General features: G+C 42.8%; 2 protein-coding genes across 2 annotated transcripts; one reads left to right on the forward strand and one right to left on the reverse strand.

Moving 5' to 3' along the window:
• Positions 1-19,162: 19,162 nt before the first annotated feature.
• Positions 19,163-77,605, reverse strand: LOC145347929 (transcriptional adapter 1-like). Its single transcript, XM_080195918.1, has 8 exons — positions 77,446-77,605; positions 67,368-67,459; positions 60,052-60,117; positions 56,381-56,478; positions 54,583-54,792; positions 51,538-51,689; positions 48,604-48,766; positions 19,163-20,304 (listed from the first exon to the last, which is right to left on the reverse strand). The coding sequence occupies exons 1-8, from the start codon at positions 77,517-77,519 to the stop codon at positions 20,155-20,157; spliced, it is 1,005 nt and encodes a 334-aa protein (XP_080052044.1). The 5' UTR covers positions 77,520-77,605; the 3' UTR covers positions 19,163-20,154.
• Positions 77,606-88,155: 10,550 nt separating this feature from the next.
• On the forward strand, positions 88,156-103,167 carry prdx6 (peroxiredoxin 6). The gene is made up of 5 exons (XM_080195919.1): positions 88,156-88,332; positions 93,691-93,847; positions 101,075-101,221; positions 102,253-102,399; positions 102,863-103,167. Exons 1-5 carry the CDS (start codon positions 88,244-88,246, stop codon positions 102,989-102,991), a joined length of 669 nt encoding a protein of 222 aa, XP_080052045.1. The 5' UTR covers positions 88,156-88,243; the 3' UTR covers positions 102,992-103,167.
• The last annotated feature ends 41,012 nt before the right edge of the window (positions 103,168-144,179 follow it).

The raw sequence follows: 144,179 nt of genomic DNA on the forward strand, positions 1-144,179 counted from the left end.
TTGGAGGGAGTGCAGAGGAGGTTCACTAGGCTGATACTGGAGATGAGGGGGTTGGACGATGAAGAGAGGCTGAATAGACTGGGTTTGTACTCGTTGGAGTTTAGAAGGATGAGAGGGGATCTTATAGAGACATATAAGATAATGAAGGGGATGGATAGGGTAGAGGTAGAGAGATTCTTCCCGCTCAGAAATGACAGCAGGACTAGAGGGCACAGCCTCAAGATAATGGGGGGACAGTTTAGAACGGAGTTGAGGAGGAACTTCTTCACTCAAAGGGTGGTAAATCGCTGGAATTCTCTGCCCGTTGATGTGGTGGAGGCTACGTCGCTAAATATATTTAAGACATGGGTAGATAGGTTTTTGGTAGGCCAGGGAATTAAGGGTTATGGGGAGAAAGCGGGAAAGTGGAACTGAGCCACTTCAGATCAGCCATGATCTTATTGAATGGCGGGGCAGGCTCGAGGGGCTAGATGGCCTACTCCTGCTCCTATTTCTTATGTTCTTATGAGAACTGAATTATTATTCCAATCTGATAGGAAGTGAAAAGCGAGAGTCAAGTTGCTTGTTCATGTTTTCTTGGCTCTCATTATTATTTGGTTCAAACTGGAATATTAGTCACTTCCTTTACAGTACCCACAGAAAGGCATCTGCTGTTTGTGGTGGATAAAGGATCTGACTCACTCAAAGCCACAAATAGCTGGCATATTTTGTTTAGATACATTCCGTCTGCAATCATTTGCTTTTAACCATCTAATCAGGCGTGGGATGGAGCAGTGGGGATAAGCCGCAGCCCCGACGACAGCAGCTGACACAACTCTCCCATCCACTGCACTAATATTTTAGTGCAATGGGCTGGAAGATTCTCGCGTCGGCCAATTTGTGGGATTCGCTGCATGCGTTCCTGCTCCGACAGTACCTCTCCACACAGGTCTTTTGGCTCCGATGGAACCAGGCTGAAAACTAGCGTAACAGACGTTTGCATGCATTTACACACCTTATCATCTGATTAGCGTGTCTGAGACAACAAACGCCACCCTCATTAACATTTCCCACCTCTCTGGTGTGACGTCGCTCTGGTGCGGTTTACAACTGCTGTATAAAAGTTGGCAGTTGGCAGTTGGCATAGCAGTGTTGAACGGGAGTAAGGAGATAAGTTTTATGGAGCTGCAGCCCCTGGAATGCAGGGGAGATTGGAGGCAGGGCCTGGAGATTTGCTACTCACTGCGGGGAGTTTCCTGGAGATTGTCAGGTGCTGTGCCCTGACCCTGTGGAGTGGGTTGGGGCCCTTAACAAATGCTGGTCAGGCTGCTCTCTGTGTTTCAGGGAGGTTGGTGGGGTGGGGTGAGGGCGTGGTGGGGTGGGGTAAGGGGGTGGTGGGGCTGTGGGGCGCAGGTGGAGGGGGCGTGGAGAGTGTACAACGTGCTGCGTGAAGGCTCATCAGTTCAGGCAGCTGGTGCTCCAAGCAGGGGCACTCAGGTTAACATAGACACTCATGCTGCATGTACTCTACAGTGAATGGGGACTTATCTTGTGATAATAAGGAGTCAGCCTGACCTGCAACATGCCTGGGAGGGAATGCTGCAGTTGCATTCATGGCAATGGCTCAAGGGGCATAATGGCCACACCTACATACCAACCTGCTTACTCTCCCTGCCTGCCATGTTCACGATGCCAATGGCAGGCAACCTCATCAGGCGATGCAAGGCACCACAGATTGTATTGTGTGGCCTGCATCCACAAATCGGAGTATTGGTCCCACAGAGGGATGGGGATGGAGCGGGAGGAATGCTCGGGTAGATGCAAGCAATGATACGTATCTATCAATCTTTCTCTCTCTAACACCTACTGTACATAATGGATCTCAGACTGATTGATTTAGAGTTGCCCTTCATGGTGATGGTTAAGGAGGAGAAGGTGGAGGGTGTGGGTAGGCCACCACAGGAGCAGCCAATGGCAGCCCCTCAGGGAAGAGGGGAGGGGGCTGCCGCTGAAGGCCAGGAGATGGGAGAGCAGTCTTCCGAAAAGCTGGCCAGATGAAGGAGGATGCTGAGGCAAAGATGGAACTGGCCCCAGCATTCATTCAAGGGGCTGTCAGATGTTATGTGCCGTCACTGGTTCAGACTATCCAAGGACACGGTTTGGCACCTGTGTGAGGTGTGGCCACATGCTGCCAGAAGTTAATATGATGGCGGCCCTTAACTTCTATCCAACAGGGAGGCTAGCAAATTCTGTGGGGGATGAGCATGGGGGTGCAGGGAGGAGGTGATGAGACACCAGCGATAAGGCTAGCAATGTCTGTGGGAGGGGAGTTGAGGCCAGCGATCTCAACGCTGGGGAGTCTTTTTAGCAACCTCCCAGAGACGGGTGCATGCACGGGGTCCCGCTCATCGTGCCAATTTCAGTTTCTTCAGCAGGATTAGGCCCGGCCCTCTTGGATTTTAATGATATTCACGCTAGTGACCTCTGCAGTGCATAGAAGGCGAGGAGATTCATTTTGGGAAACACAAATGAAAATACCAGCGCGTTTCACTTGGGTTTTCACGTGAATTGGCCACTTTGAAATTGTTTGGAGAATTCGAGCCACAGTGTCCCTGGATTTGGAGGTGCTGTTCAAGGGGCCAGAATCCAGTGTTCTGCCAGAGGATTAGATTTCTGAATCTGTTGGAGGCTGACAATTTCTGCCTATCAAAAGAGATGAGGGATGAGTTGTGCACACTCCTGGAGAAAGACCTTATGCCCCTAAGGTGTAGGGGGCGCCCTGTGCCAATAGTTGTTAAGCTGACACTGACCTGGAACTTTCTAGAATGTATCTCCTTTCAGGAACCGGCAGCTGGACATCTTGCAATCAGCAGCTCAAAACTGCATATCTCGGGCGATGGACCGATTTTCTCGCCTTCAGCATAGATGCAGCCAGTTAGACACAGAGGGCCATGGGATTTACTCCGGTGACAGGATTCCCTTAGATGATCAACTGCACACACACGGCCATCAAAATTCAACATCTGAAGTCAGAGCATTCATCAGCTGGAAGGGCTGGTCAATTAATAATTTTCAGTCAGTATGTGACCATTGAAAGCACTTCTTAAGGTTCCCTGTCAGCTTTCAGGATTCTTTCATTCCGAGGAAGGTCAGGGCGCTGCCATTGGTCAGTCCTCCATCGATAGCTCCTGGTTGTCAGCAGCTACACAGTACAGAGAAAAGACAACCGCTGCCATCTGTGATAAACCGCACAACTGGGGTACCGGAGAGATATGATCATTACCATCTCAAGGGCCACTATTGAGCAGGCCATCAGCCTCCTGCAGATGCAGTTCTGGGTTCTTTGACCCGTCAGCGATACTCTGCGATACGGCATTTCAATGGTTTGCTGCATTGTGGTCCACTGTGCTCTGCACAACATGCCACCCAGAGAGGAACTGGAGGAAGTCCATGAAGGATAAGGATCTCAAACATTGTTGACTTGAGTCAACTCAAGGCAGCCCACAGGTTGGACACATGCAGAAACACACTGACATTGATGGCAGCAAATCCTGGGAGATCCTGATCCAGATGCATTTTATACATAGCAGTACCCCTCCAGAAACAACAACAAACTCACTTCTCATGGGATTTAACATTCAGCAATGCAGTGAGTCTTCTGCGAGCACATTTGGCTACATGACTCTTGATGTGATGTTAGTGTAACTTTAAGAGTCTTTTTTATATCAAAGTTTATTTAAGAATATAGTTAACATGTATAGTAAGAAAATTAGCAAGACCTTTTATCAATTACAAACAAGAAACAATCATCCTAATATTTAACCCTTAAAAAAATCTCTACAATGTTCCAATCAACCAATTCCATAGACAAAAGACCTTTTCACAGGTTTAACACAGCACAGACTAATGCTCACGTGATACTGGGATCGAGGCCACTAGTTGAATTCTGTAGTAAAATACTCGAGACTCAGAACAGTTTGAAGTCAAGACAGCTTCCCAAAACACCAAACTCCAGCCCCCAACAACAGCAAGTTTTCACCTGTCAGGAAAACAAGCTCTGGCTTTCAACTAATCATCGGAATTTTCAAAATGACAGGGAGAGGGGGGGGGAAAACACTTCTTTTTAGCTTGCGGTCCCTTCTAAAACTAAAAACTCAAACCTGCAGCTCCTAACTGAAACTGAAAATCAAATCCCAGTCACTTGATCTGCCCAGAGTTCTTTTTCCCCTCCCAACAGTGACATCACCTAAGGCTGTGAACATGAATTTTAAAAAAAAAAGGTTCTTAAAGGTATACTGACATCACACATAGTAGCCACTCTCCAGAAACAACAATAAATCCACTTCTTATGCAATTTAATACCCAGCATGCAATGATTCATCTGTCACTTGGCTACATGGCTCTCTCAGGCTTCATGCACAAGCCCGTTAGATACTGATTTCTGACAACCAGGCTTTGCTTCATATTCACGTTGCCAGGCCTCAGGTTATTGAAGCATGTTCTGTACTGGACTCATCCTGCGAACCACACTGCTGCTGCTGACCTGTCAGGCAATCTCCATTCTTCTGAGTCTGCCAGGCAGGCCTCCTCCTGCTGCTGTCCACAAGCAAAATGTTCCCTTTTGCCTTGGACCACTTCTATCATCACCCTCCAGGAAGGCATCAGTAAACTTTGGGGCCACCCTACTACAACAAGCTGCCATGTTACTGCTCCATTAGACTGTTTCCCTGATTCTCATTGACTGCTTGCACTTTGAATCCAGATAGGTGTTCTTTAAATGGCGACTATTGCCTCTATCTCCTACCTCCTGCCTGCCATCTGTAATTAGATAGATATCGCAGCGGCTACTAACTCATTGTTCATCACCTGCAAAATGCATTGCACGCTGACCTCCAGTGAGGCCATTACCCGGAAATGATCCTGATCATGAGGTGTGCCAATGAAATTGAGCGAATCCAGCCCACTGCTTTCACTTGTGGGAGAGATGAAAACTAGGAGCTATTAGTAAATCCAATAGGGAATTCAGGAGAAATTTCATCATTGAAAGAAGGGGCAACATGAACTATGCTGTTGCTAGAATTTACATGCCACGTGAAACTCTTGTCATTCCATCTAGCTCAACTCAGCCATCCACTATACCTCTCTAATCTATTCTCCCTCATCTAGAATCCTTTTGAAAGCAGCTAAGCCATTTGCCTCAATCACTTCTTGTCATATCAAGTTCCACATTCTAACCACTCTCAATTTCTCATTATTTGTGGGTCTGGCCGTGACCTTACAAGTCTTTTTATAAATAATATAGCTGCTAGATGACTATCTGAAGGGTTGCAAATGTTATCTCGCTGTTCAAAATGGGGAATGGGGTAAACCCAGTGAATGCAGGCCAGCCACATTAACATCAGTGGCTGGGAAGCTTTGAGACAACAATAAATGGGGCAAATAAATTGGCAAGAATAAATTATAATCAGCGCAGACTTGTTTAACGGCAAATCCTTTTTGACTAACATGATTGAGTTCTTTCATGAAATAATAGTCAAGGTTAATGAGGGTGGTGCAGTTGATGGTGTATATATGGACTTTCAAAAGGCATTTGACAAAGTGCTGCAGAATAGACATTTTCACACAATTAAAGGGATAGTGGAGCACAGGTATATTGGCTAAAGGACAAAAAACTGAGAATAGTGGAGGACAGTGGTTTCTCAGGCTGCAGTGAAGCAGAGTGGTCAGTATTCAGATCATGATTCATTTAGATATAGAAGTTAATGACTAGGACATAAATACATGAGGAATAATTGCAATAATTGTAGATGTCATAAAGCTCAGAACAACAGGGAGGATAGAAATTCAGGAGAACAAAGGCAGGTCAGTGAATTGGGGAGGCACATGGTAGAGGAAATTTAATTCAGGAAAGTGTGGTGTGGTACATTTTGATAAAAATAAACTAAATAGTATAATTTTAAACAAGCTGAAAGAACAAAGAGATATTGGGGTGCAGGTCTTTAACAATACCTGGAAAAGGTGAGAAGGCTGTTCAGAGACCATAAGCGATAGGAGCAGATGCAGGCCATTTGGCCCAATGAAATCATGACTGATCTGATAGAATCCTCAACTCCACTTTGCCACCTTGTCCCTATAACCCTTGATTTCCCCTATTGGTTAAAAATCAATCTCAGCCTTGAACATACTTAATGACCCAGCCTATACAGCTCTCCGCATAAAGAATTCCACAAATTCATGACCCTCTTCACCTGTGCCTTAAATGGGCGACCGCTTAACTCTGAGATTATGCCCTTTGGTCCTAGACCCTCCCACAAGAGGAAACAATCTTTCAGCATCTATCTTGCCAAGCTCCCTGAGAATTCTATATGTTTCAATAAAGTCACTCCTCATTCTTTACCCCTCTAATGAGTACAGGGCCAATCTACTTAATCTCTCCTCATAAGAAAATCCATCCATGCCCAGGATCAACCTAGTGAACATTCTCTGGCCTGCCTCCAGTCCTCTTAGTACTGTTCACAGTACTTTTGGACTCGATTCCCTTTGAAATAAAGGCTAGCATTCCATTTGTCTTCCCTATTACCTGCTGAACTTCCATTCTAGCTTTTTGTGATTTATGCACAAATCCCCACATCCTTCTGTGCTGCAGTCGTCCTCCATTTAAGTTATATTCTGCTCCTTTATTTATCTTAGTTATGGAACCCTTGCAGAGACAGAACCACATAATATTTGATTTGACTTATTATTGTCACATGTATTAGAATACAATGAAAAGTATTGTTTCTTGTGCACTATACATAGAGAAGGAAATGAAAGAGTGCAGAATGTAGTGTTACAGTCATAGCTAGGGTGTAGAGAAAGATCAACTTAATGCAAGGTAAGTCCATTCAAAAGTCTGACAGCAGCAGGGAAGAAGTTGTTCTTGTCGGTTGGTATGTGACCTCAGACTTCTGTATCTTTTTACCGAAGGAAGGAGGTGGAAGAGAGAACATCCGGGGTGCGTGGGGTCCTTAGTTATGCTAACTGCTTTGTCAAGGCAGCGGGAAGTGTAGACAGAGTCAATGGATGGGAGGCTGGTTTGCGTAATGGATTAAGCTACATTCACAACCTTTTGTAGCTCCTTGCAGTCTTGGGCAGAGCAAGAGCCATACCAAGCTGTGATACAGCCAAAAAGGTGTGCATCTGTAAAAGTTGGTGAGAGTCGTAGCTGGCATGCCAAATTTCCTTCGTCTTCTGAGAAAAGTGAGACATTGGTGAGTTTTCTTAACTAAAGTGTCAGCATGGGGGGACCTGGCCACCTAAAAACTTGACGATCCTGACCTTTTCCACTTCGTCTCCATTGATGTAAATAGGGGCATGTTCTCCTTTACGCTCCCTGAAGTAGCTGACAATCTCCTTTGTTTTGTTGACATTGAGATTATTGTCACACCAGTTCACCAGATTCCTGTACTCTGTCTCATCATTGTTTGATGATGATGTCATCAGCAAACTTGAAAATCGAATTAGAGGGGAATTTGTCCATTCAGTCATAGATGTAAAAGGAGTATAGTAGGGGATTGAGAACACAGCGCTGTCGAGTACTGATGTTGAGGATGATTGTGAAGGTGGTGATGTTGCCTATCCTTACTGACTGTGGCTCATTTACCAGATCCCATGTGAGATAATATATAACCAGCCAGACCTAACTCAGCAGCCCAGGACTTTCGAGCAATGAAAACCTAACCCAGAAAAAGGGGAACACGGGATACCATCATTGGTACAAGAGGTGGAGTGGCAGTGTATGCTCTCATGTACAGGAACCAGTAAGCCAAGGATTTGTACACCTCACCTAGGCTCACAAATTACAAACTTCCCTCTTCTCCAGCTATATCAGAGATACCAATCAGGTTCCCCCATCACTGGGAAACTTGAATCATTTTCCACTAAGGAAACCCTAGTGACAAGGAGGAGAAAAATCATCAAGGCAAGTGTAATAATCTAACTGAGGCCAGTCTTCTGTCACCAATCACCCTTTATTTGCAAGTGCATTCAAAATGCCATTCCGTGGCAACAGAGTAAAGGTCAACTCCCAGTCTGCCAGCCTGAGTGGGGCCAACTAGGTTAAAACCCCCAGTTGCTCCTGCTCTATTGGGCGACATAGCAGAATAAGGGCCAACAATCCCAAAATACTGACATCAGTCTTGTACATTGAACAAAGCAAATTATCCCTATCTTTAGGTACCTCAAAAGCAACATTTAGGTCCCGCTATCAACAAGCTTCTGCCCATGGGTGGCATGGTGGCAGTGGTTAGCACTGCTGTCTCACAGGGCTAGGGACCCAGGTTCAATTCCTGGTTTGGATGACTGTCTGTGTGGAGTTTGCACATTCTCCCTGTGTCTACATGGGTTTCCTCTAGTTGCTCTGGTTTCCTTCCAAACTCCAAAGATGTGCTGGTTAGGTGAATTGGCCATGGTAAATTGCCCATTAGTTTTTGTCAGGGGAACCAGCAGGGTAAATACTTGCAGTTAGAGGATAGGACCTGGGTGGGATTGTTATCAGTGCAGGCTCAATGGGCCGAAGGACCTCCTTCTGCACTGTAGGAATTCTATGATTTCTCCTCAAAGAAATTCTAACAGCCAAATACTATGCTCACCATACATTCCGTGAGCCAAGTAATCAAGTAACTACTGTCACTACACACACAGCCAAGTCAAAATAGAAGACCAACCCAATAAGGCTGGATATTGAAGGATTAGTTGACCATAACAGTGTGTGTATCAAAACATTACTCCCCACTCTAACACCACCAAAAGCACCCATGACAAAAAAAAAAAGGCCCTGTCTTTTCCAGGATACATGATCTGTCTATACTTTCCCAGGAAACAAGCAAGGATTCCTTCATCCCAAAATAACAAAAGAAAAACACGATCCTAATAGTTCTAACGGGTATTTTCCTCACCACAAAGAAGATGTATAAGACTATACCAATCATCTCTTTCTCTAATCACCATGCACCACTGTGCTATGGTGTTATTCATCTTACCGAAAAGATAATGAAGTTACATTCCCTCAGTGTCAATTCAAGGATTACTGCACATAAAAGAAAAAGCAAACCAGGTAAATATTTCACAACCTTCATATCTTACAACCAACTTTATACTCCTCAAATGGAAAAAAAGAGCCAAAAACAATTAAACAATAGCCTCCCTAATTCTACCAATGGGCAAATACCATCAAACAGAAAAAAAAATGGACAATCCCGATTTTTGCCTCTGTGCTTACACATCATATACCCTTGTCAGGATGAAAAACAATCACAAAATCAGGATTATTACTTCAAGGGGACAAAGTTCAGGATTAATGATGAAATGCATGATAATGTAACCATTCACAAAGCATGAGAAGGCCAAAAGCAGGATCCATTCAGATGTCTCAGCAAAGAAAGTCCTAGCTCTAGCGGGCGCCAGGAATCCAGCCGCCTCCAACCCTTCTCGACGAACACCATGGTTAGACTGAACCCAAGCCTCAAAAGGCCAGATACAAAGTGCTTCATCACACTCATGATGCCCAGCCTTGATAGAGATTGTGAAAGTATGGCAGCCAGCTCTCAAGTCTGGCAAGGAGTTCACCCCCAGCACCTCTCAGGAGACTGGACGCACGAACACTCCTTCTTCAACCCCATCTCCCAAAGTCAATCAGGATGTTCAATACACCGTGCAACAGGATCTCTAAGGAGTGAAGGTGAGCCTTCAGAAAAAACTGCCCTCTCACTGACAGGATGCTCTTCTCCACTTCATCCATTCTTTTTAGGATGTCTCACAGTTCATCAACATGAGCACCAGAAATCTGTGTTAGGGAGCAGAGACCGTCAGCTACACTTAAAATGGCAGCTACCATCTTGACAGCAACAGCATTACCGAGGCAGAGGTCTACCCACCACTGAAGCTGCCACTGGAAACTGAATCCCACCACGGCCATCTCCTCCTGCCTCAATCAAACAAGCATTTTCTTGACTTAACTCACCTCCCCTTTGCCAAAATTTAACCAGGATCCTCCAGGATCATAGCACAGATTATACGCATCAGGATTGAATAATATGTTGTGCTTTGGATAAAAAATGGATCAAAAGACGAGTAGTTCTAGAGCTCATGAACCACACTCCCACATTTATATCACCTGACCGCATTGCCTCAATTTTAAGAATCTTGTCTACATTTTCAAATCCTTTCATGGCCACAACTCTCTAACCTACCACAGCCTTATAGCCATCCAAGATCTCTCTGCATTCTTCCATGTCTGGCCCCTTCTGCATCCTTGATTTTAATCAGTTGCTCACTGATGGGCATGCTAGCAGCTGCCTAGGCCAAGTCTGGAATTCTCTCCCTAACTCTCACCAATGCACTTTCCTCTTCTTAAAGTGTTTAAAACTTCCTCTTTGAGCAAGCTTTTGGTTATCCAACCTAATATTTTTTATGTAGCTCAGTATCAAATTTTACTTGAAAATGCTCCTGCAAAGCAGCTGGATAGTTTTACTAGGATAAAGGCACTGAATAAAAGTAAGTTGTTTTTAATTCAGCATGTTTTTGTCAATCCAAGATGGCATGCACAGGCCACAGATTGTTGTCTGTACTTTTCTCCTGTGAAGACAAAGTAAACCTTTAGCCAGGGAAGTTCATTGTGCCTTTTCCTTCACAATTCACTCCACTCCCACTATGTATTTATTTCCAATACATATACTGAAATTCAGAAAAGTATACTTTTAAAACCCATCCACAAAGAACACAGCCCATTCTCCCACCATACAGTTGAGTAATTCACAATAGCTGGACTATTACACATTCCAAATAATTTTCCCTATATTTCATCATTTGGTGGTTCCAAATAATTTGCAAAAAACAGTACAACGCCTAACTATCCCATGTTGGAAAAACAAATATTTTTACTGAATCAGCCACCCTCCTATGACAGGTTCAAGGCCCCTAGAAGAGCACTTGCCAGAAAGTCAGATTAATAGTTTGGGAAAAAAAATTCTGCATCATTTTGAACATTCATTTTCCTGCCAACCCTGCTACCATCAGACTTTTGAATAGAACTACTTTGTACTAAGCTGATCTTTCTTCCCAATACACGTGACAGTAATAAATCAAATCTGCGAGTCGTGGCCCTGGCTCTGAGCCAGAAGTTCCAACTTTCAGTCCCTCTTCAGGGATTGATGGCCGAGGAAGGTATGTTCACACCACAGCCAAACAAGATGATCATCAACCTGCAAAATCCTTTCAAAATGTCAATGGCTGGCAGCAAGAGTGGGAAAGACTCCTGGTCAGCCCATCTTGATGCAGAGTGGTGCCCCTCAACCTATAAGCCCTTGGTGGCAAGCTAGCAACCTGCTCTGGGTTAAAAACCTTGCTATGGGAATTGATGAAATTTTGCCTTGTGCAAGACTAGCTGGCAGAAGAGAAATAATAACAATAATATGCAGCATACTCACACGAGTGCAGTAACAGAGCATGTTGCATCAAAACAACATGCAGTGTTGATTATTACTAAAAAGGCGATGAATTAAAATAGAATAAGTGCATAACTGGAATCCAGGAAAAAAACTACTCACTCCCTCCCCATAGCACGATAAACTTTTCCTTTTCAAGTACATCTCTAATTTACTTTTGAGTTACTATTGTATTTGTCAGCACCCTTTAAAACAGGACATTCCAGATCTCAGTTTTCTTCTGATGACGATTTACCAGGACAGCTGGACAGGACAGCTCCTAGATTTTCAGATGCTGACCCAGAGTTGATGCCAGAGGCCAAGAGGAAGTTAAGAGAGATCTCTTTCCAGAGTTGGCAGGAGGAGACCCAACCAGACCTGAATATGTATCACTACCATGACATGCAGCAAAAGCATGGCAGAAAAAGTTTCAATGGTTCGTAACACCCTGGAAAGGCAAGTGCAACCGCAGTCCTCAATACCAATCTCTGGTCATTTACCCTCCAGCAAGGGGAAGATGGTGGTGGCTTAGTGGTAGTAGACTGGTAATCCAGGGTAATGCTCTGGGCACCCAAGTTCAAATCCCACCATGACAGATGGTGAAATTTGAATTCAGTAAAAAAATCTGGAATTAAAACATCTAATGGAGGGCCATGAAACCATTCTTAATTGCTGTAAAAACACATCTGGTTCACTAATGCCCTTTAGTGAAGGAAATCTGCCATCCTCACCTGGTCTGGCCTACACGTGACTCCAGATCCATAGCAATGTCGTTGACTCTTCACCCACATCCCATGAACGAATAATAAAAAACAAAGCTGTGGAGCTTCAGGACACATGCTATTTCTGAATATGGGACAGGAGTGTGCTCACACCATTCAATGACTCCCTCAGAATACAAATAGACATATTATTGCTGAGGGCCTGTCACTACTGATGTTTGCATTCTTCAACTAACATTGGCCATGGAAAACAACAGTGCTATATCTCACTCTGGAGAAATGGGCACATAATACCTGAGACACAGTTGTACCCTATCTTCACATCAGTGGAGAGGGTAGCAATGCAAATAGTCATAGAATCAAAGAGGTTTAAAGCATGGAAACAGGCCCTTCAGCCCAACTTGTCCATGCTGCCTTTTTTTTGAATCCCCAAGGTAGAGCCAATTGCATGCTTTTTAGTCCATATCCCTCTATACCCATCTTACCCATGTAACTGTCTAAACGCTTCTGAAAAGACAAAATTGTACCTGCCTCTACTACTACCTCAGGCAGCTTGTTCCAGACACTCCCACCGTGTGTGTGAAACAATTGTCCCTCTGGACCTTTTTGTATCTCTCCCTTCTCACCTTAATTCTATGCCCTCTAGTTTTAAGACTCCCCTACCTTTGGGAAAAGTTATTGACTATCTAGCTGATCTATACCCCTCATTATTTTATAGACCTCTAAGATCATTCCTCAGCCTCCTACACTCCAAGAATAAAAGTCCCAGTCTATCCAGCCTCTCTTTATAACTCAAACCATGAAGTCTTGGTATCATCCTAATAAATCGTTTCTGCACTCTTTCTAGTTTAATAATATCCTTTCTATAATAGTGACCAGAACTGTACACAGTATTCCAAGTGTGGCCTTACCAATGCCTTGTACAACTTCAACAAGACATCCCAACTCCTGTATTCAATGTTCTGACCAACAAAACCAAGCATGCCACATCTTTCTTCACTGTTAATAGAACATAGAACATAGAACATTACAGCACAGAACAGGCCCTTCGGCCCACGATGTTGCGCCGACCAATTAAGAAAAAAGCAATGACCCTCTAACCTAAACCAATCCCTTTCCATCCATAAACCTATCCACGGACCTCTTAAACGCCCCCAAACTAGGCGCATCTACAACTGCAGCAGGCAGGGCATTCCATTCCCCCACCACCCTCTGGGTAAAGAACCTACCTCTGACATCCATCCTAAAACTACCACCCCTTAATTTAAAGCTATGTCCCCTCGTGCTAGCTTTCTCCATCCGAGGAAAAAGGCTATCACTGTCCACCCTATCTAAACCTCTAATCATCTTGTATGTTTCAATAAGGTCTCCTCTTAGCCACCTTCTTTCTAACGAAAACAACTCAAATCCCTCAGTCTCTCCTCATAGGACCTTCCCTCCATACCAGACAACATCCTGGTAAACCTCCTCTGCACCCTCTCCAATGCCTCCACATCCTTCCTATAATGTGGGGACCAGAACTGTACACAATACTCCAAGTATGGCCGCATCAGAGTTTTGTACAGTTGCAACATGACGTTGCAGCTCCTAAATTCAATCCCCCTACCAATAAACGCCAAGACACCATATGCCTTCCTAACAACCTTATCGACTTGATTTCCAACTTTCAGGGATCTATGCACATATACACCTAGATCCCTCTGTTCGTCAACACTATTCAGAGTCCTACCGTTAGCCCTATACTCTACACATCCGTTATTCCTGCCAAAGTGAATTACCTCACACTTTTCCGCATTAAACTCCAAAAGTCCATCTGTGACTCCACTTTCAATGAACTATGAACATGTACCCCTAGATCTGTTCTATAACTCTCCCCAGTGCCCTACCATTAACTGAGTAAGTCCTGCCCTGGTTCAATCTACCAAAATGTATCACCTGATTTATCTAAATTAAACTCCATCTGCCATAGGTCAGCCCACTGGCTCAATCGATCAAGGTCCCACTGCAATTCTAGATAACCTTCTTCACTGTCCACTACGCCACCAATCTTGATGTCATCTACAAACGTACTAACCATGTCATCTATATTCTCATCCAAATCATTAATATAAATGACAAATAATAGTGGACACAGTGCCAATCGCTGAGGCACACCATTGGTCACAGGCCTCCAGTTTGAAAAGCAATCTTGTACAACCACCTCCTGGCTTCTGTTATCAAGCCAATTTTGTATCCATTTAGCTACCTCACCCTGGATCCCTTGAGATTTAACCTTATGAAACAACTTACCTTGTGGTACCTTGATATCTGCACTATACTCATCTACCTTGTTGGTTCTCCTTTAAAAAAACTCAAATTGGTGAGATATGATTTCCCACTCAAAATCATGCTAACTGTCCCTAATCAGTCCTTGCATCTTTAAATGCCTGTCTCTTAAAATACCTTTAAACAACTTACCCACTACAGATGTAAGGCTCAACAGCCTGTTGTTCTCAGGCTTTTTCTTGTAGCCCTTTTCAAACAAAGGCACAATGTTTGCCAGTCAGGGTGGACTGACAACATATATTTCAGCATCATGTGACAGCTACCTCCACCTCCTCCAAGACCACAAAGAAAGCACTGTGTAGGAGTTGTAAAGGCTTAACTTTAACACCAACTCAAGCTACAATAGCTACTGAGCATGTGCATATGAGCAACGTAATGACATCATGCAGGAGAGAATGAGAGGAATCTGAAAAGGGAGCCATGTCCCTGTCCTGGTGCTTTGTAATCTTGTACATAGTTAAGCATGTAAATAAAGGTTACTTTGAAAAAAAGATCTTTGCCTCAGGCTGGATCTCTTGTCAAAAGTAAGCCACCCACTGACGCCAACAGATGAACAACAGTGGCTCCAACATCAACAGAAAAACAGCCAAGCACAGAGACAACCATGTCACCTAGTGGATCACGAGGAGTGTCTCCTTGCTGTAACAATGCACTATTTTCCTTTCTCAGCTTAATGTAAATAATAATACTTGAAGCCATGTGAGACTTCTTTTATTGACAGAAAGACTAGAACTGACAGATACGTAGGTTCAATGGTAATGATTAAACATCCAGGCGTAAGTGCTTTTTTCCACTGGCAGTAAGATTTTACATGGTTCAGGTTGCTGCTTCAATGGCTGTGTTAGCATAGGTACCTAGGTGCAACCTGTACAATGCCCTATATATTGGATGAATCAGATGATCACTGAAAGAAATGGCATCCAACCTCCCTGTTCAACTGAAGCACTGTGGTGTTCTGCATCTTTATGCATAAAGTTTTGATAGTACTACTGAATTTTAGGCTAACTATAAATTTTATTCAACTTTTTGAACAGTCCTATTTGAATTTCTGCAAGTGGAGCACTTCAAAGTTAAGACAGGATGACAGCTGTTTGTGAGTAACTCTGGTGTTAATGGATTTTATGACTTTAAAGTAAATTTTTAGTTACATGAAACTCGAGGTAAAATCCGTTCCTGTGAACGTTTATAAGAGGTTGCAACTTTGTAACTGCTCTGCATTGACAACAATGCGTCATTTTCTCACAATAGAATATACCTCTGGGGACCTGGTGATATGAGAGGGATACTTCACCCCACGTAAACTCTGGTTATGGAGGTAGGGTGACACCAGATGGCCTATAAATATAAGGGGCAAACTTGAACCATTTCTAAATAAGGGATTTCAGAAGAAGTATGGCTAGATGTTGAAAAATAAGTCTTTGTTGCCAGTTTTACCATGGTATGATTGTTGACAGACAGTAACATCACTTCGGAGACCGAAGAGGAGAAGTACATCATCTACAGTGACAGCACTTGAGGAATCCCAAGACCTTAAGGAATGAAAAACTTCCATGTTCTCTTCACTGCTTTTTGTTCAGTGAACGCAAAATTTTGCTCGATAAATTCTACTGATTTATAAATGCAAGTTATTTGCACCTTGTTCGACCAGGCACAAGGGAATTCAGAACTTACAAGATTTTAATTAAAAGTTTTTTTATGCCTCAAAACCCCAAAAAAAGTCTTACACCTCTCACTCCTCATTTTCCTTCAATGTGTTGTCACTTTCCAGGACCTCACCATCCTCTCCGTCTACAACTCTTATGGAGAATGCAGCAGACCACCACAATAGGCGAGACCCTTACAGGAGCATATTGCTGACCTGATTGATACAGCTACAGGAACTGCTTCTTCAGAAGTCCAATGGCTTGCTTAATAGTGGTCCTAGCAGATGGCTTTGGTGGTATAATCTCCATGCCTAGGTCTAAGACTCTTCTGTCCCCTAGAATCAATTAAGAGAGTTTGAGACATGGGGGTGAAGTTTACTGTCCTTCCCACCCCAGGAATTGGAGCAGGCAAAGGGCAGACCATGAAAAATATCTGTTAACCTCAGACGGGATTTCCGGGGCCAGCGAGGGTGGAAAATCCAAACCACGGAGTCTGACTGAAGGATGAAGTATGAGGGTAGCTGCCAGAAAATCAGCGCACAAGGTAGATGACCAGTTGAACGTCCTTCTTGTTGACAAATGAGTGGATGGTCAAGAGGTACCTTGGTGGCTACATGGATGCAATTGATTTAAGCCCTGCACCTTGGAAAATCCAGCAAAAGCAGTGAAACTAAATTGAATGGACTGTCCAGCTCCAACAAACAGACCATCAGTAATCTGCAAGATGTAATGTCTTGCAGCCAATTATGAGATGCCAAAGTTCTGATTCTTGGACAGAGCCAGCAGCAAAAAGGTCCACAGCCATTTTTTAACAGCTAGTAGGGCAAGTGTATCAGCGCTATAAGGTGGGAGGTCTTTAGTGATGAGGGCAGTAATCTTTGAAACCTGCTGACTGTACTGTAGTGTTGCAGTCCCCTGAAGGACTGGTTCTCTGCCATTTCCCCCTTTGACAGTAGATTGCCTGCTGAAGATATAGCCCCTGTCTTATTCCTGTCCCTCTTTCCACTGGCCACCTGCTGTCTGAGATGCCAGCCTTCCTGTAGAGGATGATTTCCCTCATTGTAAATGGTCTGAAAATCAGAGTTGTATCACCAGTACCAGAAGCTGACTTGTACATACTCAGATGACGACCCAATTGTCCTTGGTAATCTTACTTTCTGCTCTTATGTCCTCATGATGCCAGGAGAGTGATGACCCTTGCACTTACTGGCAACTCTTCCACACCACCAATGGCCAAGTCCTCCACTGTGACCTTTCATAGGGCCCAGATAATTTCCTGGGGCAATCATGACTGGCTCCTCCCTCTGTACCCATCTCCTTTCTTCCATTAACAAGCTCATAATGAGTTCCTTAACCAGCTTAATTGGCCTTTATCAGAGTTCAGACAGGATCACCCACCCTGATGAATATGGCAACTCCAGGGACTTTGTGGACAGTATTTTGGGCCCCTGGCTTCCTTTATTCTTGCCTCAACAGAATCTGGAAATCCTGTGCAACATAAAATTCCATCATACTATGGTCACTCTTTGCTGGAAGCCACTTTATTATAAGGTTATTATTAACCCTTTCTTGTTGTGCAATACTAGATCCTAAATAACCTGTCCTCTAGTTAATTCTTTCAATCTAGGGAACTATTTTGTATACAATCCATGAACATCTCCTCCAAACTTTTGCCACAAATTTTATTTGTACTGTCCAAAATGAAGGTTAAAGTCACCAATGATTAATCCCTTATTACATAGGCATCTAATTTCCTGATCTATACCCTACCCTTACCCGACAAGTAATGTTAGAAAGGCCTATAAACACACACTTTCTGCCATTTGCTATTTATTAGTTCCACCTAATCTAATTCTACTTGATTTCTGAGCTAAGATTCTTTGTTTTTATCCCATTCTTTATCAGGGCTACCCATCCTCCAGAAGAGAAGTCTTCATTTTTATCTGTGCTATTAATTAAGCAAAGTTCTTGCCAGTGCCTTGTGCAGATGTGGTGCCTTCAGCTCAAACGTTTTTTCTAATTTTCTCTGATGTCACCTTAATCACCAACGTTCTATCACCTTTGTTGCCCTTACCACCCCTTCCTGGTCCATTCTGCTTATTTCATAAAAATTTAAAATGATGCTTTGTTCCAGCACCTATTTCCCTTGTTGCTTTTGAATTCACCCCATCTGGAATCCTCATGCCTCCCTTTATTACATTAAAGCCTTGTCCAGCTCCCTGTTTACCCAGGATCTACTAAGCAAAACGCCACTAAGTTCATGGATAGCAAAGGTATTGCTTGCTAATGAAAGAACATTCCAGAGGAAAATGTGGAAGGACTATGGTTAGTGGTTCACTGCAAAAATCCAAGGGAATCGTGGTGGGTAGAATGAAGAGGTCAAGAATGGTGTTAGTCTGGGGTAGATAATGGACAAAGATCCGTAGGGGGAATGGAGAATTTGGCATTGCTCTGTATGACAAAGCACTGATACCTCAATTGGCCCTTTGGAGAAAGCAAAGAGGGTAACTGTGGATTGGCCTAGGGAGGATTTAATGCTGGATCAGGGGAAAACTAGGATGGCAAAAGAGTACTGATGGTATCAGGATTAGGGAATGCAAAACACCCAATGGGGGAGAAACAAAAGGTGGCATAATTGATTGCTAAGGAGAGAAGTCAGAACTGAAAGATCCAAGTAGGGTCAAACCAGGGGGAAAGCAAAAGAGGAGAAGCAATGAACTTGTGATAGATAAAAAGTCTTCTCAGTAACTTAAAAGGACAAAAATATTACACTAATTAACCATCAGGTTAATAATAAACAATAAAGCACTTCCAAAATCATAGCCAACAATCCAATATTTGCATATCACCAAGAAATATGGAGCTCTAAAGGAGAAGATTTCAGAAAATCAAGACATTAAATCTAATCTGTTCATCAGTGATTCAAAAGAATGAGCCAACTTTAAGTTTTCATCAGGAAGTGACTCAGCAGTAGAGAAAGAAATACCTTCCGAGGGGGAGGGGATCTGTAAAAAAAAATTATAAACTACAAACTAATTTAGTGACCAATATCTTCATACTTAAGTATAAATAAGAGATTGCATTCAAAAACAAAATACAGTGGAAAGGTACAGGCTTTGAACACTATGGATCTTGGATGAGATTTTTAGGCAAACAAGTAAGAAATCACACTTCATGGCTGTGCATTCCAAATTCACAGACTAATGTTTAGAAATTTTTTACTATCGCCTAAACGTATTTTGTACATTTACATTTTAATGAATCAATACTTGCAATATTGTACATAAACTACAAAATAAAATTATAAATACACAAAATACAAAATAAAGCACTTGGATATACAAAAAAGACATACCTGCATTCTACCAATCAATTGTCACAATTTCTTATTGTACAAAAATAAAATGATTCCATGGTGTTATTATATTGCATTGGTAATCTTAAACCTGTAACCACTCTGCACATTGATAAAGAAATTTATATTGAGTTAGAATATTAAATAACTAGCAATGGCAAAGAAGGATCTGAAACTAACTAGCAAAGTTAGTTACCTTTTGACTCATCAGTAGACAGGTATTAAACAAAATAGCAAACCATCCAGGCCTTTACATTATATTGTGGGATGCAATGTACAAACCTTTGCTCAACTAGTTTTATCTGAAATTTCATCCTCTACTTTACCAGAGTTAATCAGTTTTATTTTAAATACGTTAATACAGCTACTGCAATAGTGGAACTTCAAGATGTTTGCACATGAATATCACACGAGGCAACCTCAATGTGGAAATCTCAGTGGATGAAATACAAACCCATTAAGAGATTTTTGAGGAATATTTTATCAAAATTGTCAGAATGAAGTTAAATACTAACTTCCATTGTTTCAATTTATACATGCCATGGCATACTGCCAATGATTCTCATCACTATAACAGATTCTACCCAGTAATGACAGAGAGGTTCAGGTGGAATCACATTCATTCAAAGTGGAGACAAAGCATGGTCTAACAGTTGGCCTAAAATCTGTCAACAGACAAGTCCCTCCTTGACCGCCAACCTCTGACGATGAATCTTATCCTGCTCTAACTCCTCATGGCTAGGATGCCAGAGCCTAGCCAATATCCTTTCTATATTCAAGGCGTAGACTGTGTGGGCTGGTATCACTTCCCTGTGTACCTACAAAGGAAAACAAACAGTAAGTGCAAAATAATGTAGGGGCAGGTAAATTAGACTATTTCAAATTTAGAATAAATCCTGATAACTTCAACCTCTGCTGAATTCCAAGTTGGATCCAAGATTGGACTCCAAAAATCTTTAACATTTATTAATGTTAAAAGCTGAAAAACCAAGATGCAATAATATGTTCAACTATTAGGGAACCAGAGGTCGCAACATTTGTTTGTAATGATCAAAACTCACTCTTAATGTAATCGCAGGTTAAACTTATACAGACATCCATTCCTCAATAGAGCACTGCTCTCAACAGTTAAAGAAAGTGACACCCAGCTGCCCCATTTAGGATTTGGAGGAGTGTCCTGCCACTGATCTAGATTTGCCTTTCTCAGCCAGGTACAAAAACAAATTTTTATGTCAATTATTTTAAACATATTATAGCAAAAGTAGCAATAAACCAATTATAGGGACTTAGAAATGGTAGCAGGCTATTCAGTCCATGGGCTGTTTCGCCATTCAGTTAGATGATGGCTTATCTGTATTGTGATTTCATTTACATGTCTTTGAACCACATCCCTCAATGCACTTGCCTAACAAAAATACATCAGTCTTGAAAGCCTCAATTGTGCTTGCATCCATAGCCTTTTCCAGAAAGCTGCAAACTCCTATCAATCTTTATCTGAATGGTTATTTCTGAGTTAGGGTGTGTATGATTGAACAGAGTGCTCCAGATGGGTCTACAATGCTGTACAATTAATGCACAACATCCTCCTTCATTTCAAGGGGTTGGAGTACAATCAGTAGTCTCTTTCTCAATTAATTAATTCAAAACTCAATTTCATATTAACATTTGTAAGTGATTCTGAAATATAACTTTCAGAAGGCAGAACCAAAAACAGAAATTGCCTGCGCATAACTATTGATTTCTGGGCCAAAACACTTTAAAATTTATTTTTACAAAGGTTTTTAAGATTGGTCACACTTGAGGCTGACAATAACCCAGAAATCAAGCTACTCTTCCTTACTAATTGATGGAAAGATAAAAAACATGAATAGCTTTTTGCAAACAATCTGCAAGTTAACCTTTTAGCTACCCCACATGCGCCTAGAAGGAAATGAATAAGCAAAATGACCTTGTGCAAAACGTCTCCTGCAAAGCAAGCTGCTGGAATTCTGAAACATCACTAGCCCAAAGTAAACAATGAATATTGGTACAATTAGAATTTTGAGAGTTGATGTAATTATGTAACATGTCTGAGCCATGGGCAGTCTGACTCTCCTATGAGGTACAATTCTTTCAGAAAATTTGTGGTCGAGGGAGCATTATTGGGGCACTGACAATGCAATCCTTTGGAATGACTTTTTAGCACTTGTGAAATTTGATTTCCTACTCAGCCAGACAAACAATTCCTGCAAATAGTTTGTGTCTGCCCTCTACACTTCCCCTCTCTCCTGCCCCCCCTTACAGGGACCTCGGGGTCCTTGTGCATGAGTCATAAGAACATAAGAAATAGGAGCAGGAGTAGGCCATCTGGCCCTTCGAGCCTGCCCCGCCATTCAATAAGATCATGGCTGATCTGTCGTGGCTCAGTTCCACATTCCCGCCCTCTCCCCATAACCCTTAATCCCCTCTCTTATCAAAAACCCATCAACCCGCTTCTTAAAAATATTTAGCGAGGCAGCCTCCACCACTTCAACGGGCAGAGAATTCCAGATATTCACCACCCTTTGAGTGAAGAAGCTCCTCCTCAACTCCGTTCTAAACCGCCCCCCCTTTATCTTGAGGCTGTGCCCCCTAGTCCTACTGTCTTTTTTGAGCGGGAAGAGTCTCTCCACCTCTATCCTATCCATCCCATTCATCATCTTATACGTCTCAATGAGATCTCCCCTCATTCTTCTGAACTCTAACGAGTACAAGCCTAGTTTATTCAGCCTCTCCTCATAGCTCAACCCCCTCAACTCCGGTATCAGCCTAGTAAACCTCCTCTGCACTCCCTCCAAGGCCAAAATATCCTTGCGCAGGTGCGGCGCCCAAAACTGCACACAGTACTCCAGCTGCGGCCTCACCAATGCCCTATACAGCTGCAGCAAGACCTCCCTACTTTTATATTCAATCCCCCTCGCTATGAAGGCCAGCATCCCATTCGCCTTCCTGACCACCTGCTGCACCTGCAGGCTGGGTTTTTGCGACTCATGCACAAGGACCCCGAGGTCCCTCTGCACCGTCGCCTGCTGCAGTTTTTCGCCACGTAAGTAATAGTCCTTCCTACCATTCTTCCTACCAAAGTGGACCACCTCACACTTGCCAACATTAAATTCCATTTGCCATTTCCTGACCCATTCGCCCAGCCTATCTAGATCCTTCTGCAGACTCTCCACACCCTCCGCACAATTTGCCTTTCCCCCAATCTTGGTGTCATCAGCAAATTTCGACACCCTACACTCGGTTCCCTCCTCCAGATCATCTATATAAATGGTAAATAGCTGAGGCCCCAGCACCGACCCCTGGGGCACCCCACTAGTCACCAACCGCCAATCCGAATAGCACCCATTGACCCCCACTCTCTGCCTCCTATTTGACAACCAATCCTCTATCCACGCTAACACCCTACCCCCAACTCCATGTCCTCTGACCTTCTGCAGTAACCTCTTGTGAGGTACCTTATCAAACGCCTTCTGAAAATCCAGAAAGACCACATCCACCGGCTCTCCTCTATCCACCGCCCTAGACACATCCTCATAGAACTCCAGTAAATTTGTCAGACACGACTTCCCTTTAATGAAACCGTGTTGCGTCTGCCCTATCAAGCAATTCCCTTCAAGATGCCTCGCAATTTCCTCCTTAATGACGGATTCTAACATTTTACCTACCACAGACGTTAAACTAACCGGCCTATAATTCCCCGCCTTTTGCCTGGCACCCTTCTTAAACAACGGCGTAACATTAGCCGTTTTCCAATCTTCCGGCACTTCCCCAGAATCCAGCGACGTCTGGAAAATAACCAAGGCATCCACTATAACCTCCGCCATTTCTTTCAGAACCCTCGGATGCATTCCATCCGGTCCTGGGGACTTGTCCACAATCAGCCCCTCCAGTCTGTCGCGCACCACCTCTCTAGTAACAGTTATGTCATTAAGACCCTCCAGTCCTACCACCTTTCCATCGCTAACACCCGGCAAATTATTCACGTCCTCCTCTGTGAAGACAGAAACAAAAAAGTTATTCAAGACCTTAGCCATATCCCCATCCCCTACCACTAGGTCCCCTTTCTCATCCTCTAAGGGACCAACGTTCACCCTAGCCAGCCTCTTCCTTTTTATATATTTATAAAAACTCTTGCTATCCTTTTTTATATTAAGCGCTAGCCCAGCTTCATAGCTTCTTCTACCCTCCTTTATCAACTTTTTTGTCAATCTTTGTTGACATTTAAACCTTTCCCAATCCTCTTCTCGCCCACTGCTCTAAGCTACTCTAAATTCCTCCGCTTTTAATTTAACACTTTCCTTCACCTCCTTCGTTATCCACGGCTTATTACCTCTCTTCCTACTGTCCTTTTTAACCATCGGAATAAATTTCTGCTGAGCACCAAGAAAGATCTCCTTAAAGATCCTCCACTGCTCCTCAGCAGACCTACCTTCCAACGCGCTCCCCCAGTCCACATTCGCTAATTCTTCTCTCATCCTACCATACTCCCCTCTATTCAAACAAAGGACGCATGTCCGGGAACCCACTTTCTCCTCCTCCATCTGCAACAGAAACTCCACCATACAATGATCACTCTCTCCAAGAGGATCCTTCACCGCAAGGTCCCTAATTCTACCCGCCTCATTACATAGCACCAGATCCAAGATAGCTCGCTCCCTCGTCGGCTCCAACACACACTGTTCCAGGAAACTATCCCGGCAGCATTCCAAGAACTCCTCCTCGAGCCCACCTCGTCCAACATGGGTCGACCAATCAATATGCAGATTGAAATCCCCCATAACTACTGCCGTCCCATTCCTGCACGCCGCACTTATTTGCGCGTTAACAGCCCGCCCCACCTCCAGATCATTATTCGGGGGCCTATAGACGACACCCACCAGCGTCTTCCTCCCTTTGCTGTTCCTAATCTCCACCCACAACGATTCCACTTTCTGCTCTTTGGCTCCGATATCATCCCTTGCTACCACCTTGATGCTGTCCTTAATCAGCAGAGCTACGCCACCCCCTCTTTCCTCCTGCCTATCCTTCCTAAACACTTGATAGCCCTGTACATTCATCTCCCAGTCCCTGTCACCTTGCAGCCACGTCTCTGTAATGGCCACCAGATCGTATCCATTTGTGTCGATCTGCGCCACCAGCTCATCCACTTTATTCCGAATGCTTCGTGCATTCAGATAAAGCGCTTTCATCCCAGCCTTCTTCTGGACCCTATTTGCCGTAACGCCACCACTTGGGACATCCTCAGCCTCTTCCCTTACCTGTACCCTATCCTTAACTGTAGACCTCCTAACATCACCTACCCTCGCACCCTCCCCCCCCCTAATTAGTTTAAAGCCCTGTCTACAGTCCTCTTTACTCGATTCGCCAGCACTCTGGTCCCAGCACGATTCAGACCAACCCCATCCCGCCCGAACAAGTCCCACCTACCCCAATACTGGTGCCAATGCCCCATAAATTCGATCCCATTCCTCCCACACCAATCTCTGAGCCACCCATTCACTTCCTTTATCCTGTCAACCCTATGCCCGTCTGCACTCGGTTCAGGCAGTAGCCCAGAGAAGACCACCTTGTCGGTTCTACTTTTTAATTCCATTCCCAGCTTCTCATACTCCCTCCCCAGATCCTCAGTCCGCAATTTGCCTACGTCGCCGGCACCCACATGTACCACAACGACCGGGTTCTCACCCTCCCACTCCAGATTCCTCTGCAGCCCAGCTGCGACATCCTGTACCCGAGCACCAGGCAGACAACACACCCTTCTGTGCACTTTGTCATTGTGACAAAGGACAGTGTCAATACCCTTCACCCCACTATCCCCAATCACTACTACGTTCCTTTTCCCCTTCTCTTTGCCTATGTCCTGCTGCATCACTGTACCGTGTGCAGTTTGCTCACCAACCTCACCTGCCTCGTCCTCTTCCAGAGTGGAAGCAAGAACCTCAAACCTGTTATGCAGATTAAGAGGCTGAGGCCTCCGCTCCTCACCCCCCTTCCTCCTCCCAGCAGCCCCCTTTTGTTCCTGACCCTTAGATTTAGACAGTCTAGAGGGGGTGGATGTCACTTGCACCCCATTGATAATGGCACCCTCTCTCCCCCTGATGAGCCTCAGTGTCTGTAGCTCAGAGACCAGCTCATCCACCTTGAGCTGGAGCTCCTCCAGCAACCTGCACTTACTGCAGACATGGTCTCTGGGAAGGACCCTGGGGTCCACCAGTTCCCACATCATACAGGAACCGCACATCACATGCCCCTCCATTATTCAATATAATTTGTTGTGGGAAAAAATTTTTTCCTTGTTTCTTGCTGTAGTAGTTTTGAAAAAAAAATTTTTTTTTTCCTTGTTCTTTCAACCTGGCCTTTTTACCTTCAAGCCCTTTTTGATATTAAGCCCTAATAGCTCACTCTGCTTCCCTCTCACTCCGCTGCCCGCTCCGACGCTGCCCGCTATCTACACCAGGCCTCCTTTTAAACTTGGCGCTGATTTAAAGCTGATGGGCCACAACTGCCTGATAATCACTCCCTCACAATTCTTAAAGCAGTAAATACAATAAGTAAATGCTTTAAACAGTTCTACAAAGAACAAACTGCTTTAAACTTATTTTAAACAGGTTTTTAACAGGTAAAGTCTTAGCTTTCTCTCTGATGCTCCTTCCTCGTCTGCTCCAGCAAACAATGTCGCAAAAACCCAGCTTGCAAGTACAGCAGGTAGTCAGGAAGGCGAATGGGATGCTGGCCTTCATAGCGAGGGGGATTGAATATAAAAGTAGGGAGGTCTTGCTGCAGCTGTATAGGGCATTGGTGAGGCCGCAGCTGGAGTACTGTGTGCAGTTTTGGGCGCCGCACCTGCGCAAAGATATTTTGGCCTTGGAGGGAGTGCAGAGGAGGTTTACTAGGCTGATACCGGAGTTGAGGGGGTTGAGCTATGAGGAGAGGCTGAATAAACTAGGCTTGTACTCGTTAGAGTTTAGAAGAATGAGGGGAGATCTCATTGAGACGTATAAGATGATGAATGGGACGGATAGGATAGAGGTGGAGAGACTCTTCCCGCTCAAAAAAGACAGTAGGACTAGGGGGCACAGCCTCAAGATAAAGGGGGGGGGGGGGCGGTTTAGAACGGAGTTGAGAAGGAACTTCTTCACTCAAAGGGTGGTGAATCTCTGGAATTCTCTGCCCGTTGAAGTGGTGGAGGCTGCCTCGCTAAATATTTTTAAGAAGCGGGTTGATGGGTTTCTGATAAGAGAGGGGATTAAGGGTTATGGGAAGAGGGCGGGAAAGTGGAACTGAGCCACGACAGATCAGCCATGATCTTATTGAATGGCGGGGCAGGCTCGAAGGGCCAGATGGCCTACTCCTGCTCCTATTTCTTATGTTCAAAAGCTTGTAATTTCAAATAAACCTATTCAACTATAACCTGGTGTCGTGTAACCTCTCACCATGTCCACCCCCAGCATCTACACATCAGTTCTAAAAGGTTTACCCCTTATCCTCAAATTATGAGCCCTTCTTCTGGATCCCCTTCTCCCCCACCACTGGGAACATTCTTTCTGAATCTACCCTGTCTAACCCTGTTAGAATTTTATAAGTTTCTATAAGGTACCCTCTCACTCTCCTAAACTGCAGTGAATATAATCCTAACCAACTTATCTCTCCTCATATGACAGACCTGCCATCCCAGGAATCAGCCTCGTCTGATCCTTCGCTGCACTCCGTCTATAGCAAGGGCATCTTTCCTCTAATAAGGACACCAAAACTGCACACAACAGTCTAGGTGTGGCCTCACCACAAAACCATAAGACACAGGAGCAGAATAGCCACTAGGCCCAACAAGTCTGCTCTGCCATTCAATCATGGTTGATATTTTTTCAACGCCATTCTCCTGTCATTTCTCCATAAAACCGATTCCCTTATCAATCAAGAAACTGTTTAAGACACTCAATGACCTAGCCTCCATAGTCTTCTACAGCAATGAGTTCCACAGATTCACGACTCTTTGGCCGAAGAAATTCCTCCTCAACTCTGTTTTAAAGGATCATCCCTTTAGCCTGAGGTTGCGCCCTCTAGTTCTACTTTTTCCTACTAATGGAAACATCCTCTCTACGTCCACTCTATCCAGGCCTTACAGTATCCTGTAAGGTTTAATAGGACCCCCTCTCATCCTTCTAAACTCCAAGGGGTACAGACCCAGAGTCCTTAACCGTTCCTCATACAACAAGCTCTACATTCCAGGGATCATTCTTGTGAATTTCCTCTAGACCCTTTCGAAGGCCAGCACATCCTTCCTTAGGTTATGGAGCCCAAAACTACTCACAATACTATAAATGGGGTCTGACCAGGGACAGCCTCAGAAATACATTCCTGCTCTTGTATTCTAGCCCTCTCAACATGAATGCTAACCATTGCATTTGCCTCCCTAACTGCCAACTGAACCTGCACGTTAACCTTAAGACAATCTTGAACAAGGACTCTCAAGTCCCTTTGTGTTTCTGATTTCCTAAGCATTTCCCCATTTAGATATTAGTCTATGCCTCCATTCTTCCTTCCAAAGTGCATAACCTCACACGTTTCCACATTGTATTTATCTGCCACTTCTTCACCCACTCTTCTAACCTGTCCAAGTCCTTCTGCAGCATCCTCCCAACCCCGGTTCCTCAATACTACCTGTCCCTCCACATATCTTTATCATCTGCAAACATAGCAACAATGCCTTCAGTTCCTTCTTCCAAATTGTTAATGTATGGGGTGTCAGGGAGGGGTAGTACCTTTGGTGAGGGAACATGTCACGTCCTTTCAGGGCGGTCTGTCTATCCATTGTCCCCACCTGGCACTCAGCTCTCACCTGTGGCTACTTGTAGCTGTTTGCATGCGACAGCGGCCACACCCCAGGCAATGACCTCGACAAGCTGGCTAAACCAGGTGAGGGTAGCCGACGGGTCTCAACCCTTGGTGAGATAGGGAGTTGTCTATCCCAGCATGTGAAGACAGAGTCTGGCGGATTGAGTGGACGAGACCAATGGAAGGTCCAACGGTCAAGAAGGCAGTCTCTGCAAGCATTGTGGAACGCGACGAGTAGGACAAGACACAGAAAACATCCTGGTCATCCACTGCGTCATCCTGGTCATCCTAGTCCCATCTCCAGCTGCCTTGACTCGTCTTGCCACTAGATCTCGATGGGAATTGGGAAGAGAAAGTGAGGCTGACGCTGCGCAACTCTCCCTCACTTTAATCCAAATCGAGCGCTAGTTTCAACACCATCATCATTGTCCTGTGGCGATGGGCGAGCGGCGAAGCAGGTGTGGATACACTGGGAGCTGTAGCCACAGACCTGCACGCAGGCGGCTCAGATCTAATGGTCGTTTTCCACTGACTGAAGCAGCAGCGCTGTCTACCTGGGTAACTGAGCAGTCCTCTACAGGAATGCACTGCTCACCTCTGTAGAATGAGGGATGGGCTAGAAAAGATGCCCTAAACATTGCCTGCTTCACTACACCCTGGCCAGTTTATCATGGCCAACACATCCTACTCTTGCATTGAAATCATCAAGCAAGATCAGCTTGTCGGTACTGCTCACTGCTGATAGTAGTGCGTCCAGTTCTTTGTAGAACTTGTCTTTCATTGTGTTGTTCGTTGTGGGGGCGTAGGCGCTGATCAGGGTGGCTTAACTTCTGTTCTGCAGCAGAAGCTGTAATGTCATAAGCCGGTCGTTCACACCCTTGGGTAGAGATCTATAAAGCTGTTAGTCCTGCACTTAATGAGAAGCTCACCGAGTTGTTCCTGTCCTTTCGGAAGCAAGGATCCATTCCTCAGGAACTTAAAGATGCTTCCATCATACACCTCTACAAGAGGAAGGGCAATTGGCAAGTATGCGACAACCACCGAGGAATCTCGCTGCCCCCCATCACAGGAAAAACCCTCGCAAGAGTCTGCTAAATCATCTGGTCACTCATCTGGAGCTGGGCTTGCTTCCAGAGCCACAGTGTGGCTCCCACAAAGGTCATGGGACTACTGACATGATTTTTGCTGCACGCCAACTTCAGGAGAAGTGTCAGGAGCAGAATCGCGAGCTCTACACAACCTTTGTTGACCTCACGAAAGCCTTTGACACTGTAGGATCATGTCAAAGTTCGGCTGCCTGTGCCCCCCCCCCACCGCCCGCCAAGTTCATTCAGATGGTACACCAGTTTCATGATGGCACGATGGCCAGAGTACTGGATGGCGGAGAATCCTCTGAGGCATTCCCAGTCACCAATGGCATCAAACAGGGCTGTATGCTCACACCCACACTGTGCAGCATGATGTTTACTACCATGCTGAATGATGCCTCCCAAGACAGTGTTGCTGGAATCAGCCTCAAGTACAGAGTGGATGGGAAGCTCGTCAACTTGAGGAGACTTCAAGCTACTACCAAAGTAAAAGAGACTGTTCTGACAGATTTCCTCTTTGCTGATGGATGCATTCTGTATGCTGGCTCAGACCCAGAGCTGCAAGTCAGCATGGACAAATTTTCCATGACTTGTGACAACTTTGGACTCACCATCAACACTAAAAAAGACCGAAGTCATGCACCAGCCTGCTCCTCATGCACCATACACAGAACCCATAATCACAATCAAAGGGCAGAGACTACAGGCAGTGGACCAGTTCACTTATCTTGGCAGCACCCTCTCCCAAGCAGTGACTACTGATGCAGAAGTTAATTGCAGAATAGCAAAGGCAAGTTCTGCTTTCGGTAGATTGCACTCCACTGTATGGAAACGTTGAGGAATCAACCCAGCAACAAAACTGAAAGTCTACAGCGCCATGGTACTCACTACCCTCCTGTATGCCTGTGAAATGTGGACTGTGTATCAAAGGCATGCAAGACAGCTCAATCATTTCCACATGACTTGTCTTTGCAGGACATTACGCATCCGAAGGCGAAACAAAGTACCAGACACTGAAGTTCTCTCTACAGCAAGTCTACCATCAGTCCACACACTGCTGATGAGAGCGTAGACCTGGTGGGCACGTCATGTCATCTGTATGTTAGACGAGTGCATACCTAAGCAGCTCCTTTTTGGGGAACTCTCTGCTGGAAGACGTTTGCATGGAAGGCAGAAGAACCACTTCAAAGACACACTCAAGGCCTCCCCGAAGTCGCTTGACATTGACACGACCACCTGGGGAATGCTGGCACAAAACCGCGCTACCTGGCACTGCCTCATCCACGAAGGCTGTCAAGCTCACAAAGCAAGGTGTATTGCTGAAGCACAACTTAAGCACGAGCTGCAGAAGTCCAGAGCCACCAGCACAACAACTACAGCGTCTACACAAGTCTGTCCCATATGTGCCAGGATATTCCGTGCCTGAATTGGCCTGATCAGTCATCTTCGGACACACCGCAACCAGCCTCAAAATGACTAATGGTGTTGAGGTCCTCATCGATGATGATGGATGAACAACAATAATGTATATTGTGAAAGGTTGTGGTCCCAACACCGACCTGTGAGGCACACCACTAGTCACCGACTGCCATCCTGAAAAGAACCCTTTATCCCCACTCTCTGCCTTTTGCTAATTAGCCAATCCTCTACCCATGCCAGTATCTTATCCATAACACTATGGGCTCTTAACTTATTTAACAGTCTCCTATACTGCACCTTGTCAAAGGCCTTTTGGAAATCTAAATCAATCACATCCACTGGTTCTCCTTTACCTAACTTTCTTGTTACTTCCTCAAAGAAATCTAACAGATTTGTCAAACATGACCTCCCCTTTACGAAGCATTGCTGGCTCAGTTCTATTTTATCATGCATTTCCAAGTACTCCGTGATCTCATCTTTAACAATAAACTCTAAAATCTTGTCAATGACTGAAGTCAGGCTAACCAGTCTATAATTTCCCATCTGCTGCCTCCCTCCCTTCTTAAACAACGGTGTTACATTAGCTACTTTCCAATCCTCTGGGACCCCCCCCCCACCACCTCCAGTGATTCCTGAAAGATCAGCATCAATGCCTCAATTATCTCTAAGAATCTTGGGGTGTAGTCCACTCAGTCCAGGTGATTTATCCACCTTCAGGCCTTTCAGTTTCCCCATAACCTTCGCCTGGGTGATGGCCACTACACTCACCTGTGCCCCCTGATTCTTCTGGAGCTCTGGCATCCCACTGATATCTTCCACTGTGAAGACTAATGCAAAGTAACTATTCAGTTCCTCTGCCATTTGTTTCCTATTATTACTTTGCCAATGGTCCAAAGTCTACTTTTGCCTCTCTTACCTTATATATTGAAAAAACTCTTCCCATCTTCTCTTATATTACTAGCTAGTTTACATTCATTATTTCATCATCTCCCCCCTTATTACTTTTTTGTTGTTCTCTGCTCGCTTTTAAAGGCTTCCCACTAACACATGTCACTTCATATGCTTTTTCTTTTGCTTTTATGCTGTCCTTGACTCCCCTTGTCAGCAATGGATGCCTCATCCTCCCCTTGGCATGTTTCTTCCTCGAGGTGAATTGTTATTGTGCCTCTCAAATAACCACCAAAAACTCCTGCCATTGCTGTTCCACCGTCTTCCCTGCTAGGCTCTCTTTCCAATAAGAACATAAGAAATAGAAGCAGGAGTAGGCCATCTAGCCCTTCGAGCCTGCCCCGCCATTCAATAAGATCATGGCTGACTCTGACCAGCTCCTCCCTCATGTCTTTGTAGTTACCTTTATTTAATTGTAATACTGTTACATCTGATTCTAGTTTCTCCCTCTCAAACCACAGGGTAAATTCTATCATATTGTGGTCACTGCTCCCTATGGGTTCCTTCACCTTAAGTTTCCTAGTCAAGTCTGCCTCATTACACATCACCAAATCCAGAATTGCCTGTTCCCTAGTAGGTTCTGTCACAAGCTGTTCCAAAAAAAAAATCTTAGACATTCCACAAATTCCTTCTCTTGGGATCCACTACCTACACTGATTTTCCCAGTCCACCTGCATATTGAAGTCTCCCATGATTATTGTAATACTGCCTTTTTTTATATGCCTTTTCTATCTCTTAATTTATTTTCTGCCCCACATCTTGACTACTGCTAGGGGGCCTGTACATAACTCCCATCAGGGTCTTTTTACCTTTGTGATTCAACTCTGCCCACAAAGATTCTATGCCTTCTGGTCTTATATTGCTTCTTGCTATTGATTTAACTTCATTCCTTACTAATAACTGAACCCTGCCCCATTTGCCCATCTGCCTGTCCTTTCGATAAGACACATATCCTTGGATATTTAGACCCTAGCCCTGATCCCCTTGAAGCCACGTCTCTTTGATGCCCACAACATCATACTAGCCAATTTCAATATGCACAACAAGATCACTTACTTGTTCTATATACTGCATGCATTTAGGTACAAGACCCTCAGTCCTGCACTAACTACCTTTCGAAAGGCAAAGAAGAATCCAAAGAGCTTCTACAAATATATAAACGGCAAAATAGTAATAAGGGAAAGAGTAGGGCCTCTTAAGGATCAACAACGTCATCTACATGTGGATCCACAAGAGATGGGCAAGATCCTAAATGAATATTTTTTATCAGTATTTACTGTTGAAAAAAGCATGGATCTTAGGGAACTTGGGGAAATAAATAGTGATGTCTTGAGGAGCGTACATATTATAGAGGTGGTGGTGCTGGAAGGCTTAAAGCACATCAAGGTAAATAAATTCCCAGGACCTGAAGTGTATCTCAGGACGTCACGGAAGGCTAGGGAGGAAATTGCATGTCCCCTAGCAGAGATATTTGAATAATCGATAGTCACAGGTGAGGTGCCTGAAGATTGGAAGGTGGCAAATGTTGGGCCTTTGTTTAGAAAGGGCAAGGAAAAGCTTGGGAACTATAGGCCAGTGAGCCTCACATTTGTGGTGGGCAAGTTGTTGGAAGGTATTTTGAGAGACAGGATCTAGAGACATTTAGGGATGCAAGAACTGATTAGGAACAGTCTGCATAGCTTTGAGTGTGGAAAATCATGTCGCACAAATTTGATTGAGTATTTTGAAGGGGTAATCAAGAAGGTAGATGAGGGCAGTGCAGTTGATGTTGTCTACATGACTTTAGCAAGGCGGGTAGGTTGCATGGTAGGTTGTTGCATAAGGTTAAATCTCATGGGATCCAGGGTGAGGAAATGGATATTTAACTATCTAGCTTATCTATGCCCCTCATCATTTTGTAGACCTCTACAAGATCACCGCTCAGCCTTCTGGATACAAAATTGGCTTGATGACAGAAGTCAGAGGATGGTTGTAGAGGGTTTGTTTTTCAAACTGGAAGCCTATGACCAGCAGTGTGCCTCAGGGATCAGTGCTGGGTCCACGGTTATTTGTCATTTATATTAATGATTTGGATGAGAATGTAGGAGGCATGGTTAGTAAGTTTCCAGATGACACCAAGATCGGTGGCATGACACACGTGGAATACTATGTACAGTTCTGGTCACCCTATTATAGAATGGATATTATTAAACTAGAGAAAGTACAAAAGAGGTTTACTCGGATGCTACTGGGACTTGATGGTTTGAGTTATAAGGAAAGGCTGGATAGACTGGAACTTTTTTTTCTCTGGAGTGTAGAAAACTGAGGGTTGATCTTATAGAGCTCTACAAAATGGCAAGGGGCATAGATCAGCTAGATAGTCAATATCCTTTCCCAAAGCTAGGGGAATCTAAAACTAGAGGTTTAAGGTGAGAAGGGAGAAATATAAAAGTGGCTAGAGGGGCAATTATTTCACACAGAGGGTGGTGAATATCTGGGACAAGCTGCCAGAGGTAGTAGAAGAGGGTACAAAGGGTAAGATGGGTATAGAAAGATATGGGCCAAATGCAGCAATTGGGACTAGCTTTGAGGTCAAACAAGAGCAGTATGGACAAGTTGGGCTGAAGGGCCTGTTTCCATGCTGTAAACCTCTATGACTCCATAACCTCCCTTCTCATATTTGTCACCTTTTGTGCTGTGCCTGAGGTTAGATTCCTGCCACCTTCTATACTCTGTTCTATTACATAGTCTGAAAACTTTACTAACCTCTCCTGAGCCCTCAGTTCCTTTAACTAGTTGAAATTCCTCGTCATTAATGTGCAATTCTACCCTCTACTTCAACTTTGATTTTTTAGTATTCCATACAACTGAACCCTCCCCCAAGTTTTTAGTTTAAACCCTATTTAGTTATATGATTCATCAGGATCCTGGTCCCAACATGATTCAGATGAAGACTGTCCTAACACCCTATACAATCGCAGCAAAACATCCCTATCCCTGTATTCAAATCCTCTTGCCATGAATGCTAACATACCATTTGCCTTCTTTACTGCCTCCTGCACCTGTGTGCTTACTTTGTGACTGATGCACAAGGACACCAAGGTCTCACTGAGTATCCCCTTCTCTGAATTTACACCCATTCAAATAATAATCTGTCTTCCTATTATTGCTACCAAAGTGGATAACTTTATATTTATCCACATTATACTGCATCTGCCATGCATACACCCACACCCAACCCGTCTAAATCATGCTGAAGCATCTCTGCATCCTCTTCACTGCTCACCCTCCCAGCTAACTTTGTATCATCTGCAAATTTGGAGATGATACATTCAGTTCCCTCTTCCAAATCATTAACATACAATGTGAACAGTTGGGATCTTAGCATTAGTCCCTGCGGAACCCAACTAGTCACTGACTGCCAATCAGAAAAAGACCCATTTATGTCAACCCTTTGCTTCATATCTGCTAACCAGCTTTCTATCCATCATAAGACATTGCGTGCATATGCATTAACTTTACATGGTAGTCTGTTATGTGAGACTTTGTGGAAAGCCTTTGGAAAGTCTAAACACACTCACTGGTTCTCCTCAGTCAACTCTACTAGTCGGGATGGCTCGGTGGCACAGTGGTTAGCATTGCTGCTTCACAGCGTCAGGGACTTGGGTTAGATTCCTGGCTTGGGTCACTGTCTGTGTGGAGTTTGCACATTCTCCCCATGTCTGCGCAGGTTTCTTCTGGGTATTCCGGTTTCCTCACACAGTCCAAAGACGTGCAAGTTATGTGGATTGGCCATTCTAAATTGCCCCTTAGTGTCAGGAAACTAGCTAGGTTAAATGCATGGGGTTATAGGGATAGGGCCTGGATGGGATTGTGGTCAGTGCAGCCTCAATGAGCCAAATGGTCTCCTTCTGCACAATAGGATTCTATGATGCTATGGGCTCTACTAGTTATATCCTCAAAGAATTCCAATAGATTTGTCAGCATGAGAACGCTGAATGTCAAGAGAAATACAGGATTGGATTCGGTTAAAAGAAAGACTTGCGGCAACTACAAGGGGCTGAAAACAGTGAATGTCCTAGAGGAATACAGAAAGTGTAGGGTATACGCGAGAGAAAAACTAGGAGAGCAAAGAGGGGGCATGAGAAAACAATGGTGGGTAAAACAGAGGAAAATCCAAAGGTGTTTTAAAAGTATATTAAGCGTAAAGGGTAACCAGGGAAGAGTACGGCTCATTAGGGACCAAAGTGGCATCCTGCACATGAAGCTGAAAGACGTAGGCAGGGTATTAAATGAGTATTTTGCATGTGTTCACAATGGAAATATAGAAAGCAGGGAGGGGGACTGAGGTATAATTGAACAGATTAGCATCGAGACGAAGATGGCGTTAACAATTTTAGCAGGATTAAAAGTCGATAAATTGCCAAGCCTAAATGAAATGTATTCTCGGCTGCTGTGCAAGGCGAGAGAGGAATTACAGGGGCTTTGTGTAGCTCTGGTCGCCTCATTAAAGGAAAGATGCGATTGCACTAGGAAGGGTGCAGAGGAGATTCACCAGGTTGTTGCCTGGCTCAAGTGTTTCAGTTATGAAGAGTGGCTGAGCAGAGAAGGCTGCGGGGGTTTTGTGGGTGGCACCAGGACCTGACTGATGTGTCCAAAATGAAGGACATAAGAAAGCCCCAGCTCCCTTCAACCAGTAGAGGGATCATACATTTAACATATGGGGCAGGAGATTCAGAGAGGTTTTTGAGGAAAAACCTTTTCACCATAGAGCGGTGGGAATCTGGAACTCACTGAAGAGGTGGCAGAGGCGGGAGCCCTTAACATTTAAGCAGCATTTAAATGAGCAGTTGAAATGCCATTGCATACAAGGCTGTGGACCAAGCACTGGATAATGGGATTAGAATGGACAGGCGCTTGATGATTGGCACAGGCATAATGGCTTCTTTCTGTGCTGTATGACTCTAAAACTCTGCCCCTCAACAATAACTGCCAGGATATCTTTTAATTGTTAGTAAGGTTTAGTTTCTTCCTTGCAGCTGGTCTATTAAGTGTATGGTTTGGATCAGATCATCCTTGCCTGTGCAATCATTTCATTTTTGTCTCCATTTCTTCATACAGGAAGCCTCTCAGCCAAGAAATATCTTTATTTTTCCCCAATCGGAAATGCCAAGTCTCCTTAGTCTAGAAAGGTCAGTTGGGAAATATTAGTTACAGTGAAATGTCTGACTTCATATAAACCACCCACTAATAAACACACCAACAATTTTCTGCTGAACTACATATAGCAACTGCTTCAGCATGGAGATGTGCAGCAACTGGTGTGTGCACAAGGAACTCAAAACAACATTACAAAATAAAAGTAATCTGTTTCAAGTATGTTGATTGAGGGATCAATATGCTACGGCAACAGAATTTCCTGTCACTTTTCTTTGAATCACTGATAGCATTCTTACGAAGAGGGCATTATTGGAACCATCTCATATTATGATTTAAATCAAACACTTTGGATGATTTCAATAACAGAAGTGACCCAGGGAATGTTAGACAGGTTAAAACCAATACACACTGACTACACACCTGACTTTTCCTCATATACATATGTCCAACATTTCAGTGCAGTGCAATTTGCCTTTATAAAAGTATAATAAAACATTCAAAGATGCTTTATAAAAATGATATATAATTGCAGATCATTGATGTGTGAGTTCCAATAGTGTACGTAAGTACATATATTCTCAGACAATATTAAAAAAAAAAGTTGTTGGTGACTAGATTTCCACATGGGGATACGTCAATCATTAGTGTCTGCGGATCATTTTCGCAGGAATCACAGTTGAAGAGTATAAAAGTTGCACAACTCCACTGCTCACTAGATTAAAGCAGCACTGGGAAATCACCATTGGAAATCCCAGTTACTGGCGTGATTATAGGCAGCAGTGTCCTTGGCCAGTTTTAAAATGATTTGGGATGCTAAAACCAACTCCGTGGGCACAAATTGATATTTTGTCTTCAGCCAAACCCAACAAGTAAAATCAGATGGCCTATTAACACTACCAAATTCTGCAGCCAAATATTATTTCCTCAGGCACACAACATTAGATGAGAAACAACCAACAGGTACTTTTTGTCATTCTATTATTCAATATCCTCTCAAAGAACAAAGAAAATTTCAGCACAGGGACAGGCCCTTTGGCCCTCCAAGCCTGCATCGACCATGCTGACTTAACTAAAACCCCTTACCTTTCTGAGGGCCATATCCCTCTATTCCCACCTCATTCATGCACTTGTCAAGACACCCGTTAAAACGCACTACCATATCCACTTCCACTATATACACTGGCAACAAGTTCTAGGCACCCACCACTGTGTAAAAAATCTGCCTTGTGCATCTCTTTTAAAACTTACCCCTTGCACTTTAAACCTATGCCCCCTCGTAATTGACTTTTCCACCCTGGGAAAAAGCTTCCGACTATCCACTCTGTCCATGCCTCTCATAATCTTGTAGATTTCTAACAGGTGTCCCCTCAACCTCTGTCACTCCAGTGAGAACAAACCAAGTTTCTCCAACCTCTCCTCATAGCTAACGCCCTCCATACCAGGCAACATCCTGGTAAATCTTTTCTGTACCATCTCCAAAACGTTCACATGCTCCTGATAGTGTTCAATTCTGGTCGCCACACTATATTCCAACTGTGGCCTAAGGTTCTATAAAGCGTCAACATAACTTGCCAATTTTTAAACTCAATACCCCAGCCAATGAAGGCAAGCATGCCATATGCCTTCTTGACTACCTTCTCCACCTGCACTGCCACTTTGTGACCTGTGTATCTGTACACCCAAATCTCTTTGCCTATCAATACTCTTAAGGGTTCGGCCATTTACTGTATATTTCCTATCTGTATTAGACTTTCCAAAATGCATTACCTCACATTTGTCTGGATTAAACTCTATCTGCCATCTCTCCACCCAAGCCTCCAACTGATCTTTAACCTGCTGTATACTCTGATGGTCCTCATCGCTATCTGCAAATCCACCAACCTTTATCATCCACAAACTCACCAATCAATCCAGTAACATTTTCCTCCAAATCATTTATATATATTACAAACAAAGGTCCCAGCATTGACCCTGAGGAACACCACTTATCACAATCCTCCATTCAGTAATGCACCCTTCCACTGCTACCATCTGTCTTCTATGACTGAGCCAGTTTTGTATCCACCTTGCCAGCTCACCTCTGATCCCACGCGACTTCACCTTCTGCACCAGTCTGCCATGGAAGACCTTGTCAAAGGCCTTACTGAAGTCCATGTAGACAATATCCACCGCCCTATCCTCAATCATCTTCGTCACTTCCTTGAAAAACTCAATCAAGTTCGTGAGATACAACCTCCCTTCACAAAACCATGTTGTCTCTCACTAATATGTCCACTTATTTCCAAGTGGGAATAAATTCTGTCTCAAAAAATCCTCTCCAATCATTTCTCTACCACTGATGTAAGGCTCACCAGCCTGTAATTACCTGGATCATTCTTGCTACCCTTCTTAAACAGAGGGGCAACATTGGCTATTTTCCAATTCTCTGGGACCTTCCCTGTAGCCAGTAAGGATACAAAGATTTCTCTCAAGGCCCAGCAATTTCATCTCTTGCCTCTCTCAGTATTCTGAGGTATGTCCCATCAGGCCCTGGGGACTTGTCTACCTTAATGTTTCTCAAGAACCCCATTATCTCCTCCTTTTTGATCTCAACATGACTCAAAATATCTACACATCCTTTCCCAGATTCATTATCCATCAAGTCCTTCTCTTTGATGAATACTGACGCAAAATACTAATTTAATACTTCGCCCATTTCCTCTGGCTCCACACATAGACCCCCTCCCTTGTCCTTGAGTGGGCCAACTCGCTCCCTGGCTACCCTCTTGCTCGTTATATATGTGTGAAAAGCCTTGGGATTTTCCTTAGTCCTGTTGGCCAATGCTTTTTCATGACCTCTTTTGGCTCTTCTTATTCCTTGCTTAAGTTTCTTTCTACTTGTATTTCATACTTGTTTCATGTGTTCCCAGCCTCCTAGCTTTGACAAATGTTTCCCTTTTCTCTTTGACTAGGCTCACAATATCTCTCTTTATGAACTGGCATGAGTAACTTAATTAAATTCCTCAGACCACCATACTTAAAATCGGCATTACAGCAGCCATTTTAGAGATACTAAGGTACTAAGGCGCTGCCAGAGGTTTAGTCTGATCACCTGAGATGTTAAACAAAGACTCTGAATTCTCAAGTGATAAAATCAAAGCAATTTGTTAACCTCCCAAGGAATCAGTAAACTTTCCTCACACATGGGGCCAGAAAATGTTTCAACCCAAAGTGACAGGGATTTTTCTGGTTGTAAACTCAGGAAGCTTAAAAAGAGAGTGATTGGATGGTGATTATCAAGAATGCTCTCAACATTGTGTTCCAGACATCTTACAGTTAGAGGAAGAAAGTCAGACATTTCATCGGTTTTCCCACTAACTGAAGAATATTTAAATTTAAGATTGACATCATCCTGTACATTATTTTGCCAAAAAAATTCCGTTTTCTCAGAAGTCAATTATTTAACCATTAGATTGCAGAGCTTCAAAAGAAGCTTGTCTCTACTTTCCTGCCCAGTTCCAAAACCCACTCAAGTTTTTTAGAGTCCAAAGAGTCCAGAATGGAGCGGCACGGTAGCACAGTGGTTAGCACTGCTGCTTCACAACTCCAGGGCCCTGGGTTCGATTCCCAACTTGGGTCACTGTCCTACGTTCTCCTCATGTCTGCGTGGGTTTCCTCCCACAATCCAAAGATGTGCGGGTTAGGTTAATTGGCCATGCTAAGAAATTGCCCCTTAGCGTCCAGGGTAGCGGAGGTTAGAGGGATTAGTGGCTATAAAACGTAGGGATATTGGGGTAGGGCCTGGGTGGGATTGTGTTCAGTGCAGACTCGATGGGCCAAAGGGCCTCTTTCTGCACTATAGGGTTCTATTCTATAAAAAATTTAACACACTCAGCCTTGTAGATACTTGATGACTGAACATACACAATCCTCTGGGGTCAAGAATTCCCAAGATTCACATCAAACTTCTCTTCATCTTAGTCTGCAATGGTCTACTTATCCTGCGAGTATTTCTCCCTGCTCTAGGTTCCCTAACAATGGGATCTTGTCAAGATCTCGATCTGTTTCACGGAGATGACTTCTTATTTTTCTGGTTATATTATAACCAGAGGCTATAGGACTATTCTACGAAATCTCTCTCTGCATAGGACAACCCTCTCATCTCAGGAGTCAGTCAATCTAGTGAATGTTTATTGCACCCCAAGGCAAGTACATAGTTTCTTATTTGTTAAATACCACAGATAGTATTCTAAATGTGGCATAAAGTGCTGTAGAATGCAGCAAGACTGCTTTACTTTTGTATTCTAACCACTTTGCAATCAAGATCAATACATCATTTGGGCTTTCTGAATTTCTTGATCTATCTGCATGTTAACTTATGAGTTAAGAACTAAGAAATAGGAGCAGGAGTAGGCCATCTAGCCCTTCGAGCCTGCCCCGCCATTCAATAAGATCATGGCTGATCTGAAGTGGATCAGTTCCACTTTCCCACTTTCTCCCCATAACCCTTAATTCCCCCGTCTGTCAAAAACCTATCTACCCGTGTCTTAAATATATTTAGCGAGGTAGCCTCCACCACTTCAACGGGCAGAGAATTCCAGAGATTCACCACCCTTTGAGTAAAGAAGTTCCTCTTCAACTCTGATCTAAACTGCATCCCCCCCCCCTTATCTTGAGGCTGTGCCCTCTAGTCCCACTGTCCTTTCTGAGCTGGAAGAATCTCTCTACCTCTACCCTATCCATCCCTTTCATTATCTTATATGTCTCTATAAGATTGCACCACTCCTCTCTCCCCCCCCCACCCCCACACAATCCTTCTAAACTCCGAGTACAGACCCAGTCTATTTAGTCTCTCTTCATAGTCTAACCCCCTCATCTCCGTTATCAGCCTAGTGAACCTCCTCTGCACTCCCTCCAAGGCCAAAATATCTTTGCGCAAGTGCGGCAACCGAAACTGCACACAGTACTCCAGTTGCAGCAAGACCTCCCTGCTTTTATATTCTATCCCCCTCACTATAAAGGCCAGCATCCCATTTGCCTTCTTGATCACCTGCTGCACCTGCAGGCTGTGACTCATGCACAAGGACACCCAAGTCCCTCTGCACCATAGCATGCTGCAGCTTTTTGCCCTTTAAATAGTAATCCCTCCTACTATTATTTCTGCCAAAGTGGATAACCTCACACTTGCTAACATTGTACTCCATCTGCCAGGTCCTCGCCCACTCACTTAGCCGATCCAAATCCCTCTGCAGACTTTCCACACCCTCCGCACAATTTGCTTTTCCACTCATCTTTGTGTCATCAGCAAATTTTGTTACCCTACACTCAGCCCCCTCCTCCAGATCATCTATATAAATGGTAAATAGCTGAGGCCCCAGCACCGATCCCTGTGGCACTCCACTAATCACCAACCGCCATTCAGAATAGCACCCATTGATACCAACTCTCTGCCTCCTATTAGACAACCAATCCCTCTAGCCACGCTAACACCTTACCCCCAACTCCATGCCCCCTAACCTTCTGAAGCAACCTTTTGTGCGGCACCTTATCAAATGCCTTTTTAAAAAGGAGAAACACCACATCCACCGGTTCCCCTCTGTCTACCACACTAGTCACATCCTCATAGAAATCCAATAAATTAGTCAAACACGACTTCCCCTTAACAAATCCGTGCTGCGTCTGCTCTACCAAACCATTCTTTTCTAGGTGCCTCACTATTTCTTTTTTGATGACGGATTCAAGCATTTTTCCAACTAAAGACACTAAACTAACCGGCCTATAATTCCCTGCCTTTTGCCTGCCACCTTTTTTAAACAGCGGCGTAACATTAGCAGTTTTCCAATCATCCGGCACTTCCCCGGAATCCAGCGAAGTTTGGTAAATAATCACTAAGGCATCCACTATCACCTCTGCCATTTCCTTCAGAACCCTGGGATGCATTCTATCTGGTCCTGGGGACTTGTCCACCATCAGTCCCGTTAGTCTATCAAGCACTACCTCTCTAGTGACAGTAATCGCATTCAGGCCCTCAACTCCTACTATCCTTCTATCTTTAATATCCAGTACAAGAGTTGAGTACAAGAGAATCCAAATTTCTCTGAACTCCAGCATTTCATAGTTTTTCATGATTTTCTCTTCTTCCTACAAAATGAATAACTTCACATTTTCCCACATTATACTCCATCGTCTTACCTACTCATTTAATATACATTTATACCCCTTTGTGGACTCTCACCTTACCTTCCCACCTAGTTTTGTGTCAACAAACTGGAATGCGTAAGTATCAACATAATTTGTAAACAGCAGAGGCCTCAGCAATGATCCTTGCAAAATCTCACCAGTAACCAGAAATCCACTTGCTCATTCTTACCATTTTCAGTCCTTTGACCAATCTTCTATCCATGCTAATATATTACACCCAACCCCATGAATCCTCACCTTGTGCAACAACCTATTTCATGGCACCTTATCAAATGCCTTTTGAAAATCCAAACTGACTACATCCACTGGCTAATTGCACCTTAAGTAATAGTAATATTTGTAAATCACAATTCCCTTTTCATAAAAACACTACTGACTCTACCTAATATTATGATTTTTTTTAAGTGCCCCACTACCACTTCTTGAATGATGGATTCTAGTATTTTCCTGCTAATCTATGTCAGGCTAACTAGCCTATGGTTCCCCATTTTCCTTAACAACACTTATTCCCTTTCAATCCACTGGGGCCATTGAAATTAATGGAATTTAGGAAGGTCAAAACCAGAGGATGCAGTCCCTCAGGTCAAGTGGATCTTTCCAGCTTTCACTCAATTTCTTCAGTACTTCCTCTTTACTAATTGCTCTAATTACACTATTGGTTCCCCACTGTTTCTGATAAGACTTTTCTGTTTTGTACTAAGATGACAGAGCCAAAATATGCATATCTTCGCCACTTCCTTATTCCCCAATGTAATTGCTCCCATTTAATCTCTAATGGACCAGTGTTCACTTTTGTATTTGTCTTTTTACCTACTCTAACCTGATTTTCATATTACTCTCATTCTGTTTTCTCCCACTATCAATGTTTTGTTTACCTTTTGCTAGAATCTAAAGCTCTTTTAATCTACGTTTGTTTTGGCCTTACAAGACTCTTATTTTAACAGAATCATTAATTGAGCGTCTACATTAAGGTTCTCTTTTCCTGTACACCTTAATTATTATTTCAATTAGATAATTTTCTCTCTTTAACCACCCTATATTGACATACCTATTTTAGTTTAGATTTTCTTTTTGGAATCTCTCCAAGTGCCTAATTACAGGAAGGATATTAATAAGGTTGAAAGACTGCAGAGAAGGTTTACAAGGATGTTGCCGGGACTTGAGAAACTGAATTACAGAGAAAGGTTGAATAGGTTAGGACTTTATTCCCTGCAGTGTAGAAGAACGATGGGTGTAGATAGAATGAATGCAAGTAGTCTTTTTCCACTGAGGCTAGGGGAGAAAAAAAACTAGAGGACAGGGGTTAAGGGTGAAGGGGGAAAAGTTTAAAGGGAATATTAGGGGGGAGCGGGGGCTTCTTCATACAGAGTGGTGGGAGTATGGAATGAGCTGCCAGATGAAGTAGTGAATGCAGGCTCACTTTTAACATTTAAAGAAAAACTTGGACAGGTACATGGATGAGAGGGGTGTGGAGGGATATGGTCCAGGCGCAGGTCAGTGGAACTAGGCAGAAAAATGATTCGGCACAGCCAAAAGGCTTGTTTCTGTGTTGCAATGTTCTAAATGCATTTTTAATATTTTGACTTTATAGCAATAACAAAACATTTAAATACTGGAAATCAAAGGAAATGGTTTCTTTTATATTCAACAATTATAAATCTTAAAATGAATTCAGCCAATGGGACCCCTTGACTTGGTGGAAAAGAAAATAGAAAACGAGTGGGAGGAATTATTGCGCTCCTACATTAGTTATCTATTTATGGCCACTCATTGTGCTTGCAATGATTCATTGCATCCATTCAGTGAGCAACATCTTCATTACATTTTGAAGCAGTTGAATAAGGTCTTATTTGCCTACGCAGTTCTTATAACCCACTTGTTAAATCAACAAGTTCTCACCTCATATGTTTGATGGGTCCAACTTTAGTTCTTCATCTATGAACTGTCTCTTGATCTCTATCTCCTTGGACATCAGATTCCTATATCTCTCTGTTGTTGCCAAGATTGTCTCTTCATACTTATAAGATGAAATGAAAGTGTGTGTTTGGCTGGGGGGGGGGGGGGGGGGGGGGGGAGAAAGCACGAGAGAGATGGGAGGAGGTGCAAACAGAAGATAAACACTGCAAAAGCCTTTTGGACTGAATGAAATATTTGTGTTGTAAAATTAAACGTAAAAAGTTGTGTCGCCTGCTTTATGCTAAACACCAGTGTTTCTTTCATCTACACCCACGGTGCTGTTGGAAGGGAGTTCCAGCATAGGTGAAAGAAGTGCGATAAATTTCTAAGCAAGGACAGTGAGTGGCTTGGATGGGAACTTGCAGGTGGTGATGTTCCCATGCATTTGCTGCCCTTGTTCGTAAAAGGTTTCAGTTTGGAAGGTGCTGTCAAAAGTGGCCTGATGAGTTGCATTTTATAGATGGTACGCAATGCTGTTACTTTGCATTAGTGAAGGAAGTGAATGGTGCAATCAAGCAGACTGCCTTGGCCTGGATTGTTGAGCTTCTTCGGAGTTGTTGGAGCTGCACTCTTCCAGACTAGTGGTGAGTAGTCGATGACACTCCTGACTTAAGGCTCGTCGATGGTGGACAGGTTTTGGGAGTCAGGAGGTGAGTTCTTGCTGCAGAATTCCCGGCGTCCGATTTGTAGCCACAGTATTTATATGGCCGGTCCAGTTCAGTTTCTGGTCAATGGTAACTTCAAGTACGTCACAGGCTCTGCTGAGCATATGCAATCAGTGAACATCCCCACTTGCAAACTAATGATGGATGGAAGGTCATTGTTGAAGCAGCTGAAAATAGTTGGGCCTTGGACACTGACCTGAGGAACTCTTGCAGTGATGTCCTAGAACTATGATTGACCTCCAAATGTTCAGTCATGCCAAGGTACATCTCCACAAATGCTTGCTGCTTTTCAAGTTGTAATTCTCCATCAAAGGAACCCAATAGGTTGCCTCAAAACTGAAGGACATCTTAATCAAATCAGACTTGCTCTGATATCTAGCTACCAATGCTTTCTAAAAAGGGCACAAGATTCTGAACAGGAATGTGAAAACTAGCTAACTGCTCCTATCCTATTTTCAAAGGCACTGGCATCAACTAGAATATCCCAACATACATCCCAGCCAAGGGGAGTTGAGGCATTAGAGCTTCCAGATTTTCAGGAATTAATTCCACACTAACTGAACCACTAGAGGAGCTATGGAAATTCAATATTATGAGCAGAATAACTTCAGAAATTAAAACTATTCATTTTGTGTTCCTATAAAAGTCATGCATGGTCCAGCACCATCAGCAGGTAGTGGGACAGAGAAATAGATTGGGAATGGGAAAAACAGGAGGAAGGATCAGAAGTGGGATCAGCGATGCGATATGCAAGAAACAAAAACTTTGGTAAAGGATGGGAGCTAGCTAACTCTCTCAATGGGATGTTCTGTGCTGTGTAGAAAGTAAGGAATCTCTCATTTGTTCCTCCAGGTTCCAAGTGAAACAAGGTTCCTGTTCACATTCACTGCTCAGCTGGGAGGTGGAAAAAATAAAGGAAAAGTAGTACAATGTTGCTTGGCCTCCATTGCAAGTCCTGCTACTGTGATGACAGGGAATGAGAATGAAGCAGTTTGCACTACACTATTGAGCCAACAGTCAATGTCACGTGTCAGATTGAAGATTACTGTGTCCAGACCAGTTTGCCATCCATAATTTTCAGGAAATGTTTGGTGTAGATTCTCATTTGCTGTGAAGTCAGCAAGTGCATGTTTTGTATGTGTTATCATTCAATGCAGCGTCACAAATGGGATAGCATTTGAAGGAATTCAAGAGGCGTGACCAACAGGGACGGAGTATGCGTACTGAACGGATTAAGAGCAGAAATGCCATTAAGGCAAGAAAACCTAAGGATTCGCGTATTGAATGGATTAAGAGTAGAAATGCTGTTAAGGCAAGAAAGCCTAAGCACTAATCATGGGAAATCACTGGAGTTACAGAAAGGAATAAAGGAATTTCACTGGTAGGCATAGATCAAAAATTCTCATTACCAACAGAACAGCAATTGAGGCATTTTGCTCAAATGTAGATGAATGGCAACTGGAGCTAATCTTTATCAAATGCATATGCAAAGATTGTAAAGACAAAAGAGATAGAGTGTTATGGTATGTGCCTACGTCAGGTGTGCAAAGCAGCCACAGTGCCACTTTAATTACTGTTGCAAATATCTAGTTCAAGGTTTGTGTTTTAGGGAATTGAAAGTTTTATCTGCAGAAAATGGGGTAAATGCAATTAAAACAACCTTAAAAAGTTTGGGACCTTGGGGACTTAGAGGTTAACAGACAGAAAGGCAAGATAATTAAAATGTAGGGCTCAAGAAAGGGCAGCTCAAAAGGTGACCCATGTTTATTTCATTAAGTTAGAAAACTAGAGCTATTAAACAGCAAGTGGGTTTACTAAGCTAAAGAGCTGGATGTTGGTAAAGCTTGGCATAGAGCAATCCTTTTGTAATTAGACCTATATTAACTTAAAAGTATTTAATTAGTCCTGAAAGGCTGTAAAACCCATTTACATCATTAAATCAAAAAGTAAATTGTAAATGAGGGATTATTAATCCAAAATCAGTTTAAGGACAACCCAGAGCAGACTACCTCATCCAGACATTGGAACATTCAGATATGAAAACCTCCGTAATAGTACAACCTAGATAGCTAACTGATATTATGGGCAGATCAATGGGTTTACTCATAAGGGCACATTAATCATGAAGTTTCAAATAAAATGAATGCATCCCCTGTAATCATTTGATATACAATTGACAATACTGAAAAGAGATCCCCCTGTTTCAGAAAAATGACAAAATGTTCCAGTTCCCAAACTTCAGCAGCACAAGCAGATGAATAAAAGCAAAATATGAATGCTGGAAATTTGAAATCAAAACTGAAAACACTGGAAATAAATCTGTTTCTTTCCCTAGGGATGCTGCTAGAGCTAATGTTTCAAATCAAATGTGGCTTTTCTTCAGAATTCACAGATGGGTAGTTAGCTACCAAATCGCTCAATTGTAGACTGGAAAAGTGGTCCGGTCTTTGCCATTAAACATTTTCTTATACACTTAACTGCTTACGCTTACTATGCTACCATCCACTACGCGCAATTTGTGAACTTTGACAATATGTGCCTACGATATCACAAAAAAAAAACATGTTGCAATAGCACCTTCAAGTTGTTCCTGGAAGAATCACCTTATGTAAAATTAACACAGATTATGGGCAAGTCCTTCTGGAAAAGGCAAAGTTTTAAAACAATGGCTGAATATCCAAAAGTTAGAAGATGAATCATTTAGATTAAGTGTAATAGCTCAGATACCAGACAAATACGTAGCCCAAGTACAAGGCGACAAGAAACTTGTTCATTCCACATAGTTTCTTATGGCTAGTTATTTATTGATTGGTGGGAGGAGAAAACCACACACACAAGATACGAAAAAGGCTCATTAAGTACAATTTACCTGGAGGGCTCCAAGGAGGTCATACATGTTGACAGGGGGTAAGGAAGCTAACATATCTTCACCAGAACAGGCTAGAAGAAGAGCTGCTTGTTGTTCTACATCATCTGGTGAGAGGTGGAATCCTGGATTTAGTCCAGCGGTTTGGGGCATCCCAGGAAGAGGACTATGTCAGAGAAAAGGAAAAAATATTATATTTCCATTCCTACAGAGGATGCAAGATGGGTTGGGACTATGTTACCATATTTGTAATTAATATATTGGGACTTGGCTTGGAATTTAAAATATACACTGTGCCACATAAAGGATTACATCTTTATGAGTTTCATTTTTTTTTAAGCAGAACATTCAAGTGAAAATTATTCCAAGCCACTTTACATTTGCTTTGTGTGAAGTTAAGGAGGCTCAGCTTGGATGCTGCCACAATGTTAGGATTAAATGTTTGTAAGGGAAAAAAGTTACAGCAGAACAGGCAAACATTTAATTGCTGGGAACATAGCATAGGATAAATCAAAAGAATCAATTTCCCATTACAGATTAGGTGGGAATGATTCAACAGTTGAAATTATATCATGATTAAATACAATCGTAAGTCTGGAAGTTGCTCGGCAACTTCATGATTTGAACTCTGTGATTTCAGTGCCCTCATGTGGTCAAACTCAGTAATGTTCTACATCAATTGATGCAGCAAACAATAAATAGCAACAAAATGCCTCACCTACATTTACACAGGACACAAACGTAGAAACATATCCCATAGGTATAAAGGAAAGGAATGGAAATTAAAGAGTTGAATTTAAAGCAGGGTCTTAAAGGAATGAGGTTGGGGGGGTGTGTGTGTGTGTGTGTGTGTGTGTGTGTGTGTGTGTTGCGGCGGGGGAAGGGATGGAGAATTTGGATTTGTAGTGCTGCAGCAGATTATAGATTGTATTCAAATCCTTCCGTGGCTAAAGAGGGAAGTTATAAACTGGACACATTGGGAGACTGGGAATCAATGCAGCTCAGCAACTCAATAGATGAGCAGGATTTCATGAGGCAGAATGGAGATAGCAGAGTTTTGAATGAGCTGAATTTCATGGAAAAATGGAGGATGATATAGGTTTGTCAGGAAGGCAATCAAGTAATTGTGTCAAGTAAAAATTAAAACGTGAAAGAATGAAATAAACTGACAAATCAAAACACGACTGTTATTTTTCTACCTTTGCATTTGATGAGCAGCTAAATGAATTAGAGTGAAATCCAGGTGTTGAAATGGAGAACTGATTGTGGGCAGCTTTGCAGAGAACTATCAGACACAATCTGAGCCCTTCTGCAAGACCTGACCTAGCTCACTTCCCATTGCTGACCTACTTTGGTTCAAGCCAGACTGCACAACTGCATCAAATACAGCAGAATATATAATGGTTATAGAATCTGCACTGCAGCCTCTATTTCTCCAAGTACTGCAGTAAACATGCATACTGAATCAATTCTGTAGAGGAACAGCAGAAGTACAATCCCCTTGTAGCCATTACCCCTGTTTCAGAAAACATTCTGGAATGATATGACAATAATGCCAGGGGCTGACAGTAATAGTGGTAGTGTTATCAGCCAATTAATCCTTAGGATGCTGATAAATTTGATCTTGTAAACTTACTCCTGCAGAATTAATATGGTATTATGGCTTAAGCAAAAGATGAGGAGTTTGATCTGGAAATGAGACTGAAATCTAGCTGGCTGCCTACTTGCTTGTAAGGCATGTTGAAAGATTAACAAGTTCTAGTCCTACTGTCTAAATACAATATTATGGGATAAATATTCAACTTGCCACCCAATTGTAAACCTGGTGCTACAGATCAGCAAGTCCAATTTTCATCTATCAGTTTTACATTCAGGTAGCAACTTGAAAATCTACTTCTATGTCCTTTTAAGAACAAAAGAGACTCCCAATTTTTTCCAAATTGGATCCTGCAAGGGAAAAGACATTTAGAATCAAAGTTATTATGTAAACTAAATTTCAGCGCCGTAAATCCTTGTTTAAAATTGTGAGCAGGAGGGTGATCAAGCAGGGGATAGGCAGTGAGCAGAAGTGTCCTCAAGTGAGTCACAGGAAAGAGGGCCAAGTATTAATAGATATTCTTCCCCCAAAGCCACTGTTCCTTCAAGTGTGAGGAGACGCCTCACCCTGTACTTGCTCCAAAATTGCAGCAGCTGGGTTATGCAACTCCACACAAGTCCCAACACGAAACAACTCTAAAGAGGAAGTCTTGATGCAAAGTGTTCCCATATCCACAACATTAAAGCTGAACAGCGCTGAAAAAGCAATTTCTGTTCAACTGTTACCATTTGATTTGAACAAACTCTATTCTCCTTTTGTGACTTTGATATCAATTCTGATCATTTTATTCGCTTTCAGTTGAGATGTTAAACCAATGACTGCTCTCAGATGTAAAAAATCCTATGCAGGGGAAATTTCCCGGTATTTTGACCAATAATTATTCCTCAACATCACAAACAGATAATTTAGTCATTTAACTTGGTGCTATTTGTGGGATCTTGCTGTACACAGATTGGCTTCAGCTTTTTTTGACATTAGAAAAGTGACTACATTTCACTGGACATAAAGCCAAAGAATCAGCTTTGGAACATCCCAAAATTAGGAAAGAAGCTGAATAAGTACCAAGCTTTCTTTTTGTATAACCCAGCAGAATGAAACTTTGGTTCTGGAGGATCAGCAGCCGTTTATTGCAAAATCATTAAGTTGAGGAGTCAATTGCACTCTCAATTCTAAAAAAAACATGAAAAGATTAAGCAATTGGAGAGATTATTAGGAATGATAAATTCTTCTTATTTGTTACACTTCATGTTACCTTCAGGTTTTCTAGATTCCCCTAACTTTATGCTTATCCTATTTTCTTAAAAGAATGAAAATCTACACACATTCAAGATTGTACTCACCAGTCAATAATATTGTTGTAGGCAATAATGCTGTTTTTTAAATATGGCTGGGGGTTTACAGTACTCCCAAAAGCATACTTAAAATGGCCATCACGTAAACGGTATGATCTCCTCCTGGATATCACAGCTGTCAGAATGTCCTTCAGGTGATTCTATTGGAAGAAGCACAAAGGCATAATATGCCCATTATTTCAAGGTGGAGCTGCTTTTAATCTGTGTGGTTCCTTTAAAGCAAATTACTGCAGAAGCTAGAATCTGAAACAAAAACAGAAAATGCTGGAAAATCTCAGAAGGTCTGACAGCATCTGTGGAAAGAGGACAGAACTAAAGTTTTGAGTCAAAATGACTCTTTGTTAGAGTTGAAGACAATAGAAGGTATGATAGTTATACTGTTAGGGTTGGGGGGGGGGGGGGAGGGGTGTGGGGCAGGATTGACAAAGATATCAAGACAAAAGTCAAAGGGAATGTAAATGGTGGTGACCATGGCCAAAAACGGCAGAATGAAGTTAAGCAGAGTGTGCCAAAGGACAACCTGAGAGATGTAATAGATGGGCCTAGTAGAATAGGGAGAGGAGAGACCATGGCATTTGGGGGGGGGGGCGGGGCGGGGCAGGGCGGGGCGTTTTGGAAAGTGAGATTTTAAAATAGTTGGTTCCTGTATGGACATGGACATTTCTGCTTTGTATTTCTTTTTCTTCTTCTTCAAATTATTTTTTGTTTCTGTTTTAGTCCACTGCCAAGGTTAAGTCCTATAATACTCCTGAGAGTGTTTCTCATTTGCCAATATAAAATACATAGTACACTTAATTAACACAGATAATCCTTTAGAAATTCAGCTATGGAAGTTACTCTGCATCTACATTCATTGAATTATTTTTGTGCTCAAAGATTTTGCTTTAAGTTTTATCTATCAAACAAATATATTAGCAGTTTTTTTTATAAACAAATATTAGCTTTTTACAGTATTAAACTAATTCTAACAAATAGCTCACATCTGCTGCACTATGCTATGATGCCAGTAACTTCCTTACAAAAACTGTTATTTTCTCCTTTCAGTGCAAGGATGCATTCTGGCCCAACTCTCCAACAATTCCATAGACTCATTGAGCTGAAAGAATCAGGGTAATAAAACAGTGAATTGAAATAATTACCACATTTAAAAGCAATTAAATATGTATTTGAACAAATCCTTTAAAGGAACTCACCTTTGATCTTGGCTCATTTGAATTTGATTCTCCTTGATGGGAATTGTTACACTAAGAAACCATGCAAAATCAGAAACTCTGCCATCGATAAAGCTGATTTATTGAAGCATAGTCTTTTGACTCATTGGTGATTGTAGTATCAGTTGCTCTTTAGCACTTGCATTCTTACCACAATTAGTGTAGTACACTTTATTGAACCCTAAACTAGTGTCTAATAAAGTGCACTGCATGTGATTCAATGGCTAGTACATGTTCCTGAGTCACAAGGTCATTGGTTCAAATCTCAGATCCTGGAATTTGCAATCTTGACTAATACCTCATTGCAGTATTGAGGGAGTGCCGCAATGTCAGAGGCACTGCCTTTTAGTTGAGACATGAAACCAAGACTCTGTTTGCACTCTCCTGGATGCATGAAATTCCATGGTATTATATCAACCAAGAGCAAGGTAGTTCTCCCCAACATGCTGATTAACATTTATCCCTCAAGCAACATCACTGAAAAAAAAGGTCATGATCACCTGTCTATTTTTACAAACTCCTGTACAGAAGTTGGCTGCGTGGTTTACTGCATTACAATATTAAGTAAACTTCAAATAAATTTCACTGGCTGAAAAACATTTTGGGATGTCCCAAAACCTTGGAAGGTGCTATTTAAAATCAGTCTTATTTGCAGAAAGTGTTTAACATGCAAACATTATGAGCAATTGCTGCAACTAATGGGCCTATAAGCTTATAAACTGTGATATTTCAATACCATTAACCCATTAAAGTCAACGAAATCCACACATCTATGCCATAGTCTTTACAAATCTTCATTTGAGGAAGGGAAAAAGAACATTGACTAGAGCAAACTACCAAAGGTAAACAGGCCAAATCATAATAAAAAACAAATTAGAGCTGCTAATTGGTGCTACAGCATACTGTTGGTGTAATTTACCCTGCCACACAATGAACAATGTCAAATCAGGCCATAATTTCCCCACAGGTTAGTTCCAATTCTGACTTGGATGTCTCAGATGAACACCCCACAGCAGCGCCTTTAATACAGTAAAAAATATTCCAAGCACTTCATAGAAGCTTCAAGAGAACAAAATTTCATACCGAGCCACGAAGGTGACATCTGGACTTATGACCAAAATCTTGGTCACAGATTTTTTTTAAGTCAGAAAGATAGGAGGTGGAAAGATAGGAGGTGGAAGTTGACTGGTTAGGAACTTGGGAGCTTAAAACACAGCCTCAGAGCAGCAACTAAGATTGGGTTGTGCAGAGGTTGGAATTGGAAGAACACATATCTCAGAAGGTTATAGGGTTGAAGAAGGTTACAGAGATGGAAGAGTGAACCCAGAGAACTTGAAAACAAGGGTTAAAAAAGTTTAAAAATTAAAGGTTCAACTGAGAACCAATACGGGTCAGCAGGCATAGAGCTCTTGATTGAAGGGATCTGGTGTAAGTTAGCACATGGGCGGCAGAGGTTAAGTTTATGGAAGGTAGAAGTGCGTTAGAATAGTCAAGTCTAAATTGTAACATCGATGAAGTGCTTCAGCAGCAGATGAGCTGAGACAAGGACATAGCCAGGCGTTATTACGGAATTCGAAGTAGGCACCATTAGTGATTCCACAGATGTATAGTCAGGAATTTATTTTGAAAACAAATACCTGATCTCGTCGGTAGAGGGTGATGAGGGTACAGCAAGACCCTCGCCACAGGGACATTAAAGTTTGGGATGGAAGAAAAAAGGACAAGTATATAATTATTTGAATTAACCATCATTAAAACCACCAATGATATCGTAAACTTAATGCCATTTATAACCAAACAAAAGCTAATTTTATTACAATACCTCCACTGCATGCACCACAGCTATCACTGCATCTTCAGCGACATTGTCCAGTCCACATTCATAAGCTGTTACTATCATCCGACCTTCTAACTGGCCTCTTGTAGGAAGCACCATCGTATGAGTGCAAAATTTCACATCATCCTCTTCTTGAGGATCCTTTGCCACAAAGTGTTGTGCTCCTGTTAAAGGATTCTGTGGTTGAAAACGATGCTGGAGAAAAATATATTAACAACTTATTGAGCACAATGACACTTCGTAATTGGCATTTTTGTACGCTTTATAAATTCTAAGAATTTTTAATGCATATACACACACAAAAATGAAAGATGGAATGTTTTGACCATGGCCGCGCATAGAATCCTTACAGTGCAGAAGGGGGCCTTTCTGCCTATTCAGTCTGCACTGACAACAATCCCACCTAGGCCCCCTCCTCGCAACCCCACATATTTACGCTGCTAATCCCTCTAACCTATGCATCCTAGGGTGCTCAGGGGCAACTTAGCATGGCCAATGCACCTATTCCATACATCTTCGGACTGTGGGAGGAAACTGGAGAACTTGGAGGAAATCCATGCAGACATGGGGAGTACGTGCAAACGCCACTGACAGTGACCCAAGCCAGGAATCGAACCCAGGTCCCTGGAACTGAGACAGCAGTTCAAACCACTGTGCTACCGTGCCACCATTGCAGGTATCATTTTAAAGCAGTTTCATTCAGAGCCTTATTCTTGAAAAATGTTAACCACATTTTGAGAGTCTTTATGACCTCCACCATACAGATCCACTGAAAAGAAATAGAGTCTAGATCTTCCACTGTTGCATCCTTTTAAATACACTCTAATGTATCTTCAAGGAGTGCGTGATATAATTTCAGTCTCATACAAGTTTAATTATATTTCAAAATAATAACTATAAATAATTTTAAATCTGTTTTGCTTGTGAACTTCCAAAATCAAAAAACAGGTAAAGTGCAATTCAGAATAGATGCATTAGAAACTTGTAGTTTTAAATAATTACTTTATAAAACTACAATTTTTAAAAAAATTCATATTCCATCATAAAGATTTACCCAAAAAAGTGGTGAAACTACACATATGATAAACCACGGTTCATACAAACAAATATGATTATGAAACACCAGGACTATCCCCACACGAGTTGTTGTCCATTTTTCTTAGTCCCAGCTGTTGTATCCTGCTGCCCTCAGTAAGCTACGCAAAATTGTCTTGTCTTATTCTAGCTCTTCTTTCAACAGAAGAATAAATAAAATTGATAAACTATACAAACTAAAAGCATGTTTCACAAGGAACTACTTGCAACAAGATCTATGTTAAAGACCTTATAAGTTCATAAAATGTGGGAGCAGGACTAGGTCGTTCTGCTTATCGTGTCCACTTTGCGATTTGATCACGGCTGATATATTCCTCATCCCCAGTTTCCTGCCTTCTCCCCATAACCTTTCAATCCATTACCAATTAAAAATCTGTCTAATTCCTCCTTGAATTTGTCCCAGCATCCACTGCACTTTGGGGTAGAGAATTCCATAGTTTCACAACGCTTTATGAGAAGTAGCTTCTCCTCAACTCTTAAATTTGCTATCCTTTATGCTAAGACTATGACCTCTTGTCCTACAATGCCCCACAAGAGGAAACATCTACTCCACGTCTACTTCATCCATACCTTTTATCATCTTGTATACCTCTATCTCCCCTCATTCTTCTGAATTCCAAAGAGAATTCCTAACAGACCAAAAGCTGGAGGAGGAAGGAAGTAGAAATTATTATTGAAAATAACTCACTTCAAATTTTGCCCGTAGGGATGGAAACTTTTTTTTGCTTTTAGGTTTACCAGATTTCGCATTGGATGGACTGGTCCACAGTAGCGAAGTACCAACATCTGAAAAAAGAACAGTTCAAAAAAACGTATAAGTGCACTTGATTTTTCAAAGAAGATAGGATTGATAATGTTGAATGTAAGTGACTCAAATTGCCCTGCAGGTCACACGAGAAATTTAGTAACAGCCCCGTCAATCAGATCATGGCAATTTGAAGAATTGTGTGAAATATATCAGAACATGATTTAATATATTGCAGGAAAACTTCTGCTTCACCTGTTTTAGAAAAAGATCTTGATAATGGAGCTAAGGTTGTCCCAGCTGGGGGCCTGTGTTGCTAAGCATGCTTCCTAGTACTACATGAGTGACTTCAAAAAGATTGAAACTTTCACCCTGTAAATCAACGGGGGGCAATCTGCAGCCCGGGGCCACATGCAGCTCATCTGGGTTGTGTGTGCAACCCATGATACATGTTGTTGACTACTGCCCATGTGTGGATTTGCCACATTCCGCTGGTTTCAGCGGATGGTTTGCTGATGACACCAAGATTGGTGGAACGGCAAATTGTGCGGAGGGTGTGGAGAGTCTACAGAACGATCTAGATAGGCTGGGCGAATGGGCCAGGAACCGGCAAATGAAATTTAATGTTGGCAAGTGCGAGATGGTCCACTTTGGTAGGAATAATGGTAGGAAGGATTATTACTTACGTGGCGAAAAAATGCAGCAGGCGACGGTGCAGAGGGACCTCGGGGTCCTTGTGCATGAGTCGCAAAAACCCAGCTTGCAGGTGCAGCAGGTGGTCAGGAAGGCTAATGGGATGCTGGCCTTCATAGCGAGGGGGATTGAATATAAAAGTAGGGAGGTCTTGCTGCGGCTGTATAGGGCATTGGTGAGGCCGCAGCTGGAGTACTGTGTGCAGTTTTGAGCGCCGTACTTACGCAAGGATATTTTGGCCTTGGAGGGAGTGAAGAGGAGGTTTACTAGGCTGATACCGGAGTTGAGGGGGTTGAGCTATGAGGAGAGGCTGAATAAACTAGGCTTGTACTCGTTAGAGTTTAGAAGAATGAGGGGAGATCTCATTGAGACATATAAGATGATGAATGGGATGGATAGGATAGAGGTGGAGAGACTCTTCCCGCTCAGAAAGGACAGTAGGACTAGGGGGCACAGCCTCAAGATAAAGGGGGCGCGGTTTAGAACGGAGTTGAGGAAGAACTTCTTCACTCAAAGGATGGTGAATCTCTGGAATTCTCTGCCCATTGAAGTGGTGGAGGCTACCTCGCTAAATAATTTTAAGACGCGGGTTGATGGGTTTTTGATGAGAGGAGATTAAGGGTTATGGGGACAGGGCGGGAATGTGGAACTGAGCCACGACAGATCAGCCATGATCTTATTGAATGGTGGGGCAGGCTCGAAGGGCTAGATGGCCTACTCCTGCTCTTATGTTCTTATGTTTCCATCCATGTAGTTTTTCCTAATGGCATGGCTGAAGTGAAACACACGTAAAACAAGGGCAAGTGAAGTGAGGTAGATGCATGCTGATTGCACAGAACATTGACTGCGAGAGCCACATGCTCCCTGTATCCAAAGCATGAATATCGCTTTGTTTTTACCATTTGATGACATAAGTGATTAAGCATTTTCTGTAACTTGTCATGAAATATTCAGCATGTATTCAATTTTATTATTCGGACCACAGTTAGTCAATACGTCTGATTTCAATCTTGCAGCCCATTGAAACGGAGGGGGACCACTCATATCACCCAGTCACTAGCCTTGGTTGCCTATCACTGCTGCAAATTATTCCATGGAGATGTCAGTGTTGGACTGGGGTAAACACAGTAAGAAGTTTCACAACACCAGGTTAAAGTCCAACAGGTTTATTTGGTAGCAAAAGCCATTAGCTTTTACCTGATGAAGGAGCAGCACTCCGAAAGCTAATGGCTTTTGCTACCAAATAAACCTGTTGGACTTTAACCTGGTGTTGTGAGACTTCTTACTGCAAATCAATCCAACAGGAGGCAAAGGGTTCATCATGAATTAGAAGCCATAACGATTGGGAAAAGACTTAGTCCCAATTGCCCACCTCTTTCATAAAGTACCCTAAGAGGGGAAAGATTTCTTCAGATCAGGGCACCTTTGTGAAGTCCTGGACTTCTCTAGTTCAATAGTGCTTATGGCTCAACCTATTTTCAAGCACTATAGACATTCACACTTTTATTTAGAAAGGGAAATGGGTGCAGAAACAGAGACTTTAAGTCAAATCATTGGCCATAAAGTTTACTTATGACATTGAATACTTTCAATAGCTTTGATTGCCAAATTCATTTTGGATTCCATTGCTGAATTCTCAATTACCTTCCTCCCAAACATGGAACCAAAAACTCAAGTGGCAACAAAGTAAAAGGGTACATTCTGATGCAAAGACCTCAGCATGAGTAATCTGGAATTAAAACCATGTTAATTGATAAATACAACTTCCAGTTTCACTTTGATGACAGTCCCCTATCTGAACCCAGATATTTTTGACATCACATGAATGAGTAATTTCTGTTCTCTTTAATCTGAAAATGTGGGTTGAATTGAGCAGTAGCTTTGATTTTTCTATTTCAAAGCCAAACTGAGCAAAGGCATTGAGAGTACATTCCAGCTTTCCAAAGATGGAATTTATCATTTCAATTCACCATTCATCTATGCGTCTTGGATTGACACAAATACCAGAAGAAACATTATGCAGATAGTATACATTACTCATTTCAATGTACGATGGCACAGTGGCTAACACTGCTGCCTCACAGCACCAGAGACCTGGGTTCGATTCTGGCTTCGGGTCACTGTGTGGGGAATTTGCACATTCCCCCCTGCATCTGTGGGATTTCCTCCAGGTGCTCCAGTTTCCTCCCACATTCCAAAGATGTCTGTGTTAGGTTGATTGGCCATGATAAATTGCCCCTCAGTATCAGGGGGATTAGCAGGGTAAACATATGGGGTTACAGGGATAAAGCCTGTGTGAGACTGTTGTCGGTGCAAGTTCAATGGGCTGAATGGTCTCCTTCTGCACTGTAGGGATTCTATGATTCTAATAATCTGGTAGAAAGACCAAATTGAACAGAAATTCTACCCAAGCTTGAAACTGTGACAGTTACTGGAATCAGTTCCGTTAAATTTTGGAAATACCCACACAATTACATGATATGCACAGTATAACTTATAACTCCATTGCTCTGGAAAACCCTAACCATGCCTTTCCTTTATTAAACATCTATTTTAAAGAAACTAAACTATGGATCAGTCTGTGCTGGAAATATTCAACCGGTCAGGTAGAGAGAGGCAGAGTTAATATTGCAGCTTTTATCAATACTGCTTCCAGACCATTTTGTTTTCACTTCTCTGCATCAATCTATTTGGCTGGAATTTAATGATGAAATTGCAAAAATTATGAAGTCCATAATAATTCAACTTGGCAGGGGCACTTAATGCAATTCAAAGGTGAAATGGAAAAGCAGAAATTAGCAACACCTCCAAAAGAAACAGGGTTTGGCTGTGCATAAATGAGTAAAAAGCTTCAACAATGAATACATAAAACAAGTTTCTTCAAACAGTTACATTATTTAAACTTTTCCATTCCCACATACCTGGAGCAGAAATCATGATCTGACATCTGGTGAGAATGGCAAGCAAGAAGTCATTGTGGGAATGCACTGGAAAACAAAATCATTTTTTCCTGTAGTATTACCATTTTAAGTCGACCAATGTTAAATGCTAAATGAACAGAGAAGTGGTTACAGGAGATTATCTAAATTCTGCGCTGTTGAGCATGGGCTAGTCCAAGAGCTTAGAAGCCATTTTAGATTTCCATTGTCGTTCTGCAACAGCAGTTTATCTGTTAAATGAGCAAGTTTACCAAAACACGGCATCACATAATTGTCTTGAAAGAACGAATTAGAAGTTCCACAGATCTAATGCGTAAAATAATTTGCTATATACTTTATTGTTATACAATTTTAATAAAACAATCTTGTGCCTTTTATTGTAAAAACCTCAAGTTCTTTACATATTGTACTTCCCATTGCAGATTTTGATAGATTCTGTAAATTCTTCTTCCGCCTTCTCCGTTACTTCAATAATTCTGATAATGCTCCCTTCTGCTAACTTCCCAAATTGGATGCTCCTGAAGCTACTACCCTGGCAAGATATTACTTACTGTTGAGTTTGCAATAAGTGGCATCTAGTCCTGGCCTAACAGATGATTGATTCAAGCCAAAGTCAGCTTCAAAATGCCTCAAATATTCAACCCTTGTCTTATCACAAGCCAAATACCACAGAAGCAAACGACAAGTTTGATCAGAGTTTGACTTTTACTAGAATATGCTAGAAAAATTGAAATCAGGAGTCAAATTTGGCTGGAAGGTTACATATCAATTATGCACACTTCTATAAATATGCAAATCAGCAGGTTCCAGGAATTAAGTGACAATCTTGGGTTGCAAATCTCCAAATCTTGATGCTTTTCACAAGTGACATCAACTGCAGTTTACCTGTTATTTTTAAGAGTTCATGGGTGTGCATATCAGTTGCTCGTTAAACTCACTGCAACTGGTTAGAGCTTGTATCTAAGAGCCTAAAATAAATGCCTTTCAACAAAATGATCATTATTATTTCAATGCCAATTAGCCTCTCTGGCCCAGAAAGAGAACTTAAACTGTTTGGTTTCACTCAGGTAGTAAATTCCTGCTTTTACCTCCCGTCTCTTTTCCATAATCCCTTCGCAATTTCAGTACCTGATTTGACTCTAATTCACCTTCCTATTCTATCTCTTCCTTTTTCAATCCTTTAAATCTCATTGGTTAAAGAGATAAATTGTCAGTCTCATCATTCACAGAGGTCCCAGATGCTCAGATATCTGCTGTGCCATCATCAGCTCACATTTCCAACAAGTTTTTCCAAGTTAAAGAAGTTGGGGTGCAAAATTACTGCTGGGGAACAACAATAAGATGCCCAGCAAGGTTCATCACCTAATTTATTGATCTCATATGCACCATCCAGAAATCTCAATTGCTATATGGTATATTCTCTGGATGCTACAATGCAATATTGAGCAATTTGAGTCCCACAGGAATAGGATGAAAATAATTCTCTCTCTCTCTTTCACCAGATGTTATATAAATCTTCTGTTTTTCCTACTGGCTGACATGTGAAGTACATTGTCATTGTGTATCATGTGCTGCATTTCCAAAGAGTAGGATTTTAAAAAAATAAAATCCCACACATAAAATTTGTTTATAGCAGCAAGTAATTCCCAGCATCCCAAAGCCCAGGCAAACTGTCCAACTCACGCTTCAGGCTCCTGTCAGAAGACCACACTAACGTCAAGGCAGGGATGGGGGATGAAAAAAAAAGGGCAAATTTTTTTGCAGTGTTTTAAAAATTAAAATTCTAATGGGGTGATTTTACCAAAAATATTCGAAGTGCCAAACAAGCATGAAAACAGAAAAGAATTGCACCTTTATTTTCAGCGAGAGAAACAATAAAATCTTAGTACACTTTAGGGGAAAAAAAAGAGGGAAAGTGTGATGCTCACCAGTAGGGGGAGTGGACAGGGTCAATTCACGCTGACTGCTAGAGGGCACTTTTGCACATGCGCCATGATCTTCCACTGAATGAATTGGGAGACTGTCACTTCCCCAAACATCCCCCCATTCCACATCACCTCCCCCACCCCCAATCGGCACTCCGATCAGGTTGACGCTGCTCCCCCACCACCTCAATGGCCCACCGGCAAGGCCATTACATCAGATCCCAGTTGATGGGGGGCCATATTTGATCCTCACCGGCGAGGACCTTCACCAGCAAGGTCATTAAGGCAAGTGAGCCCTGATGATTACATCCTGGGCTCATTAATAATACTTAAATAAGAATTTAAATATTAAAATCAGCTTTGCACCTTTTGCCAGCACAACAAAGCCAATAATATCACAAGAGGTGAGAAACCAGGCACGAAACCGGTTTTTCACCTCTCTTGTGACCTTACCAGCTTGCCATACCGATTTGCATGACGAGCTAGTAAGATCACCCCCTAAAAATTTATGGTGGAGTTTAATTTTTAGTCAGAATTGTATACTTTACTTATCAGTTCTAGACGTAATTTTTAGCTCTACAAACTAACCAGAATATAGAAATAGCATTCCAAAACAACTCAAATTATCTACCAATAAGATTAGTCAATTTTGTATTTTTATGGGTACAGGGATGGTAATTTTTTTTAAAAATCAAGGAATTTGATTACAGCAGTTCTTTCATTGGCACTTTGTGATACCTTTTCATTCACATTGGTCTGGATTTTAGGCTATCGGCAATCATTCACTACTATAAATCTGACAACAACGTCCAGCAACTGGAATGTATATTGCACATTTAAATGCGAAAAACAGGAAGTTGCTGTTCCAGTTTCCCTGTTCCTCCAGAAGCTTTGCTGCAACTGTATCTCATCAAGAGACTTGCCATTGTCATAGAAATGCATGGAAGGGCATCCATTTGTTGTACTTACATGAGCAACATCCACTAAACATGCCAATGACATTCACCATTTTAAATATATTGACAACCAGAGTTATCAAATTGTCTAACAATCACATCGCATCTCACATGCCAGCTGTTCTTGAGCAAGTTCACAATGGATCTTGCGCATTGCAGTGCAAGTAAATTTTTAAAATCATGCTAATTCTTAATTACTCCCAAACAACTTCTCTGGCACTGAAAATCAACTTTTACAAATCACAATTTGACACCTATAAGTTTAAATTATTGCTGGAGATTTAAAATAATTTTTAATGTTATTTGCCTTTTCTTCCCCCCCTTTCTCTATTTCACTTCCTGTATATGATTTAGCAACTGTAATTGACACATCCTGATTCATAGTCTTCCCCACTTATTAACAATTTTTCAATCTGACTAGTTAAGGAAATATACATTTGCTTGCCATGTTCACATAGGTAGAAATCTAATATTGCAAAGTTCTATCACAAAAGCCCATGCGATGAATGAATGATGCCAATAGTTCATCACTGATTACAAAATCCTGGCCATCTTTGATTGATACCCATTTGTGGTTAATTGAGTGAATTCCAATGTTCTATCAATATGATCTAGATAGGCTGGGCGAATGGGCCAGGAACTGGCAAATGGAATTTAATGTTGGCAAGTGCGAGGTGGTCCACTTTGGTAGGAATAATGGTAGGAAGGATTATTACTTACGTGGAGAAAAACCGCAGCAGGCGACGGTGCAGAGGGACCTCGGGGTCCTTGTGCATGAGTCGCAAAAACCCAGCTTGCAGGTGCAGCAGGTGGTCAGGAAGGCTAATGGGATGCTGGCCTTCATAGCGAGGGGGATTGAATATAAAAGTAGGGAGGTCTTGCTGCAGCTGTATAGGGCATTGGTGAGGCCGCAGCTGGAGTACTGTGTGCAGTTTTGGGCGCCGTACTTATGCAAGGATATTTTGGCCTTGGAGGGAGGGCAGAGGAGGTTTACTAGGCTGATACCGGAGTTGAGGGGGTTGAGCTATGAGGAGGGGCTGAATAAACTAGGCTTGTACTCGTTAGAGTTTAGAAGAACGAGGGGAGATCTCATTGAGACATATAAGGTGATGAATGGGATGGATAGGATAGAGGTGGAGAGACTCTTCCCGCTCAGAAAGGACAGTAGGACTAGGGGGCACAGCCTCAAGATAAAGGGGGGGGGGGTGGGCGGTTTAGAACGGAGTTGAGGAGGAACTTCTTCACTCAAAGGGTGGTGAATCTCTGGAATTCTCTGCCCGTTGAGGTGGTGGAGGCTGCCTCACTAAATATTTTTAAGACGCGGGTTGATGGGTTTTTGATAAGCGAGGGGATTAAGGGTTATGGGGAGAGGGCAGGAATGTGGAACTGAGCCACGACAGATCAGCCACGATCTTATTGAATGGCGGGGCAGGCTCAAGGGGCTAGATGGCCTACTCCTGCTCCTATTTCTTATGTTCTTACGTACATCTAATGTTTTGCAATGTTATATCCTGAGGTGTGATGACTCAGCCCAAAGTTTCAGAACATGTTCTAATATGCTACTTTCCATCAATCTTCTGCAAACCTAGCCGCAGGTTATGATTCACACTTGACTACAGCCCCCATGCCTTGCAAACAAGTGACAAATCTCCATATTAAACTTAGGAAGAAATGGTCAACCAAAATTTTGGCAAGGCTTACCCCCATCCTATCTCTGCAGCATTCTCCAGCACCACACCTTAGTTGGTTCATGCCTTGTACCCTTCATAGACTTGCTGATTGTGTATTCCCCTTCAAACTATGTTTGCAACACTGACTTGAGCTATTCTATTCTGAACTTACCTGTCATGTCAATCTCCATATAACTGTCCTCACCACCCAAAGGTGATCAAATAAGACTCCAAGAGACTAGGAGACATACCACCCACACTCCAAACTCCTCCTCAACAATGCATTTTATCAACAATGTTGGACAGTTAGGAACTCATTCCACTCCTCTTTGATCATTTTCATGAATTCCATACTCCCTCCACAAGCCAGAAAATTATTCAGTAGATCAAAATTTGCAGAAATAAGAAATTGGCTTAGTTTTATGATTAGAGTCTATGCTACATTGCCACCAGTCTTATACATCAGTTCTCTTACAAACTTGCTGAACCTTAAATCAATGCATCATACACACAATCAATAGTCCCAGGAAAGTACAAAAGGACTTATGTCATTCCGATTCCAAAGCAGTCACTCCCCAGCATTGACAACTAGTGTTCAATTCCTCCAACTGACTGTTCCTCCAAAATCACAGAAATCTTATAGCACAAGGAACAATGGAAGTAAAGCTACACAGCCTTGACCCCAAACAGTCTGCAAATATCAAAAGGTGCTCCAACTTCACTTTGCCTGACCAATATTCTGCAATTCATCTGCATGCTGACAGGTCAGGGTCAATTTCTTCACTGATGTTTATGGACTTCAAAGCACCCAATCACACTAATCATAGGATCACCATCTCAAAGCTCCTACAAATGAAGCCAATTCACCTTGTTTCTTGAATAAATAACTTAATTCTAAATCAGGAAGTGTATCAAATTAACCAATAAAGCGTCCAGATGGATGTGCATACATGCTGGAGTCCTCAAGGAACTAAGATGGGAGCCACAGCATTCCTTGGCATGATCAATGAGGCTAGCTGCAGAAATGTTGACAATGACATTCACCACTTTAAATATATTGACAACCTGACAGTTATCAAAATGTCTAATGGTCACATCGCACCTCACATGCCAGCTGTTTTTGAGCAAGTTCACAATGGATCTGTAGAAAATGGAATATACCTCAACCCCATAAAGCGAGAGATTTTTAACATCAGCTTTGCTTAAAACAAACTGGCCTCTCCCAAAACTGTCATTGAATAATGTCACAATACAACTTCATAACAGATCTTCCATTCTTCAGAAGCTGAAATATGTTCTCTCTCGAGATGATCTTGTAAACATTTTCACATCTTTTTTCTTTGACCTGTTATGGAAAATGGTGCACCCACGTGGTTGGGCAGAATTACAAAACAGTAATGCAAAGCCACAAAGTGTTCAGAAAAGGGGCTTGCAAAGTTTTCCATAGCCCATTACTATAGTTACTCAGATGCTTTACATAGTGCAGTATGGAGTCAGCTGAGAACAAACCCCATCAACTCTGTCATTCTTACGCAAGGTTACAGCCGAGTCCCAAGCTGATCTCACAGCAGCTACCATCTATAGAACACCGAACAACTATCAGAATTAAGATGTAAAACAACAACTGGCATGGTGGCACAGTAGTTAGCACTGCTACCTTATAACGCCAGGGACCTAGGTCCGATTCCCAGCTTGGGTGACTTTCTCCCTTTGTCTGCATGGGTTTCCTCTGGGTCCACCAGTTTCCTTCCACAGTCTGAATATGTGCTGGTTAGGTTGAGTGGCCATATTAAATTGCTCTTTACAGGGATTAATAGGGTAAATGTGGGTTAAGGGATAGGGGCAGGATGGGATTGTTGTCGGTGCAGGCTCAATGGGGCTCCTTCTGCACTCTGTGGTTCTATTTTTTGATTCTAAGAATAGTGCCAAGCCATTTTTCAGTCATCCAATTTAATAAATTCTAATACTGGTGACATTTGAACTTTGATAATTTAAAAACCCTAATCTAATAGTCAGTATCAATTTGTCCATCACTTTTATCTTTACATTTTATTTGGAATGATTGATTCTAAAACTTGCCTCAATTCAGCCCTTGGCCACAGAAGCTGATTTTAAAATATATAATGTTTGATGAAAAGAAATGTAACTTTTACTCATATTTTGCACTGGAACAATCAAGTGGTCTTCCAATGTGGGAATAATTTGAAAATATGTCTTTATGGGGAAAACAAGCTTACATTGAGAAACAACATTGCCTTTATAGTAATCTGCATGCTCTCAGTATGAAGAGAACAAGATTGGGATGGATTGGTTCAAAGCACCTCCTCATGTGAGCAGATTTCCTCTTCCTTTTTATAACTAGAGATTTTAGCACATCCCCACTAAAATAACAATTCCTCACAGCATGGTTAGATGCAGAGTAGATTTACTTCCACTGTTCTACCTATGTCCAACAGTAGCCCCTTTTTGGGCATATTTCTATTTTCCACATTAATCATAGCATCTAGAGCACAGAAGGAAGCCATTTGGCCCCATGCGCATTTGCCACCTTTTGATCGCAAGTAAATGCACTTCGACTATGAAAATGCATCTCTCAGAGGGTCACTGCAGCCAGCAGACAGAGGAAACTTTTGTGTACTTTGATACTAAGTGTGCTGTGTGATAAGCCAATTTTTGTGCATGAGTTTTCATTTGTAAAATCCACAGCTCTGTTAGAGGTAAGAGAATTAAACAGTCACAGGTCTTACCATTATCATGAGTAAGGAGTCTCCTTGCTTCCACATCAAACTCCTCTTTGCTTATCTTTTGTTTGAACCAAAGCTTCAAGTTTGCCCAATATCTGAGAAAGCAAAAGGAAACAAAAAATTTGCTTTTCTCTCAGCTCATAGTTAAGATCCACTTGAAACTGTGATGAAGGCAGATTCATACTAGTTTCCAAAAAGGAACTCAGACAGGGAAGATACAATGAAAACAATAACTTAATATGGAAGAGAAATGTTGTTTTGATTAAGGAGATTACAACACGACAGAGAGGATGTTCTGGAAAACATGATCCATTTGTTTAGAGTCAAGAAACAGCAGAATTGCCAGTACATTACTTGGTATTATATGAGCTATTTATTAATGGGAAAGAGTTAATTTGTAGGGTTAATACAGAGACATACAAGAACTCTATACTCATGAATTGAATAAATGATCAATAAAATGAACAAACTAAAGAGGGATGACAGCCCCCTTGAGGGGCATTGTAACAAAAATCAAAACATGAAAGGAAACTTAACTAATCAAACTAAAACATCATTCCCGGATTTATGATGCACTTCGGCCCGTGGCACCACCTAGTGCGGAAGGCCTGAAGAACTACACTCTTAATAAAACAATGATCAATAAATTAAACAAAAGTGTGACAAGCCCCTTGTGGGGCACAGATCTAAAACAGAATGTGAAAAGGAAAACTAACCATATCAAAATATCATTCCCGGATGTGATGATGTACCCTACCCTCCGCAGACCCACCAGCTGAAGAACAATACGTGTGGAAGTTCAATTATTCTACTACAGGTTGAGACAGTAAAATTTTCAAAAGTTTAAAGTTTATTTATTAGTGTCACAAGTAGGCTTACATTAACACTGCAATGAAGTTACTGTGAAAATCCCCCTAGTTGCCACATCAATGCCTGTACGGGTACACTGAGGGAGAATTTAGCATGGCTAATACACCTAACCAGCACATCTTTCAGACTGGGAGGAAATCGGAGCACTAGGGGAAAATCCACGCAGACACTGGGAAAACGTGCAAACTGTGCAGACAATGACCCAAACCGAGATTCGAACCTGGGTTCCTGGTTCTATGAGACATCATTGTGGTAAACTGTAAAGGGCAATAGGAGTTCTGCAGAATTGTCTTGATCAGTGTGTTTCTGGCTCAATGAGAGATGAATCATTGCTGTTCTGGTGAATAAGATGGGTCATGTGGATCAAGTGTTACTCGGGGAATATTTGTGGAATGATGATAATGGAAATCATTAGTTTTAGGTTAGCTGTTGAAGAGGACAAGAAGAAATGTAGAACACAAATACTTAATGGCACGAAGTCCAATTTCAGTGGGAATGAGAACAGATCCATCCCTGGTAAACTGGAATCAAAGTTTGACCAATAAAACTGTAATGGAAAATGGGGCTGCCTTTATACAGGAGAAGGTTCAGGTAATAGCCAATGTCTATTCACAGGAGGGGGAAAGATAGGACAACCAAAGTCAGAACTCCCAGGAATAGATAAAGAGACAGATGAAGCAGAAACGAGTACAGGACAAACCGATGTCAGTCAGCACGAGCCTGAATACAGAAAGTTCAGAGGGTAAATGAAAACAGCAATTAGAGAGGCTAAGAAAGTATGGGAAAAGACTGATAGTTAATATAAATGAGAATGAAGAAAGCATCTACTGGTATATAAACAGTAAAAAGATAGTAAGAGGGGATGAGGCCAATTAGGGACCAAAAAGACATGGAAGCAGAGGACATGACTGAGTTGTTAAAAGAGTATTTACTCATTTAGTATCTCAGTCATGTCCTCACCAAGGAAGATTATGATACTAATTTCGTAGTAAAAAAAGGATATGGCTGAGAGACTAGATGGGCTGAAAATTGATAAAAAGGTATTAGAAAGGCTGGCTGTATTTAAAGTTGAGAAATCAGGAGGACTGGATGTGACACATCCAAGAATGCTGAGTGAAGCAAAGGGAGAAATCTAGTTTTAGGCAGCAGTGGTTACAATCTGCAAACCACGGACTGAAAGGCTGGTAGAGGTGGATTCAAATGTGGCGTTCAGATTGGAATTTTGATAAGCACCTGAAGGAGAAATAAATGACAGGGAGTGGAGCCAATCTTGGATTGGGCCAACATGGACTTGAGGGCTAAATGACCTCAGTCTGTGCTGAAGTCATTCTAGAATTCTAATGCTGAAAAGTGCTGCAAGATGCTTCTCAGAGGTGTAATCAAAAACAATGGATGCCAAACCAAACAAGAATAAACTGGGAAGGATGACTAAATGTTTCATGATATAGATTTTAAGCAGTTTCTTAAACAAAGCAGGGCAAAGGAGTTTAGAGAGAATGTTGCGGCTTGCAGGGCTTAAGCAGCTAAAAAGCAGAACTGTCAACTGTGGGGCAAAATAAAGGGGGTGACGGTACAAAATGTGCCCAGATTCAGAGAAACATAAATTTGAATGGGACCATGGCCTTGTGAAGGCTAAAGGATGTTACAGTGATAGAAGATGGTGAGGCCAAGGGGAGATTCAAATGTAACAATTGGAAGTTTAAATTCAACACATCAGATGCAAGTTAGCAAGGAGGAAAGGGACAGAGATGAGCGACACTTCGTGCAAGATCGAAACCGGTCAGTGAAATTAGGTTGAGCTGAAGTTTATGGAGATTACAGGATAAGATTGTAACAGTGGAGCACAGAGATGACAAAGGTATAAATAAGAGTTTCAACGGTGGTCAAGAATACCAGAGTGGATGTCGGAAACTCAGTTTGGAGTCAGGTGGAAGGCTGGTGCAGGCTGTGCAGTGACTGGAGGCGAAGATGGAGTCATTGACAAGAATACCAAGTTTGTGGCGAGGTTAGCAGATTTCACAAATTTTAGCTGGAGAAAATTGCAGTCCATCAAGACTGAATATCAAAAGGGAGCAAGAGAGGTGATGGTGTGCTGGAGCTGGGTATCAACAGCATACGTGTAGAAGGTTGCCTTATGCCTTCAGATGTCATAAAAGAACAGCGCATGGCTAAGGAACAGTAGGCAGCGAAGGATAAATCTTTGGAGTAATCTGAGGAAATGGGCAGGAAGGGAGGCCAGTGTTGAAGCTACTCAGCTCTGATCAGAAGGATAAGCGTTTAAGCACGACTGTCCCATCAGGCTAGACCAGGCAAAGGCATTGGAGGAAGATGGCGTGATCAGACTAGACAACAAAGCAAAGCCATTGGAGGAAGATGGTGTGGTTAGTTATGCCAAAGCTTCAGAGGAATTGAGGAAATCGTGGAAGGATAATGCAGCACCATCACAGAGAATGCTGTCTGTGACTTTAGTCAAATCATGACAAATGCAACCAATCACATTTTGACAAAATCTTATTAATCAAACAATTTTATTTCTCTCTCTCGCTAAAGATAAGATTATAGCTTTGACTAGTCAACTTTTCTTAATTTGATTAATGTATCACAAAATATTCACAGCTTATTCAAATTACTGGACAACTCATTTGTTAGCACATAAAATCTTCAAAACAATTAGGAATAGACTATTACAACAAAAAAGGCTATTTGAAACTTAAATATATAATGAATGAGAATGGGTACTCATCTTTGGGACCTCAGTCTGAAATCGGCACAAAGATTGATAAAGGTTTGCCTACTGAGAGCTAAATGAATCACCACTAAAGTGAAATCTATTTTGTTGTACAAGGGCAGAGTATTTTTCCTTAGATTTTTATATATTCAAAATTATGCTCCTGTATATTTTTTACAAAGCATAAAACAGAAATTGTAATGGACACTAAAATAGTAACAAGAAATAAAGAGAAATGTAATAGAAAACCATCAATTTTGACTACACAGTCACACAGTGGTGAAATAAAGCTGATGAATTAACCACAAGCAACACGCATCAGGAGTAGAGTTTGGATTCCCTTTGAAAGTGCACTGGTCAACACACCCACATTAAATTCCTGTATAATAGACACAGTTTTGCTTTATTTATGCCGTTTAACAACAGTATTAAACACAAAGTTTACATAGTAACATATAACATAACAGAAATAATAGACCCCAAGTATCTCCTAAGAGTTGAGGGGGAATTCAACACTGCGTCAAAATGGAGAGGTGACTTGATAAAGTAACGAAGCAGCGATAGATCAGTGTTGTTTACTATGTGATAGGACATGAGAGAGGAGTCTGAATGAGTTGGTCTTCATATAGGATCGAAGCAGCAGGTCCTCAAGAAGGATATTATGTACATCAGACCAGGAGACAACTGTGTTTTGAGAGGATGAAACAGGGCGACAAAACAATCTGCGGAACAATTTTACGCAAATGTGATGATGTAAAGAAATATTGGAGTTTCCCAATTTCACTGTGGTTTATTGTGAAACAGACTGTGGAGGCTGTGTGCATGTGTGTGACTAATTTAAATAAACTGAAGACAGTTAGACTTAAGTTAAAAGGTTAAATCACTGGAAAAGGGTTAGATATAAAAGTAACGCAGGTACACATAGTGGAGTACCAGGGAACAACATGAATAGAATTTTGCATTGGGGATAAGAGGGTAGTTGAAGATTAATGGTCATACTTCAAAAGGAAAATTTACAATTGGCACAGATCATAAACAAATAAAACAACATATTAAGTTTAGTTTTATCCAAAAGTAGTCGTCATAAAGCAACAGTTTTTCATATATTCTGAGAAAGGTAACTTCTGAAGAATATTATGAATAATGGGTTTTAAAGATGAAAGGCATACTTAAGGAAGGATTGAAAGCTGGAAGAAAAGACAGTGGCCATGCAATATCCTGAAGAATACGCTGTGTTTAGAGATAGCTGTGAAAGATGCAAAGTGAGCTCTGAACCCTCAAAAATTGTGTGTCAGTTCCTGAAGGCAAACTTTTGTTACACGCCTTGAATTTCCTTTGTCAAGTGAGAGGGGAGAAGCCTTATGAATACCTCCCCTACAGTAACCATGGTAGTATTATTGGATTTTTTTTATAGATTAAGAATCTAAACGGACTGTTGCCTGAAAAGGGATATTTGGCTGTGAAGTGAACGAGACATAAATCTTGTAAGAAATATTTGTGGGACTATTTTTAACTGTGTAATTATAATCACGTCTTTAAGTTTTCTATTTGTTAATAAATGATTTAATGTTTAAAACCTCCAAAAGTGGCACTGGAATATTTTGTTCCTGACTTCAGTACCCATATCTTTTCATAATAAAATACAAATTGCAAATTGTTGAGATAGCTAATCCAAGTTCCCCTTTGGGCTTTGTGCAGCTCAGCAATTATTAACAGCAATATCATAAAAATTAAACCTCAGCTGCTGTATCTTACTCCAACCTTAGGATTTGACTTCTTTTTCAGCCGTACATCACTCTGTAAATGTGTGTATAAGTCCTGTTAAAAAAATTGTCCCTTCAAACCCAACTTCTTCTATGTACAATAATTTCAGTGGTGAATCAAATATTAATTTCTTCCCAAATTGGATTTAAAAAGAAAACACTTCTTATTTTATGTTGAAAATCAGGTGTCAAGATGCAAGGAAATTGCGTCCAAGATGTTAGCATGCATGTTGTCTATTCTAAGTCACACTAACATCAAAGACAAGACACCCACACACACATCTCAAGCTCATCATTCAGATGCGAAAACAATGATACCCTTCAGGCATCACTGCAAGGATGATGTACATGAAATGTTGGTACACTTCATTCCTGGTTAGGCGTGGAATAAAGTTGGCAATGCAGAATGCACTGCAAGATATATATTTTAACTCAATTCTTCCAGGTAATCAGAGGCAAGATCAAAACAGGTTTATAAGTAGTCAAAGGCCGACTCTGGTCATACACTAAAGTATTCAGTTACAAAAAAAAGGTTCTTCATAATCTCCAATGATTCATATTATCTCACTACCATAGCTGCAGGAGCTCCAAAAATAACACAATAGGAACAGTAGACCATATGACTTAATGATCCATCACTTCAGCTCCACCATTCAGAACAATCATGGCTAATTTTCTGTTTAGATTCCACATCTCCTCCCCATCCCACAATCTCCATATCCCTCAGTTTCCTGAGATACCAAAATTTTGGCTATCCTAATCTTAAAACGTATTCATCAATGGAGAATCCACAATCCTCTGGGGTAGAGTTCCAAAGGTTTATAATCCTTTAAGTGAAGTAATTTCTAGTCTCGGTCCTAAATAATTGGCACCTTATCTTAAGACTGTGCCCCCATATTCTAGACTCCCAGAATAGCAGAAACAATCTCTCAGCATCTACTCCATCAAGCACTTTCAGAATCCAGTATGTTTCAGTGTCCACTTCATCAAGCCTCTGCAGAATTTTGTAGATTTCAATGAGATTGCCTCATTCTTCCAAATTCCAGAGAATACAAGCACAATTTCCTTAGCCTCTCATCATAGGACAACCCTCATCCCAAGGACCAATTTAGTGAACCTTCACTGTACAACCTCCAATGTAACTATATTCTTCCCTTAATATGGAGACCAACACTGCACTTAGAATTCCAGATGTGATCTCACCAAAACTCTGTCCAACTGTAGAATTTCTTCATTTCTGTACTCCCAACTGATATAAAGGCCAATTGCCTTTATTATTGCTTACTGTACCTGCATGCTAACTTTTTGCGTCTCTTGCATGAGCACACCCAATCTCTTTGAACATCAATATTTATAAGTTTTCCAACTTTTAGAAGATGTACTGCTTCTCTATTCTCGTCAGAAAAATTAATAACTTCATACTTCCTTACAATATACTCCATCTGCCATTTTATTGTTCATTCACAACCTATATTTCTTGCAGCCTATGTCCTCCACACAGCTTACCTTCACACATAGCTTTGTCCCATCAGCAAATATAGATACATTACTCTGTCTAATTCATGCAAATAAATCACAAATAGCTGGGACTTTGACACCAATTCTTGCCACATTCTGCTAGTCATAGTGTACCATCTTGAAAAAACGCAGTTTATGGCCACTGTTTCCTATCTGTTAACCAGATGTGAATCCATAATAAATTACCCTCAGCTCTATGAGCCCTTATCTTGCTTACTAATCTTTTGCACATCAAATGTCATTTGGAAACCCATTTATATTACATCTACTTGTTGTAGTGGAGAATTTCTTGTTTTCCGAGCTGTGATAGTAAAACTAAACAAAGTTTCCTTAGCAAAAACAACTAGCTTTTATTATCACAAAACTGCATGCAGTATATGGCAGTCTTGGAAACAGAGAGCAGTCCCTACAAACTGCTGATTCTATACCAAGACCGCACCAGCTACAAGAATCAGTTCCATAATTATACCTTTTTCTTATCGGTGTACGTGTTCAATTAGTAATACAAGCAGTAATACATCATCAATTGTATTAGGATCAGGTGACCTCTATGTCTCATCAATAATATCATTATCTTGTACCTTGAGGGGACAAGAAGGTTTGTGATTTTTGATCATGTCGTTTTCTGATGTAATAAGAATTTCTGTGACTCCTTCATCCGACCTTATCTAATTTCCTGCATGTTATCTCAGGCAGTTGACCTTCTCTGATGTTCGTCGTGTCTTGGGTGACGCAAAGTCAAACTTATCACAACAAACCGAGGTCAGGCAGTTGGCCTTCTCGGGTGTTAGTCATGTCTTATTCAGTCAGTTTTACAGGGATCTGGCAATTTGGAATAGCTTGGTCAGCTCTCCTTTATACCAATTACTTGACCATTTCTCCCATCATGACACTGCTTCATTCATACACCATCACATACTGGCTCCTCTTCATCTACCCTACAAGTTACATCCTTAAGGGACTTATTTTTCTTTAAATTCAAAGTTATTAACAGGATGACGAGTGTTTGATGGGAAATCCTGAGAGTGGTGTCAATAAACTGTCATTTAGCTTGATTGTAACATTTATTGGAAATACAAAGATTCTTATCCATTTTGAGTTTGCAATGTTGAAAACAAAGACATTTTTAAATTGGCAGTCACCAAATTCACTCAAGCTTTGTGTAATGAGATCTAATGGTTCCTAATTATTTGAGAACTATTTTTAAATAAAAGCTGCCCTTACTGGTGCACGTTTGACCCATTCGTATCATTCACTGTCTAAACCTCTGGCCTATTTCTGCCAAACAACTAAATCAAAAAAAAAAATCAGCACAGAAGTAAAATATAAGACAGTGAAAGGTCAAATGACAGCTTTTGAACTCCACAGAGAGAGACAAGCAGCTACAGGCAAAGGTATCATAGGAACAGGCCATCGAGCCTATTCTGCCATTTAATGGGAACAAGGCTGTGGCCTAATTCCATATACTTGCTTTGGCCCATATCCCTTGATATGATCTGGAGGAGGGAACCGAGTGTAGGGTGTCGAAATTTGCTGATGACACCAAAATTGGTGGAAAGGCAAATTGTGCGGAGGGTGGGGAGAGTCTACAGAAGGATCTAGATAGGCTGGGCAAATGGGCCAAGAAATGGCAAATGGAATTTAATGTTGGCAAGTGCGAGGTGGTCCACTTTGGTAGGAATAATGGTAGGAAGGATTATTACTTACGTGGAGAAAAACTGCAGCAGGCGATGGTGCAGAGGGACCTCGGGGTCCTTGTGCATGAGTCACAAAAACCCAGATTGCAGGTGCAGCAGGTGGTCAGGAAGGCGAATGGGAAGCTGGCCTTCATCATCGCGAGGGGGATTGAATATAAAAGTAGGGAGGTCTTGCTGCAGCTGTATAGGGCATTGGTGAGGCCGCAGCTGGAGTACTGTGTGCAGTTTTGGTCGCCGTACTTACGCAAGGATATTTTGGCCTTGGAGGGAGTGCAGAGGAGGTTTACTAGGCTGATGCCGGAGTTGAGGGGGTTGAGCTATGAGGAGAGGCTGAATAAATTAGGCTTGTACTTGTTAGAGTTTAGAAGAATGAGGGGAGATCTCATTGAGACGTATATGATGATGACTGGGATGGATAGGATAGAGGTGGAGAGACTCTTCCCGCTCAGAAAGGATAGTAGGACGAGGGGGCACAGCCTCAAGATAAAGGGGGGCGGTTTAGAACAGAGTTGAGGAAGAACTTCTTCACTCAAAGGGTGAATTCTCTGCCAGTTGAAGTGGTGGAGGCTACCTCGCTAAATATTTTTAAGAAGCGGGTTGATGGGTTTTTGATAAGAGAGGGGATTAAGGGTTATGGGGAGAGGGCAGGAATGTGGAACTGAGCCACGACAGATCAGCCATGATCTTATTGAATGGCGGGGCAGGCTTGAAGGGCTAGTTGGCCTACTCCTGCTCCTATTTCTTATGTTCTTATACCTTTGCTTAACAAAAACAAATCTACCTTAGATTTAAAGATTGCAACTGATCTAGCATCGAAAGTCATTTGTGGCAGAGAGTTCCAAACCTCGACTATCCTTTGTGTGTATAAGTGCTTCCTAACATCTCTCCTGAATGGTCTGGCCATAATTTATAAACCACTGGCACTCCTCTAGACTCTCCAGTGGAACTAGTTTTAACTTTATCTATCTTGTCTTTTCCTGTTAATATCCCAAAGACTTCAGTCAGATCACCCCTTAACCTTTTAAATTCTAGAGAAAACAGGTTTAATTTGTATAATCTCTCCCCATAATTAAATCCCTGACGTCCAGGCATCATGCTTGTGAATCTGTAGATATTAAGGCCACTATTCCTAGTTTTCTTGGTTATTTTCTGCAGCTGTTTGTGGCATTTTATGGAACCTGGACCCACAAATCTCTTTGGACATCCACTGTATTTAACTTCATACCATCTAGAAAGTACTCATCATTTTTCACTCCAAAATTAATAACTTCGCACTTGCTTAGATTTAAATCTATCGCAACTCCAATACCCACAACTAACTTGCAGCCTGGGCTCTCACTGGATTTAAATAACAACTGAGAGGGTCTCTCTCCCATCCCACTGGATATCCGCAGGGCCCGGGCACTCTGACTGAACCCAAGCAGCAGATCCACACAGGGGTTAATGTTAACGGCGGTCTCGGGCCCCGACTCCAGCAGCAACAGCCTCCCTACGGCCACACTCACTGCTTCACATTCTCCCCTAAAGCCTCCGTCAAGGTCTTCTTGGCTGCCTCCAGCTCGCTGACATGAGTCGCCATGTCCGGGAAGAGCTTTCACTGAAACTGAGACGGCTTCTCCTCACCGCTCGAAGGCGTTTATCTCAAACCCATTCGCCCGGAGGACCAGCTCCACCCCGCCCCCTGCCGGCCCGGAGGACCCGCTCCGCCCCCGCCCCCTGACGGCCCGGAGGACCCGCTCCATCCTGCCCCCTGCCGGCCCGGAGGATCATCGTCCCCACTGCCGGCCCGGAGGGCCCGCCCCTCCCCGCCCCCTACAGGGCTGGAGGACCTGCTCCACCCCGCCCCCTGTCGGCACGGAGGACCCGCTTCACCAGCCCCCGACCAGTCCGCAGGACCCGCTCCACTTCGATCCCTGCCGGCCCGGAAGAGCAGCTCTACCCCGCCCCCTGCCGGCCCGGGGTACCCGCTCCATTCCACCATCTGCCAGCTCGGAGAACCGGCTCCACACCACCCCCTGCCGGCCCGGAGGATCAGCTCGGGGTGCCAGGAGCCAGACACCAGCAGCTGGAGCAGAGTCCCAAATTGTAAACCCTGTCATGAATCTCCCCCAAAGGCAGCCGAGGCTCTGGATGAGGCTCTGAAAGTATCCAGCCAGTATGAAACACTTGGAAAGGTAAACCTGTGCCTTCCATGTCCGCAAAATCCTTCCCAACCAAACCAGTGCTTTTTGAAGTGACCAGCAATTAAAGTTTATTTATTAGTGTCACAAGTAGGCTTATATTAACGCTGCAATTAAATTACGGTGAAAATTCCCCAGCCGTCACCCTCTGGTGCCTGTTCCGGTACACTGAGGGAGCATTTAGCATGCTCAATACACTTTAGTTAGCACATCTTTTGGACTGAGGGAAGAAACTGGAGCAGCTGGACAAAACCCCAACACGGTAGCACAGTGGTTAGCACTGCTGCTTCACAGTTCCAGGGACCTGGGTTCGATTCCCAACGTGGGTCACTGTCTGTGTGGAGATTGCACATTCTCCTCGTGTCTGTGTGGGTTTCCTCCTGGTGCTCCGGTTTCCTCCCACAGTCCAAAGATGTGCGGGTTAGGCTGATTGGCCATGCTAAATTGTCCGTTAGTGTCCTAAGATCCTTAGGTTAGAGGGATTAGTGGGTAATAATACGTAGGGATATGTGGGTAGGGCCTGGGTGGGATTGTAGTCGGTGCAGACTTGATGGGCTGAAGGGCCTCTTTCTGCACTGTAGGGTTCTATGATTCTATGAAAACGCACACAGACATGGGGCAAATGCACCATACAGTGACCCAAACCACGAATCGAACCCAGGTGCCTGATGCTGTGAGAGCAGTACTCGCCAGTAGGTGACCATGTGCCCAATTTTAAACAGCTGCAGCAACAATTCATACCAAACTTACTCCCTCAAAGAGCAATAAGATAGACTAGCAGTCATCCCTGTGAGAGGTATTGCTTTCAGGATAAATGTTGGCCAGGACCCAGGGGAGAGACAGCCACTCCCCCCATTGAATATTGGCAGGGGACCATTCACATTCATCCAGAAGATCAAATGTGACCTTATTTACTGGCATCTTTGAAAGACATTTAGTTCTTTTCAAGGCTGCTTTGTCATTCCAGATCTGATCTCCCACTGCAGCTTCACGATTGTGCCTGACCTTTCTCCCAGATTTGTTGTTGGCTTCAGTTTTGGAGGAAAGAGGCTGAATGGTGAATGGTTATAGCATGGAGGCTGCAGAGTTGGGACGAGTATGCTACGGTGCAGAGGGACCTGGGGGTCCTTGTGCACAAGTCGCAAAAACCCAGTCTGCAGGTGCAGCAGGTAATCAAGAAGGCGAATGGAATGTTGGCCTTTATAGCGAGGGGGATAGAATATAAAAGTAGGGAGGTCTTGCTGCAACTGTACAGGGTACTGGTGAGGCCGCAGCTGGAGTACTGCATGCAGTTTTGGTCACCGCTCTTGCGCAAGGATATATTGGCCTTGGAGAGAGTGCAGAGAAGGTTCACTAGGCTGATACCGGAGATGAGGGGTTAGCCTATGAAGAGAGACTAAACAGACTGGGTCTGTACTCGTTGGAGTTTAGAAGACTGAGGGGAGATCTTATAGAGACGTATTAGATAATGAAGGGTATAGATAGGGTAGAGGTAGTGAGATTCTTCCCACTTAGAAAGGATAGCAGATAAGGGGGGGGCTTATTAGATCAGAGTTGAGGAGGAACTTCTTCACTCAAAGGATGGTGAATCTCTGGAATTCTCTGCCCGTTGAAGTGGTGGAGGCTACCTCGCTGAATACATTTAAGTCATGGGTAGATAGGTTTCTGATAGACAGGGGAATTAAGGGTTGTGGGGAGAAAGCGGGAAAGTGGAATTGATCCACTTCAGATCAGCCATGATCTTATTGAATGGCGGGGCAGACTCGAAGGGCTAGACGGCCTACTCCCGCTCCTATTTCTTATGTTCTTATGTATGGAGTTGGACCCGTGGCTAAGAGCCTGAGAAAGAAGCTGGGGAGGGAAAGAAAAACTCGCGTAAAGGATCAGCAGTTGGTCTGTGTGTCTTGGAGTAGCGAGAAGGTCAGTCGGTGAGGCAACATATAAACGAGCAGCTGACTCCACTCGAATGACCCAGATGTGTGAAACATGACATGAATAGATTAAACCTGGTAGGAGCAGGTCTAAGCTCTCTAAAAGCCTTTGGAAAGGTGATGTATCATTTTGGATTTGCTCCCAGAGGAGGTCAGGTCTCCCTTTGAACTGTTAAAAGCTGGCATGAATTTGTGTAAAAAATGCATAAATTCATTAACTGTCAAACTCATTGGAAATGTCAAAGTGGACTGTCAAAGGCAACTATCATGCTGTCAAGGTATTTAAATCTCCTGTGCCCAAAATCATTGAAAAATTGCCTGGAGTGTTTTTAAAAAATCATTGATTGCTATTTCACTCTGTTGCCACAATCCTCAGGGTTACCATTATTGGGTTAGTGCTGAATGACTGATTTCACAACTTTCCGTTATCACAGTGGAGTTCCTTCACTTATGCAGTTTGATTGACAGCCCCTAGAGTATTTGAAGCAGAACTTTCAATTCCAGTGCTTTGAAGAGAGAATAAAGCCAACATTTCGAGCCAGAACGGCACTTTGTCTCCACAGATGCTGTCAGACCTGCTGAGATTTTTCAGTATTTTCTGTTTTGTTTTGAAGGCAATCTTTTAACAGTTGTCTAAGAGTTTGGTCAAAAGAGGTGGAATTTAAGGAGCATCTGAAAGGGAGAAAGAGAGTGTCATGAAGACATAGAAACCCGACAGTGCAGAAGGAGGCCATTCAGCCCATCAAGTCTGCACCAACAATCTCACCTAGGCCTCATCTCTGTAACCCCACATATTTACTCCAGTAATCCCTCTAAGCTACGCAACCTGGGACATTAAGGGCAATTTAGCATGGCCAGTGCACCTAACCCACACATCTTTGGACTGTGGGATGAAACCAGAGAATCTGGGAGAAAATCCATGCAGACATAGAACTTAGAACATAAAACATTACAGCGCAGTACAGGCCCTTCGGCCCTCGATGTTGCACCGACCAGTGGAACCAATCTAATGACCCTCTAACGTAAACTATTCCAATGTTATCCATATGCCTATCCACTGACCATTTGAACGCCCTTAAAGTTGGCGAGTCCACAACTGCTGCAGGCAGGGCATTCCACGCCCTTACTATCCTCTGAGTGAAGAACCTACCTCTGACATCCGTCCTATGATTACCACCCCTGAGTTTAAAGCTATGTCCCCTCGTGTTAGCCATCACCATCCGAGGAAAAAGGCTCTCACTATCCACCCTACCTAACTCTCTAATCATCTTGTATGCCTCAATTAGGTCACCTCTTAACCTTCTTCTTTCTAATGAAAATAACCTCAAGTCCCTCAGCCTTTCCTCATAAGACCTTCCCACCATACCAGGCAACATCCTGGTAAACCTCCTCTGCACCCTTTCCAATGCCTCCACATCTTTCTTATAATGCGGCGACCAGAACTGTACGCAATACTCCAAGTGCGGCTGCACCAGAGTTTTGTACAGTTGCAACATGACCTCATGGCTCTGAAATTCAATCCCTCTACCAATAAAAGCTAACACACCGTATGCCTTCTTAACAACCTTATCAACCTGGGTGCCAACTTTCAGGGATCTATGCACATGTACACTGAGATCCCTCTGCTCATTGACACTACCAAGTGTCCTTCCATTAGCCCTATATTCTGTACTCCTGTTACTCTTACCAAAGTGAATCACCTCACACTTCTCCGTACTAAACTCCATTTGCCACCTCTCAGCACAGCTCTGCAGCTTATCTATGTCCCTCTGCAAACTTTAACATCCATCCTCACTGTCTACAACTCCTCCGACTTTGGCGTCATCAGCAAATTTACTAACCCATCCTTCTACACCCTCATCTAGGTCATTTATAAAAATGACAAACAGCAGTGGCCCCAAAACAGATCCCTGAGGTACACCATTTGTAACTGAACTCCCATCAACCACCACCCCCTGTCTTCTATCAGCTAGCCAATACCTGATCCAAACTGCTAAATCACCCTCAATCCCATGCATCTGCATTTTCTGCAGTAGCCTACGCTTTGCTAAAATCCATGTACACCATGTCAACTGCCTTCCCCTTATCTACCTCTTTGGTCGCCTTTTCAAAAAACTCAATAAGGTTTGTGAGGCACGACCTACCCTTCACAAAACCGTGTTGACTATCCCTAATCAATTTATTTCTCTCTAGATGATTATAAATCCTATCCCTTATAATTCTTTCCAAAACTTTGCCCACAACAGAAGTAAGGCTCACCTGTCTATAATTCTCAGGATGGTCTCTACTCCCCTTCTTGAACAAGGGGACAACATTTGCTATCCTCCAGTCTTCCGGCACTATACCTGTAGCCAATGACGACATGAAGATCAAAGCCAAAGGCTCTGCAATCTCCTCCCTAATCTCCCAGAGAATCCTAGGGTAAATCCCATCCGGCCCAGGGAACTTATCTATCTTCATTCTCTCAAGAATTGCTAACACCTCCTCCTTATGTACCTCAATCCTGTCTAATCTAAAAGCTTGTGTCTCAGTATTCTCCTCGACTGCACTGACTTTTTCCTGCGTGAATACTGACGAAAGATATTCATTTAGTGCCTCTCCTATCTCTTCAGGGTCCACGCACAACTTCCCACTACTGTCTCTGACTGGCCCTAATCTTGCCCTAACCAATCTTTTATTTTTGACATAGCGATAGAAAGCTTTAGCGTTCTCTTCGATCCTATCTACCAAAGTCTTCTCATGTCCTCTTCTAGCTTTTCTTAACACTCTCTTTAGCTCCTTCCTGGCTAATTTGTAACTCTCCAGTGCCCTAACTGAGCCTTCATGTCTCATTTTCACATAAGCCTCCTTCTTCCTCTTCACCAGAGATTCAACTTCCTTAGTACACCACGGTTCCCTCGCTCGACCACTTCCTCCCTGCCTGACAGGTACATATTTATCAAGGATTCGCAGTAGCTGCTCCTTGAATAAGCTCCACATTTCAGTTGTTCCCACCCCCTGCAGTTTCCTACTCCAACCTATGTATCCTAAATCTCGCCTAATAGCCTCATAATTACCTTTTCCCCAGCTATAACTTCTGCCCTTCAGTATATGCCTATCCCTTTCCATCACTCAGGTAAACGTAACCGAATTGTGGTCACTATCACCAAAGTGCTCACCTACCTCCAAGTCTAACACCTGGTCTGGTTCATTACCCAGTACCAAATCCAATGTAGCTTCACCTCTTGTTGGCCTATCTACATACTGTGTCAGGAAACCTTCCTGCACACATTGGACAAAAACTGACCCCTCTAACGTGCTTGAACTATAGCTTTTCCAATCGATATTTGTAAAGTTAAAGTCCCCCATAACAACTACCCTGTTACTTTCGCTCCTATCCAGGATCATCTTTGCAATCCTTTCCTCTACATCTCTGGAACTTTTTGGAGGCCTATAAAAAACTCCCAGCAGGGTGACCTCTCCTTTCTTGTTTCTAATCTCAGCCCATACTACCTCAATAGACAGGTCCACATCAAACATCCTTTCTGCCACCGTAATACTGTCCTTGACTAACAATGCCACGCCTCCGCCTCTTCTACCACCTTCTCTGCTCTGACTGAAACATCTGAACCCTGGAACCTGCAACAACCATTCCTGTCCCTGCTCTATCCATGTCTCTGTAATGGCCACAACATCGAAGTCCCAGGCACCAATCCAGGCACCAAGTTTGCCCACCTTATTGCGTATGCTCCTCTCATTAAAGTATACACACTCACTCTCCCATCTGCTAATATTCTGCTGCAACCTAGAAACCTTATTCATGACCTCCCTATTCTCATCCTCCTGTACATTGGAGCTACAATTCAGGTTCCCGTCCCCCCTCTGAATCAGTTTAAACCCCCCTGAATAGCACTGGCAAATTTTCCCCATGGGGAGAACTTGCAAACTCCACACAGACAGTGACCCTAGCTGGGAATCGAACCCAGGTCCCTGGAACTGTGGGGCAGCAGTGCTAACTACAGTGTGCCACCGTGCCGCCCATGGAGGAAACTGTGGTGAAATCCCAACCAACATGGAGAGGAGTAAGGAGAGAATTCCAGAGATTAGAGAACTGAAGATGCAGACTCCATTGGTAGGTGAAGAAAACAAGGCTGTTATTGGAAACATGCAGAATAACTGGAGGGTTGCAGAGCTGGTGGATGGTACAGGGATAAGGAGGGGTGAGACCAGGGAGGGATTTAAATATAAGAAAGATCATTTTTAAATCGAGGCAGTTGCGTCCCGGGAACCATTGTTAATGACAGTGACAAAGGGGTGATGAGATAACAGGATGAGGTGCAGGTTAGAACATGGGTAGCAAGGCTTTGGATGTGTTCAAGTTTATGGACAGTGGGAGATGAGAGGTTACCAGGGGAACGTTGGAATAGTGGAGTCAGCCAGTAACAGAAGTATGGATGAGTGTTTCAGAAATGCTGGGGCTGAGGAAGAGATAGAGATGGATAGCAGAGATAAAAGTCTCTGCGATGGAAGGGAATATGAAATCAAAACATGCCAGTGAGAAGGGAACAGCTCTGAATCCAAATAAAATCCAATGGGTAAAAAGCAATTTGCAATGTAGCTTGTACAAGAAGGTAGCCATTTCAGTAAATGTCTGTAAACTACACAAGAAGAAAATGATAGTGCAAGGAAAGGGGCAAAGAAAGGTCGACACATTGTGGTATTGGGGGTTGGGTTTTCTGAAGTGACAATTTAAGCAAAGGGATTTAGTAATGGATTGCATGAAAGGCAATGAGACATCAAAGAAAATAAGAAAATAATAAAAAATAAATTGTCCTTGAGATATAATGTAAAGCACCAAGTCCACATGGATTCAATGAAATATAGAATAGAATGCCTACAGTACGGAAGAAGGCCATCCAGCCCATTCAGTCAGCACCAACAACAATCCCACCCAGGCCCTATCCCTGTAGTCTCACATATTTACCCTGTTAGTCCCACTGACACTAAGTGGCAATTTAGCATGGCCAATCAAGCAAGCCTGCACATCTTTGGACTGCGGGAGGAAATCGAAGCACCAGGAAAATGTTCAAACTCCACACAGTCAAGGCCAGAATCAAACTCAGGTCCTTGACACTGTGAGGTAGCAGTGCTAATCTCACTGTGCCACCATGTCACCCTTAAATAGTGATAGAAAAGCTGGTACGAGTGTATCTTGAGCCATACATCTGAGCTTTGCGAAGTTTGACACATTTCCCGAATTACATGCAATAAGAATTATTTTTCCTGATGGGTACAATTTCTTTTGTGTTGAATACACAGGATTAAAAGTGTATTATTCTCTGTATTCCCTCATCTTAGGGAGACAGTGGTTTAGCAATAATGTCATGGGACCAGTAATCCAGAGCCCAAGTTAATTCTCCGGGGACAAAACCAAGACTTGTTATTTTTGCACAATATGTAAATATAGAAACAGAAAGTGCTGGAAAAACTCAGCAGCATCTGTGGAGAGAGAAACAGAGTCAACTCTTCAAGAGTCATATTCGACTCAAAACAGTAACTCGTTTCTCTTTCCACAAATGATGAGTTTTTCCAGCACTATCTGAGTTTATTTCAGACCTTCAGCATCCGCATTGCTAGGTTTTTATTCTGATGTGATTTTTATATCCCGTTCAATAAATTTTATGCTTAGTGGTTCAGATTGCCTGAGCTTTGTAGTCACATTCTTTTATGTGAAAGAGCACTGACCACCAATAACGGACAGGACAAATTTGTAAACAGCGACTTGATAGTTGGGCACTTGACAGTTCTATTTAATTATGATTACTTTTCTAAGTAGCAGCAATGATCTGCTGTTAATAAGCCATATCAATGGTGGGCAACCTGCAGCCCAGGACCCACAATCTTCGTTCTGAGTATGATCCACACGTTGTTGATTGCTGCCCAGGAACAGGATTCCACATTCTACTGGTTTCCATCTGCACAGCTTTTTTCCTATTAGTATGACTGAAGTGATACCTGTGTAAAGCAAGGGCAAGTTGTGTGCTGATTCCTCATAACAGTGACTGACAGCTGTGCATTCCCACTGCGTCCAAAGTGTAAATCTTTCTTTACAATTTGAAGTTGATTATAGTTTTATGAATATACCAATGATTAAGCATTTTCTACAACTCATCATGAAATATTTGGTGTGTATTCAACCTTATTAATGAACTCATGGTTAGTGAACAAGCCCAATTTCAATCTGCGGCCCAGAGATGCAGTGGTTCACTCACTGACCTAGGTTGCCTTTCTGAATCATATTATCACAACCTGCCCTTGTTCTCCTCTTCTTAACTCTCGGAGTTAAAGGTTGTATTGGTGTTTCACCTCAAATCACCAGCCTTCATGAGCAAGGCCCTGATTTACCATTTTAATTATGTTACCATCTTCATAGTGACCAATAATTTTTAAGAAGAGATGTGAACTTCCCATCTCTTTTGTGTCAAGCTGTGAAAACTATTATTTGATTTTCAATATCCATTGACAAGAAACTCAACTGGACTTGCCACATAAACAAATGGCTACCAGAGCAGGTCAGAGGCTAGGAACTGCAGTGAGAAACTCACCTCCTGACTCCCCAAAGCCTGTCCACCATTTACAAGGCAGAAGTCAGGAGTGTGATAGAATACTCCTCACTTGCCTGGATGGATGCAGCTCCAACAATGCTCAAGAAGCTTGACACCATCCAGGACAAAGCAGCCCACTTGATTGGCACCAAGTTCACAAACATCCATTCCCTCCACCACCAACGCTCAGTAGCAGCAGTGTGTATTATCTATAAGATGCACTACAGGAACTCACCAAAGATTCTTAGACAGCAACTTCCAAACTTATGACCACTGGCAGCAGATACATGGAAACACCACCAACTGCAAGTTCCCCTCCAAGCCACTCACCATCTTGACTTGGAAACATATCACTGTTCCTTCGCAGTCACAAGGCCAAAGTCCTAAAATTACCTCCCCACAGCACGTGGACTGGAGCATCTTACCACTACCTTCTTAAGGGCAAATAGGGGTGGGCAATAAATGCTGGCCAGCTAGCAATGCCCAAATCCCACAAATGAATAATTTTAAAAATTCAATAGGGTTTGGCCTGGGCATCTTTCCTCTTGACATCCAGATCACATGGGTCTGTCTCCCTCTTTAAAATGATCACACTATCCTCCTACACAGGGCACTCGATTTCATTCTATTTTCCATTAAGTTAAATGTTTTAAAATATCTTTTATCTAAAGTCCTGCTTTCGTAACAATGAACACAATTGGACAGAATTTGCAGAGTGACTCCTCTCTTTCCCCACACATTACAAAAACACCATAGAAGTATCACAAAACCACCCTAGAAGTATCACAAAACCCCAGTGTAATTAAATCAGTGTAATCAAATAATTCAGCCAGTGAAGTGGAGAGAACCTGCAAACATAAATGAAGGCATAACAAAAGTAGAGAATGTTGGAAATACTCAGCAGATCAGGCAGCATCTGTGGAGAGAAAATAGAACCACGACTTTGGGCCATTAACTTTTCAGCAGGAAGGCCTTAAACTAGAGAAGATGAAGGGGAGATTTAAAAGAGGTGTTCAAAATTTTAAAGGGTTTTGATTGACTCAAGGAGAAAATATTTGTTCTGGCAGGAGGTTTAAAACTCATAGGACACAGATTTGAAATAAGTGGCAAAAGAAGCTGAAGGGAGATTAGGAGAAATTTCCTTTAGATGATTATGTTATGATCCTGGTATACACCATCTTAAAGGCTGGTGGAAGCAGATTCAATAATAACTTTCATAAGGCAACTGGATAATTGGTAAAGTTTGCGTGACTAACGAGTAAGAGCAAGGTAAGTGGATAGTCCTTTTCAAGTACAGTGCTCGCTGACCAGTAAGCTTGATATTAATAATGTTAGAAAGCTCTGGATAATTTCATTAATGCTCTTTGTCTACCTAGCTGCAAGTAAACCTAGTAACATGTCGCACAAAACCTTTTTCACTATTTGACTTAGATCAATAATTGATAGGATTTTACTGGCAAGGAAGCTCGTCGAATTAAAACAGGCGTCTTCTCTCTCGTAGCCCTATTGGTGCGACGTATTTTCTCGTTACCCACCCCCTTTTCTCCCTGTGCAGTGTCTGGTCTGTTCTTTTTGGTCGGGGTTAAAAGAAAATCCGAATCAGCAGCAATGGGAATCAATCTGGGCGACACCTTCCCAAATTTTGAAGCAGACACAACTGTGGGAAGGATAAAATTCCACGACTGGCTGGGAGACTCGTAAGTTCAGTGAAAGATTAAATACAGCTTTGTAAGTTTCAGGCGTGCAGAACGTTGCAACATGTGGCGCCTGCGCAGAACCTGCCACTGTTGCAATGTTTCATGTATCAAAATCGTGAAAGTGGAAATTCTTCTCTGTTTTAAACTGCATTTTCTTTTTAAGTGTAAGAGCGGCTGCACAGCTAATCTTTCAAAGAGTTTAAAAATGTTGCTTGCACGATCTAGGATCCTATAAGCAAACAGAGACACTTTGACCAAAGGAGAACATGCTGGAAAAATCTCAGCAGGTCTGGCAGCAATCTGTAAGAAAGGAGCTGACGTTTTGCTGACTGTTTGTCAAAGCTCCACTGTGGACAGTTTACGTGGCTAGTCTGTGTACTTTTATTTGTGTGATATTATTTAGGGGTGAAAGTAAATGAAAAGGTAACGTTTCTAAAATGCAATGTCATGCTGTTGGAACGGAAGCTGTGCTGTTGTGAAAAGTTGGCGAGGTATAGGCACTGGTCAATGCGCAGTTGCAATGACCTTGTACAAAAGGGCATTTGGGAGTGGGGGGGAGGATTCACGCTGTCCAGCTTGTTCATGGACAGATAGATATAACCCAGTACTCCCCGTGTACCCCTGCTCTCACGATTCGATATGCAGGCGAGTCCCGGAGATCATTAAGCAATATGTCTGAAGTCAGATGGTATTCCGAACTGTCCACACCACTCCCTAAGGGAACAAAGATCAAGGTGGTAATTATCTCTGACTTTGAAAGCAAATATCAACGATAACCCACTATCTCTGATGAAAAGTCATCCAGCTGGAACGTTAAATCACTATCTCCAGAATGTTGGCACAGCTGTTTAGTATTTCCAGCACCTGCAGTATGTCCCTTTTGTCCCTTTTTCTTCAAAAGACTAATTATGTTAATACATTTTAATTTTTAAAAAATGTGTCTGCCAGCTTGGCTGCAATTGCTAAAGTTGTTCATAACTTCAAACAGCTTCTTGAAACTAACCAAATGTTCTTTTCTTCCTGTACCTCAAACCCTCGCACAGGCGGTCACATAGTGGCTAACACTGCTGCCTCACAGCACCAGGGACCTGGCTTCAATTCCTGGGTTGGGTCCCGTCTGTTGGAGTCTGTCCATTCTCCCCATGTCTGTGTGGGCTTCCTATGGGTGCTTCAGTTTCCTCCCACAGTCTGAAAGACATGCTGATTAGGTGAATTGGCCATGCTAAATTCTCCCTCAGTGTACCCAAACAGGTGTGGAGTGTGGCGACTAGCAGATTTTCACTGTAACTTCATTGCAGCATGAATGTAAGCCTACTTGTCTCACTAATACATAAACTTAAAATCTTGTATTCTGAAAATGCATGATGTGACGTGCCAATGCATTGCCATATCCAACAACCATTAGCCTTATCCTAATAGACATTTTTGGGAGAAACCAGCTCCCAGTGTTTTACAGCACCAAGCTCAAACCTTTGTGTTCACTGGAGTTTAGAAGAATGAGAAGGAATTTCATTGAAACATAATAAAATTCTGACAGGGTTGAACAGACTGGATGCAGGGGTATATGTCATGATCTCAGAATATGGGGTAGGTCATTTAGGGCAGGAAATGAGGAGAAAAGTCTTCACTTAGACGGTGGTGAGCCAGTAGAATTCTCTGCCACAGAAAGCAGTGGAGGTCAAGTCACTGAACGTACTTAAGGAAATAGATTTCTAAACATTAAAGGCATCGAGGTATGACAGGGAAGCAGGAGTATGGTGTTGAGATAGAGGGTCAGTCAAGATCACATTAAATGGTGGAGCAGGCTTGAAGGGCTGAATGGCCTACTTTTCCTAGCTTCTATGTTTCCTCTACCTTAGGCACATGGTCGCTCCTTAAAACACAGGGTCTATGAGCTAGCTGCTATAGATATAGTATTGAACAGTGTAAATGGGAAGCAACTGCTTATGGCAGCCAGTCTCCCAAAATCTAAACTTAAATTGCTTTTATGTTTTGTGTTGGTTTTAAAATAATCAAAATGATACACTTTGCTCTTCCTGCTATCATTTGAAAGTGATTTCTTTTCAGCATTCATTCTGAGCATGATGATTAGCTTGGCAAAAATTATATTGAGATACTTGAGATCTTTGCCGGTATTGATACTTTGAGTGTTATCTTTCTGGTGACTGCAAACAATAAGTTAATGCATTTATGGTGCAATATGTGTCGCACATTGCATAACTATATAATGTCTGCAATGAGAAGTTGGTTCACCTTCAGTAGGATGAGAGGCCACAGCCTGGGCTTTAACAGAAGACCATTCAAAACTAATTGGCAGAAACAAAGAGTGGAATTCTCTCGTCCCACCAGCAGCTTTAATTATGATAGGCAAGGAGAACTTAATTTGGCATGTAGGAATTCTGTTCTCGGGACCTTTAAAAGCCAGCTGAGTTTGCATGCATTAGCATATCATGTATGGTCATTAAAACGCTGGAATTAAATTCCTCCACCAAATTAAGTTCCCCACCAGCGGGAAGTTGGAATCTTCACCTTTTACAAATATATATTACATATCACAGCTAAGGCTGTGAGCTGAGAAACACTGACTGTGAGAGCTTCAGAGATCATGTTTTTTTTTTAAAAAGAAATCTCTTAAAGATGCACTAACAGCACAGACTTCAGAATGGAAGATTCTGCCCGATTACTCTAGTCATCAATCTGTGGACCAGACTTCCTCGAGAGACAGTGTATGCATTTACTGTAGATTAATTGCAATGTAAATTGGGTTAAGTTTAACAAAGATATCTTGGAATGCATTGAATGAGCGATTTAAAATATGATGTGTGGTACATATACAAAGCTTGGGGGGAACAGTAGGCTATGGACTTATGGATCCCATAGCTTTTCATCCTGGGGGTTTTCCTTGCATCTGGCCTTTTACTGTTGTAGAACAACTGCTAGATCACATTTGCTTTGATTTGTCAACAACGCAATTATCATTGTATCACACAAATACCAGGAACTAAAGAGTTTTCAGCTGTATTTTAAAGAGAATTGTGAATTTTGTCTTCCTTTTATCTACTGTGCTCTGGACATGACTCTAGGTTGAGTTTAGATTGATATACAATGAATGAGTAAGAAAGATTGTTTGGCAAGTTTGCCTAGGAAGTGGTTAGGAAGAGTCCTGGAATCCAGAAGCTGGCCAACATTCTATTCCTGATCTGCCATCTGCTATTCTGTCCCCTCCCATGCCAGTTTCTGCTGGAAGCGGCCTTTTGGCTAAGATCAAGTGTAGTATTGACTTGCTGTATTTGGTTGAAGTCATTAGGTTCCATTTTAACTTCATTTGAAGCAGTTTTTAAAAGTGGCATATCAGCCTTTTGGCTAAGATGCAAATGAGATCAAGCCTTGGAGGAGGAGCTGTGTCTACTCCAATCGGCTTGGATCATGTAGATCAAGCCCAAGACAGGAGGTGGAGGGGAGTTATACGATAAAAGGTAGAACTATCCGGAGTATAGATACGCAGAGAGACCTGGGGGTGCAAGTGCACAGGTCCCTGAAGGTGTCGGTACAGGTGCAGAATGTGATGAGGAAAGCGTATGGTATGTTAGCCTTCATAGGAAGAGGTATAGAATATAAGAGTAGGAGTCTGATGTTGCAGTTGTATAGAACGTTGGTTAGGCCTCACTTGGAGTACTGCGTCCAGTTCTGGTCGCCGTACTACCGGAAGGATGTAGAGATCCTGGAGAGAGTGCAGAGGAGATTTACCAGGATGTTGCCTGGTATGGAAGGGCTGTCTTACGAGGAAAGATTGAATGAACTTGGGCTGTTTTCCCTTGAGAGACGTCGGCTGAGGGGGGATCTAATAGAGGTTTATAAGATTATGAAGGGGATAGATAGAGTAAATGGTGGTAAGCTTTTTCCGCTACAAGAAATGGATAGAACGAGGGGTCACGGGCTTAGGGTGAGGGGGGCTAGGTATAAGACAAATATTAGAGGGCAGTTTTTCACGCAAAGGGTAGTGGGGGTGTGGAATGCACTGCCGAGTAAGGTGGTGGAAGCAGGCACGCTAGGGTTGTTTAAGAGTCACTTAGACAGCCATATGAGCGGGCTACATATAGGGGGATATAGTAGGCCTTACTGAACATTGTAGGCTTGGGAATACGTTTTGCCTCAGGAATGTTAGTCTTTGCCTGTTTAATAATGAATTTTTTTGTCTCCACAGGCATTTAAGTCCAGCAAGGGGCATGCAGGCGGCAGGTTGTAGTGGGCTGCTCTTGGATGTTGCTTCGGGAGTTGCCTATTGCTTCATGTCGTTAGTGTGCTTAAGCTGGACCATCTCGAGGGCAACATGACAGCTCAGAGACTATCTCTGTTGCTGTGCGGACACATGGATTTGGGCCTGTGTCTGTGGGAGTTTGCACGTTCTCCCCGTGGTTGCGTGGGTTTCCTCCGGGTGCTCCGGTTTCCTCCCACATCCCCCAAAGATGTGCTTTTAGGCTGATTGATTGGGTACTAAAATTGTCCCTAACTTGGACCTCCCTGATCCTCGCACGTTAGGCGTAGACTAAAATCATGAATAGGTCACTGAGATAGTAGGACGGCGGCGTGGGCTCGTTGGGCCGAAGGGCCTGTTTCCCGTGCTGTGTTGTTCTTTGTTCTTTGTTCTTTGTGAGAGTCCTGTCTTGTCAGCCTGGATCAGGAATGTCTCACTTGTTGAGATTCTGAATTGGACTTGGTTGGATTGAATTGGATAATTTTTTTTAAAAATTTCTGCTGGAAGTGGATGTATATGGATTTCAGATGGGGACTTTGGCCCATGGAATGCCCTCTGTACACTCCTGTCAAACGTTTCCCCTGACAATGTTGCCTAACACTTCTGGGACCAAATAAGGAAGGAATAAATAAGGAATAAATGCTGCCCGAGAGGGGAGACATTGCACACAGATGAAGTAGGGTGGGAGGAGGTTCATGTGCAATATAAATGCCACACGGACCAGAGAGACCAAATGCCCTGTTTCTGCATTGAAAATTCTGTGCATGACATAAGAGGGAAGTTGTATGATTTTGGATAGGGCACATTGCTTGGAAGTACCATGATTAAATATTTTTCTGCATAACTGTTGATAGAAGTAGTCTTTTGTCACTTCTTTTCTACTTCTGAAAAAGCAGCACCCTAACTGGAATGCTTAGACAGTCACTTGGCACTCTGTGGGTGAAATCTAGATTAAAAACTGGGGATCAGTTTGATTTTTCGTTCGATGGAGCAGTTGAGCATAAGCTTGTCTCTGCACCTATGCTTAGCTTTTTTCTGAAGATTTCATGCTTTGTAAAATTGGGAAGTGGTGTACTGATGGTTTTTTTTTGTTTGTTGTACAGATGGGGCCTCCTTTGCTCTCACCCAGCAGACTACACCCCTGTCTGCACTACAGAGCTGGGCTGCATGTCAAAGCTGGCCCTAGAATTTCAAAAACGCAATGTGAAAATTATAGCTCTCTCGGTTGACAGTGTTCAAGATCACCATGGATGGACCAAGGTACTGATTTGATTTGTTTTGTCAAACATATTAGTATATAGTAAAATGTATTGATTCTTGCATGTTATAGAGACAAAACATACCATTCATAGAGAAGGAAAGGAGAGAGTGTAGAATGTAGTGTTATAGTCAGAGCTAGGGTGTAGAGAAAGATAACTTAGTGCAAGGAAGATCCATTCAAAAGTCTGATGGCAGCAGGGAAGAAGCTGTTCTTGAGTCAGGTTGGTACGTGACCTCAGACTTTTGTATCTTTTCCCGATGGAGAAAGGTGGAAGAGAGTGTGTCCAGGGTGTGTGGTCCCTTAATCATGCTGGCTGCTTTTCCGAGGCAGTGGGAAAGTATAGACAGTCAATGGATGGGAAGCTGGTTTGCGTTATGGACCGAGCTTCATTCACAACCCTTTGTAGTTTCTTGCAGTCTTAGGCAGAGCAGGAGCCATACCAAGTTGCAATACAACCAGAAAGAATGCTTTCAGTGGTGCATCTGTAAAAGTTAGTGAAAATTGTAGCAGACATGTCAAATTTCCTTAGCCTTCTGAGAAAGTAGAGGTGTTGGAGGGCATTATTGCAGAGTAAGGGGTCATCCACTTAAGATAGAGATAAGGAGGACTTTGTTCTCCTTCGGTCAGCGAATCTGTGGAACTCTTTACCAACGAGAGCTATAGAGGCTGGGTGGTTAAGTACATTCACGGCTGAAATAGGTTTTTAATCAGTAAGGAGGGTTATGGGGATAAGGTGAGAAAGTGGAGTTGAGGATTATTACACCAGATCAGTTGCAATCTCATTGAATGACGGAGCAGACTCAAAGAGCTGAATGGCCTATTTCTGCTCCTATGTTTTATGGTCAAATCCCTTTTTTTTGCTATGCCTAAACTGATCTTCACTCACATTAATGTTGGCCATACGTGCAACAAAAAGATGAAATTTATGCCTCCTCCCCCACTCACAAGCCACTCGTGCTTTAAGTAGTAGTGGGGGATGGGAGGGGAAGAGCAGGTAAATATGACAGGTGGCTCGAACACCATCTTCCCGCCTAATCCCTGGTCCCTATAACGCAGTGAATAAGCTGAAGGGGCAGAAATCTGTAACCCCACGCTGTTTAATGAAATTATTCATGTGCAATTGAACTTGTTAATTGCCCATGCCGTAGTGTGGTTGGTAGCGAAAAAAATTAGGCAGTTGGCTTTTTCACTATTTGAGGTGTAAAGGTGGGAAGGAGTGGGCAATCCTTTGAGAGTTGTCCTGTGAGTATTGTGGGCATCCTCACTTTGTGCACCCCACTCTCACTCCTCCCATCCCTAGGATTCCTGATCATTTTCTTCCCTAAAAGCCTGGGATTTAACTTTAGCCTGGGACCCATTGCTCTTCATGCCAGGGAATATTTGCAGTCCCAACACCACCCACCACTGAGTTCTGACATTGCAGTGACAGCGAGAGCTGCCAACCACTTTGGCTGACCAGCAATGTTTAAGAGGGGAGACTTACTTGCTCTGAGGGGTAGAAATCTCACTCTATTATTAAGGCTACCAGAAAGGTGTTTTGCTGAGGGGTGACCTTTTTTTTAAAGCAGGGTGGGGGGTGGGTAGAGACTATGGATACAAGTGAGAAATAGGCTGGGACTGCCTCCCCTCCAAATGCACAGCTTTTGAGCACTAGCAGCTGTGGACTTCCTTCATGATCTAATGTCTGGAATCTATCCAGATGGGAATGAAGGGATGAGGAGAGGAAGAAGGATTCCACATTGTGGAACCACTTGCAGAATCAGATCAGGGGCAGCAGGCAGCCCTCCTAGCATTAGATCCTGCAACAATTAGCTTTGTGTTTTCTCCGTTTGTTATTTTCCAGTGGTACAAGTCTTTGCTTTTCCAGTTACACACAGCATAGGCTGCCTGCTGTGGAAGGAGGTTCTTGCAGAAGCTGCTGAATTGGTTTGTGTGTACACGATCCAGCAAATAGTTGTAAATCTGACTCAGATGCCTGGGAGAAAGGTTGTAATTTTGAGTGGCCAGCAGCAGATGATGATCAGACAGCTTTTAAATCAACGACCTGTCAACTTATTAAACTCAAACTATGTATGAAAATGCAGAAATGTTTCCCACATCCTAACCCCCTGCCAAGTTCCATTTACCCATTGTCTCGCCCTGTGTTTGCTGACCTATATTAGCCCCCAGTTTAGTAACACCTCTTCCTATCTCTGTAATCATGTCCAACCCAATAATCCTCTAAGAAGTCTGACCTATGGTGAATTCTTGATTCCCTTTGCAGTAACTTTGTTGCAGTGTGAATGTAAGCCAATCTGTGACACTAATAAATAATCTTAAACTCATCGATAGCCGTTCTTTCAAATGCTGAGACTCCAAACTCCAGAATCACCTCCCTATATCTCTCACTGCCTTCTTCAAGACCTATTCCTTTGACTATGATTTTGGTCACATGTCCTAATTTCCTAATGGTGAAAACCTTTGAATATTTTACTTCATTAGAGGTGCTATATAAATGCAAGTTGTCATTGTTGTCCAACTCCCTGATATTCCCACCATTTGGTTTCAACGGTCAGAGTAGAAAAGAGTCCAAAACAATAGAAAGTTATGTTTTTAATTATGGATTTGTGGTTTTAATACCAAGGGAAGACCAGGAGTTAATTTGTAAGAATAAGTCTATCTCTACTCATTTGGGTATCAGAGTTAAATTATGGTTGCTACATTGTCTGTTGTGTAATTTAACACTGGATTATTGTTCACATGTACACCTTTGAGGTCTGCTAGTGCAATCCCTGCCCTTTTTGCAGTCTGAAGTATCTAACATCAATAAAACTTGCTAAAGTCATAAATCAGCAGATAAACAGTAAAGAGTTTTCAGTGTCCCCAGCAACTTAAAACCCTCTTATTCTTGTGCTGATAGAATAACCAGCTATTATACTCATTACTGCTTCACTTCCAACCTGGCATTCTGTAATGTTACCAGCACAGTCAATGCTTCTGGTTGTTTTGCTTCTTTTTCAAGAAAAACCTTTCAGCAACATGCCCACACACTGGACTGAATAAGATAATCAGTAAGATCTTCATAAAACTGCACATGGTGTGACAGAGCTGATGGGATTTTGGCTCTTTTTAAATTAAAAAAAAACATTCACTGAATTGCTCCTCTGTATTTCTGTACTCTGCGAAATGCTGGTGTCCAGGCAACTGCAACTGGTCAGATTCTACAGAAGTTTCGATGCTGGACTCGCACCATATAACTGTTGTGCCAGAAGTGTGCTTGGGCACAAAGTACCTTTTATGAAACTCCCACCACCTTACTTCGCTGCAACTGACCAAACAAAATCATAAATTTATGGAACAAAAAACACAGTTGGTACAAAGGCACCAGTTAAGAATGAGATATTGTAGTAAGAAAAGAAAATCCAACATCCAAAACAAGGATCTGCGATGGTAAGAAACATTATTTAAAAAGTTAGACGGATATTCTCAAGATCAGGGAAGAAGCAGTGGAAGAGAAAAATGCTTACTTTGGTGCATTAATACTTTTGCGATATTTTACTTTAAATGACAATCATAGCAGACACTGCAACTCTCTCTTTACGGTGAATGAACAATCAGCCAAAAAGCCACGGTGGCACAGTGGCTAGCACTGTTGCCTCACAGCGCCAGGACCCGGGTTCGATTCTGGCCTCAGGCCACTGTCTGTGTTGAGTTTCCTCCCACACTCCAAAAGACGTGCAGGTTTGTTTGGCCATGATAATTTGATCCTAGTGTCAGGGGGATTAGCAGTGTAAACAAGTGGGGTTATGAGAATAGAACCTGTGTGGGTTTGTGGTCGGTGCAGACTCCATGGGCCGAATGGCTGCTAGCCCTCTGATTGGCGCCATCTAATCTAAACTCATTTCATTACCATCTTTTCTGCATTATTTTTCAAGTACTTAGCCAATTCTTCTTTTTTGTTGCAGTCCATCATCGTAGAATCCCTGCAATGCAGAAGGCAGCCATTTGGCTCATTGAGTCGGCACTGACCACAATCTCACCCAGGTCCTATTTTCGTAACCCCACTTGTTTACACTGCTAATCCCCCTGACACTAGGGTCATGGCTAAACAGACCTGCATGTCTTTTGGAGAGTGGGAGAAAACCAGAGCACCCAAAGGAAACTCCACACAGATAGTGACCTGAGGCCGGAATCAAACCCGGGTCCTGGCACTGTGAGGCAGCAGTGCTAGCCACTGTGCCACCATGGTTTTTTGCAGTCTCATTCATGGTAAAAGAGAGTTGCAGTGTCTGCTATGATTGTCATTTAAAGTAAAATATTGCAAAAGTATTAATGCAGCAAAGTAAGTGGAAGACATTTTTCTCTTCCACTGTTTCTTCCCTGACCTTGAGAATATCTGTCAACTTTTTAAGTTATGTTTCTTATCATCGCAGTTCCTTGTTTTGGATGTTGCTGGATCTTTTTTTCTTATTATATTATCTCATTCACTCTTTTTCTTTCAGCCTGCCCTATTATCTCTCTCTGTCATTTTGAAACTGGCCTTTCAATCCTCTCTGGATGCCATGGGACTTGATTTCTGTGAGGATTCTGTCGATGACAGTGAGATTAATTTGCTGACACGACTACTTATCAAGAGCACAAAGCAAATCCTTAAAGGTGTCATTTTAATTTCACATCTGGGACTCATCTGTGATCTGCCATTTTAGAAAAAACAAAAACTACAGTACAAACAGGCCCTTTGGCCCAAAAGAAAGTTTATTTATTAGGCACAAGTAAGGCTTACATCAACACTGCAATGAAGTTATTGTGAAATTCCCCTTGTCACCACAGTCCAGCACCTGTCCAGGTAAATGCACCTAACCAGCACATCTTTCAGAATGTGGGAGTAAACTAGAGCACCTGGAGGAAACCCACACAGACAGGGGGAGAACATGCAAATGCCACACGGACAGTGATTCAAGCTGGGAATTGAACCTGGGTCCCTGGTTTCTTTATGCCCAGAAGGTGGTGGTGCTTACATTTGACTGTCTTCCATCAATCTTGGAGTATATTATTCATTGCATTTGTATCCTTTTCTGGACTAGCTTCTCCTTGCTTCTTCTCCCATTGTTGTAAATGTATCATGTTAATTGAATGCAAATCCTGTGCTCTCTCTAACATGAATGAACACAGGGAACTAACTAGTTAAACTTCAAGACTGCCTTATTAAAATTGAGAGTACTGTGATCCAGTGAAAAAATTCTAGGTCAACCATTCTCATTGAATCTTTGCTTTCCACTGGGATAGAGAAGTGGCTGTTTGCTGTGAATGAATAATCAACCAAAGAGGCTTGATGGGTCAATGGCCAACTCCTGCTCCTATTTCGCATAATCTTGGAAGCATCCATTACAATTGTGCTGGCTCTTTTGATAGTGTTACCTAATTAGGCACATTCCCTAGCATTTTCACCACAGCCCTGCACATTCCATGTTTTCGGGTATTCCCCCAATTCCCTTTTGAAAGTTACTGTTGAATCTGTTTCCACCACCTTTCCAGGTGATGTATTTTAAATCATCATGATGAAAAAAACCCTTATTTCCTCCCCCTACCTTTTTTGGTAATTATTTTAAATCCTCTGCTAACCAACCCTCCTAGCTCTGTGTAAACAATTTCTCCCTATCTATTCTTCCTAATCCCTCTTAATTTTGAGTACGTCTAGCAACCATAATCTTTTCTTTAAGCATAACATCTCCAGCTTCTCCAATCTCTCGTCCTAGATGCCGCTTTGGTAAATCTCCTCCGTGCCCTTGCCAAGGCCGTGACACCCTTCCTAAAATGTGGTGCCCAGAATTGGGGCACAGTGGAGGGGTTAGGCCTTCGTTAAGGACTGAACGTAACTTCCCTGTTTGGCCACTCTGACTCCTAAGAATGATGTGGAGATGCCGGCATTGGACTGGGGTAAACACAATAAGAAGTTTCACAATGCCAGGTTAAAGTCCAACAGATTTATTTGGTAGCAAACGCCACTAGCTTTGGGGGTTTTCCCCTTCGTCAGGTGAGTAGGGAGTTCTGATTCAGAATCTGTTGGACTTTAACCTGGTGTTGTGAGACTTCTTACTCTAAGAATGAGCCCAAGGATCTTGTGTGCTTTAAAAACAGTCTTATGAAGGTGTCACATTCCTTTCAAAGATTTGTATATCTGGGCCCCAGGTTTCTCTATATCTGCATCCTCTTTAACATTGTACTATCGAACCTGCATTGCCCCTCTATGCATCACTTCACACAACATTCTATGCCATTCCTTCCAGTTCCCATTTAAAGCATTGGGCATATCAAACAAAGCACAGAATGTGAGTGATAGGAGTCTGCTGAAACCCTAATGCTAAATGCAAGTCACGCTCCACCACACCTTGTGTTAAAGAACAATGCTGTGCATTCTGCTCTGTCCCTGTCCTGTCTCTGTTATCCCCATCTGTAGTTCACCAGCCTATTGACATTGTCCCAAAGCAAACGTAGATTAAAAATGAACATCTGGCTACTTAAAGTGCTGGAAAGCAATCTTTGGTCCACAAAGCAGGAATGCAGCAGAGGTTGCGTCAAGTGACTACTGCTTGCTCTGAGTAAAACAGTTTGTGAAACAAGAGCAGGAAAAAAAAGTTATTTTGAGGACTGAAGAGTGCCTGTGCAACAACCTGAGGGTCTTCACTCAAATTTCTGAGATTTCTGTACATATTGAGTGCAATATTGAAGGAGGACTGTACAGTTGGAGCTGTCCTTTGGATTGAATGTTACACCTGAGGCTGTCTTACAACAGGATTTCCAAAGAAGAGGAGGGAACTCTACATGTTAATATTTTCCCCCTTTGCCAAAACAATAACCTCAGGTTAACAACTTGCACTTTTTTTTTGTAGATGTTTGAGATGCTGGGTGCAAAAGAGCTACTGTATGTGGTCACATAAGCCATCATATTTTAAAAGTAATGTGTGTGAAAAACTTTCATTCTCACTAAAGGAAGGCTCTGAGAATGAGGGGCAGAATTAAATTGTTGGTATATCTCCTGTTGGGGTGAACATAAGACTTGTAAATGAGTCTGTATTATCAGGTCTTTAGCTACATTCTGCAGACCAGGAATAGGTTGGTCACCCAACGTTGTCCGTCCGTTGAGAGCTAAGTTTGGTAGTTGACTTCCCATGGAATTCAATGCGGGAGCAGTTATGATAGTAAAGTATCTGTCGATGCACATGTTGACTTCTGTTTGCCACCTGCAGGACATCAATGCATACATTGGAGAATCGAGTGTTCAAAATTTGCCATTTCCCATCATTGCTGACGAAAAGAGAGAATTGGCCGTGCAACTAGGGATGCTTGATCCTGCGGAAAGGAACAAGGAGGGCCTACCGCTGACTGCCCGTGCCGTAAGTTTACCCATGCAAAGGTGAATGAGACATGACTTAACCTGCCACTTGAGTGGCAAACGCCCACTGAGGGCTTTAATACTTGACGAGCCAAGTTAGCCAGCTGACAGTTGGGCAGGCGATGGCCTAGTGATATTATCGCTGGACAATTAGTCCAGATACTTTGTTAATATTCTGGAGACCTGGGTTCGAATCCCACCATGGCAGATGGTGGAATTTGAATTCAGTATAAAATACCTGGAATTAAAAAACCATCTCTGATTTTTGGAAAAACCCATCTGGTTCACTAATACCCCTTAAGGAAGGAAATCTGCCATCCTTACCTGGTCTGCCCTACATGAGACTCCAGACCCACAGCAATGTGGTTGACTCTCAACTACCCTCAAAGGGTAATGAGGGTTGGGCAGTAAATGCTGGCCAGCCAGCAACACTTATGTCCCACGAATGAATAAAAGAAAAACTTCCACGTGGGATTTTTGTTACCCTACATGGGATTTGGGAGAACAGCATGAAAGCAGACACGTTCAGTGTTTGAACATTCCCTTTTTACTTCTGAGCCCAAGTTTTTGAGAGCTGTGCCAGGAAGCAGGGCAGGGTGGGAGGTTTGTCATCACTTGTGGCCTGGAATGAAATTAGGTCCAGGGTTCTGTCAGAGGTGTCGCTTTCACTTCCATCATATTCTGGTGCCATCAGTGACGGGTGTACATTGTTATGTCACAAGGTAGGCTGGCACTGTTGCTACCTGAAATGCAAGAAGTTAGCTCTCCCATCCTCCGACTTAAGTTGTCGGCTACTTCTCTTTGTTATGATAACAAATCAAACTCAAGAGGATAGCTGGTCTCTTGTTACAGCTGCTTGCTTTTATTGCATCTTTCCTTGATGAACAACAGATTAATTTCTTTCCAATTGCTCATTGAACTTTCATGAATGGATTTTAACTGCTGGGGCCTCTAAACCAAAGTTTAAAAAAAAGTTTTTTTTCAAGGGATCAATTCTCCATCTTTTAAGTGTGTTCTTTCCGTTGTGTTCAGGTGTTTGTTATTGGCCCTGACAAGACACTGAAGTTGTCCATCCTTTACCCAGCCACCACTGGGAGGAACTTCAATGAAATCCTAAGAGCTATTGATTCCCTGCAGTTGACAGCTTGCAAGAAGGTGGCCACACCAGTGGACTGGACGGTGAGTGTCTGCCCAGTGCAGCTATTTCTACACACTACTGGACATAATGTAGCCAATAACTAGAAAGAGCATTGATTAATGGAGGAAGCACTCAAGAGCCTTGGTACAAGTGGGGATGGGGCAGAAATTTATTGCCAGGCAGAAAAACTGGTGATGGTGAGTCAGTGCCTCGCTGTACACCTACTCCCAACTTTTCATCTCCATTGGTTTCAACGATGGAGAAAATGGGAAGAGGTGCAAAAGTGTTTGCATATGTTTTTTGACCCATGATAAAAGTTACAATTGAAATTATTTTCTCCCTAAAGTTCGGTGGAAAATTAAGCATTTAGACACCCATACAAACCATTTGCTAAAACAGAAAGGGTTTGGTCTAACACTATCTATGGTTATTATGATTTTTTTTTAAACTGCATTGGTAGTTAATTTTACTTTCTTCAAAGATAAAAACTTGTGTTCTCCTTAGGCTGGTGGAGATTGCATGGTCCTTCCCAATATTCCTCAAGAGGAGGCAACCAAGCTCTTCCCAAAGGGAATTCGCATTCAGGAGCTCCCGTCTTCCAAGAAGTACCTGCGCTTCACCCCTCAGCCCTGAAGCGTACCAGCAGATTCTCCACATCTGCATTACATCCCCTGTGTGCCTGTCCTTGATTCCAAGGGTTACTGAACATGAATAAACAGGATCACTTCTAAAACCAATCACCTTCCTTTATAACGAGTTTCCTCAATGTAACCTTTCTACAATAAAATAATTGCATTTGTTGGAATGTGGCATTTTGTGAAGCGTACTTGTTAATCGGCTCTGCTTAAGCAAAGACTGTAGTGAACATGATTACATTGGAAATCACCATTATAAATCACCAGGAGACATTATAAAATGATTATGGGCAACTTCGGCTAGTGAGCAGGCCACATGAGTGGCCCTACTTCATCTCGGTGGGCCACAAGATTGAAATCAGGCTTGTTCGTTAACCATGACCTCATGAATAAGATTAAATACATTTATTACATACCAAATATTCCACATGGAGTTATAGAAAATGCTTAATCATTTGTATATTAATAAAACTATCATCAACTTAATGGTAAAAACAAAATAAATATTTACACTTTAGACACAGAGGCAGCGCACGGCTCTCGCAATCAATGTGTGCAATTAGCAGGCACTTCATTTGCCCTTGCTTTGCATGCATTTCACTTCAATCATACCAGTAAGGAAGAAACTATGTGGACAGAAATCAGTGGAACGTGGCAATCCTGTGCATGGGCAGTGGTCAAAAGATGTCTCCTGGACCACACTCAACCAAGATGGGCCGCAAGTGGCCTTTGTGCCATAGATTGCCCACCATTGGATTTGATTCTTATGCAGCTCTGACTATTTGTGCCGTCATTGATCCAAAATGTAATTATTGGGAGCACTTTGAGATACTTTGACAATTGTGATCTGTGTGCTGCTAATGATCATTAGACATACCTGTGCAAACCCTGTCACTATGATGGCATCCAATGCATTTGCCATGGAGGTTTATGTTCATATTTTGGGCTCCATTTTCCATCATTTAGGAGACCAAGTTGTGCCTAAAAAGCAGGTACTACAGGATCTATTTTCTCTCCTGTTAGCTTTTATACCAGCTTAGTTGTGAGATCTGTCCACATAACTGAAGGACCATTTGTTAACTGTCCAATCTCTCTGGTTATTTATGCATGGGTTGATGTTTGCCTTATGGGGAAGACCTATAGTAAAATTTATTTGATTTGGACTGGGAAGAGAAACTGTTGGAAATTCCATTGGTGTTTGTTTTCACACATTCAGAACTTGTGGAAAAGTTAAGAACTTATCCTTTAAAGCAGTCAACTTGGAGAGACATAATCTTAAAAAGAAGCAAAAGGAAAATTCTATGGCTGCTGGAAATTTAAATAAAAACTTAAAATGGTGGAAACATTCAGCAACTGAGACAGTTTGGACTGAAAAAAACCCGCAGAACTTTAATGGTCTTTCACCAGAATTTATAATGAATGTTGTGCTTCGATGGAAGCAGAGACTCAAATGTCTAGTGCAATAGATACAACATATGATACAACATATCTAGAACAAGGACAACATCCTAAGCTCTTGTCTCTATTATTTGAGCTGGGTTAAAAGCTGTGTTCTGTTAGGAAGATTAATCGTTAGTGCAAGGACAAATTTTCCTAGTCCTCTGAGGGTTAAACAGAAGTACTGCACCCAAACTGTGCTGCTCCTTTCCAGCTCTGAACATGTTGGTAAGTCCTACCCCAAGCAGTTGGTACAAGTGTAAGGCTTCCCTCTGGCAGCTGCAGGCTGTTCAGCCCCTTACCTTGGAGGCTAGCCCAGCTGATCAGCTTTTCATTTGGTGGGCAGAATGCCCTGATTGGATGCCACGACATGGGGGAGAGTAAAGGGAAGCAGTGGAGATAGCTAACTTGTGGAATCCCCCAATCAGCTGAGATTTGGGAGACAGGCCACAGCACCATCTTTTGTGAGTCTCAGGACTCAAGCACCTCACCAATGTCAGAGACGCAAAATGAGGCAAATAGCTGGGACCTGGAGCTCCACCACCCCCCCACCCTCCCAACCTGGCTGAGGGGCAATCTTATAGAGATCTATAAAATAATAAGGGGCATAGATCAGCTAGATAGTCAATATATTTTCCCAAAGTTAGGGGAGTCTAAAACTAGAAGGCATAGGTTTAAGGTAAGAGGGGAGAGATACAAAATGTCCAGAGGGCAATTTTTTCATACAGAGGGTGGCGAGTGCCTGGTACAATCTGCCAGAAGTAGAGGTAGGTACAATTTTGCTTCTTAAAAAGCATTTAGACAGTTACATGGGTAAGATGGGTATAGAGGGATATGGGTCAAATGTGGGCAATTGGGACTAGCTTTGGCTTTAAAAATAAAGAGTGGCATAGACAAGTTGGGCCAAAGGGCCTGTTTCCATGCTCTAAACCTCTATCTATGACACCCGATGTGAATTGTTGTTCACACATAGTGGCAGGTGAAGGCCAAACTACAAAAATCCTGAGCCTGTCCTTGTTCCACCCATTTTGTCCAGGAACTGTGCATTCCTTAGGAACAAGGGCTTGGAATATTGCCTGTGTTTTCTCTATTTATATCGTCCTTCGAGTATCTGTTCATTGTACTGCTGCAAATTGCTTTTCATTTGTAAATTAAGTTGGTTATGACTGTGGGCTACAATATCCATTCTACAGATGATGTGGTGTTGTCACTAAAAATTGGTCCATCACATACACACCTCGGCAAGGTAGAGTACATAAAAGAGCAAGATTTGGATAATAGGTCTGATTATAGAATCAACTGCTGTTCTATCTGAAGAGGATCCGTAAGTTCAATGATCCCAGATGAATGTTCCAAAATACCCAGTTCCATCATCATTGCAGCCAAATACAAAAGTGCCACTGAAATCTGCATTAACAAAGGTGCTTGAACCTTCATATAGCTCAACAAATGGTGGGCAGAATGCCCTGATTAGATGCCACAACATGGGAGAGAGTAAAGGGAAGCAGTGGCGATAGTTTAACAAGCAACAAGTTGCTTCTGGCAAACAAAACATGAAAGAAGTTCCAAATTGTCCTGCCCAATTAAGTCCTGTCAAAAAAGTTACCATTGTCTCCGAAAGACTGAATGACACTGAGAATGCCGCAAGTAATAAAGAAAAGATGCTAAAAGAAGTACTGAAAGAGAAAATATGACAAATTCCAATGCAGATGGATAATTTTATAGTTAAGGTAATGTGGGGCAAGTGCAGATGTATTTTTCACCAAAGTCATACAAGGAGTGTGAGAAGGATTTGGTCACAAATTGAAGAAGTCACAGACTAAGTGTAACACAAGGATCAGGAACCAGACCGATTTAAGGTGATTGGCAAATGATGCAGTGGTTAGGTGGGGAAAAACATAGTCATTAAGACCTGGAATACACTGCCTGAGAGTGTGGTGGAAGCAGATTCAATCATAGCTTTCAAAAGATCATTATGTGAAGAGATAAAGTTTGCAGGTTTCTGGGATAAAGGCAGGGGAGTGGCACTGGGTGCCTAACATTTTGGCTTCCTATGTTGTAACCAGTCTATGATTCTACTGCATGATTGTAAGGAGCACTCTCTGAGCGCTCATACTGTGGAATAGTCTGTCACCTAGTGAATTTAATGGCACTTCACACAAGCTTTCAAGACCAAAATCGATTGGAGTAGTTAAAAATAGGTCCTGCAACCAAAGGTTGAAGTAGAGAACAAGTATGATCTGCTGAAGAGCGTTTGTTCACCCTTATTTTGTTATTCACTTTAGGCAGACACTGAACTCAAACAAAATGGAGTGACTTCATATAAAGGTGCTGGAAATGTAAAACTATTGGCCTCCATTCATATCTTTATTCTATACATCATATCTCATGAATCTCTGATCTATTATGTCAAGGCCACATCATTTGTTTATTTCCTTTGTTTAAAATAAGTGAGATGCATACTTAAATGCACCAACAGAAAGCAGTCATAGGTAGATAATTTAAGTGTCTCAATACTAATAATCTGCTGTAGAAACGATTGGGTTCTAATGACTGGCGCTAAATGACAATAGTTTCTTCAGTATTCTGAGCAGCTCAATACGCATCTACTCTGTTGGTGTTCTTTAGAGAACTCCTATGCTCTCATCATGTGACCTTTTAAGCAGCTGCATCATCACGTGACCACTCAGTGTACAGTCTACCCCTGTGCGATATTGTGTAAAAACATTTGATATTTTATTCAGATAATAGTGTGTGGATAGATATGAGGAGAGACTATGTCAGTTAGGATTATATACAACGGAGTTTCGAAGATTGAGAAGGGATCTCTTAAAAACTCGAACAGGGTAGATTCAGAAAGAATGTTCCTGAAGGTGAGGGAGTCCAGAACTAGGGAGTCATAGTTAGAGGATAAGGGGTAAACTTTTTAGAACTGAGGTGGAGAAATTTATTCACCCAGAGGGTGGTGAATGTGTGGAATTCATTACCACAAAAAAAGTAGCTGAGGCCAAAATGTTGTCTGATTTTAAGAAGAAATTAGATGTAGCTTGTGGGGCTAAAGGGATCAAAGGATACGGGAGGAAAGGGAGAATTCGATGATCAGCCATGATCATAATAAAATGGCGGAGCAGGCTCGGAGGGCTGTATGGCCTAGTTTCCATGTTTCTATAATTTAGAGCTTTTTTCATTCTGAGAGGTGTGGTAAAGCTTTTACATTCTATGTTATTTCTACACAGAACACTATACAGTTCTAGACAGAACTATATAACTGTAAATTTAGACCTAAGTATTTCACCATTGTAAAATATCTTGGCGTTGGATATTCTGAATATTGGGGGTGACACTTGCTGGAAAATCTGGCCATGAGGAGAAGCAAGCAAAGAAAAGCTGAGAACATCAGTATTCCAGTGGAAATAAAGTATTTTGAGCATTGAGTAGAATTTGAATGTTAAAGCCTTGCCCTTGCTATCAGAAACTGGACTTCTCCACGAACAACTTGGCATTGAATTCAACTTGTGATTCAAAATATTAAAATGGTGCACCTAAAGAATTAAAACAATTACTGAGCCATAGAAGTCCACAGTTCAGAAGGCGGCAGCAAGGTGGCCCAGTGATTAGCACTGCTGTCTCACAGTACCAGGGACCAGGGTTCCTGCTTGGTTCACTGTCTGTGTGGAGCTTGCACATTCTCTCTGTGTCTGCGTGGGTTTCCTCTGGGTAATCCGGTTTCTTCCCACAGTCTAAAAATGTGCAGGTTAGTTTGACTGGCCATGCTAAATTGCTCGTTAGTGCTAGGGGGACTAGCTAGGGTAAATGCCTGGGATTATGGGGATAGGGTCTTGGTGGGACAGTGGTCAGTGCAGTCTTGATGGGCCAAATGGCCTCCTTCTGCACTGTAGGATTCTATGATTCTACAGCTATTGGGCCCATTGTATCGCTGCTGCTCTTTTTAGCTGTCTGTAACTAACCTCCTGCTTGCTCCCTCTCCCCCCCCCCGCCCAATTACCTTCTAAGCTTCAAATAGCTATCCTATTTTTAAATTATTTTTAATCCAGCTGACTTTGAAAAGCCTTCTTCCTGGATACTGCAAATAACATTAAATGGTTGTTTGCATTGTGACATGTATTACAATTTTAAATGTAAAATTGAATTTCAAATTAAGATTTTTAATAAGAAACATAAGAAACGTAAGAAATAGGAGCAGGAGTAGGCCATCTAGCCCCGCGAGCCTGCCCCGCCATTCAATAAGATCATGGCTGATCTGAAGTGGCTCAGTTCCACTTTCCCGCTTTCTCCCCATAATCCCCTTGCCTACCAAAAACCTATCTACTCGCGTCTTAAATATATTTAGCGAGGTAGCCTCCACCACTTCAACGGGCAGAGAATTCCAGAGATTCACCACCCTTTGAGTGAAGAAGTTCCTCCTCAACTCTGTTCTAAACCGCCCCCCCTTTATCTTGAGGCTGTGCCCTCTAGTTCTGCTGTCCTTTGAGCGGGAAGAACCTCTCTACCTCTACCCTATCCATCCCATTCATTATCTTATATGTCTCTATAAGATCCCCCCTGATCCTTCTAAACTCCAACGAGTACAAGCCCAGTCTATTCAGCCTCTCTTTATAGTTCAACCCTTTCAACTCCAGTATCAGCCTAGTGAACCTCCTCTGCACTCCCTCCAAGGCCAAAATATCCTTGCGCAAGTGCAGCGATCAAAACTACACACAGTACTCCAGCTGCGGCCTCACCAGTGCCCTGTACAGTTGCAGCAAGACTTCCCTACTTTTATATTCAATCCCCCTCGCTATGAAGGCCAGCATCCCATTTGCCTTCCTAACCACCTGCTGCACCTGTAGGCTGGGTTTTTGCGACTCATGCACAAGGACCCCACGTCCCTCTGCACCATAGCGTGCTGCAGCTTTTCGCCCTTTACATAGTAGTCCCTCCTACTATTATTCCTGCCAAAGTGGATAACCTCACACTTGCCAACATTGTATTCCATCCGCCAGGTCCTCGCCCACTCGGTTAGCCCATCTAGATCCCTCTGCAGACTTTCTACACCCTCCGCACAATTTGCTTTTCCACTTATCTTTGTGTCATCAGCAAATTTCGACACCCTACACTCAGCTCCCTCCTCCAGATCATCTTTATAAATGGTAAATAGCTGAGGCCCCAGCACCGATCCCTGGGGCACTCCACTAGTCACCAACTGCCAATCCGAATAGCACCCATTGACACCTACTCTCTGCCTCCTATTTGACAGCCAATCCTCTATCCATGCTAACACCTTACCCCCAACTCCATGTCCCCTAACCTTCTGTAACAACCTTTTGTGCGGCACCTTATCAAATGCCTTCTGAATATCGAGAAACACCACATCCACTGGTTCCCCTCCGTCCACCGCACTCATCCTCATAGAATTTCAATAAATTCGTCAGACACGACTTCCCCTTAACAAATCCGTGCTGCGTCTGCTCTATCAAACAATTCTTCTCAAGGTGCCTCGCTATTTCTTCTTTGATGACGGATTCAAGCATTTTTCCTACAACAGACGTTAAACTAACCAGCCTATAATTCCCTGCCTTTTGCCTGCTACCCTTTTTAAACAGCAGCGTAACATTAGCCGTTTTCCAATCTTCCGGCACTTCCCCGGAATCCAGCGACGTCTGGAAAATAACCACCAATGCATCCACTATAACCTCCGCCATTTCTTTCAGAACCCTCGGATGCATTCCATCCGGTCCTGGGGACTTGTCCACAATCAGCCCCTCCAGTCTGTCGAGCACCGCCTCTGTAGTAACAGTAATGTCATTAAGACCCTCCAGTCCTACCACCTTTCCATCGCTAACACCCGGCAAATTATTCACGTCCTCCTCCGTGAAGACAGAAACAAAAAAGTTATTCAATACCTTAGCCATATCCCCATCCCCTACCACTAGGTCCCCTTTCTCATCCTCTAAAGGACCAACGTTCACCCTAGCCAGCCTCTTCCTTTTTATATATTTATAAAAACTCTTGCTATCCTTTTTTATATTAAGCGCTAGCCCAGCTTCATAGTTTCTCCTACCCTCCTTTATCAACTTCTTTGTCAATCTTTGTTGACATTTAAACCTCTCCCAATACGAGTGAAGGAGCAGAGAGAGAGCTAAGATTTTACCTGTTAAAAACCTGTTTAAAATAAGTTTAAAGCACTTTGTTCTTTGTAGAACTGTTTAAAGCATTTATTTTATTGTATTTACTGCTTTAAGAATTCTGAGGGAGTGTTTAGAAGGAGTTGTGGACCAGCCTGCTTTAAATCAGCGCCAGGTTTAAAAGGAGGCCTGGTGTAGACAGCGGGCAGCGGAGTGAGAGGGAAGCAGAGTGAGTTAATAGGGCTTAATATCAAAAAGGGCTTGAAAGAAAAAAGGCCAGGTGAGTTTGTTTGAAAAAACAAGGAAAAAAATTTTTCTCAAACCCACTACAGTGAATAATGGAGGGGCATGTGATGTGTGGTTTCTGTATGATGTGGGAGCTGGTGGACTCCAGGGTCCTCCCCAGTGACCATGTCTGTAGTAAGTGCAGGTTGCTGGAGGAGCTCCAGCTCAAGGTGGATGAGCTGGTCTCTGAGCTACAGACACTGAGGCTCATCAGGGGGAGAGAGGGTGCCATTGTCAATGGGGTGCAAGTGACATCCACCCCCTCTAGACTGTCTAAATCTAAGGGTCAGGGACAAGAGGGGGCTGCTGGGAAGAGGAAGGGGGGTGAGGAGCGGAGGCCTCAGCCTCTTAATCTGCAAAACAGGTTTGAGGTTCTTGCTGCCAGACTGGAAGAGGACGAGGCAGGTGAGGTTGGTGAGCAAATTGCACACGGTACAGTGATGCAGCAGGACATAGGCAAAAAGAAGGGAAAAAGGAACGCAGTAGTAATTGGGGACAGTGGGGTGAAGGGTATTGACACTGTCCTTTGTCACAATGACAAAGTGCACAGAAGGGTGCTCGGGTCCGGGATGTCGCAGCTGGGATGCAGAGGAACCTGGAGTAGGAGGGTGAGAATCCAGTCGTTGTGGTACATGTGGGTGCCAACGACGTAGGCAAAGTGCAGACTGAGGATCTGGGGAGGGAGTATGAGAAGCTGGGAATGGAATTAAAAAGTAGAACCGACAAGGTGGTCATCTCTGGGCTACTGCCTGAACCAAGTGCAGACGGGCTTAGGGTTGACAGGATTAAGGAAGTGAATGGGTGGCTCAGAGATTGGTGTGGGAGGAATGGGTTTGAATTTATGGGGCATTGGCACCAGTATTGGGGTAGGTGGGACCTGTTCGGGCAGGATGGGGTTGGTCTGAACCGTGCTGGGACCAGAGGGCTGGCGAATCGAGTAAAGAGGACTGTAGACAGGGCTTTAAACTAATTGGGGGGGGGGGGAGGGTGCGAGGGTAGGTGACGTTACGAGGTCCAAAGTTAAGGAGAGGGTACAGGTAAGGGTAGAGGCCGAGGATGTCCCAATAATAGAGGGAGTGGGGGGCGTGAGTATGATTGGTGGAGTTACGGCAAATAGGGTCCAGGTGAAGGCTGGGATGAAAGCACTGTATCTGAATGCACGAAGCATTCGGAATAAAGTGGATGAGCTGGTGGCGCAGATCGGCACAAATGGATATGATCTGGTGGCCATTACAGAGACATGGCTGCAAGGTGACAGGGACTGGGAGCTGAATGTCCAAGGGTATCAAGTATTTAGGAAGGATAGGCAGGAGGAAAGAGGGGGGGGCGCGTAGCTCTGCTGATTAAGGATAGCATCAAGGTGGTAGCAAGGGATGATATTGGAGCCAAGGAGCAGAACGTGGAATCGTTGTGGGTGGAGATTAGGAACAGCAAAGGGAGGAAGACGCTGGTGGGTGTCGTCTATAGGCCCCCGAATAATGATCTGGAGGTGGGGCGGGCTGTTAACGCGCAAATAAGTGTGGCGTGCAGGAATGGGACGGCCGTAGTTATGGGGATTTCAATCTGCGTATTGATTGGTCGACCCATGTTGGACACGGTGGGCTCGAGGAGGAGTTCTTGGAATGCTGCCGGGATAATTTCCTTGAACAGTGTGTGTTGGAGCTGACAAGGGAGCGAGCTATCTTGGATCTGGTGCTATGTAATGAGGCGGGTAGAATTAGGGACCTTGCGGTGAAGGATCCTCTTGGAGAGAGTGATCATTGTATGGTGGAGTTTCTGGTGCAGATGGAGGAGGAGAAAGTGGGTTCCCGGACACGCGTCCTTTGTTTGAATAGAGGGGAGTACGGTAGGATGAGAGAAGAATTGGTGAATGTGGACTGGGGGAGTGCATTGGAGGGAGGGTCTGCTGAGGAGCAGTGGAGGATCTTTAAGGAGATCTTTCTTGGTGCTCAGCAGAAATTTATTCCGATGGTCAAAAAGGACTGTAGGAGGAGAGGTAATAAGCCGTGGATTATGAAGGAGGTGAAGGAAAGTGTTAAATTAAAAGCAGAGGAATTTAGAGTAGCTAAGAGTAGTGGGCGAGAAGAGGATTGGGAGAGTCATGCCACGGAACATTACCTTATGCTTGACTAGACAAAACCTACTTTCTGATATGTTTAGTAGGTATTGAGTGGAAAAGCACTGCAAATCTCCACCCTTTTATCATAGAATTTCTACAGTGCAGAAGGAGGCCATTTGGTCCATCAAGCCTGCTCCAATCACAATCCCACCCAGGCCCTATTCCCGCAACCCCACATATTTATCTGCCAATGGCCCTGACACTAGGGTCAATTTAACATGGCCAATCAACCTAACTTGCACAAGTTTGGATTATGGGAGGAAACTGGAGCACCCAGAGGAAACCCACACAGACACAGGGAGAATGTGCAAACTCCATACAGACAGTGACTGAAGCTGGAATTGAAACCCAGTCCCTGGTGCTATGAAGTGGCAGTGCTCACCATTGTGCCACCTGTGTATAAGATGGTCAAGACTTTCTGTGATAAAGCACAGCTTGAGGAGGAGAAAGGCAACATAGACTTCAACTTCCACACTTCCGTGATCATATTGTCATTCCAGCATACCCCTTCCCCAGCCTCCTGCCCCACCTCCCCCCCACCACACCAACAAACAAGAACCCCCAATCTTTAAAATATCGGGTCAAATTGTTTCAATTAGTCCCAAAAATTCAAAAACTTTTTTGAGAAGGTATAATTTTCTTTCCATTTGTCCAGTCGACCCCTTTTTAGGGGAGTTAATATTAAGGAGTGGCTGACATTTTGCTTGGTGGTTCGTGCAGGCCTGAGCCTCTGGATGAGACCTTACCTATGTCTCAGCAGATGTCTATAATAAGACAGGTTCATCCTGAAATATAAGACTGCTTAATGTTAGAGAATGAAATTCCTATGAGATTCCAGTCGTCAGAATTCCACTACCCATCGTTGGCCCACTTCCAGAGGCCACATTTGGGACAAACGGGAACTTCCACCGTGGCCCCTAAATGACTTGTTAGTCCAGGACGGGTCCTGACTCACGCCCAATTTTCCACCTCTTACAGCAGAAAAATGCTACAGTGTGTGCCAAAACCAAGATATTACTCATCCATTTGTTATCACTGAATGTTTATCTGTATGATGATGGATTGCTGCATTTGTAAGACTTGATCTGTAACAAGGATCACTCAAAATTCAAAAGGAATTCATTTTGCATCAAGTGTTTTGGAATGTGATGTGTCACAGAAATGAAAGCACCTCTCTCTCCAGTGTCGGAATTTGCAACTGCAGTCAAAGGAGAGATTTGGCCTGTTGCCAGAAAGCTGTGCTGCCCTCATTTGCTCAGCAATATTGCTGCAGAAGTCAGGAGTGAGATGATCAATGGTTTCACAAGGAAACTTGGATGGGTACTTGATGGAAGTAAACTTGCAGGCTGCCAAGGGATTGGAATTGACTAGAATGCTCAGCAGATAATTGGTGGACCAAAGGGCCTCTCTCTGTGCCCCATTGCGGCTCAAAGACTACCAAGTGGGTGGAACTGTAATATAAAAAGAAATGCCTTTGATGAAACTTTGTTTGCAACCCTCCTGGAATGTCCTGGACTCACCAAGAATTAAAGATTTATTTTCCAAACTTGGCTGCAACCAGGGAGACAAATCATAGGAATTCTGAAGAATTTTTTTATTTTAATGAGAGCACATTTGTTTATCAGCTTTAAAAACTTGGAGAAGGGAATTAAGTTTATTTGGCTGTTTGGGGTAATGGAGCTGCGAGGTCATGTGATAAAATCTCCAGGAATATATTCCAGAGTTGGCAATCCTATCTATCAGAAGCAAATCCCATTAGTCCATTGTTACTTCTCAGTGCAATCGAACAATGACAGGAATTTAATACAGGATGATCATTTCCCTCAGAGATTCAGGGTAAAAGAGCTGGGACATTAAGTTGTTTCAGTGGCTCATATTCAAACCCATGGTAAACAATTGAGCTCACAAGGGCAAAGGAAGCAAAGGTTTCAGGAAAAAGAATGGTCTGGATTTTCACTGAGTCACGTTGATTTGGAAGCCTTTTAAAAATGGCTGATGGGTCCAGATTCCGGGATTCCCAACCCTATTCCCTGGCTGTCTGATTTTTCAGGAGTGCCTTAAAGTATTTTGAGCTGCTTCTTGTCCGAAGCTCACATCTGGCAATCTCAACGTGGCTGGTTCCATTGTAGATGTAGGTATCTCCTACTCTACAATTGTCATGGAGATGGGTCAGGTTTTTAAAGAGTCATGGTTGATGGCCCCTTAGAGAAGTTGTGAACCCTGGTCTGACTGAGGGGACCTTTAAAAAGATAAGTTCAAAAGGTTCTCCTCATGCCCCCTGTGCCAAGCTCCACCCGTCCACCCATCCTTTATGTCCCTCATGTCCCCTGTGCAAAACTCTGCTTTCCCATCCACCCCTATGTCCCTCATGCTCCCTGTGTCAACTCTGTTATTACATCCACCCGCCATGCCCCTCAAACCCCCCTGTGTCAAACTCTGCCTTTCCATCCACTCCCCACATCCCTCATTCCCATGTCAAACTCTGCCCTTCCATCCACCTCCTATATCCCTCATGCCTCCCTGCCAAGCTCTGCCTTTCCACCCACAGTCTAAGCCTCCTCACACCTTCTGTGCTAAGCTCTACCCTTCAGGGGAATTAATTCAAATCTCACTTTGGCACTGAATTGAGACACAGTAGCTGGAGTTCTCTGACTTCACGCACAGCGGGGATTCTCCAGTCCCAATGCAGCGAACAGAGATTTGGCTGAGCGCCAAATTCTCGTTGGCAGCAGCAGTGGGGTGTACAAGACTGGAGAATTCCCGTCAGTAATTTGTGGGTTAGCGTCAGAATAAAACTATGAAGATTAAAAATGAAATTGCCTTCAGGGAAGGGAGCTTTCACCCTTTCCCCAAGCTGGATCTTTTGGGATCTGTGTCCCACATTATATGGTGGATCCTTAATGACCTCTAATAGAGGATGGCAAGTTATACAACTCAAAATTTCACACATAGATGAAATTTCCTGGCAATTTATCAATTCTTGCCAAGTTACATGTCCAAACCAAGAAGACATAAGATGCATTGTTTCTTTACCATTGTTGAATTAATGTTCTGAAATTCTCCTCCTAAAATTAAATAAATTGACTCTGGTTTCAGACGACTATTCTCCCTCCCCCACCGTTAGTCTAAGGGTGTGGTTGGCTTATGGTTGTAAAGTTACTTCAATGTGATTTTCCTTAGCCACAAGTCCAAGAAGTATAAAGATCAAGTCAACTGGATTCTGAAGTGATGCTTTCTTCTAGGGGGTTCCGCTGCACTCTCCTCTGGAGGCAGACCAAACCGCAAGTGCAGTAGTCTGACAGGAACTTAACATTGGCGTGAAGTCAAACACTTCACACCAACACTCCTGTCATACCATCAATGCTGTGACCATCTTGACAGCCAGAGATGGTTGTTAACATGTATATCTGACGGCTGGAACAAGAGGTAGCACTTGGTGGCCATGGAAAGTGCAGTTAAATAAAGACCAGCTCCTTGCAAAGGAATTACAAGGTTCTTAATGTATTCAATGGTTTCAGGTAACATCATAAACTAAAGGTTCCAACACTTGTTTGCAGACCTGGACTCAATTCCTTTTACCTCTCTATCATTACATAATAAGAGCTATTATGAGAAAGGTGTGAGAGAGGGGGAGGAAAGGCTTTTTGCTTTAATCTCTAAATTTGTGGTTAAACTGGTGGTTCCTGGGATGTTACACTTACGAAAGCAAAGGATTTATGCATTGTATTTCATGATCTCAGGGCATTCCAAATGCTTTAGAATGAATTAGCCACAGGTTTTTGTTGTGTAGTCTCTGTTTTAAGGTAGAAAACATGGTGGCCAATTTGTGCACAGCAAGCTCCCAACTTGAGAGTCATCAGATAATTTTTTTTTTAAGTGATGTTAATTAAGGGATAAATAGTGGCCAGGATTCCAGACAGAATTCCCTTACTATTCTCAGGGATCGCCTAATCTCCATCACACATTTGATAGACAGAATCCCCAGCATTGCAGCACTCCCAGAGGACTGCACTGGAATGCCTGCCTAACCAAAGGGCTGGAGTTTATGCATAATTTCTACCCAGATCGGCAAAACCTTGGTAGAAATGATTGAAATAGTGCTAAAGATTTCTCCGATCTTTCAGCGCAAATGAATTGCATCCATAACTACTTTTGCACAGGAGTCTCTGCGATCTCTTACACTGACTCAAATGTCCACTCACCTGAAGAAGTCCCTATCTCTAAACCTGGCCGTGCCCCTAGGTTGGCATAGTGAGGTCCCACAGACTGTTCCCATTTGAGGATATGCATCACACTGTACTCATAGCCTTGGTTGCACAGAAGTTCCTCCTCAACTCCGTTCTAAACCGCCCCCCCTTTATCTTGAGGCTGTGCCCTCTGGTCCTACTGTCCTTTCTGAGTGGGAAGAGCCTCTCCACCTCTATCCTATCCATCCTATTCATCATCTTATACGTCTCAATGAGATCTCCCCTCATTCTTCTAAACTCTAACGAGTACAAGCCTAGTTTATTCAGCCTCTCCTCATAGCTCAACCCCCTCAACTCTGGTATCAGCCTAGTAAACCTCCTCTTCACTCCCTCCAAGGCCAAAATATCGTTGCTCAAGTGCGGCGACCAAAACTGCACACAGTACTCCAGCTGTGGCCTCACCAGTGCCCTATACAGCTGCAGCAAGACCTCCCTACTTTTATATTCAATCCCCCTCGCTATGAAGGCCAGCATCCCATTTACCTTCCTGACCACCTGCTGCACCTGCAGGCTGGGTTTTTGCGACTCATGCACAAGGACCCCGAGGTCCCTCTGCACCGTCGCCTGCTGCAGTTTTTCGCCATGTAAGTAATAGTTCTTCCTACCATTATTCCTACCAAAGTGGACAACCTCACATTTGCCAACATTAAATTCCATTTGCCAGTTACTGACCCATTCGCCCAGCCTATCTAGATCCTTCTGCAGACTCTCCACACCCTCCGCACAATTTGCCGTTCCACCAATCTTGGTGTCATCAGCAAATTTCGACACCATACACTCGGTTCCCTCCTCCAGATCATCTATATAAATGGTAAATAGCTAAGGCCCCAGCACCGACCCCTGGGGCACTCCACTAGTCACCAACCGCCAATCCGAATAGCACCCATTGACCCCCACTCTCTGCCTCCTATTTGACAGCCAATCCTCTATCCACGCTAACACCCTACCCCAACTCCATGCCCCCTGACCTTCTGTAATAACCTCTTGTGAGGCACCTTGTCAAACACCTTCTGAAAATCAAGAAACACCACATCCACCGGCTCTCCTCTATCCACCGCCCTAGACACATCCTCATAGAACTCCAATAAATTCGTCAGACACGACTTCCCCTTAACAAAACCGTGCTGCGTCTGCTCTATCAAACAATCCTCCTCAAGATGCCTCGCTATTTTCTCCTTGATGACGGATTCTAACATTTTACCTACAACAGACGTTAAACTAACCAGCCTATAATTCCCTGCCTTTTGCCTGCCACCCTTCTTAAACAACGGCGTAACATTAGCCATTTTCCAATCTTCCGGCACTTCCCCGGAATCCAGCGACATTTGGAAAATAATCACCAAGGCATCCACTATCGCCTCCGCCATTTCTTTCAGAACCCTTGGATGCATTCCATCCGGTCCTGGGGACTTGTCCACAATCAGTCCCTCCAGTCTGTTGAGCACTGCCTCTCTAGTAACAATAATGTCATTCAGACCCTCCACTCCTACCATCTTTCCATCGCTAACACCCGGCAAATTATTCACGTCCTCCTCTGTGAAGACCGAAACAAAAAAGTTATTCAAGGCCTCAGCCATTTCCCCATCCCCTACCACTAAGTCCCCCCTCTCATCCTCTAAGGGTCCAATGTTCACCCTAGCCAGCCTCTTCCTTTTTATATATTTATAAAAACTCTTGCTATCCTTTTTTATATTAAGCGCTAGCCCAGCTTCATAGTTTATCCTACCCTTCTTTATCAACTTCTTTGTCATTCTTTGTTGACATTTAAACCTCTCCCAATCCTCTTCTCGCAGCTACTCTAAATGCATCCGCTTTTAATTTAACACTTTCCTTTACCTCCTTCGTTGTCCACAGCTGATTATCTCTCCTCCTACGATCCTTTTTAACCATCGGAATAAATTTCTGCTGAGCACCAAGAAAGATCTCCTTAAAGATCCTCCACTGCTCCTCAGCAGACCTACCTTCCAACGTGCTTCCCTAATCAACATTTGCCAATTCCTCTCTCATCCTACCGTACTCCCCTCTGTTCAAACAAAGGACGGGTGTCCAGGAACCCACTTTCTCCTCCTCCATCTGCATCAGAAACTCCACCATACAATGATCACTCTCCCCAAGAGGATCCTTCACCACAAGGTTCCTAATTCTACCCATCTCATTACATAACACCAGATCCAAGATAGCTCGCTCCCTCGTCGACTCCAACACACACTGTTCAAGGAAACTACCCTGGCAGCATTCCAAGAACTCCTCCTCGAGCCCACCGCGTCCAACATGGGTCGACCAATCAATATGTAGTTTGAAATCCCCCATAATTATCGCCGTTCCATTCCTGCACGCCGCACTTATTTGCGCGTTAACAGCCCGCCCCACCTCCAGATCATTATTTGGGGGCCTATAGACGACACCCACCAGCGTCTTCCTCCCTTTGCTGTTCCTAATCTCCACCCACAACGATTCCACTTTCTGCTCTTTGGTTCCTATATCATCCCTTACTAGCACCCTGATGCTATCCTTAATCAGCAGAGCTACGCGCCCCCCTTTTTCCTCCTGCCTATCCTTCCTAAACACTTGATACCCTTGGACATTCAGCTCCCAGTCCCTGTCACCTTGCAGCCACGTCTCTGTAATGGCCACCAGATCATATCCATTTGTGTCGATCTGTGCCACCAGCTCATCCACTTTATTCCGAATGCTTCGTGCATTCAGATAAAGTGCCTTCATCCCAGCCTTCACCTGGACCCTATTTGCCGCAACGCCACCAACCATACTCACGCCCCCTACTCCCTTTATTATTGGGACATCCTTGGCCTCTTCTCTTACCTGTACCCTCTCTTTTACTTTAGACCCCATAATGTCACCTACCCTCACACCCTCGCCCCCCCCCCCTAATTAGTTTAAAGCCCTGTCTACAGTCCTATTTACACGATTCGCCAGGACTCTGGTCCCAGCACGGTTCAGACCAACCCCATCCCACCTGAACAGGTCCCACCTACCCCAATACTGATGCCAATGCCCCATAAATTAAAACCCATTCCTCCCACACCAATCCCTGAGCCACCCATTCACTTCCTTAATCTTATCAACCTTACGGCCGTCTGCACTCGGTTCAGGCAGTAGTCCAGAGATAACCACCCTCTCGGTTCTACTTTTTAATTCCATTCCCAGCTTTTCACACTCCCTCCCCAGATCCTCAGTTTGCATTTTGCCTACGTCGTTGGCACCCACATGTACTACAATGACCGGATTCTCACCCTCCCACTCCAGGTTCCTCTGCAGCCCAGATGCGACATCCTGGACCCGAGCACCAGGAAGACAACACACCCTTCTGTGCACTTTGTCATTGTGACAAAGGACAGTGTCAATACCCTTCACCCCACTATCCCCAATTACTACTACGTTCCTTTTCACCTTCTCTTTGTCTATGTCCTGTGTCTGCATCACTGTACCGTGTGCAGTTTGCTCACCAAGCTCACAGCCCTCGTTCTTGTCCACACTGGAAGCAAGAACTTCAAACCTGTTATGCAGATTGAGAGGCTGAGGCATTTGGTCCCCACCCTCCTTCCTCCAGTCCCCACCCTTCTTCCTCCTCTCAGCAGCCCCCTCCTTCTCCTGTATTGTGACTTAATGCCATTCCCCTGTACTCCTCCTGCACATTAGTTGAATAGAAACAATCAGCCAACGCCCTCTTGAATGCCTCGCTTGAATCTGCCTCCACCACATTTCCAGGCAGTGGATTCCAGACCCAAACCACTCACTACGTGAAGAAGATTTTTCTCACACCCCACTTGTCATGTGAGAAACTGACAAGCGTTTTGTCACTGTGACACCACTGGTACAGGCTTCACTCCATAACTCAACTGCCAGCTCATCCCCATAAATCAACAGCTAGCACATCTTTAGTCCTTCACTTTGGAAAACAGCGTGCCTTTTTTGCTTTTATTCTGTCTGGGTGCCAAGGTCTGTTTTAAACCCTGCAATTTAAATTGTGAGGATTCAAACCAACAGTTCAAATAAAAAGACTTTTCCTTAAAGTGTTCATCCAGCAGATGGGATTCTTCAGTTCTAGGCAATAAAATGAACAAAACTTACTCCAATTTGCAAATCAAAGTAAAAGATTTAATAAAGAAACATCATTACTCCAACAATTGAGGCCTCACCCTGGGCCATTCCAACAATTCCAACAGGTTCTTATTTATACTGAGTTAGCTGACCACCATGTCATTTTGTCATTGGCTACATAGTTTATTGGGTTAGCTGACCCATAGAGCTTGTTACCATTGGTCACACTACAACAGATCCATCGGTTACATTCTAACATGTATATTTCACTAAGATGCCACAATCCCACTTTTCTTCTCCCCTTTTGACTTTGCAGACTTAGCATCCTTTCTCTTTCTCCTGCGGGTTGCTGGTTCCCCTAAGGCCAGACAGTGGATAGCCACACCAGTCTCAGAATTATACTAGCAATCCTGTGATTGACACACAACTGCCTGCTGAAAGATCTTCCGACATTGAATACCAAGCTTGCTGCGCAGGTTGGGAGAGACATACATTCTGTGATAATGAATTGAGTCTGTCATGCATAGAGTCATAAAATCATAGAGGTTTACAGCATTAGAACAGGCCCTTCAGCCCAACTTGTCCATGCCATCCTTTTTTTTTGAAACCCGAAGCTAATCCCAATTGCCCGCATTTGGCCCATATCCCTCTTTACCCATCATACCATGTAACTATCTAAATGCTTTTTAAAAGATAAAATTGTACCCGCCTCAACTACTACCTCTGGCAGCTTGTTCCAGACACTCACCACCCTCTGTGTGAAAAAATTGCCCCTCTGGACACTTTTGTATCTCTTCCCTCTTACCTTAAACCCATGCCCTCTAGTTTTAGACTCCCCTACCTTTGGGAAAAGATATTGACTATCTAGCTAATCTGTGCATGGTATACTATTGCATTGACATTCAATAGGTCTGACAATTTTGTCCTGAATGTGTTTTAATCTGTAATCAACCTGTACAAATTTGACCCTGTTATGCTTCAAATCCTATGGCTTCTTAACCTCATTACCTAAAATAATATATTAATGTCACTGATGGAATTTAGTGAACTGTTGCCTTATAACAGAGCTTGCTCACATTATACCTTGTGGTATGGCATTCCAGCTACTGTTATGACAGATGGCCAGTAGGTGTAGGTGTCAGCTTCCTGTTGTGAATGAAATGGGCATTTACAGCCCTTGAACTCATTTAAACTGGGCACATTGCCACGCTCTTAGAGGCATGTATGGGAAACCCCACAATTGCCACTCAGTTTCTGCAATTTTGATTCTATTTCTGCAATTGGATCCTAGATGATTAATTTCCAGAAAAGTCAGAGGCTTTGAAAGAAAAATTGAGAACATGCAAACTATTTGGATGGTGCTCGAATCTTTAAGTGGCAAGTTTTTTGATGTGGTTTCTTTTAACTTCACCTTAGACTTCATTCTCCCTCAGCAGAAGTCTGGGCCTGTGTTATTTTCTGCTGAAATTGTGCTGCTTTGTAGCGCAATGTGTTGTCAATTTTCGTTATAGTCAGGCTTCTCTTCATTTGGGGTTTTGTGGTATTGACTCTCAGGACTTGAGATTATTTCTTTCAATTTATAGAACAAATTCACGTGGAGGAAATGTGAATTATAGGTACTCTAAATCAAATTTGAAATTACGATCAGACAATATGAACCCTTTCCTCTGTTCTTCACAGATTCAGTATTTAATTCATTCTCTGTAACGTGGCTGAGAAGTCATTTTTTTTAGGATGCCCCTTAACCCCTCTGAGATTGTCAAACATTGTATGTTCCGTGTTCGGCTTCAGGCCTAGAACGGCATGGTGACCCAGTGGTTAGCACTGCTGCCTCACAGCTCCAGGTACCTGGGTTCAATTCCAAGCTTGGGTCACTGTCTATGTGGAGTCTGCATTTTCTCCAGATGCATCAGTTTCCTCCCACAGTCTGAAAGATATACTGGTTAGGTACATTGGCCATGCTAAATTCTCCCTTAGTGTACCTGAGCAGGCACCAGAGTGCTAGGGAATTTTCACAGTAACTTCACTGCAATGTAAGTCTGCTTGTGACATTAATAAATAAACTTTGGAACTCAAGAACAGGCCATTTGGCCTAAGAGATCTATGGCAGTATTTGAATTTCACACGAGCCTCCTTCCCCTTATCTCACCCTCTCAGCATATCATTCTATTGACAGGATTTTCCGTTTCCACCTGCTCCAGGACCAGAAATTCCCACCCGAGGTCAATGGACCTTTTGCTGGTCCATCAAATTATCCATCCTGCCCGTGCCGGTTCCTGCAGTGGGCAGGACGGGAAGAGTAAGGCATTTACCTTTCTCTCGCATGTGTTTATTCCCTTAAATGATATTCACATCCGCACCCCCCCTTGTGGTGGCAGGCACCACATTTCCATCATTCTGGGTGGAAAAAGTTGCTCCCGGGTTTCTTATTGGATTCATTAGTAGCAATTAAATCTTTAAAATTGTTTTGACAAAGGGATTGCTTTTTCAAGAATTTTTTTTAAAGTTTATTTATTAGTAAATAAGTAGGCTTACATTAACATTGCAATGAAGTTACCGTGAGAATTCCCTAGTCGCCAGACTCTTGTGCCTGTTTGGATACAGAGAGAGAATTTAGCATGGCCAATCTTTCTGACTGTGGGAGAAAACCATAGCACCGGAAGGAAATCCACACAAACATGGTGAGAATGTGCTGACAGTCACCCGAGGCCAGAATCAAACCCTGGTCCCTGGCACTGAGGCAGCAATGCTAATCCCTATGCCACTGTGTATTTTTTCCTGGCAGTTGTAAATCCAGGTGAATATGTTCAACATGGATGCCAAGGTAGCTAATTTGATTTTAACAAATAAGAGTGCACAGTGGGGGGCAGCAAAAAGCCGTGGAGAGAGAAAGTCTGCCCATGGATTGTTGGATACAATACAGAGAAGTTAAGTGAGATGACTCATTGAGTAAGAAAGTTCCTTGCAAGTTCTTCATTTTGTAGTATTACGTAGAAACTAATTGCCTGGATTGAACTAAGTGGCTCCAGCCGTATCCACAACTCTATCTTTCGCTGATCCATGAAATAAAGCAGTGTGTGAACTAAATCAAACTCTTCACCTCATCGAACGTTCACTCACTCTGCTGTCAGAAGGTATTTGTTTAAATAAAAGACATGGGGTGTGATTCTCCCAGCCCACTGTGCTGCTCGAATATCGCAAAGACTGAGCAATGTCAGTGAGAGTTGTGACCAGTGTCCATCCAATCGCAAGGCTGATTACAATATGGAAACCTTTATTTCCATATTATTGGCGAGCCCGGGATGATATCCTCCAGGTTCAGTAATGTCTCCCAACCCGCTGGGGATTTCGGCTGGTCCCCATCAATGGGGAGAAGGCATGATCACCCCACTGGTGGGGCCAGAAGCCATTGAGGTCCCCCCTCCCTCCCCCCCACCTCCGGGAAGTTGGGGTGGAGGAGCTGCTCCTTGGGCAGTACCAGTTTGGCACTGCCAGCCTGACACTCTAGCAGTGAGAGCCTGGCACTGCCCATCAGGCACCTTGACACTGCCAACCAGGCACCGGCCACTTCACATGTGCCGATCTCCCTGCTGACTGATCAGCACATGAGCACTGGCCACCTCAGCATGCTGATTCTGGCCTCTCCAGTGGGTTCAGGCTCCCACACACCCCCCCAACCCTCCACCCAGCGATGTGAATCACATTAAAGGACTGTGTGATGCACCGAGTCCCAGAGATTCACACAAGTAAGCTCGCCCTAAATACAGGTGGAAAAACTCCCTGTATTCCTGTCCGTTGGGCATTTAGTTTTTCGGGGGGGGGCGGGGGGAGTGAAATGCCCCCATGACCATCCAGCTCAGATCACAATAGTGTTTCATTGTTACACTCACAGGTGGAAAGAGGGCAGCAAATGTAACCTCTCGTCATAGCAAGACACAGGGGCTATTAGTGGAAACAAATACCCCGAAATGACCCAAAGTGAGCTGATCTGAACTCACAGTAATCATTGACCCATGCAAGTGTTCGCACTCACCATCACTGCTGCACTCGAATTGGCAGGCAGACGTCTTGGCTCTGCCATTTGATTTTCGTCCTCTGTATTTCCCTACCTTTGCCTCATTAACCTGTAATGAATAGGCCTCATGTTACTTAAAAGGTGAGATCATTGGCTTCCCCAAACTGTCGATTTTACACCTTAAAGAGCTAAGAAAAAACATTCTTTTCTCAGTCTTCCCTTCCAAACACCTCCCTGAACAGTATGCCATTTAATTGCTAACTAAAAGTCAGGGAAAAATGAACAACAAACCAACGTAAAACCTGAGGTACAGACCTCTGCATGGAGGTTTGGAATGGGAACAGCCAGGTGTAAGGGAGAAATGCTAGCTCTGCAGTAACTCATACTGAAACATCATCACCTAGTGGCAGAGACATCACATTACAGCATTGGTCTGAAATGGTAACAAAGGGCTGTCCTTCAATGGAGAAGAAATGCAATTTGAATTCCATTTTTCTATAACACATTAAAAGTTAATAACATTTAGACTATTGACTCCAAAACAAAACATTTCAAAATATGTTCAAAATCCAGGATTCCAATCTATCACGCAAACCAGCCTCCCATCCATTGATTCTGTCTACACTTCCTCCTGCCATGGCAAAGCAGCCAGCATAATTAAGGATCCAACGCACCCCGGACATTCTCTCTTCTGCCTTCTTCCGTCGGGAAAAAGATACAAAAGTCTGAGTTCACGTGCCAACTTACTTAAGAACAGCTTCATCCCTGCTGCCCTTAGACTTTGAATGGTACCTTGCTTTCAGTTGATCTTTGTCTACGCCCTAGCTATGACTGTAACACCACATTCTGCAAGCTCTCGTTTCCTTCTCCATGAACGGTATGCTTTGTCTGTATATCGCGCAAGAAGCAATACTTTTCACTGTGTGCGAACAAGTGACAGTAATAAATCAAACCAAATCAGGGAAGGCTCAAAGGGTTGAACGACCTACTCCTGCTTCTACTTTCGATGTTTCTATGTTTGTTATATCCCCAATTCCACTACAAAGTGGCACCACCTTCTAGAGGTTGATAGGAGGCACATATTTGCAAGTGAGATCTTGTGACAATATCCATTTATATAATGCTTTTAAACACTAAAATTCTCTAAGATGCTTCAAACAAAATTTGAGAGCAAACAAAAGAAAGAGACATTAAGGCAGATGACCAAAAATTCAAAAAGACTGGCTTTAAGCAGCATCTTAAAGGTGAGAGAGAGGCAGAGAATCAGTGAGATTTGAGAGAGTATTTTAGAGATTTGGTCCTAGATACTTATTTTTAAAGTTTCAAATTTATAAGTTTATTTATTAGTGTCACATTAATACTGCAATGAAGTTATTGTGAAAATTCCCTAGTTGCCACACTCTGGCACCTGTTCAGGTACACTGAGGGAGAATTTGCAATGGCCAATGCACTTAACGGGTACATCTTTTGGATTGGACATCAATAACTGATGGGAAGGAAAGCAGGGATGCTAAGAGGATAGAAGTGGAGGAATTCAGAATTCTCAGGGAACTGTGGAGCCTGAGGGGGTTACTGAGATAGCATTCAGAAAGAATGCCATCTGAGGTGCTGAATCGTATTAACCTGAGTGTTTGCCAGTTTGATGAGTTGCACAACACATTCATACAATGTATAGGTGTGCCTGACAATTCCAGTAGTGATCTCCAGGGGATATACAGAAACTCCAGACATGAATCAAAAACATATTACAATCTGTAAAGTATTACCTAATCAGGGCTGTGTTGTAGCTTTGAAGCTCTGAGGACGGCCCATAAACTGCTCCCATTGTTAAAAAAATGTCAATGGAGTTCCTTTTTATTGGTTTTCAGAGACTGCAAACCTTCCCTCTGAGCAAGATGTGCTAAATTAGTCCAGCTTCTATTTCATGTTTGTCCTCATTTTATACCAGCTCTCTAGTTTAGCATTACTAATGAAGCAGTTTAGGGAGGAAGGAGGAAATTCTTTGTTACTTCGTGCAGGGCAGGAAGACAGGTATAATAATTCTCGACATTTGCTAGCGACAAGCAGTTTATATTCTAAAGATCAGGGGCAGAATTTTCCCAAAAAATGTGATTCTTGCCAATAGGGGGGGGTGCCTAATCAACATTTCATTTCTGGGACTCACAAATGACATTTAAATGATGTTGCAGCTGATTTCGCCAGCTAAACAGTGCTGGTAAGATTGAGAGAGGCAAGAAACTGGGCACGAATCAGATTTTTCACCTCTGGCCCCATGTTACCGGCTCACCACGCCAATCAACTGGTGTGGTGTGCCAGTAACTCTTCCAGTAACTGTGCCAGTCTCGTGTCTATTCCAATAGAAAGAGTATTTAATGCATTGCAAAGCATTCCTTAACTGTATACTTTCTTGCTGGGTGTAACAGGCACTTGGCAGTCAAGTGAATCTTTCAATGCTTAGGGATGAATTGGGGATCATAGGGATAATTTGGATTTGGTGTGCATAGTGTTACAGTGGTTGTAATGAGAGGCAGCCTGTTTAACATCTCTGCCAAAGCGGTTACTTCCATTGAGTTAATGGGTGGTGCGGGCCCTTGTTCTGAGCTTGGGAAGAGTTTGGAATCTACGTAGTTGTGCTAAACACGTGATGTCTGGTCATATAATCAGCAGGTTCCAATCCAGGACGAATGCCTCCTCCTTTCATGCAAAACTTTTATTAGCACAATGAAGGGGACAGATCACCCTTATCCTAAATGGGTGAATAGTAAATGGCACTCAGCGTGGACAAAGGCAGGTTAATGAGAGAAACAGTAGTGGGCAAAAATTAAATGACTCCAGGCTACAGAATGCAAGAGAGTAAGGGACTGTGGTTTATTAGTGGAGAGCTTACTTAACAGCTGTGAGGAATTCGAATCAGATCTTTGGATATAGAACCAAAGAGTATAACACAAAGTCCAGGTGGTGATAGTGAGTCTGTTCAAGGCAACTAATGTGTCAAGACCTGGTGAACTATGTAAAGCTATTAAAAGGTGGAGATGCATTGGTGTAATGGTGTTATCACTGGGCTAGTGATCTTGTTTCGAATCCAATCACAGCAGATGGTGAAATGTTATTTCAGTAAAAATCTGGATTTGAATTACAGTCTGTGCGGAGTTTGCACATTCTCCCCGTGTCTGCATAGGTTTCCTTCAGGTTCTCCGGTTTCCTCCCACAATCTGAAAGATGTGCTGGTTAGGTGCATTTACCATGCTAAATCCTCCCTCAGTGTACCCGAACAGGCATCAAAGTGTGGCGACTAGCGGATTTTCACAGTAACATCATTGCAGTTTTAATGTAAGTCTGCTTGTGACACTAATAAATAAATTTTAAGAATTTAAACATTAATGGTGACCACGAAACCACTGTCGATTGTTATAAAAACACATCTGCTGTCCTTAGCTCGTGGTTTGGCCTAAATGTGATCCCAGACCCACAGCATTGCAGTTGACTCTTAACTGTCCTCTGAAATGACCTAGCAATCCATTCCGTACAGGGGCAATTAGGGATGGACAACAAACGATGGCTCAGCCCGCGACACTGAGTAGTGTAGAAAAGGACAATCAAACTGATACCTGATGGCTTAAAACGTCAATAGTTGTGACAGGAGATTGATAGACCTAGGAATGTTTACTCTGCCAAAAAGAAAGCTCAGGGCAGATATTCTTTAAGTAACTGATCTTATTCTGCTTTGTTAAGAACCCAAAATATATTATGAAGCTAGATTAGACCTCAGTTGTTTGTTTGAGTTTGCCATTGGTGTGAGGATAAGGTGCTTCACTCCGGGCATGATTCTGTTGACACACTAGGAAACTTGCATCAAATCAAAACTTTAACAATACAATTTAAATATAATGAATGAACTAGCTTAATTTTTACCAACTGAAATACTTAAGTATAGCAAGATACAACTCTTAACTGCTAACCAATCTCTACTGGTTCCAATTTAAGAAATATTCCTCATAAAACTTCACTTCAAAATCAGTTAGCAAATAACATAGGCTTATGTGCTTTTTAAAAAATTTATTAACAGCCCTAGAGCTTTTCAACATCCTTGGAATGAGATAGAGACAGACACCTGTCTTCTACACTCAAACATCAGTCTCCAGAGAGAGAGTGTGAATGAGAGACCAACCTCTGGATTCTTTCAGGATCAAGCAGAAACAAATTGTTTTTCCCTGAAAGCTGAACTCCATCCATTCACATGACTCTGTCTCTTGTCAATGACCCTAATTAAACCCTACCCTGAAACTCCAGAGGAAAAATGAGAAATAAACAAAAGATGCATCAGATCAGATTAAAACAAACACCTCATTATCTAGGGTCAATTGTTCTCCTTCATTTTTAGCATGGAGTTGCCTGGTTTGCTGACAGTTCGGCACCAGGTAAACTGAGCTGAAGTTTAAACATACCCCTCACAAAAAACATGATGTAAGTACGTTTCTTAAAGGCACAATATCATCACAGTTTACAGAACAAATCTTTGACAGAAAGTGTGGGGGGGGGGGGGTGTTGGGAGGCAGAGGGAGAAATGGAGGGGGGGGGGGTTGTATGGTAAAGGGGAATGGGAAAGGAGAGGGGAGGAAGGACAGAATTGTCCCCATTCCCTGATGTAGAAAGCAGAAAATCATCCAGGCTTCCCACTCCAGTTAGAACTGCAAATAGAACAGGATCAATTATTGCTGTTAATATTGACTGAACAAATCTTCAAGATTAGGATCAAAGTAACATCAGAAAAGTTTCTAATTTTAAAGTCAGAGCTGCAATGTTTATGCAAGGACAACAGAGCTGGTAGAGTGAAACCTCAAATTTCTATATCAATTTAACTATAAATATCACTGAATAAGTCATAGATATACTAAACTGCAAGAGCAGGTCAGAGATTGGGAATTCTGCAATGAGTAAATCCTGTCCTCACTCCCCAAACCCTGTTCACCATCAAGGCACAAGGCACAAGTCAGGAGTGTGATGGAGTACTCTCCAATTGCTTGGATGAATGTGGCTCCAACAACACTCAAGAAGCTTGACACCATTCAAGACAAAACAACCCTCTTAACTGGCTCCTTCCACTACTATTGAACAATGGCAGACATGGCACATGGCAGAAACTTACCAAAGCCATGACCACTTCCATCTAGAAGGAAAGGGCAACAGATACCTGGGAACATCACCATCTGCACGTTTCTCTCCAAGCCACTCAACAATCTGACTTGGAAATATATCACTGTTCCTCCACTGTCCCTGGGTCAAATTCTGGAACTCCCTCCCTAACAGCACTATGGGTGTATCTACAGCACATGGACTGCAACAATCCAGAAGGCAACTCACCACCACCTACTCAATGAAAATAAAGAATGAGCATTAAATGCTGGCCTCGCCAGCGATTCCCACATCCCATAGGCGTGAATTTCCTTTTTTTAAAATGTAAAGCTTCATACAGGATGTCTCCTGATTGGAGAACTCTCTCCCAGACAGTACCATTGCCTTTTTTGAATACTCACAAGAAAGAAAATATGTGCATTTATAAAGCATCTTTCCCATCCTCAGCATTTCCTAAAGTATTCCTAGCCAATGAATCACTGTGATGGATAGTAACTGTTCTGAAGGCATGGAGAAATTGAAGTTAAGCATGACTTGCTGAGCCAGGTAGAGTTTTCAACAATGGGAAATCAATGATATGTCCATTATTCTCCGTGTGAAGTTTCTTCATTCATTTTGTGTTTCCAGCAAGGATTGAGAGTATAAATGCCATTTGTTTAATAACTAAACAAATTCCCTGCCGCACCACTTCACAATGAAATTAATGCACATTGCTTTGCTTCTCAAGTCAAGTGGAACGAAGAAACAAATACATTCCCACAGCCAAATAATAAATGGCACTGTCACTGATAAGCAACAGGATTTGTATAAGTTGCATGACTGCAGTGAACAGCCAGTGGTGTGTGAACATGGCTTAGTGATACTTCCAGTTACAATTCTGGGGAGACTGCACTAGTCAGTAACTGCTAACATTCTGCAATAACATTTAAAACTCAGAATGGAATGAGGCCCAGTTCCACTTATAATATTTATACAGGCACTTGGAGAGAGTTGTCTTGGCCCGTCAGATGCCATTTGTATGATGGTTTTCCCTGCTTTGGAACTTCAAGGTGGTGATCATCTTGCGTGACTGGGATACCTCAGCTAAGACAGTTTCCAAACAACAAAATCAAAGTCCCAAGAAAAGAGACGGCACAAAGTTGAATTACAATCTGGTTCAGGCCACGTTGGCTAACAACTTTCCTTTCTGCTCAGTGAGACATTTGGAACTGTAACCCTGCCTTCTCACGGAAACATAGCAAAGTGGAATGAGAGAAATATGAACCGTAGCTCAGTGGGCAAGAAACATAAACAGGAAATAGGAGGAAGAGGAAGCCATTTAACCCTTTGAGTCTACTTGCCATTCATTCTGATCATGGCTAATTATCCACCTCAGTAGCCTGATTCTGCTTTCCCCATATCTGATGATCCCTTCACCCAAGAGCTATATTTAACTACTTCTTGAAAACATGCAATGTTTTGGCCTCAAATGCTTTCTGTTGTAATGAGTTCCATAGACTGACCACTTTTTGGGAGAATAAATTTCTCCTCATCTCTGCCCTAAATGGCCCACTCTGTATCCTCAGACTGTGAGCCCTGGTTCTGGACACACCCCCCCCCCCCCCCCCCCCCCCCCACCATCGGGAATAACCTTCTTGCACCTATCCTGTCTAGTCCTGTTTGAATTTTATAGGTTTCTTTGAGATCCCTCCTCATTCTTTTAAACTCCCGCAAATATAATCCTCACTGACTTAATCTCTCCTTGTATGTCAGTCCCACCACCCCAGGAATCAGTCTGGTAAACCTTCTCTCCACTCCCTCTACAGCAAGAGCATCATTCCTCAAATAAAGAGACCAAAACAGCACACAAGACTCTTATTTTTGGTAAGAAAGTTGTAGTTTAAATCTCTACTCAGAGACCTAAATATGAAACCTAGGCTGGCACTCCAGTACTGTACGGAGGGCACGCTGTACTGTTAGAAGCGCCATCTTTCAGGTAGGACTAAGTCCTGGCTTCCCACAGGTGGATCCCCCAGTACTATTTGAAAGCAGAACAGAGGAGCTCTGCCTATTGTCCGAGTAAACCCTTATCCCTTAATCAACACTTAAAATATGTGATTGAGTTATTAAATGAATTGCTATTTTTGGGAGGTTGCTGAGTGGAATTTGGCTGCATACATTCCCACATTAAAACTGTGACTACTTTAAAAGTAGGTTCAAAGGCATGTAATTGGCTTTGAACCACTCTTGGACACCCTGAAGTGCGTTTAAAAAGTGCAACTGCATTCTTTTTCTTTTAAAAGAGACAACCTGACAGTAATATTAACTTTTCTTAACAGAATGACTTGCTAATGGTGATTGAGCTGTCTCATCCAAAGGACAGGAAGGAAGATCTATATTTCTTTCATTTTTGGGATGTGGGCATTGCTCGCCCATTTATTGCCCATTTCTGAAGGCAGTTAAGAGTCAACCACATTGCTGTGGCTCTGGAGTCACATGTACACCAAACCAGGTAAAGACGGCAGATTTCCTCCCCTAAAAGGATATTAGTGAACGAGATGGATTTTTACTACAATTGACAATGGTTTCAGGGTCATCATTAAACATTTAATTCCAGATTTTTATTGAATTCAAGTTTCATCATCTGCCGTTGAAGGATTTGAACCCAGTTCCCCAGAACATTAATTTGGTCTTCTGGATTAGTTGCCCAGTGACAATATTACTACACCACTGCCTCCCCTATATCTATGTCAACCTGGTTACTTTATCATTTTTATTTTAAATGGACAAAGGCCTGACTAGCCATGATTCACACCTGAGGAATTTCTAACCTTCAGAAATCAACATCAATCTTGTTATATTTAAAGAGGCACTAATGCACTACCACAGAAAGTAGCTGAACCCAAAATATTGTGTGATTGCAAGAAGAAATTAGATGTAAATTAGATGTAAAGGGATCAAGGGATTTGGGAGAAGACAGGACCAGGTACCAGCCATGATCAAAATGAACATTGGAACGGGCTCGAAGGCCCAATGGTCTACTCCTGCTTCTAGTTTCTATGTAATGCCTCCTGTGATTGCTGAAAATCAAATTCCAAAGGGATGTACCAACATCACTTACATTTCTAAAACAGAGCTCTGGCGAAAAGAAATAATTTGTCTGCATGGCCAAACCTTCCAAGATTTCAAACATGGAAGAATATATCCTGTGTCCAAAACTCAGGAGAAGTGGTGGGAGGTATGTCACATGACCTCCCCCAAGCTGCTAGAATCTGTACTATTGTCATGTAGAACTGAACCCAGGCAGTCTATCATTTTACCACCTAACAAGTAGCTGCAGAAGGATCTCTATCCAGGAAAAGTGCCCAAAGCACATCTACACTGTGTATGACTGGAACACTGGAACTCCTGCATCGGTGTCTATTAGGTTAATTCATCTCCATGTGCCCTTTTCCACCATGGAAGTCCTCACATCTGGAAAGAAGAATTGCTCTGCAACAGTTTCAGCCTGTTAACCTCTGAAGGAATACGGCTTTGATTCAGAGATCTGGACTCACATGAAACCATAACTCTTATTTTTATTATGATCTTGGCCTGTGCTCTTTCTTTCCCTTATCCTTTTTTTATTTTAAGGGCAAAAAGGGGCAGAAAATATCCTTTTCATGTTTTGTGTGTGTGTGTGCGCATGTGTGCGTAAAATAAACCCTCTTATTTTACCTTATCTTTATTTATTAGCGTCACAAGTAGGCTTACATTAACACTGCAATTAAGTTACTATAAAATCTGGAGTTTGCTGTGGGGTTTTTAATAGAGGATTGGACCATCCAAACTGAAGAGTTGGAGAAAATATGGCATCATTTATAAAGGGGGAAATCAAAAATCAGAAACATCTTTCTGTTTATGGATGGGTAATGAAGGAAGAAATCAGGGCTGTTTAAAATTAAACTCCCTTCGGTCTGTAACATTGCCGATGACCGAACGCAATAAGGAGCTGTTACCCCTGACTGAGATAACTCAGAGAATTGAGGTAATGAAAAGGGAACTTTGATCACTGTGGTGTGAGAAGTGCACTTTTACGAGTGAAGAAAAGCAGGAGGTGGAGTCCATCTGCTCAATAAAACATTTATTGTTAGCTATCGGCATTAATCATAAATACCAATCCTCTAAAACTCAAGCTGTAGGGATTATTTTCCAGCAGTGGATCTTCCAGTCCTGTCGATGTCAGTGGGATTATGTATACCCTACATCCTCTGCCACCAGGGAACGAGCTGAGGTTGGTTGACATCGGCAGGACTGGAAGAGCCCAATTGTGGGAAGGACTGAAAATCTTTTGGCCATAATCTTTGACTCTTGTATTTACAGGCCTCTTGGTTTCTTTCTCCAGAGATGCTGCCTGATTTGCTGATGCTTGTAGCACTCACTGCTTTTATTCTATGTTCTTATTGAAAGCTGGGCTATCACACAGAATCACAACTCCATATGCATTAGTTCTAATTATTATCTGATCATGCAGTTGCTCACCTGATAGTAATTAACACTGAAAGTTACGCTAAAAGTATATGTTTATCCATGGCAGCACAGCAGTAGCATTGTTGCCTCACGGCACCAGGGACCTGGGTTCAATTCCTGGTTTGGGTCACTGTGTGTGTGAAGTTTGTACATTCTCCCTGTGTCTGTGTGGGTTTCCTCCTTCAGTCCTGCCGACGGCAACCAGCCGCAGGTTAAGTGGATTGGCCATGCTAAATTGCCCCTTAGTGTCATGGGGCTAGCCAGGTAAATGTATGGGGTTATGGGAATAGGACCTGGGTGAGATTGTGGTCAATGCAGACTTGATGGGCCGAATGCCCTCCTTTTGCACTGTAGGATTCTAGGATCCTGTGTAAGTTAACAATGGTGCCCCAATCACACTCAGGAATGAAAAAAATGACTCACTCTGCCATCATGGTTGTTTTCAAATTTCTGACCATTTCCATTAGATATGCTGGAATAGAACTTGCACAGGGATAGTGTCTAAAAACATTGTTCAGACAAGCAAAAAAAAAGAAACAAATTAATTTGTGCAGCTTTTGTGTAGAGTATAATACAGAACAATAGCTGAACAATAACATTGATCAAATTGATTGAAATCCCATTTATGCAAAAAATGCATAACATTGCGATAACATTGGAGAAGGATGAATTACAGTCAAAGACAGGCGTGCTGTAAGATTAGGCACATATAGATTATTAAATAAATAAGCTAGATGGATACTATAGCACTGAAGTAGTGTTAGGAGTAAACCACTTAAATGTGGGTTCTTCATCAAAGCATGGGCAAGATAAAACAAGAGATAACTGCAATATAATAAGGTAATGTGGTTTGGGGAATACAATGATAGGAAGTAACAGTCTTATGTGAAAAGATATGAAACCCCTTCATCACTGGCAATTTGCTCAAAAAGACTGGAAGAGCAGATCATAAAATACAGCAGGAACTTTGCTTTGCTGGTCTTGACTACAGGGTTGGATAAGTTTTCTTGCAAGTTCTTCCAAGAAGTTTCCTGCACGGATGGTTTTAGCTTTACATGTGCACCGTTCTGTACGAAATGTTAAATGATAAACGTTTTGGTTGCCAGAATAAATGAAGTTAATTCTCAGATGTTTGCTATCTTTAGCTTTGCAAATCTTGCAAAAGGATAAGGAAGAAATTATCCTGACAATTTGTATTTGACAAAAATGAACCATTAAATAAAGCCAAACATCAACAATTCTTTGTTGGTTTGGGTGGCACGGTGGTTAGCACTGCTGCCTCACAGCATCAGCTACCCGATTTCAATTCCAGCCTTGGGTCAATGCCTGTGTGAAGTTTGTACCTTTTCCCCGTGTCTACATGGATTTCCTCTGGGTTCTCTGGTTTCCTTTCACAGTCCAAAGATGTGCAGGTTAGGTTGATTAGACACGCTAAAATGTCCCTTAATATTAGGGGGATTAGCAGTGTAAATATGTGGGGTTATGGAGATAGGGCCTGAGCAGGATTGTTGTTGGTGCAGGCTCGATGGGCCAAATAGCCTCCTTCTACACTGTAGGGATTCTATTCTATAATAATTCTACAATCATGCAGTTACTCTCAGAACCACAATGTACGTAATCACGATAGATTACTGTTCTTGCCCTTTACTGATTATAGGTGAAGGGTACCACGAACACTGGAAGACATTACACTATGAACTAGCTGGGAGGACATGTGCTGAACAAATATTATTCTGGCTCTATACTTGGTCCAAGGCCTAGAACTTAATAGCTGACTGAAACAGAACACTAGCACATTATGTTGTCTTTTGACTCAGCGACAGATAAACAGAACAAAGTATAACAATATTAAACCTTGCAGTGCAAAAATGACAGTCATTATAAGGAAAGAAGCGGGGTGTGGGGGGGGGGGGGGGGAGTGGTGGTGGGGGGAAATATTCATCACTGTGACATTTGGCAAAGCTGGATCTTTGGAGGTTAATTTTGTCCTGACTCCACCTCCCACCACCCCAATTCCAATCCCTCTCATATCATACTGCTGTTGTGCCAGGAGTGGAAATGAAACTGCTACATTTATTCATATTGTGCGAAGATGCATTACTGATCAGGACTTATTTGTCCACCAGATGTTTGATGCACAGAGATCTCTGGTTAAACAAAGAACAAAGAAAATTACAGTACAGGAACAAGCCCTCCAAGCCCGCACTGGCCATGCTACACGACTGAACTAAGATCCTTTACTCTTCCGGGGACCATATCCCCCACTGGCACACAGAAATTAACAAAATAGCAGCCACCTCGTAGGGTAATCTGTGTTTGTTGTTTTCAATTTTCTAAACTTTCCTAATGCATGACATCTGTTGAAATATGTCATGCAGCTAGTGTGAGAATTATAGAAACCGAGGGAAGCATAGGAATTTTCACCATATGATACATCAATAAATTCCATCCAGTTCAATAATGGCTGTACAAGAGAACTCTTAAAAATCCTGGTGGCACCACGGATTTTAATCAGTTCATTTGAGACTTTGTAAAATTTTAGAAACTTAAGAAGAAAAGTCACCGGAGATAAAATTGCTCAAAGTATTGTGGGCTTTCATTTGGAAATAAATACAGCACCAGCTTTACTTATTGCTCAATCAGGGGAACATATTTCATTCAGGCAGAAAGCCTGATGTTATTTTGCATTTAAATTGCAGATTGCACAATAAACATGCATGTCATTATATTCCATTCAAATCCCCCCGGTCCCCAGTTTATTGAATCAATATGAGAGAATGTGAAGGGTACTGCAGGTCACCAGTTTCTGTGATTCAGCATGTAACCTTAGTGAATTGCACTGATCTGCAGATTGAAAGAAAAGTGCTTGATTGGCATTGGCACAAAATGAGCAGGACTTTGCCCCCACTCTGTTAAAAGAAATGAACTTTAATTACCATGTTTACTTACCGGTAAACTCGTGACAGAGAGACACTCAGCAGCTCAAATATACTACAAAATATTCCCATCTTTTAGGGTCCTATTTCATCCATTTTTTGAATAGCAACACAGCGAGTTGCTAACTCTGGGACGGCTCTCTGGAATGGCTATCAAGATAAACAGATAAAATGAGAAAAGAACAAATTGGATTTTGTATACTTTCCATTCCGCATATTTTCATGTGTGAACCACACTTGAACTGCAGTTGGCAAAGGTGACAGGCAATTTGCCCACAGCAATGAGCAACTCTGTTAATGTTGGTTAGGAGTTGAATATTTCCTCATTTTGTATAAACGACAGCAACACCAGGTATAGCAATATCTGATACACACACGACAATGCCAGGGACCAATACAGAGTCCATAACAGCAGGGAACCAATGCACAATCTATAACACAAGAGTGCAACACAGAGTGCACAGCAGCAGATATTCTATACACATCAGCATATAACATCAGGGCTCCAATACAAGGTATTCAACACCAGGGACCTGTAAAGCACCTGAGAACACCAGATACTCTTTCCACTAACAAAAATGTCTTGGTGTGATGTGCTACGTGGATTGGCAGTGCTAAATTGGCCTGCAGTGTCCCAAGAGGAGTAAATTAGGGGGATTAGCCGGGCAAATATTGAGCGGCAAGGTGGCACAATGGTGGTACACTTCTCACTCAGTGCCAGGATCCCAGGTTAAATTCTGGTCTGTGTGGAGTTTGTACATTCTCCCCGTGTCTGCGTGAGTTTCCTCCAGGTGCTCTGGTTTCCTCTCACTGTCCAATGACGTGCAGGTCAGGTTGATTGACCATGCTAAATTGATCCTAGTGTCGGGAGATTAACATAGTAAATGCGTGTGGTTGCAGGAATAGGACCTGGATGGGATTATGGTCGGTGCAGACTTGTTGGGCCGAATGGTCTCCTTCTGTACTGCAGGGATTCTATGATTAAATACGTGGGGTTATGGAGGTAGGGCCTGCTCTGTCAGAGGATCGGTGCAGACTTGATGGGCCTCATTGTCTCCTGCATTGTAGGGATTCTATGGTTCTATTATTTAAAGTAATGATTTCTTTCCTTTAGTACATTGCAACTCCCAATTTTCCCTCACCCATCCTCTGCCCAGTAGATTATACAAAAACAAATTCTCAGACCCACGTCTACTAATTTCCCTGCTAGGGATATATACCCTACTTCTCCACCATCCACCTCCCCCCAGCCCCCGCCCCTCCAGCATCCTCCCACCCGGTCAAAAGACCGATAATGAATGCAATCTATTGAAAAGCAAAATGCCATCCACTCCTATATTTACTGCTGTTACATTTACTTGCTGGAGAAATCAGTACCTCACAGATATGCATAATGCAGCATCTTTATACGGGTGCACGTTTTCCACTTGACATTTAGTCCGCACTCTTATCCCAGTTGATGGCAATTTACTAACAAGTGCATAAGAAAGGTCAAGGACAAGTAAAGGCCATTCAGCCCATCAAAGCTTATCCCTATGCTGCCTTAAGTCTCCCATTCCAGCACCAGCCCTTGGAAAGTCCCTAATTTTTTTTTTAAAATCAGTTCCACCCAAGTGGCTGCTTTTTCCAAGCATTTATCACCATTTTACAGAGTTAAGCATTTTTGCAGCAGCCAAATACAATTATTCCCATAATAAACAGTGCCATCTTATTTGTTGCTCCTTTCAAATGCTTTCTTTTCTCTGCAGTCAAAGGAAAAGCAAACTCATGTTTACCAAAACACAGACATAATTACAGCATACCACAATACATGTCCATGAGACAACATCAAAACACCTCCCTGCTGCTCTGTTCTGCTTCTTCAAACATAGCTGTTTAATTGGGCATGGTGCACTGGTCATGAGCCTAAAATCTATAACGTTAAACATTTGTTGGGGCACGGGTTACAGAATCCACTATGTTGATCAGTTTGAGATTGCAGTATTGTCTAGTGATAGTCCTATTTCTTTCTCCATCTACATTCCCCTGCATGACAGGGTGCTAAATGTACCATATACCTTACTAATGCCCTTCCCTGAAGCCCCAGCACAATCTATCAGAGGAATTTAAAGAATGACTTGAGATTGTCTGACTTTCCAAATCAATTCTGACATCAATAGAATTGTGCAACTGTGCAAATCCCACACAAAAGTAAATTAAAGTCTTCTTGCAATTTCAAGGTGTCTGTTTATGAAATAATTTGTTCATCCTGCTGCCCTCACAGGAGGAAACAACTACAGCATGACTCACACTTAATGCATACGAAAGATGGAAGAGCATTTACTTGAAGCCAAAGTGAGTAGTTTATCTCAAATTCTTTTGAGTGGGAAATGGTTCTCAAAGGTATTGAATCCACAGGTGTTTTTTTATCTTGCAAGCTTGGTTTATAATAAATGTCACTGACATTTATTACATTTATTGTATATTTGGAAATATCTGTTCACTTTATCCCAATTGCCCAGAATTAATTTAATTATTATCTGGAGTATAAATGCAAAATATTTAGCTGATATAACACTCACTTTTGTGGTTTTGAAAGGTTACGTTTAAATCCTCAGTCAGTTTAAAATAGTTATTCAAGATTCAACTGCTATTTTTGCTTTATGTACAATGGCAGCTTGTTCCTGCCGTCACACTGGGGACATACTCATGTAGGGGAGATTGGATGGAACACTCAAAAATGTCCCAAAAATTGGCTAGATGATTTGACTAAAATGGCTCATCCAACATATTGTTATGTTACTATACTCCTCCCCACGCTCCCCCCCCCAGCCCCGACTCTTTGACTTAGCATCCCTTCCCCAGTCCTAGGCCAAAATCCTGAAGTTCCTTACCTAAACATCACTGCTGGCATACCCATACCTCCAGAACTGCATCATTTCAAGAAAGCCAACTAACCAAATGTCCATAGCAGTTAGAAATTAGAAGATATCCAATGGAGCAGACAGGCTGACAGGGACTGAAGAAAGCAGTCAGAATCAAATCTATTTTTTGAATTTTTTTTGTTGTCTGCCAACACATACCTGATGTAACTGAGGGGATTGAAGGCTCAAGGGTCTGGTGAAATCTCCCTTTTCATCTGATTTTCTGTAGTCAAACTTGTCAATTTGGGCTTCATAACATTGTCAGAAGAATTCAGCCAACTTTGTGGAAATGAGCATTATGATGTTGTAAATGTTTGATCCAAACGTTGCTACTTGCAAGTCTGCCAGTTAAAAGTCATGGCAACCATTATGTAACAGTGGTTATTACAGCTCAACACACAAGCTTCAGGTACCATGGCCTCTGAGGGCATTAGAGACCATGTGTCAGTCCATGGTTACACCTGACAAGGTAATAAATGACTTGCCATTACCATCTGCAAGTTCTGGCTGATCAGGAAACTCTCCCATTCTTACCTCTTGCCATAGCTGGATCAGATGGATTTACAGATTGACACTCAGCTACTTAGCCACACCACAAAAGCATCTTCCACATCATCAAGTCCTCAGGTGGGACTCAAACCCAGAGGTTTTGCCTTGGAGGTAGAAGCACTTACCCATTGAGCCACGTGATCTCCAGAGCACAACTACTAATGGATCATTTTCCTTGGGAGCTAGTCAGCCTGTCTGCTCAATTGGATGTAGTAGTCTCCTAACTTCTAACTGCTATGGACATTTGGTTAGTTGACTTCCAAGAAATGATGCAGTTCTGGAGGTATGGGTATGCCAGCAGTGATGTTAGGTAAGGAGCTTCAGGATTTTCCCTAGGACTGGGGAAGGAATGCTAAGTCAAAGAGTCAGGGGGTGGGGGGTGGGGTGCGGGTGGTATAGTAATTACATAACAATATTTGGATGAGCTTCTTAGTCAACTTATTGATCGGGATAACACATTAGCTATGCCAGAATACAAATGATGTTGATCGGGGTTGAGTAGGCTGTTCTTAACACCTACATGAGAAAAGGTGGGGTGGGGGCAGTTGGGACACCTCATTTGGAGGGATCCCTCAATGCATCAGAGCCTTTCCACAGCCCTTCCTTCCATGACATCTGCCCTCCAAAACTCTGCCCCCAACCCTCCGTGCCCTAAAGCCCAGAACGTACCTCTCTCGGGCAGCCATCCATCCTCTGGATGCTCCACTTGCAGTACCAGCAGTGCCCACTACGGATCTCTGGTGCTGCTGAGACTTCTGGAGATGCCAGTCAGATTGCCTGGCAGCTCCCTACGGCAAAACTTCCTCTCACTGAGGGGTGGCAGTCTCAACCTGCCTGCAGCATGATTCAGGGGTGGCAAACAGTCAGCACGCTGCTTCCCACCCCCTTGTAAAATACAACCTATTGATTGAACCATGATGGTATTATGCATTTGTTACCCGAATCAATCATTGTCGTAGATGTTGTGGGTTTGAGAGCTGCTACAGACAAAGCTTCAGTAAGCTGCTGCAGTGCAGGGAGTGAATGCCCAATATGCTATTGAAGCAAGCTGCTTTTCCCTAAATGGTGTTAAGCCCCTTGAGTATTGTTACAGCTGCAAACAGCTGGGCAAGAAGAGAGTATTCTATAACACCCCTGACTTGAGTTGTATTTGTTGAAGTTTAAAAATAGTGGCAGTGTCTCTTCAGCACGCCAACGGTTAGCTCTGTTATGTGTCATATGGCTGCATGACTCTCATTGCGTGCATATTACCTGCATGCACGAGTTGTGAGTCAAAGTCATTTATACCCGGCTTCTGTCCTTTGGTTTGCCTTGACGGCACACATGCAACTAGCATTGTAGACTACCACAGAATGAAGGCATCATGATTGTTGCCAGGATCTCGTATCACGTGCTGCACTCCAACTGGACACTGAGTGACTGGAATTTTTTCAGGCTGCAATGATGTGAGGTGCCCCCAAAGTGATGGGTGTTCAGCCAATGGCAACCTGCATCGTGGGGATTCCTCCAATCTGAGTAAAACTGTATGCTGATTCCATCTGGTTGACTCTGGCAGGATACAAAATGAATAAGGAGCATCAGTGACCTCTGCATTGCACCATTGCACTGCAACCCGGGAGATGTTGCAAATACCTTCAGTCTGGAAGGAGCCAGACACAAAAATAGTTAATCACCAGCGTCGTCTTCCCAGCCACAGGTAATGCTGTCCTTCCCCTGCTCTAAGGTTGCAGCTCTGCCTAGAGCAGGTGGCAGATGCCTGTATGGACAATGTGGTTGGATTGTGTGCAGTCGGGGAGGCAATGGCCTCATGGTATTATCACTAGGCTATTAACCCAGGAACTCAGATAATGTTCTGGGGACCCGGGTTTGAATCTCACCACAGCAGATGTGGAATTTGGATTCAATTTTTAAAAATCCAGAATTAAGAATCTACTGATGGCCATGAAACCATTGCTGGAAAAACCCATCTGGTTCACTAATGTCCATCGCAGAAGAAATCTGCCATCCTTACCTGGTCTGGCCTACATGTAATTCCCCAGAGCACAGAGTCACAGCAATGTGGTTGCTTCTCAATTGTCCTCCTCGGGCAACTAAGGATGGGCAATAAATGCTAGCCGACCATTGACACCCATGTTCCACGAATGAACGAAAAAAGAGTAATCTCCCACATTGTTTCTCGCTGAGATTCAGGTAGGACGATTGCTCCCTGCACACTCAGGTATGGCTGCCTGCTGAAAATCCTTAACTTTTTTCTTCCCTCTTTAGCAGCATTGCGAGTTCTGCAATGCCTAATCTCTCACTTTCATGCTGCACTCCAAGGGGAATATCCTCCAGACCGCCCCCATGTCTGGGAACAGTTGGTTTTATGCAGAACACAACAAAAGGTTCATTAGTACCTGACTTCAGTGACTTGAAACAACAAAAATTGAGAGCTTCAACACTTGTAGGGCTGGAGCAACAACCAGTAGAAAGTAATAAGCAACTAACCTGTGATTAGTTGATAGTTTTAAATAGCACTGATGGGGGATCTTTCCTGCTGCTGAGTGCATATTCAGCTGTGTGAGGTTAAGAGAGGACATTAGCTGGAGCACTGAGCTTCAAAATGCACTGATGAGCATTGTGGTCTGCCTGCTCTGCATATTTCCTGCAGTTAATCACCACACATGTCCTGAGGTCAATATGAAGTCCAACACGACTTATCCCACTGGATGCTATTGCTCAGCTCTCAAAGTATTTGCAGCACCCAATAATTGGTGTGATCAAGTCCAATTTCTTTTATCTGAACACTGTGGAATTCCAGCATGATCCATTTTCCTCTTGCTCTTGTATGTATTGAATCAGTACAACTGTCGGATGAATAAACTCAAGAGCAATCATTGCCCTCCCACCT

Source organism: Carcharhinus amblyrhynchos, chromosome 9 (genome assembly GCF_965287045.1).
Source record: "Carcharhinus amblyrhynchos chromosome 9, sCarAmb.v2.hapA, whole genome shotgun sequence".
In the NCBI taxonomy this organism is placed as follows: Eukaryota; Metazoa; Chordata; class Chondrichthyes; order Carcharhiniformes; family Carcharhinidae; genus Carcharhinus; species Carcharhinus amblyrhynchos.

Bases quoted from the DNA above. Each gene is read 5' to 3' on its own strand.
- LOC145347929 (XM_080195918.1), bottom strand. From the start codon at position 77,519: ATGGCGACTCATGTCAGCGAGCTGGAGGCAGCCAAGAAGACCTTGACG. The intron at 67,460-77,445 runs GTGAGTGTGGCC...TTGCTTTCTCAG, and splicing joins TTAGGGGAGAATGTGAAGCA to ATATTGGGCAAACTTGAAGC. The intron at 20,305-48,603 runs GTAAATTGTACT...TTTCCTTTGTAG, and splicing joins ACCTCCTTGGAGCCCTCCAG to GTACACAGGGAAGTGATACC.
- prdx6 (XM_080195919.1), top strand. From the start codon at position 88,244: ATGGGAATCAATCTGGGCGACACCTTCCCAAATTTTGAAGCAGACACA. The intron at 93,848-101,074 runs GTACTGATTTGA...TGCCACCTGCAG, and splicing joins ATCACCATGGATGGACCAAG to GACATCAATGCATACATTGG. The intron at 101,222-102,252 runs GTAAGTTTACCC...CGTTGTGTTCAG, and splicing joins TACCGCTGACTGCCCGTGCC to GTGTTTGTTATTGGCCCTGA.